General features: G+C 37.2%; 7 protein-coding genes, 2 long non-coding RNA genes, 1 other non-coding gene and 1 pseudogene across 14 annotated transcripts; 3 read left to right on the top strand and 8 right to left on the bottom strand.

Annotated features, from left to right (window-relative positions):
- Positions 1–1,652: 1,652 nt before the first annotated feature.
- On the top strand, positions 1,653–4,131 carry LOC147482702 (uncharacterized). Its single transcript, XR_015206278.1, has 3 exons — positions 1,653–1,866; positions 2,054–2,129; positions 3,784–4,131. It is a non-coding gene; the product is annotated as an uncharacterized LOC147482702 (long non-coding RNA).
- Positions 4,132–23,306: 19,175 nt separating this feature from the next.
- Positions 23,307–24,659, bottom strand: LOC147482701 (uncharacterized). The gene is made up of 2 exons (XM_086579390.1): positions 24,527–24,659; positions 23,307–23,842 (listed from the first exon to the last, which is right to left on the bottom strand). Exons 1-2 carry the CDS (start codon positions 24,657–24,659, stop codon positions 23,307–23,309), a joined length of 669 nt encoding a protein of 222 aa, XP_086435516.1.
- Positions 24,660–35,392: 10,733 nt separating this feature from the next.
- On the top strand, positions 35,393–36,672 carry LOC147482700 (bifunctional aspartate aminotransferase and glutamate/aspartate-prephenate aminotransferase pseudogene; annotated as a pseudogene).
- Positions 36,673–54,293: 17,621 nt separating this feature from the next.
- On the bottom strand, positions 54,294–57,694 carry LOC147482699 (splicing factor U2af small subunit B-like). 3 transcript variants are annotated; one of them, XM_086577209.1, is made up of 5 exons: positions 57,300–57,694; positions 57,173–57,230; positions 56,941–57,067; positions 56,481–56,863; positions 54,294–56,353 (listed from the first exon to the last, which is right to left on the bottom strand). In XM_086577209.1, the coding sequence occupies exons 1-4, from the start codon at positions 57,621–57,623 to the stop codon at positions 56,521–56,523; spliced, it is 852 nt and encodes a 283-aa protein (XP_086433335.1). In that variant the 5' UTR covers positions 57,624–57,694; the 3' UTR covers positions 54,294–56,353; positions 56,481–56,520. The 3 variants fall into 3 exon arrangements, with proteins under 3 accessions (XP_086433335.1, XP_086433334.1, XP_086433333.1); XM_086577208.1 differs by having other exon boundaries at positions 54,294–54,556; positions 57,149–57,230; positions 57,300–57,693; XM_086577207.1 differs by having other exon boundaries at positions 57,149–57,230; positions 57,300–57,692.
- Positions 57,695–57,806: 112 nt separating this feature from the next.
- Positions 57,807–57,889, top strand: TRNAL-UAA (transfer RNA leucine (anticodon UAA)). The gene has a single exon. It is a non-coding gene; the product is annotated as a tRNA-Leu (tRNA).
- A 5,249-nt stretch (positions 57,890–63,138) lies between these two features.
- Positions 63,139–69,600, bottom strand: LOC147482697 (aspartate--tRNA ligase, chloroplastic/mitochondrial-like). Of its 2 annotated transcripts, XR_015205732.1 has the most exons (16): positions 68,946–69,503; positions 68,729–68,872; positions 68,137–68,246; positions 67,865–67,976; positions 67,697–67,768; positions 67,058–67,149; positions 66,562–66,682; positions 66,310–66,432; positions 65,494–65,689; positions 65,225–65,412; positions 65,036–65,107; positions 64,738–64,849; positions 64,507–64,605; positions 64,279–64,359; positions 63,886–63,943; positions 63,139–63,454 (listed from the first exon to the last, which is right to left on the bottom strand). XR_015205732.1 is itself a non-coding variant. In XM_086580093.1 (15 exons), exons 1-15 carry the CDS (start codon positions 69,363–69,365, stop codon positions 63,285–63,287), a joined length of 2,058 nt encoding a protein of 685 aa, XP_086436219.1. In that variant the 5' UTR covers positions 69,366–69,600; the 3' UTR covers positions 63,139–63,284. The 2 variants fall into 2 exon arrangements, 1 of the variants encoding a protein (XP_086436219.1); XM_086580093.1 differs by lacking the exon at positions 64,738–64,849 and having other exon boundaries at positions 68,946–69,600.
- A 24,292-nt stretch (positions 69,601–93,892) lies between these two features.
- LOC147482696 (uncharacterized) lies at positions 93,893–95,043 on the bottom strand. Its single transcript, XM_086579389.1, has 3 exons — positions 94,794–95,043; positions 94,514–94,656; positions 93,893–94,402 (listed from the first exon to the last, which is right to left on the bottom strand). Exons 1-3 carry the CDS (start codon positions 95,041–95,043, stop codon positions 93,893–93,895), a joined length of 903 nt encoding a protein of 300 aa, XP_086435515.1.
- Positions 95,044–96,763: 1,720 nt separating this feature from the next.
- Positions 96,764–98,943, bottom strand: LOC147482695 (uncharacterized). Of its 2 annotated transcripts, XR_015205805.1 has the most exons (5): positions 98,739–98,943; positions 98,064–98,105; positions 97,729–97,938; positions 97,532–97,630; positions 96,764–97,262 (listed from the first exon to the last, which is right to left on the bottom strand). It is a non-coding gene; the product is annotated as an uncharacterized LOC147482695 (long non-coding RNA). The 2 variants fall into 2 exon arrangements; XR_015205804.1 differs by having other exon boundaries at positions 96,764–97,630.
- Positions 98,944–117,198: 18,255 nt separating this feature from the next.
- Positions 117,199–119,694, bottom strand: LOC147482694 (uncharacterized). The gene is made up of 4 exons (XM_086579388.1): positions 119,130–119,694; positions 118,382–119,053; positions 117,764–118,220; positions 117,199–117,667 (listed from the first exon to the last, which is right to left on the bottom strand). The coding sequence occupies exons 1-4, from the start codon at positions 119,692–119,694 to the stop codon at positions 117,199–117,201; spliced, it is 2,163 nt and encodes a 720-aa protein (XP_086435514.1).
- Positions 119,695–126,349: 6,655 nt separating this feature from the next.
- LOC147482693 (uncharacterized) lies at positions 126,350–127,528 on the bottom strand. The gene has a single exon (XM_086579387.1). The coding sequence runs from the start codon at positions 127,526–127,528 to the stop codon at positions 126,350–126,352; it is 1,179 nt and encodes a 392-aa protein (XP_086435513.1).
- A 207-nt stretch (positions 127,529–127,735) lies between these two features.
- LOC147482692 (uncharacterized) lies at positions 127,736–129,497 on the bottom strand. The gene is made up of 2 exons (XM_086579386.1): positions 129,035–129,497; positions 127,736–128,418 (listed from the first exon to the last, which is right to left on the bottom strand). The coding sequence occupies exons 1-2, from the start codon at positions 129,495–129,497 to the stop codon at positions 127,736–127,738; spliced, it is 1,146 nt and encodes a 381-aa protein (XP_086435512.1).
- Between the last annotated feature and the right edge of the window lie 14,682 nt (positions 129,498–144,179).

Below are 144,179 nucleotides of genomic sequence, written 5' to 3'. Positions count from 1 at the left end.
GAGGGATATACATCTGGATACTCTTATGCGGAGAGGCAGGACAATCAAGTTGGAGGCTTGTTTGATTGGAACACACCCCAAAATTACTATCCTTCTGAGGATTACAGTTCCTCGACTCCATCTTATGCCTATGGAAAGCTTCCCGCGGGGTATAACTCTTCGTCGTCACATGGCCAAATTCCTCAAGCATCTTCCGATTATGGCTATTCTAGTGGGAGTTATGCAGTACCACATAGAGGAGGTGGGGAACAATGGTTTCCAGCCCAACTGCAGGAGTGGTTAAACCCACTCACTGGTGATATCGAGATGGCTGTTGCATCCATTTCATCCCCTATTACTGAGAAGCTTGGGTATCATTCCTATTATTGGCTTCTTGGTTACTGGTTGCCCAGATCAAGTGACATATGACGGGCACGTGAGGGATTTCTTTAACTTGTACAGGCGCTCTATGACATGGATCCAGTACTGTAACAGCTTCCTTCCATCACTTGCTACACAGGTCGTGTTCGGTGGTCAAAACATTGAAGCTGGCCGTAGCTCATTCTGGGGTTAACCTCTTGTTTGCAAATTGCACTATTTCTTATGCCTCTTGGTATTGTTGAGTTAATTTACCAACTGCACTTTTAATTTGTTTCATTGCGTGTTTGTAACTTGATAAATTTTATAATAAAATGGAGCTTTACTGTCAAGCTTATATGCAATTTTCCATGCGTAGAGGCATTATCATTTATAGTAAAATGGAGCTTTACTGTCGAGTACTACGGAGGAGGTATTTCTTTCTCCTGTTTCTTTGGATCTGGTTACTCTTTCAATTTCATTTTATTGTGTCGCTTCCATCTAATATTGTAGTAGCTGCAGTTTGCAGGAACCTCTAATATTAAAAATTTAGCTTTACTTGTTGTCTTCTGAGTATTGTGGATTTAGCTTTACATGTCTCAAATCCTATTTGGGATTCACTTTGCAGGAATTAGAAAAATTATATCAAAAGTTTGGAGAGAATGTTTTGGATGCAACAAAAGAAGTTTGAAAATTTAATTACTGATAAGAAGGATATTGAAGGGTTGCCTGCTTCAGCACTTGGTTTAGCAGCGCAGACAGCAGTTTCCAAGGTACTTCACGCGGAATACTATTAATGTGGTTTTGCACAATGTTACTTAATTTACTTCTTGAATTTTCAATTTTTTTGCCAGTCCTTTTTTAACAAATAGGTTGTAGGGTACACTTACATTGGTTTTCTTCTTCATAGGTGTGAGCCACTTCCAGATGGTCGCTTCTATTTAGAGGTGAAAATACACTACATATCTTATTTAGAATTTAGAGTTTGTTTTTTTGTTTTTTTTTCACTATTGCACTAAGCACGAATGGATCTAGCTAAGACATGGTTTTGCAGTAATTTTCCTTCACACACACATAATTTACTTGCTATCTTAGAGATCAGGATGGGTTAGTTCTTTCTATTTCAGCATCAGACCATCAGTAGGTTAATATTTGCTTTTCTTTTTATGCCAGTAAAGGAATAACCGTTATGTATATCACATTGGTTATATAGGTACCGTGTTGCCGAGGTTGAATGGATTCAGGATATATATCCACTTGAAGGGACAAGAGATAGGCAAGATGTGAGTGTAGCTCTTTGACTTGTCACATTTTACAGAGTTTTCTGATTGAAACAGAACTCATAACTTATTGCATGTTTGTAAAGTGATTTTGTATATTATTAAAATTTTATCCCTTCCACACATTTATGCGAGTGTATGTCCTTTAACCTTCGAGAGGATAATGTGTTCATATCCATGTCCTAAATTTTACAGTCTTGATTCTCTTACCTATGTACATATTTGGGCACCATAGGGGCCGGCGTAACAGGTCAGTGCTCCACTGCTCCCCTTTCTATGCCCTTAAAGCTCAGATAATTTCTATCAGATGGTCAGCAATTTGCAAAATCTTCATGATGATAATATTTTTTTACGAGAACAACTCAATTTGTATCACAAGACTTGTCCCTATTTGTATTTAACGTTGTTATCTTATGTATTTTTTTTTTCCCTTATAGTTGCAAGAAATGGCTAGAGGCACATCAGAACTAGCTCTCTCATGGATTAGACGAGCAAGAGAAGCTGCACAAACAGGTAAGACAATTTTAGTATGCAACAGCCAGAAAACAAAAACCAGATATTTGTCTACCAAAAAAAGGAAACCGACAGAGAAGCATTATTTGATGATCCACCCAAATAAGGTTGTGGATACCCTGGTGTAACAATATTCAAACATAATCATCAATATGAAGCACAGTTTACTTTTTACTTTACTTTCTCCAGCGGTGATATATTGTGAGACTTGCTTATGCTTTCATCTGTTTGTTGCTATCTAGTTACTGTATTTGGGTGTAGGGTTTAGGGAGTTGAAACAAAAACTCGAAGAAGTACATATATATAGTGCATGTCTACAGGGAAGCCAACAGAGCAGCGGATTATTTGACCTCTTTAAGAGGGCCACAGGGTAGTAACACCTTTACTAAATCATAGAGGACAAAATCATAGAGGAGGATAGGCATGGGTTACAACATGAACGGCTAAGATTATAAAGCCATAGGAAGAAGCTGCTTCTGGGGAAGGATCACCTGAGTAAGATCTGATGTCTTCATTTGTACTTGTAAAGATTTTTTCAAGTTAATACAAAACCCGCTTGCATTTTGCAAAAAAAAAAAAAGTTACTGTATTTGGATTTTGGAGTATCTATGAGACGAGGCAATGGTACTATATAAAATAAAAGTAAAAAAGAAAAAAATATAAGAAGATGTACAATGGTTATCAAAGGTCAGAACTGAGAAGACCTGTCTTTGTAAACTAGGGCTATTTTCATCAGACAAATCATTGTTGTATGATTTGGATTGTCCGCTGAATGTGTATCTCCGTAATAGGTAATCGAGCAGAAATTTGGATTCTCCCGTTGGGTTGTTATTCATAGCATTACAGTTAATGGAAAATCTTTTACATATATTTGGTATACCTGATTTTCAAGTGTCTGAACTCCTTGCCAGAAAGTTCTATGAGGTACGGACCTTGTCAGAGTTTTTATCAGGTGTTAGATTCTAGTGGTTTATTGGGCAGTACTTGGAGTATATAAGACCCAAAGTTGACAGAGTATAGCGAAGTTCGCTACCAAGCATGGCCTTGCACCACTATTGTATTAGTGTAATGCTATTCCATTTTCTTGAGGGTACACTCCCTGAAGAATTATATTATTTCTTAAATTCGTTTTTAACAGTCATTCATGGATGCTTGGTCCGGCTTTTGTAATCATCAACACGAAATGTTTTGGCCTAAAAGCTGAACTATTGAGCGTACTTGTTCGGATGGGCGTTCACCCCAAACTTCTTAGTGATCCCACAACACAGTTGCTTTGAGTTTGAATGGTATTTGATGACATGTTCTTGTCAATTATCCACATTATATTGTGCGCATATTAGAAACTCCCATAATCTGTAATCGGTCTGAAAAAAATAGCAAAAATATGAAAACAAAATGCATTTTGGTAACAAAAAAGTTAGGATCTACTGATCTAGTAGTTCTGCTTGAATGCATTCTGACTAGTTGACTCCCATTTTCGAAATTTTCATCCTACAAATACTGCAGTATTTGCTAGAGTCAGCACTCAGTGCCGAGAAATAGGCCTCAATGTGGTTTTGCACAATGTTACTTAATTATCTTTTTCTTTTCAATTGCATTTTTTTCCCTTTATTACATTCTCTTATTGTTAATGTTTTTTGTACAATCTCATTAGGGGCATGAGAATGCTACTGCTGAAAATGGTCCATGGATTATAACATTGGATGCCCCCAGCTTTCTCCCTGTTATGCAACATGCTTTGAACAGACCCCTGCGCGAGGAAGTTTATCGTGCTTATGTAACTCGTGCCTCTAGTGGAGATTTTGATAATACACCAATTATCAACCAAATTCTGAAACTTAGGTTCTGTAACAGCTTTATCTGTCAGCATAAGTGGACTGTTTCTCGTGATTTCTCTCTTCCCATTCTCTGCAATCCTGTATTTGCAAAGTAAAAATGATTAGATGTATGTGCAATCAGAATTCATAAAGCTTGTCAATGTGAATGTGTAGTGTGGTTTTCAGTAATAGTCTTGAAAAATAAATAAGCATATTGGATTCTTTCTTCCACACACAGAGAAACCTATTTGAATCCTATAGGTATGCGGAACCAAACTATGTGAATTTGTCAAATAATCATAGCATACTTTGCCACTAATTAGTCGACCTCTCTTTACCAATGATATTTTATGGTATATTGCGATATTTATGTATATTTACCATGATTCCGGTTTTCCCACACCTCATTATGCCGACCTTTGACACATGATATTTACCATAAATATCGGAAATCTATCTTTCCGATAAATTGCTTTGGTACGAAATTTTGTACTATGCTCCCTACCAAAGTACTTGACAGGATTAAGCATCTACGAACGACCAAAGGTAAAGAATCTGCACTAACATATTAAACTAGTGTTTCTGAGGCAATGCCCAAAATATCGAATTCGGTGAATATTTCGGTGTACCCAAAAATCGATATATATCGGATATATATCTATTTTTTTTGTAACCAGTCCAAACTATCTAAAATATCGGAAATATTGGTAAAAAAATATCGTAAAATATTAGAAATATTGGATATTTATATTAAAAAATGGTCAAAAAGTCAAACGATATATATCGTAAATATCGCATATATCGGTTATATCGGCGATATAAAATTTTATATCGAAAATTCTGATATATATCGAAAAAAAAGATTCAATATTCGGTAGATATATATCGGATATATTGATGTCGGTGTACCAAAAAAACAATATATATCGGTGATATATCGGATATATCGGCGATATTTTGGGCCTTGTTTTGAGGTACTCTAGGATTGTAAATGTTAGATGGAAGCACTATTTTGTTCCCAAGTTCATCCTGGAAGAAGAAAATATTTGTTAGTGTTATTTCGGGAAAAAAGCAGCAACTTGGACAAGACTATTAGCGGAGACCCTGAAGTTCCATTTAGGCAATTTAAACCTTGAAAGAACGCAAACAGGTCCATTTGGGACACAAAATTCCGGTACCTGAAAGAGAATGTGGCAAATTCTTTTCACGTGTAGTGTGGAATTTTATTTTAATGACAATGTAATCCAATCAAATTGAACCAGGTGATTGGGCAAGCGTGAGGTGTCCTTTTAACCCACATCATCACTAGCTAAACCACATACTCCTCACGTGACACCACAATCCATGAGTTTAAGATCCAACGGTCATCACGCGACATACTCCTCAATTGATAAACCAATTTCAACGCCAAATTATTTTCACAAGTTTTGTTTTCCTCTCTCGACTCTCTAAACCCTAGTTTTAACTTTTTCCAATTAAAACTGAAATCGATAAAATTAAACCCTAGTTCAACAAAAACAAAGATATTGAAGTGAGTTGGTGTTGATATTGTGTGAATCCGATCATTGCAGCTAATTGATTGACTGACGAGGAGCTAAAGTAAGTAATTTTATAACAAATGCTAAATTTCTCAATGACTGTGGATAATTTGAATTAATTTTATAACAAATTTGAATTAATTTTTCCTGCAATGGATAATTTTTTCATCTTGAACATATATCATGGGGGAACATTTCTTAATAGAGCTACATTACACTATACTGGCCGGTGGGGATATGAGTGCTTCTTATGAAGATATAAACTCAAATTTGACATACCTTGAACTGAGGAGTAGGGTAGTTGAGTTGGGTTATCATGCTAGAACTATAGCTAGAATTATATTTAACACACCTGGTTTTGAGATGATGAACGGAATAAGGCCAATTGCAAATGATGATGATGTACGGCTGATAACAGTGAAATGAATAGTCTACCTACGAAATGAACTATGAATTCACAACGTAAGTAAACTAAACTTAGTCTTTTACGTGCTTGAGTTATCAAAGATTTCTTCTACTCTCAACCAATTGAGATATAGGGAGTAGATAGAGTTCGTTCCACTCCTAGTGCTCTAGCATGGATGTTTTCTAATCTAACTAGTCGTTTTTAAGTCTATGAGAGTTTTACGAAGAGAATTATACTACGATGCAACTACCCACAAGATGCAACTAGTCGGTTATCAGAATACTACGGGAATGCTACGTTGATTCTATGATAAGGAGTTAGAGGGGGATTGATTCCACCATAACTCAACTTAATCCACTAACGACGAATCGTCGTAATCCGAATTGAACTGCTTAGCAGAACAATTGGTTATTCCTAATCCCTAATTATACATGGCATTTCTACCAATTATAACTAGCATGTGAACAATTAAACCCATTCTCATGGTGAACTAATCATTTCTAGAGTGGAATAGAAAATCTGCGATTCTAATTCTAATCGGAATCAATCAAGCTTTCATCAAGGCTTCACAACCCCCTCTAATGGAGGTTTAGCCTTGAATCATTCCGCAATCATTTCCATTTATATTAAAACTAAACATAATATAAAGCATTGAAATTTATTTAATTAACCAATAATGGAAATCTAATTAATAACTATGAAATGATAACGAACAATAATGGAATTTAGATCTAGAAATCGAAATTGACAAAATAACTATTTTTATTATCTAATCAATCAAGAACAATAATTTGAGAGTTTAATCTAAAACAAGAATTGAAATGAAATTAAACTTAATTAAACTAATGAAAACTAGATCTAGAATTAAGGTTTAATGGAGGCTAACTAATCTAATTTATTTTCTAACCTAACTATCTACCATTAACAAAGAGCTAAGCTTTTGTTTTTATACATCCAGATCTAAAAATCGTGCATGGGCTTGGAGCCGGGGTTTGGGGGCCGAGAATTGGGCCCAAAACCCAATCTTTTCGATCCAAAAGGCCTCTTCACCTGCAGTTGACTTCCACAGACTTTTCGTCCATTTCTGCTCCTCTGATTGGGTCAGGCTTGGACCATTGCAAAGCTCTTTCCGAGCCGGTCGTTTTGACATAAGGTATGCCCAATTCGAGGTCCGAGTCCAAAGATACGACTTTTCGAAGTTCTGGCGACTTTTGCTCCTTTATCTCGCTAAAGTGGTACATTTACGCACATAATGGACTTTGAAACCCGAAATGCATAAAACGCGTAATCGGTGTTAACTCTTACTTATTATTAACATAATTGGTCTAACAAGATGATTATTAAGGGGTTAAAACTACAGTTTTGGGCTCTTATCAAACCACCCCCAAACAAAGATTTTGCTTGTCCTCAAGCAAATATGAGAAATTAGAATAAGTGACCAAAAATGGAGTTCTAACTACTCGTTTAAGTTGAGTGCGATTGCATTGACCATATGCAACAAGGCCTTAAACCACTAGGAATTCCCCAGTGGACGAGTTATAGCCTCGTGAGAGTTTTCCAATGAAGGTACTCACAAACTTCATCTATACTACAACGACTAAGAAAATAAAACTATTGTTTCCTTATTCATGCCCAACTATCTATACATCTCTCTAGCAATTATATAAGAATAACCGGTCAAAACCCTAAGTTAATATATGCATAATAATCAATCATCTACAATAAACATATATACAATGAGTAGTACTATCAAATGTTTAGCGTGTTTGTTTCGAGAACTTCGAAATAAGCGTCCTTAAGTAGGTTCTCACAATAATAGTCAAGAAACAACACTTTCGATTTTTGCACTCAAGTTTCATTACTCCGGTGTCCAAGTGGGCACACTTTACCTTACAATCTCAATGACAACAAGGAAGCCGAATCAATCAAACACATCCGCCACTTACTATCACACTAACCTATTCCTAATTGAGCTAGAGGTCTTTATTAGGTGTTACAGGGGATTAGGAGATGGTTTAAGAAGGAAGGAAATGGATATTCAAAAGGACAAGTCCGAGATAATAGAGTCTTCATTATATGTAACTTAGAGAAAACCTTGTTATTTTCTTTTTGCTTCTATACTTTGTTTCCATCCTTAGCCATATTTTTTTTTTTTTTTCTTTGGCTTTTGACTCCTTTTTATTCTATATTTTTTTTTTTTGGAGTTTTTATTTTATTTCTATTTTTCTTTTCTTTGGATGGAAACTTCTTTCTTTATTTTCCTCAAGCAAGTAACAATTTTTTGTTTACAAGTGTTTTCTCTTCTTCTTTCTTCACTCATTCTATTCTCAGACTTATTCTAAATTGGGTAGGTTGATTTATTCTTTTTTTTTTTTTTTTATTTTGTTTTTTTTTTTGTAACAGGGTAAAGGAATTGTGGTGTATGGAAGGCTAAAGAAAACGCTCAGAGTGGTGACTAGCGGAAAATAATTCATAGGTTTGAATTTCTGGCTATATCGATCCAAAGAGCGGCCTAAATTCTCACTTAGGATATGGTTTAGTGATCAAGCAAGTGGACGTGTGATTTCTCTATCCGGATTTTACTTCTCCCTTTGTGTCATTTCTCAAATGTTTATTTCATATAAAGGCTTTAGGCTATATTCTCACAGATTTGTAGAATAAGTACTCTAGCCTAGATTTCAGAAACTTCATCGCTAACAATCATAGATACTCACGTAATATATTTATAGATATATGCAAAGATTATTACCTACGTATTAACCTAAGTTTCTAACAATTATTCTGATGCAACAACTATGTGAGACTTCTAGATTGTTAAGAGCATGGAGAAAGAAAACAATACCAATATTCCTAAGTGTATAGCATAAACTTATTTATTTATATTTTTAAATTTTTGAAATTTTAACTAGAAAACAAATGCATATTATATATATCTATATCCTAGCAGATGTCTTAATTACACGCGGATTCTATGCCCCCAAACAAGAAGCATGATTTGTCCTCAAAGCATTGTAAATAAAGAGGTAGGAAAAATACCATTGAAGCGGCGTGAAATTCAGAAACATCCGCAAAACAATGTTAGAACGTGCTAATATAGGAAATAAAAACCGACAACTCTATAAGAGTTCTACCCATTATGGGGTTAACATAATTAAATTGCTTGGGACATAAGCGCACACTAACGAAAATAAAACTTACCTCCACTCCGCTGTTATTCGTCATCTTCGCCATCCTCTACTTCTATAAAGAAGTGAGGTTCCTTCGCCCCCGCCATGCTATGATAATTTGCCGGGCTTCACGCCATTTATCATCTATGGTTGCTAACCTATTAAGTGCCACTTGGTCCGATGGGGTGTAGGGTGCAACCTGGTGAGGTTGATCCGCCACCCATGCCAAGTCATTGCACGGAAAGATCGAATAATACTATTGGTGGGTCGCACCGTGTCTACCTTAATCCAATCCGTGAAACGTGTACAAAAAAGGAAAGAAACATAGCATAATATCGTGAAATTAGAAATGCATAAGAAGGTACTTATGCCTCATAGTATAGGCTCGTGCTAAACTAGACATCAAAGTTCCGGGAAGGTCATAAACCGGCGGCCCATTGGCTAAAGCAAGGAAAAAACGCCGCAAGTGGCGCCATTCACGTAAGAAAAACGCCATTCCCTAAAATGTTTAGCATTATCCAAAACATAACAGTTCCTATGTTCATGGACAAGCTACCAAGGGCAACGCGTTATAGTCCCCTTGGTCCTCAATCTGAAAAATGCCCGCCCCATAAGCCTCGTGCAAAGACTCATAAGTGTAGACATGCATATTATCGACCCAATAGCACCATGGGTCTTGTATCTCAAATGGGCATAGCAAGTCCAAGAACAAATGCTAGCAAGAACCCGGTAATCTCCATTGGTTCATCGTCAATGTTGATGGAGAACACTTGTTCTCCATCCGGTCTCTCAAAGAAAATGCAGTTATTATAAAAATAATATGCAAGTCTTTGAGAATAAAGTTCACCGGGTCTTACCATAAGAGGTTCCCGGTGAACATATGTGATCACCTCATGAAACCAAGCACCGTAAGTAGTGCTTTGGAACAAATCTTCGAAAGACTGTTCGATCGCGATTGGAGATGTCATCTCAAAATTACGGTTTGGAATAGCTACTTAATGATCCGGAAACTACACGCCAAAAAACCGGAAAATTTCGTCCGGTCCAGAAGTTAAAGCTGGCGCCAACTTAGAAGCTTTGTATTTTTTTTGATTTCCATAGAACTTAGCTGGTCGTCGCTCGACTAGAAGGCGCTCTGACCAAATTTTTTCCGACAGAATTTAGGGGCGCTGAAGGCCAACTAACTATATACGCTGGCCCGAAGTCTGCAAATGCGAAAATGAAGTCGAAACGCGGGAATCGCGGGTTTGAAGGGTGAGTGATGGAGTTTAGGTGTAATGTGAGTTGTGAGGATAGATTGTATCAAGTTTATATAGGCTTAAAGTTGCTAGAATGGATCGAAAGTTGCCAAAACTAATTTCGCAGCTTTAAGAATCCTAAAATCTCCAAACTTCAACGGAAACAACTCATATCCCGGATTCTAATTCAAACCCAAGATTCTTATTTGGATTTTATGACTGAATGTACCTATTTAATCTAGATTTCATCCTACAATGATTCTCAATCACAGATATGCCTAAACTACCATATTTTCACCTTACTCCGCAGTAAATTCTAACACTAGGGTTTTTTATTAAGAATACAGCTTGAAATAATCAAACCACCCCCAAACAAGTTTGGAAGGTGTGGTCAATATGAAATAAGCACACAATATGAAAATAAACCCTTATATTAAAATTTCATTCGGAGTATTACTACAAAATTCAAATTACTGAAATAAAAGTTACATTACAATAAAGACAACAAAAGTAAATAACACAACAACTACTAAACATAAATAACTACTACTATCACTCCTCATCCTCTCTAAACACCTCGCCACTGGTGGCGGAGGGCACAGACTCGAGTGGTGGCTCCTGGGCTCCAGAAGGTCCAGCAGCAGTCGTCCTTCGTCGACGACGCTCATGCCTAGTAGTCAGGTCCTCGAGGCGTAGTCCGTCCGAGGTGGGAAGCGTGCTAGCATATCCACTCTAAACTGGCGGCGGCTTCCATCTCGACCGCCGCCCCATCTCTCATCCTCCTCCTCGGTGCGGAGCTCGAAGTTGTGGTGAATGGTGGCCTGTCGAGTCCGAGGTCTCCGCGACAGAGAGTGTTGAGTGAACGCGATGCCCCTATGTAGCATAGTCATGCGCCAAAGATCGCACCAACACCTCGGAAGGCATCCGTATCAAAGCAAGTGCCATCCTCCTCTTCCTCCTCCTAATCATCCCGCTGTCCCCCTCCTCCTCCTCACTGTTCCCTATCCTCCGCAATTTCCAGACTTGTTGGACACACTCCCTATAAATACGCGGGTTCCCGCGGGGTAATGTAAATCCTCCTCGGCCGGAGTTGCCTTCATCTTCAACATGATCTTAGTGATAAGCACAGAAGAGGTGCCAACGATCCGTCCAACCTCCCCCGATCATGTTCAAAAAACTCCGTGATACGTAAATCGTTTCTTCAGCTCCTGGAGTATCCATAGACGGAGGCAGGTCGGACCGATGTCAATGACCTTGTCCTTGCCTAGGACATTCCGACCAATCCACCGGGCTCAGAGCTACCGGTTGGTCCTCGAGAAGCTCGGGCGCATTACAATGGAGTTTGGATTGTAGCTCCCATTGATGACAAGAACGCCCATCAACGGCTCAACCTCACAAACCGGGATCCCCGTAAAACGGCATCAGATTGATTCTAGGCGAATGCCTAGAATCTCACCCAACAAATCCCAGAGTCAACTCCTCCTCTTCTTCCTCACCAACACAAAAATCTTACTCCCTCCAACTCCTTGGTGTTATAGAACCGCCGTCGACCAAGTCTTCGTGATAGAAGTCCTCGGTCGAAAGTACCACAGACTACTCCAGTCTTACTAGCCATTTCACACCGTGAAAAAAAGCGCCGAAATGGTCGGCAAAACACACTTGTTCGGAATAATTCGGGCGTTGAGCCATCTAGTGTTGGAATAAGAATTTGGGGTTTAAATAAGATGTGGTGGTGGTGGTTTTACTTGACCGACTTTGAAGAACAATGGGAGGTGGTGGAGTGGTGGCGGCAGCACCAATTGGTTTGATTTTTCGTGGTTTTTCGAGTTTTAAATTGGTGGAGTTTGTTTTGATTGGTGTTTGCAAACAAAAATGGTTGGGATATGATTTTTTGGCATGGGTTTATGGTATTATTTTTTAATTTTGATTTTTTTTGGTTTGGAAGATGTTAATGGCGGTGGAAGATGAAGAACGCGATGAACTGTTCGTGAGAATGTAAGAGCGCGAGCGCGCTCTCCATGGGCGCGGGTGGGCGCTGGTTGGGCCCAAGCCCAAAATCGAAATTTTCGATTTTTCGATTTTTTTCGCGAATTTCAAATCAAAATTCCCGCTTCGTTACATGTCCGATTTTTGCGAATGAGATATGGAAATGATCAGGAGAGAATTTCCTATCCAATGATCCATAAAACACTCTATTCCGACTTCGGATGACATACGGGATAGTGGAAAACGCCTCGAAGTGCGTGCATGACGTAAGTTATGCGAACGAATGAACTCTAAATTAATAGATCATGTCAATCCGAATCGTAATACAATAAAACGGCCTAAGCAACTCTAGTGGGACATAAAACATTTAGTATGGAACATTTAACACTTCTGACACCCCAAAACAAATTTTACAAGAATTTTAGAAAATTTGTTTTTAGCAAAGGTCTTTTAAAGTCGATTTCCGAGACTTCCTAGATTACTATGTTTATTTTATTTTTTATTTTTATTTTAGTTTTAGAAGGAAAAACAATAAGCAATAAAGACATAATTCACACCATAGAGAAACATGACTCAAAAATCGAGAAAACATGCAAGAGTGGAAAACGTGAATTATGTGAACCGTGGACTTAGGATCCGTACTTACAGCCACACACACTCCATAGGGAGGGCCCGTTACCTTAATGGTGCACTCACCAATATATTGGAATGAAAGGAAATGCACCAACACGAAATTGAGTCGCTTATAGTCGATACTCAAGACTTTATCTAAAACATATGTATGAACATGCAATTGATCATATATCAACAACCTAAATAGTTGTGGATCATTCCATAAATAAATATCACAGCAAACATATCCAAATACAATGAAACACCAAGATTTCCTACGACTCGGCCTAGTGGAATCCAAACGAAGTTGGGTAACCCTATTGTGTAACCTATCATGCACCTTCTTTTTCATTTTTGAATGAGTGGGTGTTCTAGTAAATAAGTGTGGAAAAGTGAATGGTTGTGGAGAATATGGTAGATATGGATAAGTTCTAGAAAGACAGCCCTGCATAATAATGAGGATTTGGTTTTAGCAATCAACTCATTCATTGGTGTGTAGTGGACTGCTTTCAATTCAAAATGAAGGTGTCAAATAGTTTGTCCTTCCAAGATCCGCTTTGCTAGGAGGATTTAAAAATTATAGAGCACGTAAGAAACAACAGATCGAAAGTGCAAACTCGGGTTCCTTTGAAAGGGTGGAAGGAGGGGAATCGAGGTGGATGTTGTGCTAGTTAGTTCTTGATAGGGTGAATTGTCACCTACTCAAGAAACTCATCAAATTCCTCATCTAGATTGGTCATATCCACATTACTATGGTAGTCCTCTACATCTTTGAGAAAGTCATCTATCCCGGCCCTCATCAATAACATGTGTATCCACTAGTGTAGGAATGAAAATGTTGAGTCCGACTTTCCAAAGGAAAGAATATTAGACATATGACTATCGTGGAACGTGTTGTTGAAATAATCTCGAGCAAAGCTCTCGATCATGCTAACCTCTCCATCCATAGATCGAATCGGGTAATCGTGGTCCTTGTTTTAAAAACATTGACTTCAACAAAGAAGATGGCCAAAAGACATGGACATTGAACCATCACTTTAATTAATGAGCGATTGGGCAGTTGCCAAGAAGGGACGCCCTAAAATGATCGGACAGAGTCGTTAGCGAATTTCTCAGACGAGGACTACAAAATCAGCCGGATAGTAGAAATCCTTAACTTTTACCAACACATTTTCGACTACACCCTTAGGATACTTAATAGACCGATCGCCTAATTGCAACGCCATTTTAGTGGGTTGCATTTTGTCTAGACCTATTTGTCTATACAAATAAAATGGGAGTAAGTTAACACTAGCCCCCGTGTCTAATAACGCCGTCGTCAGATAGGAATCTCCTAAGGTGCATTGTATGCGATTAGGATCGACCGTGGTCCTTGTACTTAACAATTCCATTATGTTCGATAAGGTTGGGAATTGTTCTGCTAAAAAGGCGCCTCTTTTGGTATATTGGTCTTACGCCTAGTAGTACACAATTCCTTAAGAAACTTAGCATGGTGTGGTAGTTTTTTATAGCTTCGAGGAAAGGAAGGTTTATAGTTAGATTCTTGAAAACGTCCCCTAATCTCCTCGTAATTTGTATCCCTAGTTAACATGGCTAATTTTTGTGGAAACGGTGGTTTCGCTCTATATTTAGCAATGGTATCAACCGGATGTTTAACCGCGGCTTTCTTTTTTAGGTTGTGTTGAATCGGTACCTCTACAAAGGTAGGCTCTTCAGTTTCTATTTCAAGATCTAGTAATATAGCAGTGTAGGGTTATCGGTGGGGTAACTATAGGCATAGTTACTTTGTTATCAACCACTCGCTGCGAATCCAGAGTGGTGATTGCATTTATCTCACCTACATTTTCATATTCATTACTAGTATTATCCGCTACCTCAAAGACCGTGGTTTGTTGTTTTAGGATTAGGTATTATGCGTTACACGGAAACACACCTTTGGTTTGGGCTTTATCTTGAGCCAACCGTTGGGTTAAATTAGTTACTGGATTGTAGAAGCCGCTGGTTGGATTGAGCCATGGTTTGGAAAAGTTTTTTGGCTCACTTGTATAAAGGTGTCAAGACGATCCTACGCCGTGGGGTAGTGGTCACGGGTGGTGTTTCCGAACTATTTCCCCGTGAATTATTTATCAGGTGGATTTTGATAGTTATTATTTACCTAAACGATACCTCTATTAGCATTATAATTATTATAATTACCTTGACCTTGTGCTTGACCTTGTCGAGGTTGCACTTGGTTGTTATAATTATTAAAATTACCCTGATTTAGTCCTTGTCGAGTGGGGCTTGGTTAAAGCTTTGCGTAGGGCCTAACATATTGATTATTGTACCGCGAGGTGTGACGTGTTGGTTATTCCTCCAACCGAAGTTGGGATTTTGTCTCCAAGGGCGTTAGGTTCACTATTAATGGAACAAGCCCCGCTTCATAGGCTATAGGACGATGGGATTCGGGATGCTCGGGACTCCAAATGTAAACTACATGGATTTGAATTTACATTCATAACGGGATTGGCTTTTGTTGTACGAAATGGCATCTACCTTTTTAGTGAGGGATTCAATTAGAGTTTTAAGCTCGATCCTGATTTAACCTCAAACATACCGGTAGCCTTAATCGTGGAAGAAGAACTAGCCATGGCCGGGGATATCATCGCTACCCCCCATTATTATTTTTCTTTAGTTTGGTCTTCTAAAAATTTATAAGCCTCCGGGCTCCTTTACTTAAGAAACTACCCCCATTCATAATGTCAAGGACTTCTTTATGGTGATGTTGAAGTCCTTTGAAAAGGCACTAACTAACGTGTCTTTGCTAGGTTATGGTGTGGACACTCTATAAGCGGATCGGTGAAACGATTCCAAGCCTCCGAAAATGATTCATGAGGATTTTGTCGAAAGAAATGAATCTTGGAAAGCATCTCATCCGTCTTTAGGGGTGGGTAAAATGTTCCATAAACAAATAACAAGTTTAGCCCACGAGTCCACGAATTAGGCGCCAGGGCGCTTAACCAAGACGCGCCTTTATCGGCTAAGGTGAAAGGGAATACCCTTAATTTAATTTGTTCCGCACCAACCGTAGGATGGTGGAATGTTGTTAGGACTTGTTCAATCCCACGATAGCCGTAAGGTTTTTCATGGTCTAAACCATGAAAAACGGGTAACAAATTAAAAATATTTGGAGGGATTCTCAAATCCCCCACCGGGTTGGCTAGAACGATGCAAGATTTGGGGCTATCGCCAAGGCTTTGTAGAAGTCCGAGAGAGAGTCTCTTTCTTCCCCATTATATCGGTGGTGTGTGTGGAATAGTAGCTAGAGGTGTAGTGTGTGGTATACTAGATAGACTTGATTGTTGATGTTGTTGTGTATTTACGCTCGGTGTTTTTGTGCGACCACTGCACCTTAATCTCATGCAAGACTAAGTCGAGCTTAACTACACATGCAACACTCCAAACAATTCTCGATATACTAGTATAAACCTCTAACAGAGATGCGAGGTGTGGAAGAAAGGAATACCGATTGGCGTCCTTGCTTCGCTTTATGAATAGCGCCTTGTTTACGTGTTCGTGTATATAAGAGAATAGAACACCGAAAAACTTGATAACTTCGAAGTTCAAATCGACCGCGGAAATCCCGAAATTCAGAGAAGCGGCGGTATCTTGCGCTTCTATCTTAAGTAAAGTGGCGCTCAAGGCAAAGTCGAAGCTCGATAAGATAAGCGGTCGCGCTCTCTTTGAAGCCATGGCCTTCAGTGCCTTTTCTCGAATTTTTCCAAAACTGAAAACGGCAACCACAAAGATGAATCAAACAAGGGTGGGTGGGTGAAATGGGACTTAAAAATTACTAATTCTATTATGAAAACAATGATAAAGTGCAACTAAGATGGCAGCGGCGCCATTTGATAACAGTGAAATGAATAGTCTACCTACGAAATGAACTATGAATTCACAACGTAAGTAAACTAAACTTAGTCTTTTACGTGCTTGAAGTTATCAAAGATTTCTTCTACTCTCAACCAATTGAGATATAGGGGGAGTAGATAGAGTTCGTTCCACTCCTAGTGCTCTAGCATGGATGTTTTCTAATCTAACTAGTCGTTTTTAAGTCTATGAGAGTTTTACGAAGAGAATTATACTACGATGCAACTACCCACAAGATGCAACTAGTCGGTTATCGTATACTACACGGAATGCTACGTTGATTCTATGATAAGGAGTTAGAGGGGATTGATTCCACCATAACTCAACTTAATCCACTAACGACGAATCGTCAGTCCGAATTGAACCGCTAGCGTAACAATTGGTTATTCCTAATCCCTAATTATACATGGCATTTCTACCAATTATAACTAGCATGTGAACAATTAAACCCATTCTCATGGTGAACTAATCATTTCTAGAGTGGAATAGAAAATAATGACGATTCTACGATAATCGAATCAAGCTTTCATCAAGGCTTCACAACCCCTCTAATGGAGGTTTAGCCTTGAATCATTCCATAATCATTTCCATTTATATTAAAACTAAACATAATATAAAGCATTGAAATTTATTTAATTAACCAATAATGGAAATCTAATTAATAACTATGAAATGATAACGAACAATAATGGAATTTAGATCTAGAAATCGAAATTGACAAAATAACTATTTTTATTATCTAATCAATCAAGAACAATAATTTGAGAGTTTAATCTAAAACAAGAATTGAAATGAAATTAAACTTAATTAAACTAATGAAAACTAGATCTAGAATTAAGGTTTAATGGAGGCTAACTAATCTAATTTATTTTCTAACCTAACTATCTACCATTAACAAAGAGCTAAGCTTTTGTTTTATACATCCGGATCTAAAAATCGTGCATGGGCTTGGAGCCGGGTTTGGGCCGAGAATCGGGCCCAAAACCCAATTCTTTCAAATCCAAAAGCCTCTTCAGCTGCAGTTGACTTCCACAGACTTTTCGTCCATTTCTGCTCCTCTGATTGGGTCAAGGCTTGGACCATTGCAAAGCTCTTTCCGAGCCGGTCGTTTTGACATAAGGTATGCCCAATTCGGTGGTCCGAGTCCAAAGATACGGCTTTGGAAGTTCTCACGACTTTTGCTCCTTTATCTCGCTAAAGTGGTACATTTCGCACATAATGGACTTTGAAACCCTGAAATGCATAAAAACGCGTAATCGTGTTAACTCTTACTTATTATTAACATAATTGGTCTAACAGTATGATTATTAAGGGGTTAAAACTACAGTTTTGGGCTCTTATCAACGGCCAATGATAAAATAGGCTGAGGTTTTTGGGGCCTTGGATGTTTATGTTCATCACAAACAACCTAGTGATGAGGATAGTGGAAGTGACGTTGATAGTGAAGTTGAAAGTGATATTGCTAGTTTAGATAATGTTTCTGATGATGAGGAGCTTATTGAGGTTAGGAAGATGAGGCTTGAAATGAGGAATGGAAATAAGCATATTACAATGGAAGGAACTAGTGCTGAAGAGGGTTCTGATGTGGTTGAAGGTCCGCAGGTTGTTGAAAGTGAAGTTCCTGATGTGGTGGAAGGGGAGGTTCATAATATACCTGAAGTTGTACTTGATGTTGTTGTCTCTGATAACATTAAGCACACTGGGTATGATAGTGAATATGGGAATTTAGAGGAGAATGAGAGTGATGAAGATGATGGTGTATGCATTAGGAAAAAGAAAAGTAGGTGGCCTACATTTGATCCTGAGACTGATATTTTTAGTATTGATCCTACATTGAGTATGAGGTTTGCGAATAAAGAAGAGTTTAAGAAATATATTAGAGACTATGGAGTAGGACATGGTTTCCTTATTGTGTTTAAGAAGAATGAAGCAGATAAGGTAACAACTGTATGTTCTAGGGGAGAGGGATGTGACTGGAGATGTCATGCCAGTCTAATGCAAATTGAGTGTACTTGGCAGATAAAGTCATTGAACAATGTGCACTGGTGTAAAAGGGATTTCAATGCTAGGTTTTGTAATTCCAGATGGCTCTTTAAAAGATTTAAACATGAAAGCCTTGCCAACCCAAGGTGGAAGTTAGAAGATTTTAAATTTGCAGTTCTAAAGAGATTCTCTATGAATGTTTCAATTGATCAATGTTCTAGAGCTAAGAGGTTTGCATTAGGTGAGATGGATTCAATTATGATAGAACACTATATCAGAGTACATGATTATGCACATGAGTTATTGATTAGAAATCCAGGAAGTACGTACTGTGAGAGTGTACTATGGGAATCTGGTTTCTAATGATGATACTTCTTCTACAATTTTCAAAAGGTTTTATGTATGTCTTGATGCCTTAAAGAAAGGGTGGAAGAGTGGTTGCAGACTTGTCATAGGCTTCGATGGTTGTTTCTTGAAGGGTTATATAAAAGGACAATTGTTGGTAGCTATTGGGAGAGATGGTAATATCCAAATAGATGTATCCAATTGCATGGGTTGTGGTTGAAGCTGAAAACAATGACTCCTGGCTGTGGTTTGTGGAGTTGTTGGTAGATGATATTGGTCAGTCAAATGGGGATGGGTGGACTATTATATCAGACCAACATAAAGGGTTGGTTGAGGCTGTTCACTCACTCTTGCCATTGGCAGAACACAGGTGTTGTGCAAGGCACATATATGCCAATTTCAGAAAGAGATATAGTGGTTCTATGTTGAAAGGGATATGCCAATTTTGGAAGACTGCTAAGAGTGGGGACAAGTCAATATTTGAGGTGAACATGAAAACAATTGAAGCTGTGAGCAAAAATGTTGCTGAGTATTTGAGGAACAAACAACATCTAAAGCAATGGTGTAGAGCTTTTCAACTTGAAACATCTTTTTGTGATGCAATAGAGAATAACATAAGTGAGTGTTTTAACAACTGTATCTTGAGGGCAAGGTTCAAACCATTAATTCACATGTTAGAGGACATCAGACGTTACATAGTGAGTATGATGTAGAAAAGAGGTTTTAATTGAAAAGTGGACATCAGACTTGTTGGCACCAATAATTAGGAAACAATTAGAAGAGAACAAGATGGATAGTAGGAACTGGCAGTGCACTTACCATGGGGGTTCTGAGTTTCAAGTCATTAGTGAAAATGATGCATTCGTTGTTGATTTAAGGAAGAAGACATGTGGATGTAGGTCTTGGAATATGACTGGAATTTCTTGTGCTCATCCAATTTATGTAGTTTTTATTGCTATTGATACCCCAGATAAGTATGTGCACCCTTGCTATATGGTGGAGACAGTTAGGCAGTCTTATGCTGAACATATAAGGCCTATAAATGGTGAACAATAGTGGGTCAAGCAGCCTTTCGCTACATTGTTGCCTTTAAAGGCAAAAAAGACTCTTGGAAGACCCCAAAGAAACATAAGGAAGGATCCACATGAGGAACCAAGTAAATGGCCCAAAATTTCAAGGAAAGGAAAGCAGACGAGGTGTTCCAATTGCAATGAACTGGGGCATAATAAGACAAGATGTAAACAAGATAAAAAAACCAAAAACAATGCCAAAAAAATTGCCTATAAGTTGATATTATTTGTACTTATTTAATTTCATTTATTTAAACTACATTTGTATTGAGCTTAGTTGTTTTGTTTTATTGTACGTTAAAAGGAATACTCTAGTCACTAAGCCAGAAGTAGAGGGGAACACCACTGCTCCTCCAAAGGCTCTAGCAAAGCCTCCAAAAAGATCAAGGAAGGAAAAGGTAAATATGTCTCACCACTGCAATATATTGTTTTGAATGTATTTTAGCAATATTAATTTGTCATGTGTAGGCCCCAAGTGCACCCTCAAGCAGTACTGCAGCACCATCTGGAACAGATACAAGAGAGACCCCCTCAAGCAGTACTGCAGCACCATCTAGAACAGATACAAGAGATACCCACTCAAGCAGTATTGCAGCTCCAATTTTGGCTTCTTAGACTGCATAGTGGAAGAAAAGTCAGAGCATCCAAGGTGAAAGCAATTATTTCACAAGTTAATGCTGCTTCAAGTCCAGCCAAGAATGCCATATCAAAAAGTTCAAGTGCACAAGAGAGTGAAACTTCAACTGTTTCACTGAATACCAGGGCACATAAACGTGCACTGGGAATAAAGCCTAGTGGTAGGGGGCTAGGGGCTATAAGCCTAAGAAATAAGAGTTGAGAACTATTTGTACACAGTTGGGAACTATATGTGTCTGTTGTTGGTATTTTGAAGGAACTATGTTTATTTATGAACACTGTGTCTGTGTCACTGTTAAGGGATGTAATGACGAGAACAAACTACTTTTTTTTTGTTATGGGAACTTTTCATATATGGGAATTTTTGCTAGTATGCATGTTATTTTTGGTAGTATTTAAGAACAAGCTATTTTATTTTATTATTTTATTTTTATTTTTATTTATTTATTTATTCATGTTAAGGGATGTATGAGAACTTTTGGTAGCATGCATGTTATTTTAGATATGTTTCCTTTTCAGGCTTGCATAGGGGACCAAAACAGGGAGCAGACAACTTGTGAATAGATGTACCCATTAACTTTTCTTGTATATTTCATTTTTCCAAAGTGCTATAAGCACTTTCCAACAACTTTAGTCACTGCAATTCCCATATATACCTTATCAAGAAAGGCCTATAAAAAGTAGCACACATACACCTTCACTCACACCATTTCTCATGGATAGTGGAAAGGGCAAGGGTAAGGCATCGCAAGAAGTTGCATTGGCAGAGAAAAAGAAGGAAAAGGAACCAAAAGCAAAATAGAAAAATAGAAACAATGCAAGCAAGAAAGAAGAAGCAAAATCATCAAAGAAACCAGTTACTGAGTTCATCATAACCATTACTGGTGACCCAGATGTTAATCAAAGGAACTTTATTGACCACATGCAAACCATATTAGCTGAAGATGATGATGATGTATCTGAAAGTGTTGGGAGTTCTTGAGATGTAGTAATATGGTGTGAGTGAACGTCATGTGTTCCTGTCATGCTCTGTTTAATTTTCATTTTTTTCATGTCTATGTTGTAGTGTTGTTCTCAGTTGATATATTAATATTTTTATCTATTAAAGAAAAACAATGACATAATAGTGTTATAGTGAATTTGAAATGGCCCATATTGAGCATACAATGAGTTTAGGATAAACTGGACAAGAAAAGAATCGCCCACAGTCATTCCTAAATTATTTAGCTTAGCAGCCAGATTAGTCATCTCAAGAACATGCTCATGCATGGTTCGAGTACCATCAAAATACATGGTGGTAAGGTCAGCCATAAGTTTTCCAGCAAGAGATTTATCAATAGTGCGAAAACGTTCTTTGATATTTTTCAAATAATCCAATGCATTATCAGTTTCAGGTAGGGTAGATTTGATGTTGTTTGCAATAGTCATTTGCATAAACATCATGCTCAATCTATTAAATCTAGTCCATGCCTGATAAATGCTTTTCTCTGCTTCAGTGCTTGCCATTGTAAGATCAGTGGGTTTGTCATAGAGAATTGCCATATCAAGGTCTAGAACACCCAAACTAAATTGAACTTGCTCATTCCATTCTGAGAAGTTAGTTCCATTAAGAATGGGAACAGATGAAGCTTGCAAATTAAGAGCAACAGGGAGAGAAACTGCAAGATAATAAACATGCTCACTACATTAAACAACTATATTTCAAACTCATTGTCTATGTTTAATATATTGTTGGTTTCATTTCGTCATGCTTTATGCCACAAGAAGGACGAACTTTCATTCGTTAAGCTACGCTTAGTTCCAACATTATGATGCAGGGTAAGAAGGGGATTCATAAAAGGAATGCTCAAGGTTAAGTTGATATAAGCCAATAACAAGAAATCATGAACCAATAAACTTGTCATTCTTTATTAAGTTGAAGCAACCAGATCCTACTTGTAATGAAAAACCATCGCTATCAAGTTTGGACAAGAAAATTAAATTTCGGGAAAAGGAAGGAACATAAAGGGTTTGTTCTAAATCTAAATGGTAGCCAGAATCTAACACTAAACGAAAAGTCCCGATGGCTTCAACTGGTGCTTTTACCCTATTTCCCATGAAAAGATAGGCTTCATTTGGACTTGTGGTCTGGGTTGAAAAGAATCCCTGCATCGTGTTCGAAACGTGAACGTTAGAACCAGAATCCAAGCCACCAAGTGTTAGAAGGAACTTCAATTAAATTTGATTCGAAACATACGAAAGCCCAAGGCTTACCCTTCTTTTCGAACCAAGCTTTGCATTTTATGCAGTCTTTCTGAAAGTGTCCACCCTTTTTACAGAAATGGCACTTGTCATCCTTTCGTCCTTTCTTTGGTGCGGGTTGATTAGGTTCGTTTTGACTAGATGGCCCACGCTTAATGCCTTTTCCAGTCCGCTTTCCAAATTTCTTCTTCTTATCGCCTTGAACCATAAAATGAGCAACATGGCTATTCTACTGCTTAAGTCTACCCTCTTCTTGAATTAGATTGTTTGCCAATTCATTCACATTCCACTTGTCCTTAATAGTGTTATAGTGAATTTGAAATGGCCCATACTGAGTAGGCAATGAGTTTAGGATAAACTGGACGAGAAAAGAATCGCCCACAGTCATTCCTAAATTATTTAGCTTAGCAATCAAATTAGTCATCTCAAGAACATGCTCATGCATGGTTTGAATACCATCAAAATGCATGGTGGTAAGGTCAGCCATAAGTTTTCCAGCAAGAGATTTATCAGCAGTGCGAAAGCATTCTTTGATATTTTTTAAATAATCCAATGCATTATCAGTTTCAGGTAGGGTAGATTTGATGTTGTTTGCAACAGTCATTCGCATAAACATCATGCTCAATCTGTTAGATCTAGTCCATGCCTGATGAATGCTTTTCTCTACTTCAGTGCTTGCCGCTGTAAGATCAGCGGGTTTGTCATAGAGAATTGCCATATCAAGGTTTAGAACACCCAAACTGAACTGAACTTGCTCATTCCATTCTGAGAAGTTAGTTTCATAAAGAATGGAACAGATGAAGCTTGCGAATTAAGAGCAACAGGGAGAGAAACTGCAAGATAATAAACATGCTCACTACATTAAACTTTGAGACACAAACACAACAAAATGAATATGACTAAGTTTTTCTATTTATTGGTTGACATATTCAATAATCAAATAAGCATGGTATATGTGGATATCCTATGCTCATTTAACCAAAGAATATGTGTGGCTACTTAATGTTTATCCCATTTAATATGCTTGGTGTACCTGTGGGTAACTCAAAATATAATTGAATAAACAAACAATAATATTATTTAGTCTAACATTCAAAACATATAACTACCTATACGCAAAAATCGGAGTGTTGTTTAATTTCCATTTAATATTTAGGCGTGCGTAAATATAGTTGTGATCTATCTAAAGTAACAATATATTAATGTTGTTGGATGATTCAATTTGAAAGATAAACATAATATATTTCCATTCACAAATTCCAAAAAAAAAAAAAAACAAACAAACAAAACAGAGGATTTCACTTGAACCAAGTACATACAAAGTAAGCAAAGAGAAATACAATGATCCATGATTTAATATCAAATCTTCCCCTCAGTCGAGCAATCTCCAGCCTTAGTTGTTCAATATGTTGAAGTTCAGCTTCAGCTACAATGGGTGGATCGATTCACTCGAAGAATCCACATTCTCAGGATAGAATTGACAACCCAAGAATCTCTTCCCTGGATTTTGTGATGTCCTTGAAACTCTCATCACTGGGTGATACCCACAAAAGCAATACTTAGAGTTCACAGCAGCAGACATTTGTAGTTGACCTAAAAAAAACAATTTTGAATTAGACAATTACATAAACCCACACTATCAATTAAAGACATAATATAACAAACACACTTTCAATATTCGAGAAAATCTATTCAATTGAAATAAACTTGGAGAATCTCATTTTTATAGTGGAGAAGATGACCGTTGGAGAGAAATGGGAGATGGGTTAATTGTAGAGACCCGTTGGAGAGTAATGTTATGGGATTGTGGGTGTCACGTGAGGAGTATGTGGTTTAGCTAGTGATGATGTGGGTTAAAAGGACACCTCAGTGCTTGCCCAATCATCTGGTTCAATTTGATTAGATTACACATCATTAAAATGAAATTCCACACATGAAAAGAAGTTGCCACATCCTCTTTCAGGTACCAGAATTTTGTGTCCCAAACGGACCTACTTGCGTTCTTCAAATTCAGGGTTTAAATTGCCTAAATGGAACTTCAGGGTCTCGGCTAATAATCTTGTCCAAGTTGAAGGGTCAAAACTGCTTTTTTCCGTGCTATTTCACTTACTTGTAACTTCTCTAAAAATATGTCATTGTGTGGGATAAATATAGTGCCAATAACCTAGCCAAGGTAGGTGTCAACTACCAAAGTTTGTAAAACTTTTGGGTGATGATACCAGAGGTCTGGGACTCGAGCCCCGCCAGCATCAAAAAGTTACTGATCTCATTTAAAACATGTTTACCAAGTTGCCAATCAAAAAAAAAAAAAGGTTTTTGCATGCCCATTGGTCAAGCAGCTCATGCCACTACACTACATCGGGGTACATCTAGGGAATGCCTTGGGCCTATGCAGTCTAAGACTTTGCATAGGCCCCAAATGAAAACTAAAAACTAGGCCCATCCTAACAAAATGCCCACTATAGTGTTTTAAACTTTTTGAGAAAAAAAATAAATTAGATCCAGTTGAATTAGAAGCCCGACCCACCCATACAAAAACCCACTTAAAAATAGAAAACAATGACTCTTTTCTACTTTTACAAAACACAGTTACAAAAATGATAAAATAAGAAAACACTCTTCAAAGCCCAAACCCCAAAACTTGTGTTCAGAGCATCTTTAGGAGAAACACCAAATTTCCAACAATTTGGTATTTTTTCAACTTCAGGAGAGTCACATGTTGATGAAAACGCCAAACCAACACCAAATCGGCCAATATTTGGTTCCACCTTTGGTGATGTACCAAATCTCTCACGCGGTTTTTCCAACAGTGCATGGACTTGGGCTACTAAGTGGGCTTCTATGGTGCGGTTTTGCCAACACAACATGGGCTTGGGCTTCTATAAGCACGGTTTTGCCAACATTGCGTGCTTTTTTTTTCTAAAAAATTAGAAACTGTGCATAGAAGTTAAGAAATTAAGAATTGTACCATTGAAGAAATTAAGAATTGTGATCCAAAATCTAAGAAATTAAAGAAATTAAGAATTGTGCAATCCAAAATCTATGATTATGATCTAATATCCAAAATGATCCAAAACCTATCATATTACATAAAAAAAAATTTGCTCTCTTCTTACGCCCCTTACCACTCGATGTCTCTCCTCTCTCTATTTGGATGTTCCGAAGCTGCTCCTCTAAGTTCCTAACCTGAGAACCAAGATCTTTTCTGTCTGCACGAAGGTTAACTACCTTAGTGATAAGACCCCAAAACTGTAGTTTTAACCCCTTAACAATATTACTTTTAGACCAATTATGTGATTAATAAGTAAGAGTTAGTACTTTTATCGTGTTCTTATGTATTTCAGGCATTGGAGTCGAATATGTGCAGAAATGCATCCATTTTGCGAGATAACGAAGCAAAGGTGGGTTGCTAAGAAGTTCTATGATTAAAGGCCAAGATTTAAGGAGAAAAAGCCTTTTTAAATCCGGTCAAAGTTGAAAAGTCAAAGTCAACGCGGGCAGAAATATCGTACAAAAGTCAGTGAACTTTCGAAGGCCGTATCTTTGGACTTAGACCTCGGAATTGGGCCTACCTTACGTCAAAACGACTGGCTCGGAAAGAGGTTTCTAATGGTCTAAGACTTGACCCAATCAGAAGAGCAGAAGTGGACAAAAAGGCTATTGAAGTCAAATCCGGCTGAAAACCCCGTTGTGGACTGAAGTAATAAGGTTTTGGGATCGATTTTCCAGCCCAAAACATGGCTCCTCAACCCATGTACGAATTTGTGGATCTTGTCTCCTCCATATGGGAGACAAAGACTTAGCTCTTAAGCATCTAGTTTTTTTAGCTTAGCAATGATCCAAGAACTTAGTTCGGATCTAGTTTTTACATCAAATAGAATTAGTTTTAGAACAAAGAATGAATATTATTTAGAATCAGATTTAGTTTTATAATAAATTATTAGTTTTTTATTTCAATTTAGTTTATTGATTCAATTCTTATTTAGCTTTAGCTGTCTTAAATTCATAATTAGTTTGTCTTAATTGGATAATTAGTTAATCATAATCTTAGTTCTAAATTAGTTTTAAATCCTGTTTTAATTCATTTTGAATCTTAGACTATTGTTAAATTAGATTTATAAAGTTTAATAATTTATTCAATAATGAGTTGTTCTAGTTGTTCTCGTTTTAGAAATGATAGTATAATTATTCAAGGCTAAAATCTCCATTAGAGGGGTTTGAAGAAGCCTTGATGAAACTTGATTGTTGTTAGCGTAGAATAGATCGTAATATTCTATTCCATTCTAAAAAGTAATTAGTTCACCATGAGAATGAGTTTGATTGCTTCACATGCTAGTTGTTAGTTGGTAGAAATTACCATGAACAATTAGGGATTAGAAATACCCAATTGTTATGCGAAAGCATTGCAATATGGATTACGAAAATTCTTGTTAGTTTATTAAGTCGAATTAAAGTGGAATCAAATCCCCCTAATTCCTCCTCATATTGTCAATTTAGTATTTCTGTAGTTTGAATCATATCGTATCTTGATCAGTTGAATTACCATAGTAGTATAATTTCCCTCATTACTCTCATTGACTTTGATAGACTGATAATCGTAGTTAACACTGAATTCTAAAGGACAAGGAGTGGAACGAACTTTTTATTCCAACTATATTGCAATAGCATCGAGAGTAGAGAACCTTGTTAATATTTAGCTAAAATTAGCTTTAGTTTTACTTACGTTAGAGTCTCGTTGCTTATTCGTAGGTAAAACTATCGTTTTTTCTTTTATCACTCAGCCTGAAGTTCCCCATATCCCTGATGTTGCTGCGTGTATACCTGCTGAATATCCTCATACGCTTTTCGTGTCTCGTCATACACATTGGGATTGCTGATATGTTTGAGAATATGCCTCCTCTCTTTCTTGACTATAATGATACACGATAGTCCTCATCCCATCAAACATACAAATCTGGTTCTCATATCTTTCCCGAACCTCAGCCTGAAAATCCAAGAAAATACATTGTGAATACATATTATATATATATAATGAATAAGAAAAATAAAATAACTAAACTCACCGTGGTATACTGATCAATCTGCAGCTCTAACTTATGGCAACGAGAATGAGGCACCTCAGGAATGGAAATGTAAGTAGCCTCCCCATCTGATCTACACACGGCAAACATCTAAGGATTACTGGCAGACACAAGAGCTGGATGATATGCATTCAGAGGTTGTGGGTTGTAAATAGGCTGTGGCGGATGAGGAATACATAGCTCACGTCTCATCCCTTCTAGGCCCACAAACTCAAAGTTGTTAGCCCGACTAACAGGAGGCAACAACGGACTCATAGAGACACAGTTCCACCATCTATAATACTGATCAGCAGTCTACTCAACAACAAAAGAAAACGCATCTGGCCAAGCACCACAACTGGCATGAACTTCATGAACTTGAGTTCTACTCCACGACTTCGCATCATTAACATCTAGCATGGGAGCACATGAAACTCCATAACGTCCATTCATCTGTCTCCAACATCTGTTGTCACAGTACCAAACGCTACAGTCACGTGCAGCAAAACTAACTCTGTGATGTGACAACACACAAGCATGCTGCACAACTGGATTGTCAAAGGCAGTAGACAAACGCCAAGGTCTCCACTCAATAGATGACAATGATCTACTATCAATCTAAGCACGAGCCATACAGACATTATTTCTAATCTATCCCATGTTACGAGTCAAGTGAGGCCCTGACCAACTAGCAAATCTAGGGCAAGTATTAGCAATCATGTCTATGTTAGGACAAAGACATCGAAAGTACTAATAAAACCAAATCTCTAAAAGTCCTGTGAATCCTGCAATCGAGGACTTCTACTTTTGAATGTCTGTGAATATTTATCTAACGCCGATATCAATGTGGCATATACTGAGCTACCAATGTCATAATCTCTTATATTATGCAAATCAGAAACATAAGCATAATATCCAAGTCGTACCGTAAAATGACCATTGGGAAACAAAACATGCCCAATAAAAAATATAAAAAAAGCACTAACATACACATTAGCACCCTCACTACCAGGTAGAAGCAGTCAATGCTAACTCCGCTCGTGTATCAGGATGCAAGATGGGTTCCATATATGCAGTCTTAATATGAGATAGCTTAATACCAGAAGAATCATAAGCATCCGCATCCAAGCGAGGAAAACTCATAAGCATACTATCCATATTCTCATAATGTGTATTAAAAGGTATCGGTTGGCTTATATCGATACTCAACCTAGAAATCTTGGTGAAGTCTAGTGGTGTACGTGAACCCTAACTCCGTACAAGAAAAATGAAATGTATGAGTTGCATTCCACCATCTTTCTACTAAAGTTATGACTACTGCCCAATCAGCCTTCTTATAATCAACATCAACCAAAAGACCCAAAGGTGTACACAAAATAATATCTCTAATCTGTACAAACTCATCCAAATTTTTAATAACCTTCCACCACTCTTTAACACCAAGTAAAGCCGATCTAACTCAGTAGTCAATAACATGCTGATATTATGAAAAAAAAATGTGTATAAGATAAATAATTAATGCAACTCAACTAATTAATGCATAATATTCAAAATATTTAATCAAAACTAATTAATTACCTGAGTATTAGCCACTGCACTTGACACGTGTTTTGTATCACGTGTAGAAGACACAACTTGCATATCAAGTGCGTCACCAGGATTAAATTGCCAATCGAAGTCGTTCATCTGATACTCAAGTACATACGGATGTCTATCAGTCGGCGCGACATCCTCGGCTTTTTCTCCCCCACCATCTTGTACTTCCTCGAGTTCTTCTTCCCCATCACCAATGTCGTTTGTGTACTGCCAATACACATCGTCATTATCGTCATCACCCTCAAAAGGTTCAAAATGATCCATATAAAACTTAAAGAGTTTATGTAGGTTTTTGTTTTTTTTTTAACTAAGGAGAAGGTTTATAATTGAGAGAAAAGTTGAAAGTGATTGAACCGCGCGGTTTTGGTCATGTATATATAGAAATAGCACGCGGTGTTGAGAATACCGGATAGTTTTTGAAAAACCGTGTGGACTTGGGCCTGTCACATGGGCTTAAACAAAAATCATTTGGGCTATTTGGCATCCAAAACCTGGCGTCATTTGATGTCGAAAATTTGATGTTGCTCCTAAAGATGGTTGGTATTTTTTTGTTTGGTGTTTGGTTTGGTTCAAAATTTTAGTGTTTTTTTGGTTGCTCTCCTAAAAATGCTCTCACTATCTATACCGAACTTACCAAGTTTTTTTTTGTCTTAAAATTGAAGGTCGATTCCAGTTCTCAAATTCAAAGAGCAATATTTCTCTCATTTTTTCTCTGACACAAAAACTGTTTTGTTGAGTTATTTTTGTTTTTTATTTTTATATAAGCCCGTTTTCAAGAGCTCACATCGGCCCTGGGTATCCCGAAGCCTCAATATCTTTCTCTTTTTCACCCCGCCTATGTGAGCAAGTTGTATTGATATGGTAAATATTGAAAGTACAATTACATATCGGATAAGTTAAAGGGGAAGGACTGAATCATCTATCTAATAAAACACAATGGTGTGGGGCCCGCAGGGCCTCCATCCAGTGGTTACCATTGTCTTTTCTAAGTTGTGACATGGCACTTTCAAATTCATCTAGGTGGTGTGCTGCATTTCTAAGCTAATAGCGGTTCCACGATATCTCTTCTTCTCTAATTTAGGGTAAAAAAAAAGAAATAATCATTTCCTTCCAACATCTGCCATAACCGCCGCCATCACTCCCACTCATTTTCTCATCTTGTCGAGAACCCGCGGTATATGCCTCAGTTTATAGCCAGAAGGTTATTGCCATTTTCTTGATGAATACAAACTCAAGGGTAGTTAACTATTTAAATCATCTACTCGTGCAGAGATATATCCGAAAGTACATTTTTGGTACTCTTCCCCGAAACATTTTCTCTCAACAACTAGAATTAATGATCTATGATGGTCATCGATGAAAAGTGCAAATGTTTTATAATTTTTCAGCAAATGGAAATTTAAGCATTAGTCTTTGCTTTTGCTATTTACATGCAAATTTGAAGTAAAGGGTTCAAAATTATATGTTGGTCAAAAAGTTTCATTAGACACCAAACCTAGATACAACTTCTTATGAATTATTGCCGTTCTTGGCTTGCTTTTTTTTTTTCCAATGGTCTTTTTATTATGGTGGTTTTATTTTAGTTATGGTGTATTGTAAACACACTCGCTTTGCATCCTTATACTTTTTAACATTTTGTAAGATTTTTTTTTTATATGCTTGCACTCACAGTAATGATATCCACGTTGACTATCATTTGTAGCTCTCTCCCTGGGATGTTGTTGTAAATCAAATAATGATTAGTTGCCTTTCTTACCCTTCCATAGGTGTTCAAAGTGTGGACAAGAGTCAAGCCTCCTCAAAGTTGGAAGACTTTTATGAACTTGAGTTAAACATCAAAGGTTTGAAAAACTTACATGAGAGTTTAGATGATTACCTCGGTGTGGAAGAACTATGTGGAGACAATCAAGATTTCTGTTAATCCCGTGGTTCACGAAGTTGATGCTACCCGTTGCATTAAAGAGCAAACACACCTGGTTTCCTCAATTTCCAAAAAAAACGTTGTGTTTTTCTCCCAAAGGTAACCTTATATTATTCAAGGTTGATATTCATAGCTATCAATATTTAGATGCAATATATTTAAGTAGACATTCTTAAACTGTTTCGCCTTTGGATGCATGCTTTTACTAAAGTCAAAGGATACCGGAGAACCAAGCAAAGGTAACATAAAGGGTATAAGCAATGGAAACGAACAAGAAGTCCCAAAAGGGATGATCGATTTCCCAATTCGTAAGATGCTTTTCATTCTAATACGCCCATTACTTTCAGTTGCTCTCGTTTGTCTCAAGAAATTTGTGTTTTCATAGTTTCTATCTCTGTCATATTTTAATTTCCACATAAAACCTATCTAAGCAAATCAATGAATACGATATGGTTGTTTGTGGATGACATTTCCTTATTCTTGTGAAATGCAGCCGTGTATGTACTTGTACTCGGATGATCATGCCTTAAAGCTCCCGTATTTCATTGTGATGGCTGGATTTGTTTTATCTGTTTGCATTTGGGATTCCCCATTTGTCGGCTATGAGAATCTATCTTGGAGTTTCAAAGTCTTGAGTTTAATATATAATATCGTCATCGCATGTGTGCTATCGTTTCAAGATGGTATGTGTTGTCTTTCCCAAATTCTCAATGTCGCGGGCCATCAAGTTCTATGCTTTTCCGTTTTTCTTTTAGATGTAGTTATTTTCTTTATACATTATAAAATCCTATGACTTCAATTGTCAACACATCGCAAATTTTTATATGCAACTTGCAACAAGAAGTCGATCGATCTAGCTTTATCGCCTTTCAAACCCGGTGTTGCTAAAGGTTCTTCAATGTTCATTTCTTTAAATTAAGTAAGATCTCATACTATCAATCAATCTAATTAAAATGGACGATTCGAGTTTTTGAGATACTTTGAAGTTTTTGCTAATGTTGATTTTGAAGTTTAAACTTAAATTTATTGCACGAGTTAGGTGAACAATCATCATTAGAAGCACCAATAGTCCACGGCAACAGAAATCGATGTCATGTCCCGTGTCCTTTACAAAAATACATTGAGAGCTTCCGATTGATAAACCAATTGAAGCAAATAAGGTATTTTTCAAGTTTCCTTGTAATCAAAATATGATTGTTTGGCGAGCCACATGTTTAGAAATTCTTACGCCTATAGTACGCCTTGTTAAGTCTTACCAACATTCACCGATTTTCAGATTTGGGAGGACATCCGCTCGGTAGAGCTGTGGAGGATAGTTCTTTACTTTCAAGGTTCCTTCTAATTTCTCTTGCTGATTTGAAAAAGTCGAAAAACTACCGGTTTTTACTCGCTCAAGGTTGATCCTCTAGCAACCTTGATTGATTTGAGGCCACTTCAATCTACTTCAATCTAGAAGAGGTACCGAGAATTAAATTTTATATATTTGAGTCCGTAAATATAAATGTTTAGATCTGTTCTTTTGTTAATTGGTATTGGTTCTCGGATGAGAAATGGTTTATTCGAAAGTACTAGGCCGAGTCCCCGCGGTGCTTGTAACGAATGTTTAGCTTAACAAAGAGTCACCGGGGTGCAACTTTTGAGTTGTTTTTAAAATTTTGAAAAGATCCGTGGTTTTTGTGTCTTCAATGGCGTAAGAGCGGTCTCAACTCTCAAAGACATTGGCCCTACAAACTAATTTCTATTCACCTATGTGCCTACCCTGGTGGAGTAACTATGTGGAATAATTACTTTGTCTTTTTTACATTAGATCTATGTCCCAACTATGATCGAAGTTGAGCTAGTTTCCAAGGATTTAACGAAAGAAGACAAGAAATTTAAAGGGGCTAGATCCGGATCTTTCTTTATTCAACTTGAGTTTAAAACCTAAGTCTTTAGCTTTAATATTGAGTGTATACTCATTTGGTATTTTATTTCTGTTTGTGTTTTCTCATGGAGCAACTTTTTTCCTTTTTATTGCTCATGTTTTACGGCCATGTATAGCGAATGCAACTTATTCTCTCACCAACCACCGGGCTCATAGATCAATTGAATGGTGATAGCAGAATGCAACTTATTCTCTTACCACCACCACCGGACTCATAGATGCAATTGAATCTTTCCCCAGAGTTTCTACAGATTATAGGGATATGTTGCCATATATAGATGGGGAATGTTTGTCGGATGCTTCGAAAAATGAACGCGTCGAATAAAAATGAGGGTAATTGATCATTGTCGAAAACATGTCTTCGTGACTTTGTATCTTAAATGTATTTTTAGAAAATTTATTAAGAGGGAATCATGGCAGGAAACGTATGATCAAGAGCATGCTACTGAAAGAACCCAGATTGTAGATTGACCGTCGGGGAACCCAATTAGATAACCGTCGGGATAGGTAGTTAGGCACATCCACGCCAAGGGTCGTGAGGACTGAATACCCTAGTTGTAAACAATATATCTTTCGCACTATTAGGTAGGCCTGTATACTTCTCCCAATCATGTGCACAACACCCCCGAGTTAGTTTACAAAGCAAACGTAAGGCAAATACGGCATAGGCATTTCCCACTTGTAAAATTTGACCTTGAACAGATTTGAACTCATGAACTACAAGTTTTATAGCCAGTCTTACTGCCAACTAAGCTACTTTGTGTACAGTCTATTGTTTACTAAGCTAATATACAATACATTGTCCCGAAGGATGGAGCTCTAATGTTGACCCAACTTTTGGAGGCCCCATTCTCTCGCCTGTGTCGACTGTCCTCAGGACCGCCCCTGCTTCAAACAAAAAGATCGAGTTGCTATCATGGTGAATGCTTAGTTTGATGCTATGTTTGCTTCCCTCCAAATAAATGAAATCTTAAGTTCTTGTATCTTCCTTTTCCATTGTCTCCATCGTTGTTGAAGCTGCCATGGTTGTATCTCCGAATTAAATGCTTGTACTGCTGCGTAGAGTTGGATTCCACCTATAGCTTCCTCCATCTTTTTGTCACCGTTGTTTCTAAACTCTCTATTTGGTCCAAAATAACAGTAAGCCGTTCAACTGGTATCCCATTCCTATTATATATTGTGTATATTGCTATGTTCTATGGACACGCCATATTTCAAAAATAATCCGTGTCGAAGACGTATCCACGTGTTCGTTTTGGACACATATTGTATATGATATACCTCAATTTTTTATTTTTCCGAGTTAGACAGTTCGTATCGGTGCCAATGTGTGTTCGTGTCAATGTAACTTACGTGTATTGTGAGCCTCAATTGCATGCATGCAGAAAACATCCAATGCCATTTCATTGCTAAGGAAATAGGTTTTTTAGACATTGGTCATACTATTACTATGATAATTGAATTTTGGTCCAGAAATACCGTCAGTCAACTCAATTGACTATGGTCATGCGGCTTGCTCTTTTGAAATGGCCAGAATGCCCCTGAGCATGCGTCACACGTGTTTACAAGTAGGACTAATTAAACTCTAATATCTAACTTACAGTAAGGACCATATCCTAATCGATGACATTATTACCACTTATATTTAAGAGTGAGAGAGTGAAGGACAAACTAGTGTATGGGAACCGATTTACGGGCAATGCACAGGTGGAATACTTTCTGCAACCAATGTTAGATTGTCCCTCCGTCTTTGCGCTCTTACGTTCATGAAACATATGATGTATACTCCAATAAAGATAAGTGAAGCAGCTACAATGGCAATTATTGTAGAAACACTCAACTTCCTGGTTCTCCTAGATGCTGAACTACCACTGCCATTGGCAAAGCAGGACACCCCAAGAGGTGATCCACAAAGCTCAGGATTGTTTGAAAAAGCAGTAGAGCCAAAGTTCTGGATCGTAGGGATGAGAGGAATTGCACCAATGGATGTATGGATCTACGAAGTTGGTGACCGGGCTACCCCCAAACTTCCAAAAAATAAAATAAAAATAAATAAATAAATAAATAAATATATATATATATATATATATATATATATATATATATATATATATAGTATGAACACCATTTACAGTCGATACTACATTGAGTCCTAGAGTGAATTATGTGAAACCATCGAGAACCGTAACGATAACTGATCAAGCTACTGCACTAGTTCAAGCTGGTGTACCTATTATCTATTTAGCAGCTGGAGAACCCAATTTCAATACCCCATCAGTGATTGCTGAAGCAAGGATTAATGCGATACGTGAAGGGCATACAAGGTATACTCCTAATGCTGGTACTTTTGAGTTACGTAAAGTGATATGTCATAAACTTGAAGAAGAGAATGGTATTAGTTATACACCTAATCAGATTTTAGTTAGTAATGGTGCTAAACAAAGTGTACTTCAAGGATTGCTTGATGTTTGTTTGCCGGGTGATGAGGTTATAATTCCTGGTCCGTTTTATGTTAGTTATCCTGAAATGGCTAGAATGGCTGATGCAAATTCGGTGATTGTAGAAACATCTTTGAATAATAACTTTTGTTGGATCCTAAAGTTTTAGAATCAAAACTTAATGAGAAGTCGAGGGTACTTATTCTATGTTCGCCTTCAAATCCAACTGGATCTGTTTATCCTAGAAAGCTTATGGAGGAGATTGCTAAAATAGTCGCGAAACATCCTAGGCTATTAGTGTTATCGGATGAGATTTATGAACATATCATTTATGCACCAACTACTCATATTAGCTTTTTGCTTTTTTGCTTGGAATGTGGGAGAGAACATTGGTTGTTAATGGGTTTTCGAAGGCGTTTGCAATGACTGGTTGGAGACTTGGGTACCTTGCTGGTCCACCACATTTTGAACAAGCTTGTGGGAAGATTCAAAGTCAAGCTACTTCAGGTGCTAGTAGTATTTCACAAAAAGCTGGAGTTGCTGCTTTAGGACTTGGATATGCTGGAGGTGAAACTGTTGGTTTTGGCAGGGTATGCAATATATTAAACCACACATTTCTTAATAATTGTATATGGCAGGTAGGCAGGGGCGGATAGGGGGGGGGAGGGCACCCAACTTTTCCGTCGAAAAAAAAAATACTAGTTATAATAGTGTATAATTCATCCCAAAAACAAAATTTGTAGTGTATATTAGTTGTAGCAGTCCTCCTTGAGTTGCAATTCTGGATCCGCCCCTGACCACTGAGGTTATTGGAGGAAAGGTTAAAATGAGCTAATCGGATCAAATTTTCAAGAGAGGAAGGGATAATTCTCCAGAGCTCATTTTATGACAAATCAAAAAATTGAATTCGAGATAGTTCCCCAAGACTAGTTCAGAGTTGGGACGCTTCCACTGAGGCGGTTTCGGTGTAGGTCAAGTATATTTAGATATGTCATTTTCTGTCATGTTGTAAACATCGAAAGTTTCCATTCAATCACTACAACTTCTTTTTTTTTGGTAACTAATCACTACAACTTCTAATCTCATGTATTCCACCTCGAAACCGGTTAAACGATTCATCAAAGTAACTCATATTAGTAAGCCCGATCACATCAACAGGAGCCAACCCAGTAAAGAAATTACTACCAAGATCCAAAACTTCCAAACTTTGAGACACTAAAACTTGTTCCCTAACATCCCCTACCAAATAATTACTTCTTAACGAAACATATGCCATACTTGGTATCCCACAAATATGTGATGGAAAACTAATACCACTAAGATTATTTAAAAAAAAAAAAATCAAACCCCATTAAATTCAAACAATTTCCGATAGATAATGGAATCAAACCAGATAAATTGTTATGTTCAAGAGAAATGAATCTAGTCTTAAAACAATTCTTGAACAATGCATTAGATATACTTTCATAAAACTCATTTCTCGACAAATCAAGTAACAGAATATCTTAAAACTCGCCAAGAATCTCCGGTATCAAAACAGACATTGCATTACTACTCAAATTAAGTTTCCATAAATTCTCCATTCCAGCGGATTCCATCGGTTCATTGCCCATAGATTGGTTCTCATACACTAGTTTGTAATGAAAGGTACACATTGTCTAAACCATCGTCCTCTCTCACTCTTAAAGATAAGTTAGTATTTGACCCAAATAATAATGTCATAATTTAGGATATGGTCTTTACTGTAAGTTAGATATTAAAGTTTAGTCATACTTGTAAACACGTGTGATGCACACTCAGGGGCATTCTGGCCATTTCAAAAGAGCAAGCAATATGACCACAGTCAACTGAGTTGACTGACTGTCAAGTAGGACCAATTCAAAAACTAATATTTTAGCATTTCTAGACCAAAGTCTAATTACTATAGTAATAGTAGGGCCAATGTCTAAAAAACCCTAAGAAAATCTACGTTCTTGTACATTTTTAAGTGGGGGAGAAAATGTGGTCATGACAAACGGGGAGAAAATGTGTTCATGACACAATCAAATACATGTGGATTCTCTTAGAATATCATGTTTCCACCTAGATTCTATATATCCACGACTCTCAGAAGTCAGAATGCTTAAAAGGGATGAAATTGCATTATAGCATAAAAGAAGAAAACACAGTATTAGTATTATAATAACATTCACTCATTCAGTGAAGTGCAATTATGCTATACTAAGGTTTTAAAATGGGCCGCGGTATTGGCACTCCCATAAATATGACTAGCACCCCTTTGACCAATTCAATGGTACTAGTACTCCTCCATTAAATACACAAAAAACACTAACGGCAAGCACCTACTGCGGGATCACACAATCCACGACATCGGGTTGCCACGAGATCCCATATCCCACGGAAGGTGGCTGCTGTGGGTCTTTGTTTTAATTTTTTTTTTTAATAGCCAATTAGGATTTCCCCCCTACTAGATGGGAAATTAGGGTCTCCCCCCTAAATACACACACAAAAAAAGTCAAAGTGGGTTGACCGAATTTTTTTTGTGTGTATTTAAGGGGGAGACCCTAATTTCCCATCTAGGGGGATCCTAATTGGCTCATCTAGTGGGGGGGTAATACTTGTTCACCCCAAAAAGTTAGTTGCCACGAGATGATTTTGTTTACTAAAATGGAGTCTTTGCTTGTGTTAATTATCAAAACTCTTCTTCATTAATTTGATCACAAAATTTTCTTATAGCATATGAAAATATTTTCTGCGAGATAGCAAAATTATGGCTTGATTGTATATTTTTTTTGTCATGGTTTTGGTGTTATTCTTGGAGTGTATAAAGAAACTTTAAAGAAAAAAATGAGGTATCCATATGTCGTGTGTGTTAAATACGCAAAATTTGAAGTGAAAAAAAACAAAAAACACAAAAAAAATATGCCGCCGCAACTGCCTGCCGTGGGATATGCGATCTCGCAACAACCCGATGCCATGGATTGTGCAATCTCGCGGCACTTGCCTGCTGTGGGATATGAGATCTCACGGCAACTGCCTGCCATAGAACTATGGGCATGTGGGGGTGTAAAAGGATATATAAAGAATAACCATTATTGTTTTACTTTTTGTCAAAGGGGTGTTAGTCCCATTTATCAGGGTGCCAATACCGTGCCTCTTTAAAATAGGTTAACGAGGTCCCTTCCAAACCTAACTTTTGGACATCTTGAATTAACCTGCAACCTAAAAATGAAAAAAAAAAAACTAGTACAACTCCCATCGTCCTATTTGTTGATAACACTCTTGCCACAAGCCCACAACGCTTGTAAAATTCTCTAATTCACTCCTATGATGTGCACCCAACTATATGTAAAATTTCATAGTAAACTAACAGAAACTGTTGAAAAACTAATATTGTGTTAGCTGATGTCCAACAACAGTAATATATAAACCAATAAAATAGAGCAGTAGCAACGAACAGTCGAGGCTTGTTGAAATCACAATGTCTTGAAGGCGAAATCATCGCTGGTATACGCTGACGGCCTTTGGCACACACCTCCCAGGATTCAACGACCAATTATCCCACAAAACAACACTCAAGTGGGCTCTAGGAACTCTCAAACGCACTCCATCATAAATAAAACACATAGTTTATAAACAGAGAAGAAAGTAAGTTTTTTGTTGTGTAATTTGACTGTTGATCTTATAGAAGAAGATAAATGTGGTTGGACTATTTCTAATGCAAGAAAGAAAAAGCCCATTCCCGCACCCACATGATGCCCAATTGGGGGGATTTGCCCCCTTGTGGGCATATGCGCATTAAGGTTTTCTAGGGCTCCCGGTTTGGGAGATTCCAGAGCCATGTGGGTGCGTGAGCACCCTTATATCTCTCTACACCACTACACCTATTGAAAGACATAAGCCATATAAACATAAGACCTCAAGTTCTTTCTCCCACATTTAAGTGTAGTAAAAGAGAAAAAGGTCATGGGTTCAAACTCAACAAAAGACATGTTTCATACATATTAAAAACTAAGTAATATTTTTATAACAATCCCCCACATGTATGAAATCATAAAATAATATAAGCTGGAGTGCGTTTGAAATTATGAATGGGCTAAAGGTGTCATAAGACTTGAACCTTCATTTAGTGTTAGTTTGTCGAGTTTACTTGTTGACCAGTGAACTGAGTCTTGAATTGTCAAACTTTTGTGTAAACCGAGTCAACAGATAACTCTCATAACTTTCAAAAATCATCATAGAGTTCCTCAATTGTGCTCGTAACGGCCATAAACTTCTTAGGTTTCATAAGTGCTACTAGGGACTAGCCTATTCAGTTCCCATAGGAAGCAACTCCACTTCCTCACTTATATATGTGTTTCTATCAGGAGTGTACTGTATCACTACACCCCCCACTGGATCTTAGCTATAGAAAACATTAAGAGTTAAAACTCATCCTTAAGAAGATACATAAGGTACTACTACATCATAATTAATGATATGTACAAAGTTTTTATTCTAGATTGTAGTACCCCCACAATTCACTTAAATAACTTGTTTTCCCATTGAACCTTGCTTATGGGATCTCCATTCACTAAGGTTGGTGACAGTTATCAGTGATTTTAACAAATAGGCTTCAGTCTTTAATAGATTTTAACCCTATCCCCCTCAATGTACTAAAGACAAGCTCTCTAGCTAGGTCTTTAGTTAGTGGCGGATCAGCTAAGTTATTTTTTGACCTCACAAAATCAATAGCTATGATCCCATCTCGTAACATCGATCTGTCTCATAGTGTTATGTCTACGACGTATATGTCGAGACTTTCCATTATAAGAATTATTTTGGGCTCTCATAATAGTTGTTTGGCTATCATAGTTAATAAAAACAGGTGGAACAGGCTTAGGCCAAATAGGGATATCCAACAACAAGTTCCTAAGCCACTCTGCCTCCTCACAAGTTTTATTTAAAGCTATAAACTCACAACCAAAGACTCATTCCACTATGGAATATGAGTTTATAGCTTTAGATAAACCACATATTTTTTCCATGCACAATCTCCTTAATCACATTGCGTGATTAGTGGATCTGGCTAGCGTTCGTCTTTATCTTCTTCTATAAGATCAACAGTCGAACTACATAACAAAAAACTTACTTTCTTCTTTGTTTACAAACTATGGTTTTACTTATGCTAGAGTGGGTCTGAGAGTTCCTAGATCCCGCTTGAGTGTTATCTTGTGGGATCATTAGTCGTTGAATCTTGGGAGGTGTGCATCAGAGGCCGTCAGCGTATACCTGCGACAATTTCACTTTCAGGACACTGTGATTTCACAAGCTTCGACTGTTACTGTTGGAGTGCGAATGTTCGTTGTTACTGCTCTATTTTATTAGTTATTTATATATTACTGCTGCTAGACATCAGGTAACACATTATTAGTTTTTCAACACAAACATCAAGGAAAAAAAATGTTTAGATCTATGATAGACTAACTGAATCACATAATTAATAAGAGCTGAAACAAAGATAAAAAGCATCTAAAGGAGACATTTATAAACAGATGTCAGCTTTTCAAATTGAAAATCTAATTCACGACTTGTACAAAATCGTCAATGTTGGAAATGACGATGAAAATAACCTGCATGATATCTTCGAGTTAGATTTCGTAGTGCCTTTGCAGCATGTTCTTTCTCCCGAAACTGAACATAAACATTTCCCACCTGCCAATAATAAATAGTTATTCACTAAACTGTGAGGCAATATATATTGTTTCGTGGAATATCAGGAAAACGAGAAGCACTGAACTATTGAGGGCAAATATTAAGCCTCAAAATATGAGACTCGACCGTAGTCATTACCAAATGATCAGCCAAGTTGTCCAAGATGTTTCGATCGCTCCATACTTGCTCAGCTCTTCAAACAGATCTTCGTAAAATTCCTGCACTTCCAAAAGAAGTCGCTAAGAAAATTAACAGTACATAACAAAAGGTAAAAAACATCACCATAACCAAAAGGTAAGATAAGCTGATCGAGAATGGCCAAGAATATCAACAACACGGCGAGTGAGTGACACTCTATAGCACACATATCTGAAATTTTATCTCTCGAGTAAAGGTTACATGAGGATTCAGTAATGAAGGGTAGCTGTGTAATGCCAGTGACATAATACAAAATTGTAGTTGCATGACTTGCATCTATAAATTTAAATAGCAAAAATCGGGCCGGCTAGGTAGACAGCAGAATTTCAGACAGCATCCAAACAGCAGAATATCGGCCGTTGGATCATAGCTGATCAGATCTGATGAAAAAACGATATTTCGAAGGGTCTGGGTTTCGAAATTCTACTTTTAGGAAGGGTTTGGGTTTCGAAATTTCCTCCCAGCAAACAACAAACTAAGATCATCAACAAACTTAACAAACAACAAATTCGAAATCAAAACCACCGAAATCATCAACAACAAATCATCAACAAAATCAAAACCACCGAAAACCCCAAAATCAAACCCAAAACCTCTTATTTTCGATTTTCAAACACCCAAATTTAAAGAACCCATCTTAAAATTTGATTTGAAGAACCCAAAAACCCCCATTCTTGATTCTCACAAGGTATGTACTTTTGAAATATTTTGAAATATTTGTTCAATTTTTTTTTTTTTTTTTTAATTGATACATGCGGTTTTTGCTAATTACTTGTTGTTTTAGTTTGTGTTTGGTTGCTAGCTGTTTGGGTTTTTACTAAATGATTGGTGTGAATAATTGGGTTTTTAGGAGTTATGCTTGTAAAATGGTTAGGACTTTGGTTCAGTTGATGAGAACTCTTGACAGAATGCCTGAAGAGGTAAAAAACTAATAATCCATTTCTACTATCTAAAGTTACACTGTTGGTTTTGATGTATTTGTGAACATTTTATGAGTTGTTGATAAAATGTTGGAATTGATTTGTGTTTCAACGTTCTATTTTGATGAAGTTTCACTACTATGATGATATTACGGTATGATCGATGTTTCATCTGACTTGTTATGAAACTTAAATGTAGTCATGTAGTATGTTTTAGTTTGATATGTATGTTGTTACGATCCTAGATTTGTTATTGGTTCGTTTGGTAGTTATTTTTGTTATTAATTACTCCTAGGTTGCATTTTGGTATTTTTCTGATCCTCTACTTGATATATGAAAGTGATTTTGGTATTTTTTTTTGTCGTCTGTTTGTCCGGATCATCAAGAATCCGGACCCTACGGTACTGTAAATGAGTCCCAATGTTCCAAGATTTGATTCAAATTAAAAGCTAGTAGCTCAAGGTTTTTGTGTGCTATTGTCATCCGATTAGTACTACCTCAGTAGTTTTAACATAATATTGTATTTTTTCATCATTATTTCGTTATGTTTTATTGATCGGTTCCGTGGACCTTCCGAAAGTAGCTTGTTGTTTCATTGATGGAGATTATATAGTCATTACTTACATAAGCCGATATGACAAGAAACACCACGAAATTTAAACATTGTGCGACTCATGTAGAAGAAATTTTGCTTGCTAGTCTTCCCCTTATTTGGCCCTCGAGCCTTCCCCTTATTTGGCCTTGAGCACCCTCCTATTTTTTGTTGTTTTGCGTGTGACTTTTCGGGTTTGCTTGGAATCGGTCTTTGTTACAAGTAGTGGAAAATCACAAGGCTGCTGCAGCAGCTCAACGATTCTCGCACTTTGTGCGCCAGCTAGCTCAGCGATTCGATAATAAACAACCCACGAAACAAGGATGGAAAAAAAAAAATCCTAACATTCCCAAATGAGAAGGGAAAATATATATTTGAGAATTCAAACACGGGTGAAGTAAACCAAACAAACAAGCCAAAGAAAGGAAGCCCCGAATCCAAAGACGCAATTTGTTTTAGCCATTTTATCATTTTTTTTTTTTTTCCTTTTTGAGAGAGACAAGAAACCGGAAGAAGAGCTCTCTGGGGGCTTGTTTTGCTTGTGTGTTTGCTTTTCGGACATTTATAACATGAGTTGGGTATTGACATTCCGACAAATTCCAAAACTGGGATTGGAAGTGGGCCTCGAGGTCAAGCAATTTTTGTGATGCTAATGTCGGTGATAGCAAACAATTAATACTCAAGTATATCGAAAAGCTCACTTCATTTGAAATGCATTTTTGGGTTCGAACTAGTACTAGTAACCTTTGCTTAGATGGGCTATTCAGAATTTCAGATGATAGAAACAAGTTGAGTTAGTACATACCAAAAATATAAAGATTTTAAAATAGTAAACAAAAATTAATCGAACACTAGTGAGAAGAAGAAACAAGTACGTGCAATTGTTCTTTCCATTATTTTCAAAGGACAACTTGATAGGTCATCAAAATCTATTACAACTTGATAGGTCATTAAAGTTACAAGGGATCGCACCCTTACATTGTTTGTCGAAATCGCTTTGCAAGTTCACCAGCTTCAACTCCCTTAAATCAGACTCCCTTATTGTTTGTCAGAACTGCTAACATGCCAAACCATAAGCCTTTAAAGTCAAAATCGTCAAAGAAAGCCAAAACCACAGCAACTGGCATTCCAACAAGATAAAATGACCAGTGATCACACTCCAGTATTGCCCTTCAAGCAGTTAAGTTGACTAGATTATGTCTAGGCCCATACATATACGCTATACTCCACCAAGGAAGACCCATACAAAAAAACACATCTGGAAAGAAGTTTAAAGAAAAGTACTTTTATTCTTCTTAGAACCTGCATGTCTACAAATGAAGTCCTCCTCCTTATCCATAAACTTGGGAGGACACTCAGAAAACTTCACTAATTACACGGAAGGTATATCAACACATTCACTAGCACAAGTAATTTACATGGGACAATCTATACTATAGAATATTCTAGATTCTACGACTTTATATAGGAGTGCACGACACTTTCAAGGTTTTCTATAGCTTTCAACCATTTCATAGGGCTTCACACATTCTAGAAAAAAAAAGGATGTATGTTCCTCGCAAATTAATAACAAAGAAAAATTGCGGGCCCAAGATAGAGACCAAGCAAGCCGGTGCATGTTTACGTGGAAAATATCCTCACACGAGATATGCTCCAAAGACCAAACCAATGACATTTCAATCATTTCACCGTGAATGCTAACCCTAAAATAGACCCTTCCGCATCTCTTTCCTTTTTCTCCTAACCTAGTCTTCCTTTGTTCAACTCCACTCACGATTAGCCTTTTGCCACCTCCTAAAAAAAAAAAAAACATACATTTAGTGAGTATTGACCATCATAATTATGCACTACCTATTTTTTAGGTTGGAACTCCCACGAGTATCTATGTCAAAGGTGGGATAGAAACACCACGAAGAATGTAGACATCACCAAGAATGTAGACATCAAAGGCTGCAGAATTGCCTTCTTTTTTTAAGTTCAAAATGTCCTACCCGCCATTTAAACAACCATCATGCCATAGTCGAGTGACCTACCTGGCCGAGGTCCCAAATCATCGACCTCACAAGAGCCAGATGACGCTAAGACAGTTTCATGTTTAGGGCTCCACTCAACTGGAATACCTCTTCCCTATTGAAAGCAAAACAAAGAGCAATAGTAAGAGACCAAACTAAAAGTCCACACACGGCCTGCCAGAAAATAGAAGGGGTAGAAATCCTGCTCATGCTTTTAATTGATCTAGCAATTGAAAGCTTGAACTCGAACTTGATCGATAAGATGAATGAGAATCAAATCAACTGGGCTGAAGAGAAAGCCAATGACTTTGATTAAGAATTGCGCCAAAGCGAAAAGGATCGCCCGGCCAGTAAAAACCATAACCAATGATGACCAAAATATGAATACAGATGGCATTGTGTGGCGTTTTCACGACCGCAATCTATAAGCTCTAAATTTTTCCTTGTGTAAATCTTTAATTTCAAATATGGAATTTGAAATCTAGAACATACTCGCAAAAACTGGAATCTGATCGACAAACAAAATGCAAAGAACAATTTCATTAGCTAGTTCTTTCCTAAATTCAATATAAAGCATTCCCCTAGGTAGATTCTATCCAACTTCCTTCTTTTAAACAACCACAACAACATAAAATTACTTAATTAGACTACAAGAACAAGCAAAACAGCACCACAACCTCAAATATTCTCAACAAATCAACTAAAATAGGCCTAGCAAACCATTGAATCAACAAACAACCTCAAATATCAACTAATCAAACAAAAACCAACATACCGAACAAATATTTCAAAATTTTCAAAAGTACATACCTTGTGAGAATCGAGAATGGGGGTTTTTGGGTTCTTCAAATCGAATTTTAAGATGGGTTCTTCAAATTTGGGTGTTGAAAATCGAAAATAAGTGGTTTTGGGTTTGATTTTGGGTTTTTCGGTGGTTTGATTTTGTTGATGATTTCGGTGGTTTTGATTTTGAATTTGTTGTTTGTTAAGTCTGTTGATGATCTTAGTTTGGTGTTTGCTGGAGGAAATTTCAAACCCAAACCCTTTCAAATATCATTTTTCATCAAATGATCCAACCGCTATTCTCATTGTTTGGATGAATATATATATATATATATATATATATATATATATATATATATATATATCGGCTATGATTTACCATACCATAGTTTATACCATGCCCCATAACTTCACCTAGAACCAAATTATAACTTAGTTTTTTGTGGATATGTTCAACTAACCATGAAGATCACCTCTATAAAATTTCAACTCATTTGATAATATAACTATATAAAAGATGATTGCAAAATAAATATATATATATAATATTTTTAACTAGAATATTTTCAAATGAGATGAATTTTTGTGTAGATGCTATCTATGATTATATTATATCCACAAATTATTAGTATTTTGTAGGAGGGTTGGATAAACTATGGTACATTCTAAATTGACATACTAAAATTGACATATGCATTCCAAAAGCAGATTTGCATATTGAAGTAAGGGACTGATTTTTGTAGAGATGACTTACTTACTATGAATAGTATCCACAAAAAATCCAATTGGATAAAAAAGAGTCAAAAGAGTGTTAAAATTTTGGAGCGTCGGATAAATGTTTTTGAACTCAATTTTTGTCTTTGAAATGTTCAAAAGGAGCTGAATTTTTGTGGAGATGAAAAGAGTGTTTTAAAAGATATGTAGGATTGTGTATGTCAATTTTGTATGTCGATGTAGCTTGGAGCCCGACCGACATACATAATAATATATATATATATATATATATAATATATATATATATATATATATATATATAATTTGAACTCAATTTTTGGTAGGATTTTTTGTGAAATCTCCATGTTGTAAAGGAGTTGAATTTTTGTGGAGATGATCTCCATGTTTGTAGAGATCACATTCCCAGAAAGTACTCAGTTTTAGTTCATTATCAGTTTTTAGTTCATTATGTAGATATGTAGGATTGTGTATGTCAATTTTGTATGTCGATTGTATATGCAATTTTGTATGTCGACATATAGCCCGTACATATATATATATATATATATATATATATATATATATATATATATATATATATATATATATATATATATATATATATATATATATATATATATATATATATATATTTATATATATAGGAACCATCAATTCCGTCTGTTTGGAACCATGAAATGGAAGCTGTGATTCAATTCTAATTTCCTACACTTAATTTGTGGTGCTTACGGAAGGTGGAGTTCAAAGACAACATAGTTTCAAATCCTCACAGTTTTCAGAATTCTGATGTTAAGTATGGTCTTTAATGGGAGATGTAAACCCTTGTAAAATAGGCCTCTAAACTCATTGCCAATTGGTCCTGAGTTGCATGCACAAATATTTAAGATCTGAGTTTCTAAGGGGATAAAAATTCCAATGCCAGAGATCGATCTTTCTGAATGAAGGCTTTTTTATTGAGGTCTAACAGGCTATAAGCCTATAAGTCCTCCGTCTCACATTTGCAGTTTTCAACAAACTCTTCTCCCCACGATACTCACCTCTTTGATTTCTCATTCACTTTCCATCATAACCCAACTCTTTGTTTCTCTCGTTGCAGGAATTACCAAGCCTTTGTTACTCTTGGGCCTTAAACCAATTCCTTTTCTTTCTTGAGAGTCAAGAACGTCACTTTAACCCAGCCAAGCTATTCCGTCGTCCCTCTCCTCACCCTGAGAAAACTAAGGAATCAATCTGACTAATTTAAGGTGCCAAAGTTCATTTTAATACGAGTGGTACACTGAATAACTAATAACTCCAAAATTCTTGCGCTTGTTTCATTTGCAAATTGAAGAAACTTTCCAGGACAAAGTTCAACTAATTATATGTGGGTATTTCAAGTATACTTCGGAGGTAATTCCACCATCAAAATCTTTACCAATGAAAATGTTGCTGTCATTTGAAAGCTACAGAGCGCAAACTGAACTACATATCCAAACAAGAGAAATATGATTTAATCGAAAACTTTAAACGAATTCAAAGCTAATTCACATAGTTTCTTCTTAAGATAAATTTCAATAGAATACAATTAATACTCAAAAGCACAATGCAAACGACAAAAGAAACCAAACCTTAAAGTGATCCGGGACATTAGCAATGTGATCAGCAGCTGGTCTTTGATACAAGTTGGATAGCAAAAGTGTAGTGCTAATATCCGGTTTATCGTGAACTCTACAACATCGATTTCCATGTCTAGATGCACTGATCTTATGATAAAACGGACACCTCACATCACCTCCCTCTGTTCCGAAGATTCTAGCGTAATCCATCTAGCGATTCATGTGTAGAGGGGTTTGGCTTCCAAGTAAATAAAACCAGAGAAAGTGCTTAGATAAGGACACTTATTTTGCATGGAGGAGGAACGTGGAGATGTAGGACATATTGTACTAGAGACAATGAGTTCGACAATTTTGTGAGCTGACAAAACCAAAAATGCACTACAATGTCTTTTAATGATCCCTGAACTGATTAGTGATTACCGCTGTTTATTTCTTTGTTCGTTTTTCTGTATTCAGTATTCTTTGAATTCGTAGTGATCCAGTTTTCAGAATGTTTGAGCCTTCAACAAAAAATTATTGCTAAAATGCTTTGAGGACTTACTAAACCTTCACCATTCCCCAATACTCTGACGGACAATTAACGCTGTCTATCTCAAAATCTCAAACGGGCATATTGGTGACGGAGGTCTTTACTCTTTAGTGACCCTGCACTTGGCTAGAATGGTTAACTAATCACATTTCACTTCTCTATATTAAAGCCGACTACATCTTGTGTGGACAATCTAGTTCCTAGGTGAAAATACAATTTGATATCTTAGGCCATTTGTTTTTGCCTGTTATAAGACCTTGAGTTCTTATAACCTCTTATAAGATGTGGCCCAGTGATTTTGGACATTTTTTTGGTTTGTTTTTTGCCTTTTTATAAGAGGCATTCTACTGTAAATGTCTTATAAGAGGCTCCAATTCTATAAGTACCAAAAATTATATCTACTTCAATTCTATAAGTCTTATAACTCAAAAAATGACTCAAACACCCCGCCTATATACCCCCCTAGCCTCATTTCTCTCTTCTTCCATTTTCATTATCTTATTTTTTCCAATTAACTCTATTACCACTACCACCACCACCACACCACCACCACCACCACCACCACCACCACCACCACCACCACCACCACCACTACCACTACCATCACCACCACCATCATTACCTCCATCACCACTACCATCGTACTATTAAGACTATCACCACCACCACTGTGCTATTAAAATCACAACCACCACCACTACCACCGTACTATTAAGACCAATATCATCACTTCTACTACTACCACCACCGTACTATTAAGACTATCACCACCACTACCACCGTGTTATTAAGACATCCACCACTTCTACTACCAACACCATCACCGTGCTATTAAAACCAATATCATCACCACTTCTACCACCACCACCGTGCTATTAAGACCACTACCACTACCACCGCCAATTAAGATAGTTTCCTAAAATCGATATTCTAATTATCAAAATTGATTTGAAACCGAAAATCAAACTATACGTTTATTTCAAATTAATATATTCAAGTTAAATGTGATGTAAAGTAGGGTTATATTTGTCAAATAACCATCTATAAGATGTCATGTATTTGTTTTTTCTATTTTTAAAAGTGCTTATAAGAGGAACTTAAAATTAAAAACAAACCACTTTATAAGACCATCTTATAAGACCCTCTTATAACACATGGTCTTATAAGACCCTCTTATAGCTTAACCCAAAAAAACAAATAGCCCCTAGTTAGATAAATTCCAAAAGAAACAAGCTTCTTGTTGTGTAACATTATGGGCCCGAATAAGTTGAAACAATTGACCACCAAATGTACTCTTGCGTCTAACTTTTGCCTGAGCAAACTAAGCTAGCAATAGCATCTTTAGGAGTGATACTAAAAAAATACCAAAATTTTGAACTAACCCAAACACCAAACCAAAAAAACACCAACCATCATTTTTAAGAGCAACATCAAATTTTCGACAATAAATAATGCGGTTTTGGATAAACCGCGATATATAGCCCGGTGCGCGCCATGCCACTAAAGCCCATCTGACAGACCCAAGCCCACACGATTTTGGCAAAATCGTGCGGTGTTCTTAGCACCGCGTGCTATTTCTATATAAAGATGACCAAAACCGCGCGGTTCAATCACTTTCAACTTTTCTCTCAATTATAAACCATCTCCTTTAAAAAAAAAAAAAATATCTAAACTCTTTATATGGATAATGTTGAACCTTTTACGATGATAACGATAATGACGATGTGTATTGATAGTACACAAAATGACATTGGCGATGAGGAGAGGTACAAGAACCCGAAAGTACAAGACGAAATGGGGAGAAGAAGCCGAGGATGTCGCGCCGACTGATATATATCCCTATGTACTTGAGTATCAAATGAACGACTTCGATTGGCAATTTAATCCCGGTGAAGCACTTGATATGCAAGTTGTGTCTTCTACACGTGATACAAAACACGTGTCTAGTCTTTGTAATTTCTCGATAATTAATAAGTTTTGATTAAATATTTTGAATATTATGTATTAATTAGTTGAGTTGGACCAATTAATTATTTATCTTATATGCATTATTATTTTTTTCATAATATCAGCAAGTTATTGACTATCGAGTTAGATCGGCTTTACTTGGTGTTAAAGAGTGGTGGAAGGTTATTAAGAGTTTGGATGAGTTTGTACATATTAGAAATAATATTCTGTGTACACCTTTGGGTCTTTTGGTTGATGTAGATTATGAGAATGCTGATTGGGCAGTGGTCATAGCTTTAGTAGAAAGATGGTGGAGTACAACTCATACATTTCATTTTTCTTGTGCGGAGTTAGGGTTCACACCACTAGACTTCACCATGATTTCTGGGTTGAGTATCGGTATAGACCAACCGATATATTTTAATACAAATTATGAGAATATGGGTAGTATGCTTATGAGTTTTCCTCGCTTGGATGCGGATGCTTATGATTCTTCTGGTATTAAGCTATTTTATATTAAGACTGCATATATGGAACCCCTCTTGGATCCTAATACACGAGCGGAGTTAGTTTTGACTGTTCTACTTGGTAGTGAGGGTGCTGATGTGTATGTTAGGGCTTTTTTGATGTTTTTTATTGGGCATGTTCTGTTTCCCAATGGTCATTCTATTGTACGACTTGGATATTATGTTTATGTTTCTGATTTGCATAATATGAGAGATTATGACCTTGGTTGCTCAGTATATGCCACATTGATGTCGGCGTTAGATAAATCTTCATAGACATTTGGAAGTAGAAGTCCTCAGATTGTAGGATTCACATGACTTTTAGAGATTTGGTTTTATGAGTACTTTCGTTGTCTTTGTCCTAACATAGACATGATTGCTGATACTCGCCCTAGATTTGCTAGTTGGTCAGGGCCTCACTTGACTAGTAACAGGGGGCAGATTAGAAATAATGTCTGTGTGGTTCGTGCTCAGATTGATATTAGATCATTGTCATATATTGAGTGGAGACTTTGGCGTTTGTCTACTGCCTTTGACGATTCAGTTGTGCAGCATGCTTGTGTGTTGTCACATCACAAAGTTGTGTTTGTCGCACGTGACAGTAAGGTTTGGTATTGTGGTGATAGTTGTTGGAGACAGATGACTGGACGTTATGGAGTTCCATGTGCTCCCATACCAGATATTAGTGATGCTAAGTCGTGGAGTAGAACTCAAGTTCATGAAGTTCATGCCAGTTGTGGTCCTTGACCAGATGCGTCCTCTTTTGTTGTTGAGCAAACTGTTGATAAGTATTATAGATGGTGGAACCATGTCTCCATAGGTCCGTTGTTGCCCCCTGTTGGTTGGGCTAGCAACTTCGAGTTTGTAGGCCTAGAAGGGATGAGACGTAAGCTACATATTTCTCATCCACCACAGCCTGTTTACAACCCACAACCTCTGAATGCATATCATCCAGCTCATGTGTCTGCTAGTAATCCTCAGATGTTTGTCGTGTGTGGACCTGATAGGAGGCTACTTACATTTCCATTCTTGAGGTGCCTCATGCTCGTTGTCATGAGTTAGAGCCGCAGATTGATCAGTATACCACGGTGAGTTTAGTTGTTTTATTTTTCTTATTCATTATATATATAATATGTACTCACAATGTATTTTCTTGAATTTTCAGGCTGAGGTTCGGAAAAGATATGAGAACCAGATTTGTATGTTTGATGGGATGAAGACTGCCGTATATCATTATAGCCAAGAAAGAGAGGAGGCATATTCTCAAACATATCAGCAATCCCAATGTGCGTATGACGAAACTCGAAAAGCGTATGAGGATATTCAGCAGGTGTATATGCAACAACATCAGGGATATAAGGAACTTCAGGCTGAGGTAGTTAACATTCGTGCAGACAGAAAAAATCTTGGTTATCAGGTTAGGAACTTAGAGGAGCAGCTTTGGAACATCCAAATAGAGAGAGGAGAGGCATCGAGTGGTAAGGGGTGTAAGGAGAGAGCTAAATAAATTTTATGTAATATGATAGATTTTGTATCATTTTGGATATTGGATCATAATCATAGATTTTGGATCATTTTTTTCGTTTTGTATACATAATCATAATCATAGGTTTTGGATCATTTTGGATACATAATCATAATCATTTTTATCATTTTTAGATACAATTGCACAATTTCTAATTTCTTCAATTGCAAAATTCCTAATTTTTAGAAAAAACGCACGCGGTGTTGGCAAACCCGCGCCTATAGAAGCCCAAGCCTAGGCGGTGTTGGCAAAACCGCGCCATAGAAGCCCACTTAACAGCCCAAGCCCATACGGCGGTGTTGGAAAAACTGTGCAGTTTTGCCAAAACCGCGTGAGAGATTTGATATAGTACCAAAACTTGAAACAAATTTTGGCTGATTTGGTGTTTGGTTTGGTGTTTTTTTTGTGTTTTCATTAACATGTGACTCTCCTGAAAATGAAAAAACACCAAATTTTTTGAAATTTGGTGTTTGATGCTAAGAAAGTCTATCCTAAAAATGCTCTAAGGTAGATGACGTATCAAATCCATAGTTCGGAATTTCGGAATTTTAGAAATTCTGACAAATTTAAAAACCGAAATTGATTAAATTTCAACCTTTATTACATTCGAAATTTCAAATGATTTTGGAATTTCAGATATTTCAACTCTATATTCGGAATTCCCTTTTTTTGAAAAACCGAAATTCCGGACAGAATTTCAGAGTTTCGTTCGAAATCACGAACTATGATCAAATCACATCTAGTCTCTGCCTTCAAAATCTAAGCGACGTCACAACATTTTAGGTGGCGTAGAATCTACATCAATTAGGACCAAATTTGTAGGGGTCGATACTTTGATATCTAAAGCAACTGATAGAAAAAATAAATTATCTCCTAAATTTATCAGAATATGTAAATATTTGGTCAATGCTTTTGTGACTTTATCTATAAACTGTCAGAGAGATGAGCCAAGTCTTCGAGTCGACAAAATGCCAATTCTTACAAACAAAAACACCAGACAAAGTGCCAATGCTAAAGGCTTTTGCATGCCCACAGCACAAGCAGCCTGCACAAATAAATAGTCATTGTATTTGGTCCATATGAGCCTACAGTCAACTGACATTGATCAACCATTATATGTCGAGCCTCAAAACCAAAGCGCATGCGGAGGACTCTCTTAGGTTTACATTTAGATTTCCAGGATTTTCGTGATCAATAGGAAGGATAAAATTTTAATAAATGCACACTAAAAAAGCATGAGAGATTATAAGCATATCACACCATTCATTAAAGGGTATTTCAAATCTGATAAGAGTTTCAAAAATTGTTTAACAGAGTTGCTTCCAGAAAACATAGATACAAAAACACAAATGGATCCTGCAAGTCTTGGACTTCCTGATGGAAAACCTGCACCCGAAAAATGACAATGAAAAAACTAACCAAACACTCCCTACTGTCCAGTCTGTTGACAAAGCTCCTGCCACAATCCCTGTCAAATCCTCTGTAAATTCACTCCTGCTACAACCTGTACAGAAATTTCATAGTAAGCTGACATAAAAAACAAGGCCCGATCCTGAGAACCAGGGATACCTGAACCTGCAAAACTTGAAAACTATGTAAGACGATCTGAAAAAGGAGATAAAATGAAATTCAATATAAAAAATGGCCTGTTTTATCTGCGGTTTGTCACAGCCTCACAGATGATATATCATGCACATATGCAAACTCATGGAAACAAAAACAACAAACATATATATCAAAGTCGCATTCCTCAGTTCCTTCCCTCTCAACAGTTTATCCTTCGACTACAACACCATTTTTCTTTCAACATATACATATTCGTTCGCATATGACATTATTAGGAAGACAATACAACAAAATAATAGAAGATGGTCATAAAAAAATAGAATAAGCTACAGAAACATGGACAAGTTCAATCAGACATGGATCTTATGTAAAACTTCATAAAGGATTTTCCAAAAGACTCGAGTAAAACAAGAACTTTGATATTTAACAAGATTTTAAAAAGTAAAAGAATAATTACTACAAATAACACAAATTAAGAAGATATATCTAATAAAAATCTTATCGAGTTATCTACACCTCAAATAAAACCAAAGTGGTATATTATAGAGAACCTACCTATCTCTTTTTTTTTAAGGAAATAAAAAACTTCATAAAAAGTCCTATAATTTAAAACACAACAAGTGATCGAAATTTGGACTCATTCACTCAATAATACATATGAAACCACAACAGGATTTTGAAAAACAACAGTGAACTTAAGATATTTCACATATGACTACGTCAAAGAACAGCCATGAAATTTCTCAAAGATTTTCAATCTGCTTTGAACTTAACCCTGTTTAAAATAGTATGTATTTATTCTCAAACCCCACCCCCACCCTAAGGGCATCTCCAATGGGGGGTGTAAAATTACACCTCCACATAGGCGCCACCTAGGTGCCATTAGGATTTTACTACTCCAATTGTAAATTATTGTAGAGTCCATAAATATCCACTCTCTATTGTTCCCAATGGAAAAGTGTAAAAAGTTCAATTTTAAACTCGGACGTCACTTCGTCCGAATTTAAAATTTCAAATTGTGACTTTAGAAATAGATAGGGACGTCACTCGACGTCCGAATTTGTTTTACTTTACTCGACGCCCTGCCAAGTGTCGCCCGGGCTTTTTATTAGCTGATAGCGAGAGGGGAAATTCCCCACCCTCTCTATCAACTAATACTCTATTACCTACGGTATAACACCCCCATTGGAAAGAGTTTTTTGACATTTGGGGTGTAAAATTTCCACTCTATACGGTTTACACCCCCCATTGGAGATGCCCTAATAGGGCTCAGTAACTAACACTATCTCAGACATATAGGTCACTCTCGCTCCCTTGCTTCTCGATCGGGAGTGACCAGCTCCAATGGGTAAAGCCGTCCTAAGGGAAGGCACTTACCCTTATCTCCTCTTCCTTTGGTCGAGATCCTTTAAAACCTCTCCCTTTGGTTGCGTACCTTCGATCCTTGTCAGTTAGTCCAAATTGTTAGGTTGTGGGTGAGGGAGGGGAAGAAGTGACATAGGACTACTAAAGTGGGTTTACACCCCTATGAAGGTTACTGGAGGAGAAGAAAAACTTTTCGAGGAATACTAAAGTGGGTTTAGAGAGAAGAAATTTTTTGGGGAAGTAATGATAAGCACACAACACACAATCCATTCTGCACACCAATCACCATCACATGCACCTAGGGTTGAAGAATGCTAAAAAAGCGAATAAAGGAAATTCCATATCACAGAACAGTAAACCTGTACACCACCTGCACCAGGGGAGATCCGACGTGAGTTTCTCTTAAAATGTGTGTATTTTTCTTTTTTTGAAAAATAAATAAAAAATTCCATCCCTGTTATTTGAATAGAAAAGGTGAAAAGAGAAAGAAGACAAACCAGATCAATAGCAATATCCTCCTTGTTGTGCTGGTGGCTGCTAGTCATGGTATTCCCCTCGATCCCGTGAACAGCAACTAGTCTCATTGGTGTTGGCGTTCCTGGAGTCATCAGCAGCCTCAGCCTGTTCCCGTTCCCGTTCCCTGTTCCACAGCTCAATTTTAGCTCTCCTCTCAGCACTACCTTCCCTTCCAGGAATGCTGCTTTGTTCCCCACGACGCCTGGCGCGATCATCTCGGTGGTGGTGGTAGTCCTTGTCATCGTATCTTCTTCCATGACTGCGACTACCATATGATAGTTCTTCATAGCTCCGACGCCTATGTGGGCTACGACTGCGACTGTGCCTTCGCTGGTTCCTCCCAAAAAGTCTCCGCCTCAAATCCCTACAGAATTGCCAATGTTATCATCAACATTAATGTTGCATCACTAACTATACATGGAGCCAAAAAAAAATGTTTACCTGCTGATCTTTTTCAGATGCATAAAGTTACAGTAGCCTCCTCTGTTGCATGAGTTCTCCTCATATTGCCTACACGTGGCCTCACGGAAATCAGAGACTGGAGAGAAATCAGCAATAATGGGTCGTCCTGAAAAACAAAAAAGTCCCTCAATTATCATCCCAATGAAACAATGTAAAAAGGAGGACGTGATAAAAGACTAACAATTACCTGCATAAAACCTTCCAGACAAACCTTGTAGTGCTTTCCCAGCAGACTCTGCCTCTCGAAACTGGATATAAGCATTTCCCACCTGCCAATAAAATAAAATAATAATTACTGGTAAACAAAAAACATACTAGAAATTAAAAGTAATGATTACCATGTGATCAGCCAGGTTGTCACATATGTTAAGGCTTTCAATATCTCCATATTTGCTCAGTTCTTCAAACAAATCTTGGTAAAAATCCTCGAAGTGAGCTTGAATGATGTGAGGAGGAATGGGAAGACCTTGAGAATCAATTCCAGGATGAATCATATCAGGACGTTGATACATATTCATTAAAACAAGTGTCGGACTACTATTTGGTTTCGGATGAAGTCTTGAACATCGGTCTCCGTGTCTACATGCACCGATCTTCAAATAAAAAGGACAATTCACTCTGTCTTCTTCTGTTCCGAATATTCGAGCCAAGTGTTCCGCCATATCGCCTTCTAGGGTTTTTGTTTTTGGTTGTTGGAAAAGAGATTTTTATTTATAGGGGAAGAGTCGGTGTTGTGGTTGGGATTGGAAACCGGAAATTTCCTGAATTTTAATACGTGTTAAATCAGGAATATAATTTTTTTCATATATATATATGCTTTAATGTAAAGTTGTTGAAACAAATAAGCTGGTTTGCCCGAGAGGTTAAGGGGGAAGACTTAAGATCTTCTGTGCATAAGCACGCATGGGTTCGAACCCCATAGCCAGCAATTATGTCAACAAACAATTCAAATTGGATTTTTACCCACTAGAACGGACTTGTATGGTTGGGACTTAGTTTTTATTTTCGGATTTCATAAACAGTTATCAAGAAGCTAGTTTACTTTTTATATCATTCTCTTTTCTGATAGTTATAAAACTCTTTAAACTTGGTATTTGAGAGACATATGTTTGAAGAGGCATTCTTTTTCCATAGTTATAAAACTTTTATTTAAACTATTGTCTTGTTCATTCATTTTTTTTTAATATCTCGAAATCTAAGAGAAAGACTTGAAAATCATCATCTTCTTTTACTCCATTTTGATTTTCTGAAGTTTTCATTGAGAGTACAAAAATCCATTCAAAGGTTCGGTAGGACTTCGAAGTTGTGGTACTACTCTTTAGAGTTATTGATTGTTGTATCCTGGCAAGACGACACTTGAAGAACTGTGAGCACTCGGACAAGGGTGAAATTCGTCTTTAGAACATTGTTTTGCAATCCTCAATCATCAAGAATAAATGTCTTTTACTTTATTTGTTTTTATTCAGTAAAACACATCTTCCAATTTCATATTGTTATATCAATAAAGTTTTATTACTTTGTCCAATTTTCCATATAGTTGAAGTGTGGTTCCAACAGAATATTCAATACATAAGTAAGTACATCACTTGACACACCAATTTGTGACCTTTCTATCTTCTTTTTGCCTATTTTTTTTTGGGAATTTTATTTTGTCTTCTCCATCCATGTCCCTGCTAATGATCTTCTCCTTTCTCAGTAGCCATCTCTATGTTTCTCTCTCTAATAGTGTTGTGTACTCAATTTTGTTTCAATCCCAACCACATAACAAGTTCTCTCATGCCCATTTCTCATTTTCTTGTTCATTTGTTTTTTCTTTTCTTAAGAAATTCATATTCTTGTATATATTCGTATGGAAACTTCAAACTTTCCAAATTTTAGAGGGTGCGAGGCAGGGTATCCCATCTCATAGTTGAACTTGGAGAGATATTTTCAAAGAAACCAGGAAATGGAGATTGTTCTAGTTCTTCCAAGTAAAGTGTTTGAATGTCTACGATAATGAACATAGTAAGATTAAAAAATGTATGTGAAATCAACCCATTGTATAAGAGAGGAGATAATATTAACAAATGATGAAGAGAGAGGGGAAAGTTGTGCTGAAAATATTTAGGAATAATAAGAAAAGTGCAAACGACGAAATATGAACTTGGTGATGAAATATAATCTACAATTTGGTGGGATGACATTTTATACAACGTTCACATTGTTAACTCAGGGAGATGTCATTCAAAGTAATGTCTGTTTTCTTAAAATCACAATTTGTATATTTCTTGCGTTGGAGTCGCTCGAGAGTATAGATTTTCACATCATCTAATAGTGTGGAGTGAAGATTGTAAAATTCTAGAGGCTCCTATGTGGAGGTGTAAACTTACACTCTCCGTTGGAGATGCCCTTATGCACCTCAAAAAAAAAAAAAAGATTGGATGCTTTATATGGTAAGATAATTGCTAGTCTTGAGATGGAGTTTGAGTTATATGCTCGTCAGAAAGCAGTCATTGGATGCTTACAATGGGAATATACAAAAGATTTTCTACTTGCTATTCCGATAAGAGAGACTTGGACAACATATGTCACAAGTAGAGTATCGTGCAATTCTATGGTATCGTCTTATGATTTTTCTGTACTCTGATGATGATGGTCTTTACCCTGTATGCAAAAAGATTAGATTGGATGTTTTTGGGGACCATGCAACAACATTGTAGAAATTTTTATGGTTTTAAATACCGATATGAAAATGTTAGAGACATTTTGTGTGATGCATTTTGGACGTCAGGCTGGGGTACAAGTGAAGAAAAAAGTTTCTGTTAACTTTCTCACTAATCCGAATGAGGGCAGATCGACACTTCAGCTTGCGGATGTCTTGATTTACAGTTGGTATGAGAGAAAACATGTTTGTGTTGATGTAACTGGAGTCTCTCCGTTAGTAGGGGTTGATGAATGGTGACTTTGAGGTAGGAGAGGCAGCTAAGAGAGTAGCAATAGGAAAGATGGAGAAGCATGAGGAAGCTTGTAAGACTAACCAACATTGTTTTATTCCGTTCAGTTTTAACACTTTTGGATTTTTAGAACAACAATATGTTGAGCTCCTCAAGAGACTTTAGAAAGTTATGGACAATAACGTTATGACAACTGGTTCTAATGAGTTTTTGTTTATAGAATGATAGGATTTGCTATTATGAAAGGACTTGCGCCGCAGCTTGTTGCACACTTGTCCTAATTATTTGTAATACTCGTTATCAATAAAATTTCCACTAAAAAAAGAATTAAATGATCTACATTTTTCTGAAAATGCACTTATTGAATGAGTAAACAATTGAATTTGATTCAATTGGATTGTACCAAACAATATGTATCACTGTCAAGAGTTATTGTCTTTGGAAGCATTGGTTTATACATATATTCCTCTTAATTTCAACCCGTTTTCACTATATTCTTCCAAGAACCATTGATCCAAAATCTTATTCAAATCCATGGACACATAAGAAATATATCAGTTCTAATCTTTGCCTTTTATTATTCTTGGTCTGAATCAAACTTTTCCTTGCCATAATTGTTTAATTTCTATTATCATTTCTTAATTTGTTACTAACATGCAATAAAGTTCTCTAAAAGTAACAATTACTGAAACAACTACGTGAGCTACCGACGGGATTGTAAAAATTGCCTTTTGGGTTGATAGATGACACCGGGCCTTGTAGAAAAACCACCCAAACCATATAACAATTCAAAACTATCTTGAAATCCATGCTCAATTTTGAGGCGTCCATCTTCGTGTTTTCTACAGCCTTGTACATCTTGTCGATGGACTGCCTTGAATTCCCCCACTTCAGTAAGACATTTTAGCTAGTTGCTAGAGCGAGTATCTGCAAATTATGGGAAGACATATTGTTGTGTCATTTTGAATAAAAACAAGAGGTGAACTTGGGCTTGGGCTCTCTATGATTCCTTATCTTCCTTTTGGTAAATCATTCTCCTTAAACTGTTTCCGGATTAGTTTGGAAACAGAATTGGATATGGATTGGGAAACAGATGTGATAGACTTGTAGAATCCAATTCTTATCGGGAAACTGGATCAGTACCCTATCCGGATCTACTAAGTGCTCCACATTTTTCCTCTATAAATACTCCTAGAGCAAAGTGAAATAATAAGATGTCGAAAAAACTATTTTCTATACTAAGTTGAAGGCTTTCATAAGATCAGTATCGTGGTTCTTCTTTTCTTCTTTGGTTTATCTGTAGTAAACAAGGGAGAGTCTATCTGACTGTTGTATTCTAGAGGTTGACGCGCTTTGTTTGCATAAAGAGGAATAGATGCGAAACAACCTTAAAGAAAACATTTGATCCGTGCCTCAGTCAGCCTTCTTATTCACAGTTTGTTCTTGTTGCAGCAGTTGTTACTAACACATATAAATCATTATACCTTATGCCTTACAGACTTTTAATCGAGGAAAGAGGAACAGACGCGAAACAACCTTAAAGAAAACATTTGATCCGTGCCTCAGTCAGCCTTCTTATTCACAGTTTGTTCTTGTTGCAGCAATTGTTACTAACACATATAAATCATTATACCTTATGCCTTACAAACTTTTAATCGAGAAAGACATCCTACAACTCAATTAAATTGGCATCATCTTTTAATTAAACACAAACCTTAGTTGTTTTCCCTTATATTTATACATTTTGTCATCTAGATATTTTTCATAAATTTTTTTTGTAAAGAGTGACAAGAAGCAAAAGTCAGCTGGAAAAAGAAGACTTTGGAAAGCTTATTCCCATATATCCCTACGATATTTTTGATAAGTTTTAATTTACACCAAATAAACAAAATATCTAGATTCTTTATGAGACTTTAACGTGCATTCGTAAAACCATAATAAGCTGTAAATAGTACCCATTATAATTTGTGCTCTTGAGTGTTTCTACGAAATACGAATCTACACATGTAGATAGTTTCGAAAACATTTTTTTTCAGTATAACCCATAGTATTTAGAATCAAAGGGTGGTATTCACTAACCCAACGGTTTTCTTTTTGTGTAACCAATGTTTTTTTTTTTTAAGAACCAATGATTTTCATTTGGTATCAGTATATTGAGTGAAAGTGTGAAACGAAATTTCATTTGGAAAAAAGTTTAAAAATTAAAAATAAATAAAACACTATTGAGAAATAGTGTAAATGCGCCGGGAGTCGAATCCGGGTCTATTGCTTGGAAGGCAATTATCCTAACCGTTGGACTACAAACGCAAATCTGTATTCTCAGGCAAATGTAAGTTCAAATTACTAAATAGGTCTCAGTATTAAATTGTGTTCTATACTCCTAAAGATCGCCAATACATTACAGTGTGATAGTTGCGATAATTCATGAAATAGCATGATTCTGTTGAAATCTCTCGTGTTGAAACATTTATGTTCAAATTTTCCATAACCTAAAAACATATGCTTACAAGACCGCCGCTTAATAGTTAATAGTTTAATACCACAAAAAGTACATTTTTTCCTATTGATAAAGAAAAAAAAAACTAAAAAACAAGAAGTTCGCATTGAAATCCATCAGGACACTGGTTTAGTGGTTTATCAACCATATTTTGTCCTAGACCAGCTCCTCCTCATACAATAAAACTCCATAATTTACAGTTCCCACCACTTTGTCCTTACCACTGATGCCATGGCATACGCGACGTAGATGCATAATTTTGAGTTGCTGAAGTTCATCTGAATGGCAAGGGTACGAATCCATTCACAATATTCAGTTGAACCCTCATCATCGAAGGCTGAAGATATACATGTGATCCCCCATTTACTACCAGCAATAACTGGCTTTAAAAACAACATGACACGTTCATTTCAATGTCAAATTGCATCCAGAACCAGTGTTTCCAACTTTCCATGGCGTTAACAAGGAGCAGATTGTCTGTAGTATATCACTCGTATAGAGCAATTTCTGACATTGGATTGGATGTTCATACATCAACTTACAGCGGATCAATCACTAAACTGGTTTATCAAACTTGGAATATTAAGCAATCCACACACAATTTACTAACCGGAACAAGGGGAATATAGTATTATAGATTAGATTGAGCGATTATGTCAATCTGGACAAGAATTCAACTGTAACGAGTCAATACTTTTATCGTATCTTGTGCCAAAACTGTTCAGAGACACAAATAAAATAAGTATACGTATCAAAGGGTTCTGAAATAAGAATTATTTCAATTGTAATTAATGCCTCAAATTTGTAATAAACCGGGTCAAAAATGCTGTCAACAATATATTTTATCAAAAGCTAAGAATATAAGGGTACTTTTAGAAAACATAACATAAAATCTACAAATTTGAAAATGAAAGATCCTTTAGCTGTTGTTCGTCAACCTCTGATGGTGCATGAGTAAGGGCGCATTGTGCTGTTCTAGTCTTCGGAAAAGCAATAACATCTCTAATGGAATTAGCACCGGCCAACAGCATAACTAATCGATCCAACCCAAAAGCAATCCCACCTGAAGCAAAATATGAACCTTGATGCTTAATGCAGAGTATGCTTTATAAGAGAAAAAAACAATATGCTTTGTGAAAACAAATGAAATCTTTTCAATCCCTCAATCAGTTCCTTCGTGGGGTGGGGTCATTCTAGAGTAGGCCCCGCAGTTTGGAATCAAAAAACAAATAGGTAATAAGGGCATGGCATGGACAACACCACTCTTACAAATACAAAAAGAATGGTTACATTTCAGGAAATTAAAATAAGCTTTGCAAGGTAGGAAGATTCATGCATGTTAGTTAGATGGGAGGACAGTGGTACACGCCTCAACATGGAGATAACTTGACACTAGTTTATATTGGAGCATTACAATTCACGCTGAGCACAAGAGATTTGAATCATCAAGTGAAAGAATGTTATAGGCAACTCTAGGGGTAAGATGATGCATACCATGTGGCGGAGCCCCCATGTCCAAAGCTTCGAGTAGGTAGCCAAATTTTTCCTCAGCCTGCACGTAAAATGCATCCATATCATACGAGTAACTCCTAATTTACTGCCTTAAGAGAAGAACTTTGGGTGACATAAGTGGGGACAATATCAACATGTGGTGAGTGATGTTTTAACCATAGTTAGCAATTCGCCGTACAGCAAATATTCGATACGGCGAGGTATTTGTGTATAATTTGAGTTTCAGAGTTTCTAATAAGAATTCGTTTAAAAATTCGTCTTAAAAAATGAAGAGTAAAACAATTATATTGTTTAAGTCATCTTCAATCAATTCCTTGTGTAAGTGTTGAAAGTACAAACAAGTAACTGGTTGTAGAAGGATATCATGGGTCTCACCTGTTCTGGAGTAATGCCAACAATATCCAAAACCTTCTCTTGGACTTCACGCTTATAAATCCTAAGACTACCTCCACCAATCTAACATTCAAGAATAAATCAGGAAGGGCATATCTTTGGTCAAACGAGAATAGAGGATGGGCCTTAAAAGGAATATAGATAATGGACAAATCTTTGATAAACTGAAACCACCAAGCTTGAAAACAAGGATTAATGGCAGTAACACACCTCAACTCCATTATAAACCATGTCATATGCTAAAGCGCGTGCAGTGGAGAGGTTTCTCATGTCATCAGGATTTGGCGCAGTAAAAGGGTGATGCAAGGCCTGCACATATTACAGTACCAAAATACACTTACACAGATACACTATATTACAATACAAGAATACATGTCCATTTACACAGACACACTATAATTTCTAGATGAAAACTTGCTAACTTAAACATCATTTACAAACCTGCAAGGCCAGCACATATCACAGCTCAAGAATACACAGATGCAGTATAAAGTGGCAAGTGGCAAGTGGCAATTTTCAGTGGAGCGTTGCTAATTAGGTAATGATAACGAATCTAGGAAAAGATGAGAATTCAAGAAGCAGATAATAATGATAAATTATAACAAAGATGTATAAGATACTTCTTTCGGTAAGTACAAATTGATTATGGAAGATGAATTAGCATCAATAATTATGAGTACAGAAATAAATGCAACTGTTACAGCAAATGCCTAGAAAAGAGCAGAAACAAGAAGTATACCTCAAGCCTCTGCTCAGCACTATTCCACTCGAACATCGGAAAATCAGTCACCCACAAAACTGAATGTGCGGACTACATATAGAAAATACAATTAGTATGCACTAGATACATGAATAGACCTAAATGGAGTGAAAATTGGGGAAAAAAACGAGCAAGTGAGAACTTTTGAAGGGAAAAGTAAAAACGTACATGGTCCACCAATCCCAGTTCATGCGCCACAAAAACCCTAAGTCGGTCTAGAGTTTTATTAACCGATGTATGGTGACCTACTGCGAACAAGATAAGATCACCAGATCTTGCAGAAAACTGCTTCAGCAATTGTTCTCGTTTTTGGGGATCCAGACTTGATACCAGAGTGGGAATTCCTTCAACCATACCTAATTAATAACTCAAGTACATTATGGGTGCAAAGCAGATCAAATCTTTGGTAAAAAATTAGGCAAAACTGTTTCTCTTACCATCATCCAAGACCTTAAGAAAAGGCAAGCCCTTAGCTCCAGATTCGATTGCTTCACTATATATGCCTCCTTTTTTAAGAGAAGAGTTTGAATATCTTTTAGCTCCTGAAGGCACACAAAATGCCTTGACAATTCCACCAATTGTCAATGTATCTGAGAATACCTTGAAAGGTGAGCCTGAGAAAACATTCGACACCTGCATTGTGATTGACAAATAAAACAAAGTAAATATTCTTGAGGCGCCGATATAAAGGATGATAATGCAAATGATGCATGGTAAATTGATATATCAACAACGTAAACTTAATTCAATATAAAAAAAGTAGCTAGTGATTCATGAAACTAGCATATTATACTGTTCTTCTTCATAAAGTGATTTTTAACTTTTTTCGTTTCATTTTTCAAATTGTCAAGGCCATAAGGGTTTAGAATTATTATAAGTTAATAACCAGGTCATTCATACAGAAGTTCTCTCGGAGATCAAATTATTAAGAAAGTAAAATCAATAAATGAGCATTTAGGGAATTGGGGTAAAGGGCGCGAGCTTCCAGATTAATTTACATAAACAAGTTAATAGTTGAAATGATACTAGATAATATGTAGGATACACACGTCAGTGTGTCAAATGCAATGTCAATAACTTGTATCCTTTAATCTCACACTCAGGTCTATATCTGGGAATCATAGTGTGGAGAATACACACAACACACACGCACAAACAATCACAGAGATTAATTAAGCATTGGTGTAAAAACATAGAATCAGCAAGTCTGCGTGATTATAAAATCTACTATTAAGTAAGCCTTAGTGCCTTACATCTTTCAGTTCAAGATCAAAACGAAGGTCTGGCTTGTCAGATCCATATCGATCCATTGCCTCAGTATATGTCAGCCTCGGAAAAGGATTTGGAAGTCGTACATCTTTTATCTTTTGAAACACCTGAGACAAGGTAAGCTATATCAAGAACAATAAGAGGTACAAATTTTAAAAGTATATGTATGCAGATAGTCGTTAATTTAAACATTTTCCTTTATCAAACATCTGAGGACTTGTGAAAAATTTACTAACATATCTTATCAAATCCTCATTAAGCCTCAACATGTCTTCAAAGGTTGTAAAAGCCAATTCCATATCAAGCTGTGTGAACTCAGGTTGCCTATCCACTCTCAAGTCTTCATCTCGAAAACATCTGGCCAAAAAAAACAGATAAGATTAATTACATCAATTAGGATCACCACCATCATTTAAGTAGATACTGCTTTATGATAGAATTTTTCCACTGATTTCCTGTAAAAACTTTAAAATAGCAAGTACATTACACCTTGTAATTGAAACTTTTTCCCTTCTTTGGTTTTATTTTGTTCCTTTTCCTAGAAGATAAAGGATAAATCATTTTTAGTAGCCAATGGACATTAGTTGCACCTGTTAATGGTTCCCAATTTTGAAATGAGCTACCACGTAGAAACTTGTGACAATAAGTTTCTCGGAAGGATAATAAGCCCAACATCATAAGTAGCAACTATGCCCCCCACTGAGGTTCAATAAGCAGTGACAACAGAGTTACCTGGCTATTTGGTAGTACTTGTCAAAACCAGAAACCATTAGCATTTGCTTGAATAACTGTGGACTTTGAGGTAAGGCATAAAATGTTCCTGGCTTCAAAAAGACAGTAGAATGAATCAGAGGTGCAAAAAAAATGAAAAAAAAAAACATTTGGAAATCATTACACATGCATTCTCTAACTCTGTCCATGCTAAAAAAAATCCATTTTGACTAAAATGGGATCTCTCTTGACGTAGCACGATTATTACTGTTCAGTACTTTGTAGCCCAAGAAGTAAAACGCAAAAAAGAAAGAAAAAGGATTGCCTTGATAAGACTATTGTTACTAAATAAATAGATATTTCTTTTGAACCGCAAGATATGGTATACAACTGCTTAAGAATAAGGGTCTACATTAATAGTTATTACTGTTCAGTACTTAATCATTATTATATCAATATTAAAGAAGAAAAAAAGTTGGAGAGAAAAAGAGGATAAGCCTTACTTAGTTTCGACCTTATATCATTAAATTCCCTACAGAGATGTCCTCTTAGAACTCTAACATTGAGTACATTTGGACCTCAAGCAAGCAGGAAAAGGAAGAAAAAAAAGGACAAAAAAAGAAAAAGAAAAGGAAAAGCACGCAATCTAAACTCAAGTACCTGAACTCGTGAAGGCACAAGATAATCCCGCGCACCTTCAGGAGTGGATCTTGAAAGTATAGGAGTCTCAATCTACCTTGCAAGCATGAGCCAATTGTGATTACCAAAAGATAAAAACTATAAATTTTAACACAACTTACACAAGGACAATTTCCAGTAAATGAATACCTCCACAAAAGCATGTACATCCTCTAGGTATCTTCGGATAAGCTTGAGAACTCTATGTCTCAACATTAGGTTGGAGTTCATCTGCTGCCGTCGCAAATCAAGGTATCGGTATCTAGTATAACATACATTGTGTTTGTTAGTAAAAGTGGGTTTCTGTGATTTTGTGAGAAGGAAAACTTGGAATCTAAAAGCCAAATCAGGAAAGCACTTTAACTATTTAATCATTAGTTAATTATAATCAAATGCTTTTAATTTGATATCAAGCTTGGTACCTCAAACGTATCTCCTCTGTTGTAGTCTCTATTGCATCATCAGCAGTGGTAACCAAGAAGGGCAACTTAGATCTGACAGAATTCAATACCAGAACATTCTCTGCAGCAATCTGACATGCAGTAATCACAAACTGAGCCACCAGATTTGCTGGAGGAATAAAGAGAAAGAAGAGAACCAGTACCAGACTCGAGACAAATACATTAGCATAAAACAAAGGCACATTCTGAAGTTGCTCACTACTTCTTTACTAAGAATGTAGAAACACTGAACTAATTTCCAACAAGTGAATTAAACACTAAAAAAGTGATAGCATCATTAATTCATCATTCATCACATGTACTGATTACAAAAGTTCCTGATGCAAACATCATTTCCTGTAAGACTAGGGGAATCAATTGGGAATCTGATGTCCAATGTCAAAGGTTGTTAAAATACCATGTTACCAAATAATAACATTGAAGCACATCACTCTACAATACCTCTTTTCCAAAAAACTTTCTTCTCTACTCTCAAGTATCAAGACTTATCGAGAACAATATACTACAAGCTGATGAATTAACGACACTCAAAAGACATCAGTAAGGAATTCACCTCTATGCTTCCAGTTTTCATCTTCTTGTTCAAAGACTCAACTGGACGAGAACGAACAACACCCTCAATACATACCACATATTCAAGCCTCAACTCATTTACAGCAGAATGGGCGTCAGGAAATTCATCAGGAAGTGTCGTAATCTGAAACAATCACTAAATTTACTTAAATATAAAATAATCTAGCTCGAAAACAGCGAAAAAGTGAAAAACTCGCCTGAACAATGCCGGTATGATCTCTGATATTAACAAATGTAACACCACCATGAATTCTATGAAGTGCAACCCATCCACATAGCCTAACTCGTTTACCAACGTCGTTTACTGATAAATTTTCGCACAAGTTAGTTCTGCTTACCCATTGGAGAGAATCTCTTAAGGGCACTACTGATTTTGTGTCTGGAATATGTGTTTCTGTTGAAGAAGAAGAAGAAGAAGAAGAAGAGGAAAGAGTGGAGAGTGTTGTTAGTTTTGGGTAATGCCGAAAGAGAGGTGAAGATAAAAGAGAGAGGCGTTTGAAGCGATTGGTAATGGTGGGAAGAGTTCTGAGAATCGAGGACATGGTTTTTATGGAAGGAAGGAGGGGAGGTTTTAGAGGTTTATTAGTATGCTTTGGAAGTGACAAGTAGAAGAACATGGGCCTGTGTCATCTCGACTTCTTATAACTGCTGCGCCAATTTCTTTTTCGTTTTTTTTGGTAAAAGATGTGCACATTTTGATGCTGATCAAAATCAGAAGCCAGTCGCATAGAAAACAGACGGCATCAAATGATGGGGCTGATTCTTGTGTCCGTGGAGATCTTCATACCAAAAATTCAGTTTGTTTCGAAATTTCAATAGATGGCACAAATCAATGTCCAAAAATCGCAACTTAATTTTATGACGATAGTTTTAGGGTAATCTTAAATACACTCTCTATTTCTAGGCAAATTGGCATATTTCACCCTCGAATTTGTCAAGTTTTACCACTTACCCCCCTAAAGTTCAGTTTAGGCAATTTTAACCCTGTACTTGTAAAACGTATCCACCTTCATATTTCCGGTTCATTTCCGGCACTTGAAGAGTGACGTGGATTAATTTTTTTCTTACGTGGAATTTCTAATTTTGAGATGTATCAAATTCTTGCACACTCAAAGACACTCGGTCAAATCAAGTCAACAAAGACATGAGAAAAATCACGCGACCTACCAACAAAACCACTCGCAAGACAAAAAATTATTCCCTCTCAGATTTTCTATCCCCAAATCCCCAAATACCTAATTTGAAACCCTAATTCACAAATTTTCAAATTGAAACCATGAAAAATCTAAATTGAAACCCTAGTTCATCATTGTTGCTCAAACTCTTCATTGTTCTTTGCCAAACTCATCATTTCTACTCAAATTCTAGATGTCTATGTCTAATTCTACCACATCTGTGAACTCTCGAGGCAACCCCGATTCAACCGCTTTGCTATTGTGGACTTGAACCCAAGTTATGGATTTCTCGACGCCAACGAACCCCGAAGAAGATTTGTTGGGTGTAGAAAGTTTCCACACCCGAAAGGTGTTTATTCTTTGTCCGGGTTGATCCACACCGCGGGAATGATCATGAAGTGATTATTGCGTAACCGGAGAGCTGAAATTGCGTAATTGAGAGTTGAAATTGCGAAACCGAAGAAGAAGAACGAGAAGAAGAAATGGATTATAGTGTTTGTTTTTGCTTACTTGTTGTTGTCCTGGTTGAAGTGAATTGTATCGACTTTAAAGATTGAGTGTATTGACTGGTTGAGTTTGAATGTATTGACCGGTTGAAGTGATTTTTGAGATGTCTTTGGAAGTATGTTTTATGCAAACCTTACTCGTTGAAGTTTTAGATGATATGTGGATGTGAACCATTACTGAGTAGAGAGCATTAGAGTAGGTAGTGTCCGCTTGTTCCGAATGAAACAAGCTATAGATGATGAGAGCATTAGTGTCCGTTTATCAATTTGTTCTCAATGAAAAAACAAACCAAATTTGTGCCTCTGCCGCCGTTCAAAATGAGATAGACATCACATTCCACATTATAAACTTAGAATTGAAAGCAAATTGAATGGTAATCTTTTCCGTGAGCAACATAACTTAAAGGCACAAAGCAACAGAGAAAACATAACTTAAAGGCACGAGCAATAGAACAACATAATACATAACCAAAATATCGACAATTGTTCCAACAGAGCAACATAACTTAAAACAGAGAAACATAAAATAGCTTTGTTCCAAAATACAGAGCAACATTAAGCATATCTGATAAGTGCTCAAAAAGTGCTATTTAACCCCTCGATTATGCCTCTTGTTTAGCCATCTTAGTGGACTAATAGTGTTTATAAGTTGTGTTTTAAGACTCTACAGTGAAAAAGAGAGTTTTTGTAGAATATTAGAGAAAATGGGGTAAAAGCGAAGCAATTCGGAGCATTAAGGATCACATGGGAGGCCGTGGACAATCATGGAGAAGGCCAAGGAATTGGAGCTGTTAAAGGTGCGACTTGGACCTATATTAAAGTCTATTTGGAAGCCCAAGGCCAAAGGATTCGTTGCTTGGACCAAAGCCCGCAAAAAGAGGATAGAAGGATAGAAGCGAGAGAGAAAAATGCGCTTATCGTGCGGGATTGATGGATCGGCCCGACGCATTGATTGAGTCCGGGGCGCATAGATCGAGCGTCCCGACGCGATTGATTGAGTCTGAGACGCATGGATAATGCGTCTAGACGCATGAATCGACAATGTAGCCAATTCCTTCTCGGTTTTGGACATGAAGTTGGACTCGAAAGAAACCTATTTGTATTAGGAAACAAATGACGGTTTGGAATGCTTCTAGAGCTCATTGTAACCCTATAAATAGAGGACCTAAGTGCCTCATGTAATTTGCCAATTCACTTATATTCTTGTCTCCTTAACTCGAGGAGAGAGAGATTAATAATAAAAGATCGGTTTTAACTAGGAGTCTTAATAAATTAGTCTTTCTAGTCTTATGTTCTTCAACTCTCCTTCTTCTCGCTCTTCGTGTTCTTCCTTCTATATGGAAGGCTAATCTTCTCCTTCAAGGGAGAAGATGAAGCCGATCTTAAAGTTTAATGATTCTTACGGTTCATGGTGTTCTTCAATCAGGTTAGTTCTTTATGTTTGTAGTTATTAGTTCCATTGCCCACACCGAGGGGGATGGAAGTATAGAATAGGGTTTATGTTTTGCAATATTAATATCATGCTAGTGTTCTTTACTTTTCTTCCAGTAGTATAATTCTTTAGAGTTAGGGAAGTATTCTTTGTGTTGCCTTAGAAGGGGTAGCTCAGGGAGTGGCTGCCTAGGGGAAGTATTCTTTGTGTTTGCCTTAAGTGGTGATTCATTGAATGGTCAGCCCTATTAGGAAGTACTCCTTGATGTTGCTCTTGGTAATACATTGAATGGCTGCCCGAGCTTACATAAAAGGAAAGAAGATATTAATAGCATAAACATAGGAACAACCTTAAGTAGAGTTAATTCTTAACGATGTTTTAGTCAAAAGGGCATCGGCACTCTTTCGATTGCCTAATTGTAGTCTACTTGTAAGAACAACCATGAAGCGTAGATCATAGATTAAAAGTATTGGTGGATTCTAATCTCTTGAATTCCCTCTCTTATAAATTCTCAATAGTTTAGTTAGTTTAGCTTAGTTTAGCATTAGAATCTACAATCTCTACAATATTAGTTTTTAATCCCTCAAACCCCCTTTCCAGTCCTGTTCTTCACATAACATACACTTAAAAGTGGAACGATACCCTACTCATCCTTTATTTATTGAGGGATAGTTAGGTTTTGATACGCTTCTCTTTTGTTCAACGACCATATACCATCTACATACGCAAAAAAAGAGAGTGTCAATGGCGCCGCTGCCGTTTTAAAGTTGTTTATGTTTAAGGTTTTCTTTCAAGATTAGAATTTTGGATCTTGAGGTAATTTTAGCCGCATCATCCATCCTTTTAAGAAAGAAAGAAGCTTGAAGGACATCTCGAAGACAAGATCTACCATCCAGGTTAGTCAAATCTTCATTCTTTTTATTGCTTTTTAGTATAGTTGCATCATAGTTTAGTTTTATTGCTTTCTAGTATAATTGCATTTAGGATCTTTTCAACAATTGAAGTTGTAAAGCCAACCAAATGAAATATCAGACTCTAGTGTTTCTTGTCTGAATCTTGACAAACGGACTATCGTCTGTGGGCAGTGGTACTTAAGCAATCCAAGTGATTCACCATAGCCCTCGAAGAGACAGCTTTAGACAACGGGCGAGGTACTAGCTGCAAAGCCCAACTCAGTTGAAGAAAAGTAGTTTTACATTCTAGTATAAGTTAGAATAGTTGCATAGTAGGATAGTTTATTGTTATTTTCGCATAGAATTTTCTAGTGTATGCCCCGTCGTCCATATCATCGTCCAGTAAGAACACAACAGTGGACAAGGTTTAACAACCGACTCACAAGAATACTAGACGAGATTGATACAATGGCCGCACATAATGAGGGAGGTGTTTTGGACACCAATAATCCTGAAGCTATCCCACCCATGCAAGCACAACAGAGAAAGAAGTTGAGCGATTTCTATTCGCCAATCATTGGAGACCCACCCAAAGAATATTGTTTTTCCGGCACGAAGCTAATCAGTTTGAACTTAGAGCATCAGTAATCTCTATGCTTCCAAAGTTCAATGGTTCAGACAATGTTCAGCCTTATGTTCACATGAACAAATTTCTATCAGTCCTCAGAACTTTCAAGAATCAGAATATCAGGGATGAGAGTATCAAGTTAATTCTTTTTCCACTCTCCCTCGAAGGAAAAGCATCCAGAATGGTTAACCGCGACAAACCGATCAATTCAATCAACAACCGGGAGAAGTTGAGAACAAAGTTTATGAACAAGTTCTACCCACCCCCGTAAAGCGATGCCATGCGAGCAAGCCATCGCAATTTCAAAGGGAAGGTGGTGAAGAATATCATCAAAGCCGGAGAAATTCAATAATCTGCTAGTCTCATGTCCACATCATGGTTATGATAAAGAGCACACCGCTCTTTTTTTTCTTTCGAGGACTTTCTACTATGAACAAGCGGATGATGATGATCAATGCATCAAGGTAAGTTTACATCATTGGATGGAGAGGAAGCTTACAACTTTCTCGAGAATTTAGTCAAGACACTCAACAATGGAGTACTAGCAACGGGGCGTAGCTAGAGTGGAGGGTCTGTAGAAGAAATTTGGCAACCAAATTCAAGAAGACCCAAATCAAGCAATGCTATCAATTATGGCAAGCCTATCAACAGGACTTGAAAATCTGAACAAGAAGTTTGATCAGTTCTCCATGAATCCTCCAAAACCAAACAATTTCCAAGCTAAACCTCAGCCATCCAAGCCTTGTTATACCATTTGTGAGCTATGTTCTGATGAAGGCCATACCACTGAAGAGTGTTCGTACTATCTGGATACTAATGCAGAGGCATGTAGTATCAACTCTTTAGGAAGAAATAACCAGTTCAATCAAGGACAGAATTATTGGAAGCCTCAAAATACAAATCACAGGAATTTTCCTCAAGGATTCCAAAATCAGCCAAATCAGTTCCAGAATAACCAGTATCAGTTCCAAAACCGCCAACAACCATACAGAAATCAACAGTCATACCAGAACCAGCAATACCAAGCCAACACAAACAGAGAGTTAGTACCAGATCTTATGAGTGGATATATTGCGCCTATGCCTCAGTCGAGCAAAGCAGTTACCCCACATCTGGAAGATGCTATCACCACCATTGTCAATGAAATAAAAACGGACAAATCAAAGAACCCGAAGTTGGAGAATAACTTTAGTGTCATTCAAGGCCGATAGGGCAAATCGGCTGCCGCCTTGAGAGATCAAAAGGAGCATTACCAAGCCGGTAGGAGCCAAATCCAAAAGGAAAAGGTGTCTTTGCGGTGGATAACACCGGAGATTACTCGATCAAATGCCCAAGTTAATTCTGTCACCACTCGAGGTCGGGCAAGAAAGTTGATAACAAGATTGTCTATGAACCAGGGAAAAGATTCTCGTGGAGCCTAAGGTAACTTATGTCCCCACCATCCCACCCAGTTCTAACATTCCGGATATATCTAGTGTTGTGCAACCTCTTTGAAACTGTTGAAGGAACTCATGTGGAAGTAAGTAAGAAGAAGCCATCACAAGTGACTCCACTGTCACTCCACTATTTTTTTACCAAGCCAACCGCGAAAAGAAGAGAACCGATATTGAAGAATCCGACCGCTTCCGTTTCCTTGAAACTAGTGAATACCGAAAGGATGACCGGTCTGAGGAGATTTCGCGATGTATTTCAGAATTTACAGATTAATATCCCATTTCGACCGCCATCAAGCAAGTTCCCTCATATGCCAAGTTCCCGAAAGATCTAGTAAAGAAGAAGACCAACATTCGAAAAAAAGCTTTTATCGCTCAAAGATGTTCATCGTTACCCTCTGAGAATCTATCGGTTGTGAAACCGAAAGATCCCGAAGTCCAACTGCTACATGCGAAATTGGAGATTCTTTGGAGGAACAAGCTTTATTAGATTTGGGTGCCGGTGTGAATCTTCTACCATATTTCGTCTACGAGAAGTTGGGCTTGAAGGATCTAAAACCAACTGATGTTACTTTGCAGTTGGCAGATAGATCAGTGAAGATACCTAGAGGACTCATTGAAGACGTCATAGTCAAGATCGAAGATTTCTATTATCCGGTTGATTTCATAGTACTAGACCACGTAACCTACATCCGTAGGCGCGATACCAATCATTCTAGGAAGACCATTCTTGGCCAATGCAAATGCACTCATCAACCGGTCGAAAGCGGTAATATGACGTTATCCTTTGGTAATATGAGAGTCGAAACCAATATTTTCCATACGTTACAGCAACCACAGGAGGTGTGTGCTGTGAACGAGGTTTGTATGATTGAAGCGTTAACACAGGATTATCAAACTCATTCATATCCTGCTGACGAAGTGTTGAAAGCTCTGACAGACTTAGATTGTAAGGAACTTAGTGTTGAGGATATGCTTGATGGACCACCTAAAGAGCTTAAGAAGGAGCCACCTAAGCTAGAATTGAAGCCTTTGCCATCTACACTCAAGTATGTTTTCTTGGGAGATCTGGGAACCTACCCAGTAGTCATTGCATCAGATCTGACTACGGAGCAAGAATCCAGGTTAGTGGCACTTTTAAAGGAACACAAGTCAGCTATAGGTTGGACAATTGATGATATCAAGGGGATCAGCCCGATGATAGTTCAACATAGGATTCATCTGGAAGAGGATTCCAAGACTTCTAAGCAACCACAGAGGGAGGCTTAATCCGAAAATGAAGGAAGTAGTTAGAGAAGAGGTCAAACTCCTTGACGCCGCATTATCTACCCTATTTCTGATAGTCAATGGGTTAGTCCAGTTCAAGATGTGCCAAAGAAGTCCGGAACCATAATAATCGAGAATGAGAACAATGAGTTGATTCCAACCAGGATTCAGACTGGATGGAGAGTTTGCATCGATTACAGGAAGTTGAATAGTGCATCGAGGAAAGATCATTTTCCATTGCCTTTCATCGATCAGATATTTGAAAGATTAGCTGGACAAGCTTCCTACCGTTTTCTTGATGGTTACTCAGGATACTTTCAGATCCATATTCACCCTGAGGACCAAGAGAAGACATTCACATGTCCTTTTGAGGATTGTCTGCATCATCTCTCCTTAGTCCTTAAACGTTGTTGCGATACCAACTTAGTTACGAATCGGGAAAAGTGTCACTTCATGGTAAAGGAAGGGATCTTTGCTAGAAGGAATTCTAGTAGATCGGCGAAAATGTCTCTACGAGGAAGTAAGCATGTTGTCGAAAAGATCGGTTTTGAGATGGAAACCTAAGTATTCCCCACTTTGTTAGTTTATGGGATTTACTCCTGTTGACCTTCAAAGGAAGATTATTTGTATGGCTCGTGTAGGGTTCGGTAAAAGTCCATTTGCACATAAGAGGAGAGTCGTAAGTTAGGTTCTTTGTAAGAATTGCCATTCAAAACTTGTCCCGGGTTCTGACCATTAAGAGAAAATTGTTGGTACAAGGTATACTTTTGTCAATCACATCTTTGAAAAGATCGAAAAGAATTCCTACAAAGTGGAACCGATTTGGGTGGAGTACTAGTCTTGAGGATCGACTATAAAAGGACTCAAAAGTCTTGAGGATCGACTTTAAAAGACTCACATTACGCCTTGGGGATCGGCGGAAAAAGACCTAAAAATTTGTTTCTTGAACTAATTCTCGATATTCGACATCAATGGTAATATCCTACCTTTTTCTCATCCATTTCATTTACTTCTTTATACATTGAGGTCAATGCATGCATAAGTAGGGGGAGGGTGTACTTGAGAAATGAATTTCGAAAATTAGTTTTCAAAAACAAAAATATTTTTGTTTCTATATCAGTAGCATGAGAAAAATGAATTTTAATGATGAGTCTGGGATATATATTCTATACTGCTTAGTGTTGAATTTGATAGATAGTTGATATTATTGATTTCATTGCCGCTTAGACTATTTATTATGCTCGGACATAGTTCTTATTGATAGAATTCTTTATCAAGGCACCACCATAATACTTAGTCAGTTTTGTGTACTTTTGCTAGAAGAGATTTAAACCCCTAGTAAACCGAAGTAGAATTTTTTAGACTTAGCCCGTGAGACTTGAGCTTTATATTCATTCTTTGGAGAGTTCTTACTTAAAAAAATCCGAGTCTTAGTGACTCATCATCTTTCAGTTCTTTATGTCGTTGTAATATAGTCTCATTATTAGTTGATTTGGTTAATCACGGCGTGACATCAACTGGGAGATAGCCATTAGGTCTTGTAGTCTATTCAAACAATTATCATCTTGATAAGTCAAGTAGTGAACCCATTCAGCCTTTATCCCACCTAGTAGGACCATCATGTTAAACCCTTTTTGAGCCTTACAATAAGCCATTTTCTTTCATAAAACCCTTGACCCATCACCCAACTCCGACAAAGGAGTATAGCCAAAATCTTTATCACCCATACCCATATGTTTTAGAATATGAGGGGCACAAGGAGGAAGAAAGACCACAAAAGGAAGATTACAAGGAAATATCGAGAGATACAATGAAGTCCATCATTTTGTTCAAGTGAAAGAAGCTAGTGGAAAACGAGCATATCCGATTACTAATCAAGGATATACCACTGAGCTTTTAAAAAAAAAAAAAAAAAAAAAAAAAAAAAAAAAGCGAATGGATGGAAAATGGATAAAAAGACAAAGGAAGAATTTTCTCTGCAATACAGAATTTGAAGAAATCTTCCAAAGAAATAAAGCAAATAAGCAAAACCAACCTTAGAATCCTTTTTACCTTTCCTTCATAAACCAATACCCAAGCCAAGTTACAACCCATGACTTATCACTACAGTATGGTACGAAGTCTAGAATAGGTGAGAGGATGCTAAAGTGAAGGACCCGACACTTCATATGTGATTGACATTCTTTCCATGAGACTACTTTTATTCAGAAGTCTGTCTTTCAAGGTAGTATGTGGGATGTTAAATTGCATTATTCTTTTCCCCACATACATGAGGTAAAATAGTAGACCATCTTACGAGAGATTCTTTTAAGAGTACCGACCGAGAGGATTGAAAGTCAAGATTATCTACCTATGGTAAACTAGGGATTCCGTTTCTTGGATAGGAGAGTATAGAAAATTGACTAAGTACACACATAAGCCTTGATTGAGAATTTTTGTCAATTTTTACTATCTCTCATCATAATCTATGAGTCTTTTGCATGTAATTAGCAATGGAGATTGTCTATTGGAGTAAGCACAAAGTGGGTAAGAATTTCTCTCTCGAAAAATACTATCATTCTTGAACATGCTATTGATTGATTTTGTGGGTATATCACACCTGAAACCCTCTCAAGACTATAACTTCGTCCTTTTTGGGGAACTTAAAGGTTTAAAGCCTTGTTGCATATGGTAAATGCAATCGCGATGCCTCTTGAAAATGAGTTAGGATTTTATTTTTTGTTATTAGGATGTGATTTTGATCACTTATCTATTTTTTATCTTATTTGCTAAGAGACTAGCAAAAAGGCTAGTTAGGGAGTTGTGATAAGTGCTCAAAAAGTGCTATTTAACCCTCGATTATGCCTCTTGTTTAGCCATCTTAGTGGACTAATAGTGTTTATAAGTTGTGTTTTAAGACTCTACAGGTGAAAAAGAGAGTTTTTGTAGAATATTAGAGAAAATGGGGTAAAACGAAGCAATTGAGCATTAAGGATCACATGGGAGGCCCGTGGACAATCATGGAGAAGGCCAAGGAATTGGAGCTGTTAAAGGTCGCGACTTGGACCTATATTAAAGTCTATTTGGAAGCCCAAGGCCAAAGGATTCGTTGCTTGGACCAAAGCCCGCAAAAGAGGATAGAAGGATAGAAGCGAGAAAGAGAAAATCGGGCTTATCGTCAGGGGCCGATGGATCGAGCGTCGAGGCGCATTGATTGAGTCAGGGCCAGATAGATCGGCGTCCGACGCATTGATTGAGTCCGAGACGCATGGATATATCGTCTAGGCGCATGAATCGACAATGTAGCCAATTCCTTCCGGTTTTGGACATGAAGTTGGACTCTGAAAGAAACCTATTTGTATTAGGAAACAAATGACGGTTTGGAATGCTTCTAGAGCTCATTGTAACCCTATAAATAGAGGACCTAAGTGCCTCATGTAATTTGCCAATTCACTTATATTCTTGTCTCGAACTTGAGGCGAGAGAGATTAATAATAAAAGATCGGTTTTAACTAGTTTGAGTCTTAATAAATTAGTCTTTCTAGTCTTATGTTCTTCAACTCTCCTTCTTCTCGTTCTTAGGTGTTCTTCCTTCTATATGGAAGGCTAATCTTCTCCTTCAAGGAGAAGATGAAACCCGATCTTAAAGTTTAATGATTCTTCCGGTTCATGGTGTTCTTCAATCAAAGTTAGTTCTTTATGTTTGTAGTTATTAGTTCCATTGCCCACACCGGGGGGATGGAAGTATAGAATAGGGTTTATGTTTTGCAATATTAATATCATGCTAGTGTTCTTTACTTTTCTTCCAGTAGTGTAATTCTTTAGAGTTAGGGAAGTATTCTTTGTGTTGCCTTAGAAGGGGTAGCTTCGAGGGAGTGGCTGCCTAGGGGAAGTATTCTTTGTGTTTTGCCTTAAGTGGTGATTCATTGAATGGCTGCCCTATTAGGAAGTACTCCTTGATGTTGCTCTTGGTAATACATTGAATGGCTGCCCGAGCTTACATAAAAGGAAAGAAGATATTAATAGCATAAACATAGGAACAACCTTAAGTAGAGTTAATTCTTAACGATGTTTAGATCAAAAGGCATCGGCACTTTCGCTCGATTGCCTAATTGTAGTCTACTTGTAAGAACAACCATGAAGCGAAAGATCATAGATTAAAAGTATTGGTGGATTCTAATCTCTTGAATTCCCTCTCTTATAAATTCTCAATAGTTTAGTTAGTTTAGCTTAGTTTAGCATTAGAATCTACAATCTCTACAATATTAGTTTTTAATCCCTCAAACCCCTTTCCAAATCCTGTTCTTCACATAACATACACTTAAAAGTGGAACGATACCCTACTCATCCTTTATTTATTGAGGGATAGTTAGGTTTTGATACGCTTCTCTTTTGTTCAACGACCATATACCATCTACTTACACAAAAAAAAGAGAGAGTGTCAATATCAACATCAAACAACTTTGTTCCAAAATACAGAACCAAAATACTGACAATTCCTACTGACAATACTAACAATGCCTACTGACATAACCAAATTAAATAGAGGTGTTATATCCTCCAATTGGTCTTGGTCTTGGTCTTGGTCTTATAGCCTGTACCCTGAGGCTTAATACCCAAAGTCTTTGTTGATCTTGTATTCTTGGATGGACCTGAATCAAGAATCACGGATGGAGTTGATGCAACTTTTCTAGTAGGAGCTTTAGGTGCAGCTAATGCTTCTGTCCTTGCAGGTGCAGCTGATGTTTTTCTGGCAGAGGCTTTAGGGGCTTTAGGTGCAATCTTGGTCGGACTTGTATCCAAAATCACAGCTTTGCCTGCCTCGGTTGTTTACCTTTGGGTCGCGGTGATGCTTGTGTCTCAAGAAGAGCGGTGATGACCTTTTATTCTTGGCGGGGACTTGTAGCAAGAATCACAGCTTTGCCTTTTAGGTTGTTTACCTCTAGGTGTAGATGATGCATTGTGAAGCAACAACTGGATTTGATGGTTCTCATCATAGTTGGGACCTACAAATATGACATGTGTGTATATGTATGAAGTATACAAATTAAAAACAAAACCAATAAACAGAGCAATACCATATTTACCAATAAACGAGAGCAAGACCATACCACATTCTCTTTATACTTTTAAGTCTCCCTCTTATAAATGTAGTGTTATCGCTTTCATTTTTTAAAAGCTCCAAGTCGCTTTACTTTTTAAGTCTCTTTCTCTTAAAACAAGTTATAAATTTCTGATTTCTAGCAAACTTTAATTTTCTACACATAGCAAGTTAGGCTATATATGACAAGACATAGTGAAGCGTAGACAAATAAAGGAGTTGTAAAGGAAGTACTAAGAAGTTGTAAAAGAGAAAGAAGTGTACTTTCGAGAGACAAATAAAGGAAGTACATGATACTACTAGAAATAGAGCAATACCATATCATTTTTGATCCGCTTTTTAGGATTTGTTTTACTTTGAGGTGGAGCTTTTGTACTTGGAGGTGCATTACTTGAGCCACTTGTGCTTGTGGGGGTACTTGGAGGTGGAGCTGTTGTACTTGGAGCAGCTTGTTGTTGTGGGGCACTTGGGAGGTGGAGTTGTTTGTACTTGTGGGGGCACTTGAAGGTGGAGCTGCCAGCACTTGGAGATGCAAGATTTGGAGCCGCAATACTTGGGGCCTACAAAAAGCATTATTGATCCAAAAGTAAACAAATTAAACATCATATGTTTAAAGATAAGAATGGTATTATTAATACTTGTTTCTTCTTTGATCTCTTTTGTGGTGGTGCACTTGTGTTTCCCTCTTTTGTTTTTTCTTTTTTTCACTTCGAAGATATATAAATATCCAAAATAACCCAAACAACAATATAAGTCAATAATGTAAATATCCAAAATAAAAATAGAAATAATAAAATAACCACTTACATACGAATTTAGGTTGCCTTTGAGTTGGTACAATAGGTTCTTTGCATCCTTTCTTGTTATGCCCCATCTCCTTACAGTTAGAGCACATCATATGTTTCCCTCTCCTTGAAATTTTGTGGTCCCTTCTTTGGTGACTCATGTGGGTCCTTCCTCCTATTTCTTTTGGTCTACCGGGCATTCTTTTGCCTTTGGAGGCAACAATTTTATACATTTGGTCTTCACCCATTGTACTTCTCCATTCAAAGGTTTTATATATTCTTCATAAGCATGCTTAACTGTCTCAACCTTATACCATGTCTGCACAAAATTGTCCACCCTCTTGGTAGCTTTAAAGATGGCAGAAATTGCATGACGACATGGAATCTCAGTAAGAATCCACTCTATGCAGCTGCAAATCCTCTTTCTTAGGTCAACTGAATATCCATCATTCTCATTACTAACCTGAAAATCTTCAGCCCCATGGTATATGCACAACCAGTATCTACTTTCCATCTTGTTTTTTTCAATGGTTTTCCTAATTCTTGGAGTAAACACATCAGTCCACTTCTGCATTGCTTCCCTCTTTTTTTGCATCCTGTTTACTATATAAATCCTGATGTCCTCCAACATATGAATTAAGGGCTTGAGCCTTGCTCTAATAATACAACTATTAAAACACTCACTCATATTGTTCTCAACTGCATCACAAGAAGATGTATCCAACTGAAAAGTTTTACACCACTATTCTGGATTTTGTTTGGTCCTCAAGTACTCTGCTGCATCAGCTGACACTAATTCAATCATTTTCATGTTCCTCTCACAAACTGGAATGGTGGTACTTCTAGCAGTCATCCAAAAAAGTCCTTTTAACATAGAACCATTAAATCTCTTCCTAAAATTGGCATATACATGCCTTGCACAACACCTGTGTTCTGCCAATGGCAAAAGTGTGTGCACTGCATCAACCAACCCCTTATGTTTGTCTGATATAATAGTCCACCCAAACCCATCTGCCACACCAATATCATGAACCAACAAATTCACAAACCAGAACCAAGAATCTTTGTTTTCACCCTCAACTACAGCCCATGCAATTGGATACATTTGATTATTCCCATCCCTACCCACAGCTGTCAACAATTTGCCCTTTATATAACCCTTCAAAAAACAACCATCCAACCCTATCACAGGTCTACAATGCACCCATTCCTTTTTTAGAGCATCTAGGCATACATAAAACCTTCTAAAATATTTTGGTGAATTAAGCTCATTTGTAGCACTTTCACCCTGTGACTCTAACAATCTTTCACGGATTTCTTGTCGACAACTCATGAGCATAATTATAAACCTTGGCATAGTGATCTATCATAACTGAATCCCTCTCCCCCAATGCAAACTTCTTAGCTCTGGAACATTGATTCAATGAAACATTGATTGCATATGTATGCAAAACAGAAGCTACAAAGTCCTCTAGCTTCCACCTAGGGTTGGCAAGGATTTGAGTCTTGTACTTCTTAGAAAGCCATCTAGCATTGCAAAATTTGGCATTGAAATCCCTATTACATTCATGCAAATCATTTAGTGATTTAATCTGCTAGCTACACTCAACTTGCATTGGACTGGCATGACATCTCCATTTACATCCTTCACCACAAATAGCAGTTACCCTGTTTGATTCATTCTTTATAAACTTAATTGGGTAACCATTTGCCACTCCATAATCTCTTAGACAGTCCTTGAACTCATCTTTACTTGTAAACCTCATACCCAAAGCAGGTTCAATTGCAAACATATTTGTCTTTGTATTAAATGTGGGCCAACTCTTTTTTTTTTTCTTTCTACAAACCTCTAGTTCTACTCATTTGCATCTTCTTCATCACTATCGATGGGCTGTAATCTCCATCTTCTCCATACTCACTTTGCCATACCCAGGTTATTCTCGTTTCTTCGGACAATGCCACATCAGAACCACATCGGGAGGAGCACTAGTCCCTTCACCATTTATGTCATCTGCAGCAGTTTGACTAGCCCCTTCACCATTTTCATCTATGTTCTGTTTACACTTCTTCATTTCAACCCTCATATGCCTAACCTCAAGCAACTCTTCATCACTCACATTGTCTATACTACCAACTTCACTTTCAGCATCACTCTGAGAAGCACTATCATCACTATCATCAGATTGCTTGTGTATAACACAAACTTCTATGTTCCCAAATACATCAGCCTCTTTTACCATTGAGCTTACATCACTATCAGTCCTAAGTGGCCTTAACCCATTTTCTAATTCCACCCCAGGAGTGTTAAATAAAATTTCAGCTATACTACTAGGAGGATAACCAAAATCCTTTACCATATTTCTGAGATAAAGGTATGTCATTTTAGCATTCATATCTTCATAAGAACAATTCATTTCTCCCCATCATAACGCAAATTGGGGCTATGCACAAAAGTCCCACCATGATGTACTTAAGATAAAAAATCCACTGCATTTAAGTAATGAAATTAACATCGAAGATGCACAATTAACATTTATATAACGAAATTACTATGGACATATCATAGAATCAAACATTTACTTACTTCAAATTATTCAACAAAAAGACATCTAAAATTTGGAGCAAACAATGAAGAGTTTGAGAGAAATGATGAGTTTGAGCAAACAACAAATGAACTAGGGTTTCAATTTAGATTTTCCATGGTTTCAATTTGAAAATTTGTGAATTAAGGTTTCAAATTAGGTATTTGGGGATTTGGGGATAGAAAATACGAGAGGGAATAATTTTTTGTGCGCGCGCGAGTGGTTTTGTTGGTAGGTCACGTGATTTTCTCATGTCTTTGTTGACTTGACTTGACCAGAGTGTGATGAGTGTGCAAGAATTTGATACATCTCAAAATTAGAAATTCCACGTAAGAAAAAAATTTATCCACATCACTCTTCAGGTGCCGGAAATGAACCGGAAATATGAAGGTGGATACGTTTTACAAGTCTGAGGGGTTAAAATTGCCTAAACCCGAACTTTTTAGGGGGTAAGTGGTAAAACTTGACAAGTTCGAGGGTGAAATATGCCAATTTGCCCTATTTCTAAGAGGGCACTCTCCGACTCGAAATTTATTATTACATTTGTATCCCAACTTAAAACCCATGTTTTCTAAGAGGGCACTCCCCACCAAAAATAATAGTAACCTCCTATTGCCATTAACTAACTAATTTGCACTATGCAACTCTATACATTATCAAAATACACACTCATTCTCCAATTATCTACATCCAACTCAATTTTCCTTGACTTAACTCTCAATACCTCTATATTTTAACTCTCAAAATAATGGAGTATGTATCATTACCCAACTCTCAAATGAACGATTTATTGCAATACAACTATCCACATCTCAATGTCGAATAAATTGAAGATTATATGATGTTAGAAGAACCAATTGAACATGAAAAAGAATAAATTGGAGATTAATGTAATTGAAATTGCCTAATGTAATTGAAACTAAATGGATTACGATAATTTGAATCTTAGATTTCAAAATAAATTTTGTGTAATCTTGATGTATGTGCAATTTTGAGGAACGGTAACACATTGCCATAAATTACCATAAACCACAGTAATGGGTTGCTGAAACATAACCATAAATTACAGTGTCGGGTTACTATTTACCAAGTAAAGATACAACAAATAGACACAGAAAATTCTTAAACCATTCGATATCTTGTTGATGTGTTGTCAAATTCCAATATTTAAATATTTCATAATCTATTTGATAATAATTTGATTAATAATTAGCATATTTTAATTTGATAATATTCCAAATCCGACCCAATTATTAATCGTGTCGAGTTTGTCAAATCCAAACCCAACCCGCCTATATAATGGGTTACCCAACAGGTGACCCGCTAAGCCAGCCGGTCAATTTCAAATCAGTTTCGGATCGGATTCAAAGATTAGTATTTCACGATTTTATTTACCAAAAATATATATAAAAAAATATGTATTATTTTTCAAAAACCATCAATAATTTAATTACATATTAATGAAAATTGAATAATGAAACATATCTTTATCAAATGAATCAATATGACAACTAATTTTTTTCCTTTTAGTCGTTTATTTTAGGTAGTTGGGATGATAGATGAGATTTTCGATCAGTTTCGGATCGGATTCACAAACAACTTGTATGCAAAATATTTAGTATTTCACAATTTTATTTATCGAAAATATATGTATAATATCAATTACACATTAATTCTCAAAAACTATTCATAATTCAATTACATATCAATGAAAATTGAATAGTGAAACATATATTTATAGAATGAATCAATATGATGGCTAATCCTTTTCCTTTTAGTCTTTTATTTTAGGTTGTTGGGATAGTGAGATTTTAAAAAATAATTCACTTATCTTAAAACAAGTTATACATGTCACAGGTTGATGGCCCGACCCATTAGACCCGATAACTAATCAGGTCTACCAACGGGTTACTCGGGTTAACATATGTGACCCTAACCCAACCCATTTATTTGACGGGTTCGGTGGGTCGTCAACCCTTAATTAAATGACCCAAAAGCCTTTTTTCCCAACCCAAACCTGCTAATTTCGTGTTGGGTTAGCAGGTCGTGTACAAAACTGCCACCCCTAGTTCTAACTAGACTTTATTTGAATCAATTTAACATCTAAATTTTTACCAACAAATTAAAGTTTGATTAAATGATATAATTTAAATCCATTTTCCATTCCATAATAAAACATTTTGGTTATTATTTATGATTTCAGAATTGGTATGTAGCAATTGTACATATGTTTAGGGTTTAGCCAATACATGCAGTTCTAACAATAATAGAACTATATTTTGAAAAAAAAAAAAAACCCAATACAGTTATAACTATATTTTGAATCTAGTATCTAACATTTAGTACATTTGGAAGTTAATATTCATTATCTAATCTAACACCTATTTTATTATATATATATATTTTTATTATTGTTTTTTTAATTTGTAATGGTATCAAAATTTGAGATTCATCGATATTTCCAATTTAGGGTTTAAGGTTAGATTTCTCGATATTTCAATTATTTCGATATCTCGACATCCGAAATTGAGTTTTCATTTCGACCAATTATTTCAATATTTCAAAACAATTTTGATATTTCGACCAATTATGCAATAATTCAATGCTATTTCAATATTTTGCCCAATTGTTTTTATGAAATTTCGAAATCAATTTATTCTCCTTTTAGGTTGATTTGAATTTTCCTCTCAAAATCAAACTCAAAACTCATTTTCAACTTTTTGGCTTCCCCCTCAAATTCAAACCCAAATTTTAGCCCTTTTTCTACTCTCTTTCTTTCCCCACCCTCAAATCTACTTCTCTTTAAACACTTCTTCTCCATTCCTAATATAGAAACTTACAAAAACTTAAAACTATGGGAGGTGGTGAGCATGAAAACTCACCCAATCCACACACTTGCAAAGTAATTTGTTTGACCTATCTTCTCCACTTCAATTGTTTTCTTTAAGTTGGGTATATGTCTAACTATTTTCTTTTTGTTGAATTTAAGTCTAATTTAAGTACATTGAAAGCTTACATTGGAATTGGAAGTGGAAGTTGACAACATATGGAAATAGGTTTGGGACAAAAGTTATTATGGAAGGGAAGGGGAAAAAAGAGGAATTGTAGAATGTTGTTATCTTCTCAATCTTATGTTAATTTCGGTACTGGTTACTACTTTACAAATAAAATTTTCAGCAACTGAACATCAAAAGTTTCAGCAACTAGATACCATTTATCAAATTAGGATACCGAAATTGGGTTTTAGTAACTGGTTACCGCTTTCCAAATACAATTTTCAGCAACTGAACACCAAAAGTTTGAGTAATTTTCAGCAACTAGATACCATTTATCAAATTAGGATACTGAAATTGGGTTTTTAGTAACTGGTTACCGCTTTCCAAATACAATTTTCAGCAACTGAACACCAAAATTTTGAGCAATTGTCAGCAACTAAATACCATTTATCAAATTAGCAACCGCATTACACGAATTGAGTGTTAATTTCGGTAACTGGTTACCACTTTATTATTACATTTTTCGCAATTGAACACCAAAATTTTGAGCAATTTTCTCAAATTAGGGATACAAAAATTGAGTTTTAGTAACTGGTTACCGCTTTTCAAATACAATATTCAACAACTGAACACCAAACGTTTGAACAATTTTCAGTAACTAGATACAATTTATCAAATTAGCAAATGGATACCTAAATTGAGTTTTAATTTCGATAACTGGTTACCGCTTTACTATTATAATTTTCAGCAATTGAACACCAAAATTTTGAGCAAATTTCTCAAATTAGGGAGACCGAAATTGAGTTTTAGTAACTGATTACCGCTTTACAAATACAATTTTCATTAACTAAACACCAAAACTTTGAGCAATTTTCAACAACTAGATACCATTTATCAAATTAGAAACCGGATACGAAATTGAGTTTTAATTTCGTAAATCGGTTATCGCTTTTACTATTACAATTTTTAGCAATTGAACACCAAAATGTTGAGCAATTTTCTCAAATTAGAGAGACCGAAATTGAGTTTTAATAACCTGGTTACCGCTTTACAAATACAATTTTCAGTAACTAAACACAAAAAAATGAGTTTAAGTTTTAATTTCGGTGACTGGATACCATTTGTCAAAATAGCAACTACATACCGAGTTTAAGTTTTAATTTCGGTGACTGGTTACCACTTTACAAAAAACAACCTGACTAACTAACAATTTTCAACAACTGAACACCAAAGTTTTTAGCAGTTTTTAGCAATTGGATACCATTCTTAACATTCTTGAAAAAAATAGCAACTGGAGACATTCTTAAAAGTTGATAGGCCATATGAACAGTCTACACATTCATCAAAATAATGACTCGTGACAATTATATGTCAATCTACCTATGCCAATTCAGGCTCCATTAATGCTAAACAATAACATTACAGAAAAGAGTTACAACATGACACAAGGAACAATTGAAGACAAACTTGGAAAACCAAGTTGTAAATTCTCAGACATGCTCCTCGGCATGGACCTTGATGGATTTCCATGGTGCAATTCCAACACATTAATCTTCTGCTCAAAATTCTTCTATGCCTGCTGAAAATGAATAAAGAACCCAATAAGTACAAAAGTTCGAGTAGATTGGGAAGTAAAAATGTTATAGACAAAGCAAAATATATAGTCAAAGACAACTTCATCGGCTCAGCCAAAGGACCATCAAGACTAAAATGTCCTCAAACCCGGATCACCTTGCACTCAGTAGTAGGTAAATCAAAACCAAACCCACACCCAATAGGATCAACATTCTTTTAAGGAAACTTTAAAGGCATTATGTGCTTTGTAACAGAATCATAAGGTGAACACTAAACTAATAGTTAAAGTTGAGGCTGAAAAAAAAACAAGCAATAAACTGAACCCACTACAATGCCTCACCAAGCACCATATGCATGGATCATGAAATGGAAAAATTCTTTGATGTCCTACTTAATCTAGCTCTCAAGCTTATTAGGAACCTTAGCAATGCCACTGTCACATAGATGCTAAATCCGTAAAGGTTCGAGCCTAAAAGTCAAACTAATAAAAGCTATATATTATTATTTCTTAAGATAGGCAAGTAGTAGACTAAAAATTGAATGAATTGAAGAAGGGTGCAAAGATTCGCTAACACTTGCTCAAAGAAACTTAAAGAACACAATTTGGATTTATCCGAGAAAAAGAACTCAAAGCGATGTAACACAACAACCTAATAATTGAACCGACAACAACAACAACACTTAAACACTTAGGGGTGTTTGGATCCTATTTATTTATTGCCAAAAAGTGTTTATTAGTGAAAAAATATTTTTGAAAAAATAAATGTGTTTGGTTTCTATTTAAAAAAAAATAGTTTTTCATCTAAAAAAACACTTTTGGTCCCAAAAATTTGTTTTATGATAATTAGGTAAAACTTGTTTTTCAAGTTAAAAACTATTTTTCTTTAAAGGAAACACTTTGGGTGCTAAAGGTAAATGAACTCCCCGGATGTTTTAGACTTTAGTGATTTATGCCACAATATGCCAAGATATATCGAGAAACATGGTGCTAAATCTGATTTTATAAAATAGCTTTTAAGAAAAATCATAACCAAACATGTTTATTGAAAAACTGTTTTTAAATAAATACTTTTTCATAAAAATATTTTTTAAGAAAAAATGATTTTTAGAAAAGTGAGAACCAAACACCCACTTATTATTACTTAATTAGCAACTTTTAAACCTAATAAGAAAAAAATCAATGACAACAACAACAACACATGCATGAAGGCGTAAAACGAAGTCATTTATTACGTCTTTACACAAACATAATCCAAACAACCAAAATGTAATATATACTTCTACTTTAAATAATAGTGATCATCACTCATCAACACAACGCAAATGACAACAAAACTTCCAACAATATTCATAACTAAAAAAGAAGTCTTTTTCATCAACAAATCAACACCAGCAACTTAAAATTCCAACTACAATGATTCAATTGTCTTCAACATGCTAAATTAAAGTATTCTAACGTGATTCTAAACTAACCATACACTTAAAACTTCAAATTAAATTCAATAGAAAATTTCCAATACCCACTTGTCTAAATATGAATCAAAGCATAGAATCAACATCAGATCTACAAAAAACACATTTTTTTAACAATTCAATAAGTTAAATTTCATTTCGAAAATCATATACGCTATATCTATGATTTTGGTACAACATAGTAAGACAGCAACTCTACCATTGTATCCAATGACTAGCAATTGAATTTTTGTAATTAAGCTAGCTAGAAATTTATCTATAAACCAATCTCTAATGATTAAATTCAAACAACGAAAAATCTCATAAGGAAACAACATTCAAGTATAAAGTAAAACTCACTTGATTTAGTTTGCAACGAGCAGTGTAAACCAATTCTTTGTTTACTTGATCCTGAACTCAACTGAGGTTACTCAAGGAATGTAACGAAAAGTCAATCGGTGTTTTTGCAACTCAATTGAGTGACATCTAACTCAAAACCCGTTTCTTTGTTTATCTTCCACTTTCTTTCATCGATTTTTCGTTTCCTTGATCTAAATAATGAAAAAAAGAGGTCTTGAGGAAAGAAGAGAAAGTGCCGAAGGGTTTACACGGTTAGTAACCTATAAAAAAAACCTGCATACCAAGTCAACAGGTTTCAAGGAGCGTGCTCTTCTAATTTTTTAGTGAACCGGCTGGGTTACTCTTTACCAAAACTCGTTCCCCGAGTCCTGAGTGCCCTCTTAGAAACCGGCGTGTATTTAATAAGACCCTAGTTTTATACTTTTACTCGAAAACTAGCCAATTAGCCCGCCTGCGGCTGGGCCTGCTACATTGATAGTTCACGATTAATATTTAGGATTCTATTATTTTTACGGTTATCAACCCTATCGGCGGCGGCATTCGTCATTTGTGCCAAATACTTTTCCATCATCTTGTAATTCTCTCCTCCTTTCTTCATCCTTTCTTTCTCACCCCTTGTTCCCGGTGGTTGTTTTTTCTTGGTTCCACTTCCACCTCCACCTCCACTTATGTAAGAAACGGATCAATTGGAACGCCAACAAGAGTTGCCGACGGCGTTGTGGGTGTTAAAGGAACGACTTCGTCATCTACATCGAGAATGACGTTGGTTCGTTTTCTTGATGTAGTTGTGGACCAGCTCTCCAATTCTTCATTCCATTTTGGGCTATCCTTGAAGAGGGCCCAACAATGCTCAAATTGAAAGTGTGTGTTATGAGCCAACATATATGTTGTTTTTGCCTCGGCCAACCGATCTGGGATCGTTATGCCACTTCTTGCAGTCCTCTCCGAAGAGAAGATAATTCATGTCCACCGGTTGCAAGCTTTTTAGATGTGTCCAAATCGAGCAGACACCGAATCCTTGCTTCTCTTGTTGTTTTCGCCAACTCTCTCTCGAAATTTCTCTAATATTCTCTCCCAATAGTGTGTGACTCATTGCCCTGCACTAACAATTGGATCTTCATTAATATATATCCACGCTTTGCAAAAAGCCTCGTTTTCTTGAATTGAAAAATTAGTGGACCTTATAGATTTCTTTCCTTTTGATGTGGTTACATGTTCATTTAGATCCATTTTTGTACTTGGAGTAGTGATTGTTGTAGTTTGAGTAGATAGAAATTGTATGAGAATTGGGAGCAAATGGTGAGAGAGTTGTGTGAAGTAGTTGCTATAAATTTGCAATTTCAGGAAAACTAGCCGTTTCTAGTTGTAGGGATATCTAGACTAGACAGACGGCAGAGTTTCTGCCGTTCATTGCAATTTAACGTACAGACGGTAGAAAATCTGCCGTCCGTATTCCGAACTTAGCAGCTGCTAAAAGTCCCCATTGGACTGATTTTCAAATTTGGGCTGCCAAATTTGACTGGGGCTGCTAAAAGGCCTATGTAGCACCTTTTAGCAGCCCATTATAGTAAAATTTACCGTTCTTACGTTTAAATCAATTCTTCTTACTCTCAAAACATAATCATGCAATATAATGAGTAAGGATTCGTTCCGCTCTTAACTGTCTAGACTTAAATTGAATTCACCTAATCAAACCAAAAGGAACAATGGTGAGAGTAATGATTTGATGTGAAATTTCTATACTACCATTCCCAACACAAGAACAATAATAAGAACATGTCATTATGGAATAAGTAATTAACTTTATAAATCTAATAGAACAATAAGAACAAGATATGATTGAATGAATAACAACTATTTTATTTATCTAATGAATGATATTCAATGATTTAAATAACTAATCTAAAACAAAGAATGAAACTAATTAATGGAATGAAAACTAAGTAATTAACTAATCTAGATCTATCTTTTTCTAACCCTAAACTCCATTAACATTAGCTTCCTAACCTAACTGCCATTAACAAAGAGTCAAGCTTTTGTTTTTATACTTTCAGATCCAAAAATCGTGCATGGGCTTGGAGCCATGTTTTGGACCGGAAAATCGGGCCCAAAACCCAATTTCTTTAGTCCAAAATGGGCTCTTCAGCTGTAGTTGGCTTTGATAGATGTTTCGTCCACTTCTACTTCTCTGATTGGGCCAAGGCTTGGACCATTGGAAATCTCTTTCCGAGCCGGTCGTTTTGACATAAGATACTCCCAATTCCGAGGTCTGAGTCCAAAGATACGACCTTCGAAAGTTCTGCTGACTTGTGCACTATTTCTGCCCGTGTTGACTTTTCAGTTTTTGACCGGGCTTTACAAAGGCTTTGTCTCCTTGAATCTTGGCCTTTATTCACAGAACTCCTTAGCAACCGACCTTTGCTCCTTTATCTCGCTAAAGTGGCACATTTCTGCACACAAATAGACTTTGAAGCCCGAAATGCATAAAACACGAATCGTATTAACTCTTAATTATTACTCACATAATTGGTCTAAAAGTATGATTGTTAAGGGTTAAAATTACAGTTTTGGGCTCTTATCAAGGGTGAAGATGATGGAGCTCAAGAAGTGGAAAGAAGACAACAAAATATTAGCACAAGATACTTCTACTCTTGAGCCGGAAGTTGCCGAATACTTCAAGACGATGAAAATGGAGATAATTCACCGAAGGAGAGATAGTAGAACATTTGGAACTCCAAGTGGTGCTTCTAGTGGGAGTGGTGCTTCTATTACTTAAATTAATTTTAATGTTGTTTTAGTTATTTCATTTCTATTGTTGTTATTAGTTCATTTCCAATATTATAATTTCAATTTCAATTTGAATTGTCTTGAAACAATATAAAGTCAAACATAGATAATACTTCAACTATAGAACAAACATAGATAATACTAAAACTACAAACATAGAAATACTCATACTACATTCCTTGATCCGCACAAAATTACCAAAGGTGATTGATGAGGTCAACTCTTAGTTGAACATTAGTTTCTCTACTCTCAATGAGTCTTCTTGCAATTTTCTCATTTCGATTCCGACAACATGCAATGCAATGCGACCGTGGCTCCCAATCCATGTCAATTTGCCAATCTTCGATATCAATCTCTCGCTCATCCTCGATAATCATATTATGTAAAATTATACACGTATTCATTATCCGATTAATGTCATCTCTACTCCACATTCGCGGCGGCCTCTTGATTATCCCCCATTTAGCTTGTAAAACACCAAATTCACGCTCCACATCTTTGCGACACGCTTTTTGCATCTTAGCAAAGAATCCCTCTGTTTGAGTTGTTGGGTGAGGGATTGTTTGTACAAGTGTAGCCCATTTAGGATAAATCTCATCGACTAGATAGTAACCCATTTTGTATTGGCGACCATTTATGGTGTAATTGCAACGAGGAGCATCACCACACATAAGATTGTCAAAGAGGTGAGAACATTGACGTCGCTGTTTGAATCCACCATTCCAAAAAAAGCGTGCCAAATCCACAAGTCTTGATCGGCAACGACTTCCAAAATGGTTGTAGGTTTCTTCTTATGTCCTACATGTGTACCTTGCCATGCCGTAGGACACATTTCCCATTGTAAATGCATACAATCCAAACTTCCAAACATATTCGGGAAGCCACAATTTTTCACCTTGTGCAAGTATACGTTGAATGTCCTTTTCATTTGGATCCCTCAAATATTCTTCCTCGAAGACTGCCAACATGGCATCACAAAAATGCCTCAAGCTTTTGAAAAGGGTGCTCTTTGCGATTTGAACGTATTCATCCCACGATCCAAGACCACACCCATATGCAAGCAAAAGCGAATGCAAGCAACCACTTTTTGCATACCCATCAAATATGGCTTTCCATTGCCATCAACCTTGTATGTGAAGTACTTGTCATGGTCAGAGACGACTTTCAAGATTCGGAGGAAGAGATTACGGTGCATCCTAAACATCCTACGGAAGATATCAAGGGGATACTTCAGGTATTGTATGAAATAATCCATCATAATCCTATTGTGAGCATTGATTCGATCATGATAAATGTACTTTCTACTGGGGACCGAGCCTCGATGATCACGAGTAGCTTCGTGCATGTCTTGCAACAACGAAAAATAGGTAATTTAACATGTTCTCATCGTCATTCATCATGTTCTCATCTTCGAATGAGGAGCTTGATTCAACATAGCGAGAAGAAGAAGTCATTTTGAATGTGAGAATAAAAGTTGCAAAGTTGAGAATGAATGTGAGAAGAAAGGTTGCAAAGTTGAGAATAGTAATGCAAAAAGTGTGAGTGAAGGCAAAGTTGAGAAATTTGTAGTTTATAAAGTTGACACAAGAAATGAGGTTGGTGGTTGAAGAGTTGATGGTTGAGGAGTTGAGGGTTGAGGCTTTGATGACAAGGAAATGCATGTGAGTGAAAAATTGATTAAATTTGGTCGCCTAAAATCATGTTGAGTGTTCGGAAGGTATGGATGACACAAAGATTCCGGGTTCATCCATTTAATTAAAACTAGAGACAAACGGCATAGTTTCTGCTGTCTGTACATAAATAACCAACAGACGACAGAAACTATGCCGTCCGTCTCTCGAAACTTATTATGGCAACTGCTAGCGAAGGTCTTAACTTTGGCTGGGTTTTTGACTCCTTCCAAATTTATGACCCTTTTAGCTGCCCCATTGGAATGACATTTTTGTGGTCGGGGTGCTATATTTGCCTTTAGCAGCCCATATAGCCCCTCATTAGACTTGCTCTAACAACTACAATACAACATTACCTAGCATTACTTGCCATTAGTTGCAGTACCTACCATTGACAGAGTATTGACTGACCTTCTTTCACTGAAATATAATTGATGCATCAGTGGCATCAAAAATTAATAGCGGGCCTACCATTTGAAATTAATTTTCCTTTGTACTAATTCTCTTTGCTGTTTCATGAAAATTCTTTGTTGTGTTATGAAGATAATGTATATAAATGTTTATTGTCTATTGGTTCAGGTGCTTGCATGCGCAAACTCTGACCGAGATGTGGTGCTTGAGGTTTTCTCACAGCCTCACAGGAATGGAGTTAGAGATTCTACTGGATTCCCACGTTCAGGCTGGTCTATATTATTACATAAAGCCAGTTAACTGGTATGTGTCTACGCCATGTGTGCTGTTGGTTTGGGCCGGGTAGCACAAAAATCCAATTTTCGGTTAGTGGCAATCTCATAATTGTTTGCAAAATTAAGGGCATTATACTAAATTAAGGGAGAGCCGTCTGAATTTCACTATACAAATTGACAGTTTTACCCCTCCCTTACCTATGTTATTACATAATACCCTTTTGAATGTAACCGTAATAATTAAAACCATATAGGGATATAATTGGAAAAACACTATTCACCGAATCATTCTCTTTAAAGTAGTAAGATGAAGATCTCTGAACTGTATTAACTACTTTTGAAGCGCTTTCCTGGAGATTTATGTAATCCATGCGTATCTGGGCATTGCTTATAGTTCACGTCGTGCTATCTAGATTCCAAATATTTTAGTTTAGTCCATGTATTTAATCAATGATTGTTATTCTTATAGAAGAACAATGGCTTATTTTTGTTATGGACCAAACTCATGAGATTATGTTAACTTGTGCTTAGTTCTGGAATAGGGAATTTGAACAAATGTAATATGATATTGGGTTTTCAACAAACTGTTAGTCAAGTCTTTTAACTAACTGTTGTTCTTCTTCTTTGAAGGTAAGGTTTTGCTCTCTGGATTCCGTCCGTTTATGCAATTTCTGCAATTAGCATGCCGTAATTATTGAACAAATAGATAGAGCAAAGATCAAATTGGTATAAGGTACTGAGGTAGAATAGTGATCCCAGGGTTTACAGGTTGCACAGATAGATATGCTTTGCAATCAGCAAAGCTTGTAAATTGAAATCATTAGACCTATATGGAATCAAATATTTTTACAACAAATCAAACAAATTATACCTATCAGAGCAAGCTGTAGAGCCAAGTATGCAACGGTCACAAATATGTCCCAAAGCTCTTATGTCGTATGACAATATGATAAAGTTTCATGTCAGCGGCTTCAAGAAGTCTTCCACTTCCATAAAGCACTTGGGATGCTTGTTCAAGACCATTTTAAAAATTCAGTTAATATTGATTCAATATTTCGCCAAGCTCGGGAGTTGGGGGCCATGGAAGGACTAGCTGCTGATGTTCATCCATCTTCAATGTTCAAGCTCAAGAAGCTTTACAGGAACTGGTAGATTACTATCAAGGGAGCCAGCACCATCTGTTGATGTCACTCCTGAGCCTCCTCAGTCTGTTGTCCATAACAACTTTAATTTGTTGATATTGCATGTGTAGATGAATGTGAACAGAGCCAGTTTCTGATGCAAACTTTAAGAACAAAGTTTCCTCACAAACTTTAAAAATTCACAAAGAATTCTCTCTAGACTTAATCTTCATGAAGAACACAGTTCATTCACAGAATGTCAGAAGAAATTCAGACTTGTATGTTTGTTAGAAAATAACAATTAATACCATGACTGTTAATAAGACGTATACTACACATTTTCTAAAGCTAAGTACCTTAAGTTTATACCACTAAACCTTGTACTCATTGACACGAATCCACGTTGTAGATGACCACTGGTTGCCCTTGGTTTCCCTTGATCACAGGGCATCCACCTGTAGTAGTCATAACATAAATGTAGGTACATAGTACATAATTAGGAGAGAGGAAACTCATTTCACAACATGATTGAAAACTTGAAAACTGCACATACCATAAATGCAGGGAGACAGTTATTCTAAATTCTACTTGCCAATGCAAACATGATGGATCTAGAGTAGAATCAGGCCAATTGCTCTAGAACAGCAAAGCATCTCTCATCTTTGGCTTAACAGAAAGGCCACATCAGATAATTCGTTCCACCAAGGAACAAAACTGAAGTATAATGAAGTATATACAAATGTGATCACACCAATACCAGGACCTGCACAGCCAGTGTGATTTAATCATCTATCACACTTGACAATAAATGAAGCAAAAAGCTCCCATTTGTTTCTAATATAAAAATCAGTTATAGATTATAAAAACCGTTAATGTGGAAAAGCATACCTTCATCCCATTCAAGGCCAAGCCAAGAAAGATCTTGTAGCACTGCATTATCATATTCGATAATAAAGAAGTGAGTCCCTGTGTATATTTATACTAGCTAATCCATCAACAAACTATAATGACAGATTACTGGCCCTTTAAACTTTATGACTGGTATATCCTAAAACAGGCATACTGCTAAGCATTCACACATATTAAGCACTCTTATCTCATGTTTTGACAATTATTAGGGAGTCGATCAAACTCAACACAATGTCTATGGGTATCAAGATTGTGTACCTGGCAAATAACTAATGTAACATCAAAAGAAGCAAAAGAAACATCCACTAAACAACTATACATAAACCCCTCATCAAAATTCACCTTATATAAGACAATGTTTCGAAGTTTGCTTTACACTCAACTATATATACACACACCAGTACTTATAATTTTCCATTGGCCAAAAACGACATCATAGTGTAAATCTACGACATGATAAGGAATCAATAAGATAGAGAAAATACATTCCAAAAGGTCATAATTGATAACTTATCCCTTAGTAGGTAGTTGGGAATCAAACAATGTAGTACATATCAGTAAAATCAAGGAATGCCCCTTACGCATAAAGATGATTCACAGGAAAAAAAAAAAAAAAAAAAAAAAAAAAAAAAAAAAAATTGTTGGGCTTCATACCTCCAAGTTAGATGCGTTGCAGATCACACTCCAATCAATGAGATGCTACATTGATAGTCTCGGCCAATGTAGTAGTACCTCACAAAGTTTAACTATTATATTGTAAATCCCTTCATACAATATTTAATTGATAGAAATGTCACCAAGTGCTTGAGATCTTCCTAACCTATATTAAACATGTGGCATGTTATATTGAGCAGACACACAATCACTATGAAAAATCCAATAACTAAAGCCAACATAATCTCAATAAACACACTCATAATAGAATTTAAAACCCATCGAAGGTTTCTAAAAACTTCTGAGCCCAAAGAGTTGCAATTTCAATATTCTTAAATACCTTTCTAGTGGTAGTTCCACGTGCATATAGGAATTGCTTTCATTAGCAGCCAAAGCCCCCTTAGCACAATCATGTTGTCAGCCATCTAAGAAGAAGAAAATAGATAGAGAATATCAACAAATAAAAGAAACGCAAAAAAATACATAACAACAAATGTACACTAAATGATCATTTTTTTGAAAGCAATAAACTGGATTGAACATTAACAATAACAACATATAAAGATAATTATTGGCGATTAACTCGAGAATATAAAATTGGATAGTTCGTTGCAGTAAAAAGTGTGGACAGAAAGAAAGAAAAAGCTAGTAGTTATAGACATGACAGAAACCATTCTCCAAAATAATGACACAATCAGGACCAAGAAATAAAAATCATTATGTTTCAATGCCATGTGCAAGAGGAACATACTTGAAATTTGATTCACTTGGGTACAGGAACATACTCGACACTTCATATAATCACAGCGCCCTTGCAATAGAAAATTTACTGGAAAATTGAAGGCAACACTTAACAATAATTAAACATTTAAAAAAAAAGGTAATGATGGACCAAATGTGGTGCTCTCTCTATTCAATCTCTTCCTACGACTGTTTAATAGAGATTAGTCCTCTTACCTACTAAGAATTGGTCTGGTAATAAAATTCAGGAACTATGTCAGTCTAATAGAAAATGAAGACTAACAACGATGAAACAATACTAAACCCAAATAAACCAAGTAGTAAAGTACAAAATCATTCTGATGCATGAGCATGGATTATTAATTAATTAGTAGTTTCTATTTTGTTTGGTTTCCTAATTCAATTAGGAATAGGATTTAGGATAGTTTCATATTTGGTTTCCAATTAGAGTTAGTAGTTGTTTTCTTATATAAAAACATCTACGCCTTCATTGTTAGATAGTTATTATTGATTATTAATTTTTTGTGAATTGTTCTTCATGTTTGAAGGTTTATACCCTAGATTTAGGTGTTTGATTTATTAAATCTTATTGATGTTCATCCAATGTTGAAGCTTCCGCCAACAAGATACATCAAATTTGGTATCAAGAACCAATTGATTTTTGGGAATTTTTTTTAAAGGAAACACTGCTCATGAGTATTGTTCACCGGAACACTGTTCATCGCGGGTTACTGTTCACTGAATACTATTTGCTGCGGGAAAAAAAAATTCCTCAATTTTCTTGGTTAATTGTCATGGAGTATCGTAGGAGAAGTAGAAGAGACTCACCGCCGCCGCCCAATCATCGAAGTTTCCATGGGTCGAAGTACTATGTCGATCACAATTATGAGAGAACTTATGATATGGATTGCAGCCGCTGCGAGAGTTTTACTCCTTCAAGAAGGTATAAACTTCCTTCCCCTCCTCCATCACTGGTTGTTAGTTTGCAATGAAAATTCAAGTCAGAGAAAGGATGCGAATTTTCCTCCCACGAATCAATGTATGATTCCGATTCCGACCACACAAAGAGGGATGGTGCTTCCCCTCTTAAAAATTGTCACTACCACCACCATGGAAAAACGTCACTTTTGTTAGTTAGGCGAACCCACGAACCTTCTCTTCCTGACCAACAAGGAAAATTATTTCAAACAAGGAAACACCGATACAGTGATCCTGCATGGGAACATCCTCCACCGTCTAATTATGAAAGCGAGCGGCAACGCCAACACCTTTTGTTTCGAGCAGCCTCTATAAGCTCTCGTGAACGACAAGCTTGTGCTGCCATTGATCCCACGATAGACAAAAACACTGACCACCAACCGAATGATCCAAGGAATGCTTCAAAAGATTCTACTTCTACACCAACTGAAGATGATACAAAATCCCAGGCAACTCATCTGGTTCAGAATAGTATCTTGGTAAGTGAGGACAAATCCAACCAACTTTCAGCATATGATACTACTGTAAAGCATCATCTATTCCTTGCCGTCAACAACTATTATCAATTGAAGAGGAGAAATCCCTATTAGATTCTACAATGGTGCAACTTTCACTGGGGGCAGCGAAAAATATTAAGAAAGAAGAATCGGAAGTTCTTTTTGATCCTGGTATTTTTGTTTACTCTAAATATCACTTTTCTGGCTATTGTATTAGTCAACCAAGAATACTCGGCAGAGATGAGGCATTAACACTCAGCCAGGCAACAAAGTCTGTTCATTCAGTGAATTGGGGAAATAATGCATGGTACTTGGTTCTTTTTGCGAGTCATTACTTGGGTAAGATTTGTGGTTGAATTTTCTGCAACCCAAGGAGGGTGACGTATACGACTATGAAGAGCTTTTGTGCGTATACTCCAAACTCGAGGACGAGTTTCATCTTTCAAGCCGGGGAGTATGATGCATGAGCATGGATTATTAATTAATTAGTAGTTTATATTTTGTTTGGCTTCCTAATTCAATTAGGAATAGGATTTAGGATAGTTTCCTATTTGGTTTCCAATTAGAGTTAGTAGTTGTTTTCTTATATAAAGACATCTAGGCCTTCATTGTTAGATGGTTATTATTGATTATTAATTCTTTATGAATTGTTCTTAATGTTTGAAGGTTTAAACCCTAGATTTAGGTGTTTGATTTATTAAATCTTATTGATGTTCATCTATTGTTGAAGGTTCTGCCAACAAGATACATCACATTTATAGTAGATGAAGCATTGTCATTAGAATAATAGGTACGAAAAAATAAACACGCAAAGGAAGATATAAGTCATTGTCTCTTAAATCTATTACTCCAAAGGTCTCTTTCATAGATTAAAGTGATGTTTACTTCACATGCTTCTCCTAATAAATATATTTCTTGAATGAAATAAAAATCATGGCGTTAAGCAATGTAAGTACTCAATTTAAATAATGCACTTGCTACAATTATAATTAATATCTAAAAGGAGTATATTAAAAAAAAAAAAAAAAAACACAATGGTAACCTTCTATGTTGTAACAGTGAATTGCAAGGCATGGATGGGAAGCACTTAGTTTAATTCCTTTAGAGAGATGGTTTGAACGTCAGCCAATTAAATTGGAAAGGTACAAACCTACGCAATTTTTTTATTTATTTTTGAGGATCGACCTCATATTCATGTTTTTTCTACTATGATTCAAAGAAAAGTAATACTAATTGAACTGATTGAATAGTAAAATAATTGAATTAAAACTAATTAAAGACATAAGTCAAAAACATAACTGAAAGAGTAAAACACTCATTTTTCTTTGATGATGATGATGATGATGATGAAATGAAAGGCTTCACTAGATCGTTGTTAATGGTATTGACATTCTAGTTTTTTTTTTATCATTTTTATACTCTTCCCTGTACCTCCATAATATGAGATACTTCTTCATATTCTAAAAAGAAAATTAGACAAATGATTTAATGGAATATTTGGCCCATGGATTTGAATTAGATTGTATATATAAAATACACCACTAATAGTCTGGTGACTTGTGGAAGAGCTCAAAGATGTCCTTCACCCATTTATGGTACAAAATCTACACCAGTTACTTTATTTAAGATTGAAAACGTATATCCTAACCTATATAATTAACCTATATGATAATCACAAAGCATAGGAGCCAAGATAGTGAAAGGGGCAAGGGATACTACTTACGTCAATCAAAGGGATTTCAATCATTTGCCTAGTTGCTGGTTTAATAGTAACCAAAGAAGTTGCATGCATCAGCTAACACTGGATAATGACGGTATTCAACCACAATGGATATGGAAACCTATAATGTGACATTAGTTTCTCACTTTTTGCACTCTTTTAACAACCAATTATATTTAATTATAAGGTTATTAACATTACATTACATATATTGAGGCTAAGCTATGATGTAATCACTCATTCACACGTCTAAAGAACGCTAAACACATACAGATTAACTCTAATGACTATATAAAAAATTGATGTATCTATATCAAAGTTTTGAGTACTCCTTTGAACGTGCAATGTTCAAGCCAGCTTTTCAAGCTCAACCTGCCATACTTAAATAGAACAACCTATCTAATTATCAAATTATCAAATTACCAAATAGAACAATTTTCTGCTATTCCCTTAAGTTTATGGATTTACATCATGGAATACCATAGGTACACACATACACAACACTATTTTCAGAAAATCAGAAAATTACCTTTCAAATTTTTTTACATTGATCATGAGTGAAGAGGTTTCAAGTCATAGCTTCCCTCGCCATCAACGTGCATATAAATGTAATTGACCATCTGCTGAAAGATTTAATCAAGTAGTGAACAGAAGGAATGAAACAACTTCATGCATTCAAGTAATTTAAAAAATTATAAAAGAACCAAAATATATATTCTCCACTAAAACTGCATAGGTGAAAAAGGCACCCTAACCTAGATACAAAATTTCATTATTGTCGTCCAAATATGTAACAGGGAAGCTAATCTTGTCCAAAGTCTGAAAAATGTCTTTGTATTCAATTAAGAGGATTATCTATTGTTCTAGCTAGCTATACAATACATGAATTATTGTTCACTCACATCAAGCATTGAGATTCACACCTTCAATGCGCTCCATTCGAAAACTTCAGCTTGGAACTCAAACTTCTTTGCGCTTCCTCGAAATTGGCTCTGCTCACCATCAATAATATCTAGTTTAGGGGGTTTCGGGAGGTCTCATTATCACGTACTCCAATGACCGGCCCTGAAAAGCTAACTTTATTCTTCTAAAGGATTAAAATAGTAATAGTAGACAACAGTCGACAATAAACCCTTGACTTCCATGTACTAAGAGTCATAATAGTTTTCTAGTGTGTTATTCTTTAGTGCAAAAGTTTCTATTGGGGTTAATTAAGGTTTCTCATGATAACACCACATTAAGTAGCTTAAGAAAAAGAAAAAGAAATAATAATATAAGAATTACAAAAGTCTGCATACCCTACCATTTGGAGTAACCATAGGATTAGTGCTAAACTTCTTAAACTGTAAGTGTAAGCACCCTATTATATTTGGCGCTAGACATACTTACTACAACCAAACCCACACCTGGTTTATCGGAATGGATGAAAAGAGGCATGCATGAACTCGATGAGTACCCAAAACAAAGTATTTAACACTAATTCGAGTGCGCTAAATTCTCTTGGTAAGAATTACATGAACTTGATCGCCAACATAGTGATTCAGACTTCAATATGAAAATGACTTATAATTCAAACCAATGATAAAAAGAATGCTTGACCAGTAAACAAAAATAATGATAACAAATATATCAGAAAAATTCCACCACCTCTTAACATTAAGAGCTCTCTCTAGATAACATCTTGGATTCCTAAATGCCATGTTTATCACCTTCTGAACAAAAATTGTATGGTAATGATAGCAGGTCTTGCTTAGCATGGTTACCTTATTAACTACGTACCAATGCTATATCAAGGCAATATAGAAAGCTCTAATTAAAATGACTCTTGAGTTTGACGAATGGTCACACTTAGGATTCTTTCAATGTATGTATCTATATAATTTAGTTATATATGAGCTAGTTAATCAATTGAAGCCAAATGTCAAAATAGAAATTATGCTTCATGAATCATATATTGGTTTAATGTAGCACATGACTTTTCTTATGCGTATATCGATTAAACCAATCAATCTGGCCTTATATATGTTTCATTTTGTGCAATGTAATGACTTGTTAACACCAACAAATATTGCAATATACAAGTATTTAGACCAAAACAGAGCCAAAAGGATATTTAAGAATTATTATAAAAACAATTTTTGTGATGTTTAGACCAAAAGAGAAAACGGATATTATACCTTTATGTTTAAAATAAGGAGATTAGAGAGGGAGAGGATTTTACCTGTGAACCAATGTTTTTTGTTTCTTAGATGGGCAAAGAACCTTCCTTTAAACCTTATTTCAAAATATAACGATAACACCGCTAGCTATATTACAACACGTGCTATTCGAGATCGCAAGATATAGGTAATGCATCCGATTCGATTTGGATAGAAAAGATTCGTAAAGGAGACATGAGAGGGAAAGAAGAATTGTGGTGAAAGGGTTTTTTCCTTCTCGTTTTTCTCTTAGCTAATAGTGGTAGTAACCATTTATGTTTTGTTGGTGAATTAACAAAGGGTTGTTTTGTTAAAATTTATCAAGCTAGTTTTTTTTTTTTTTTGGTAAATGTCGGAGTGGGGTTTTGAGTTTTGACGAAAGATTTATTTCTCTTTTTCTTTTATTTTGGATTGTTATGCGAACAGTTCCCAAAATTGGGTGTGAGTTTGTTTGTTTTTTTTTTTTTTTGTTTTGTTTTTTTTTTTTTTTTTTTTTCCTGCTGCTGAATCATTGTAAAAGCTTAGGCATCCATCTAAGAGAAAAAATGGGGCTGACGTGTTTCACTGGGAGCATTCTCGACTGTTTAGTATTAATGGTCTTTGATAGACCGGTGCATACGCACCGACTTTTTTAAAAACTTGTTCAACAATCATAACTATACATATAAACATTTTCTAACAAATCGTGATTCCTGTTTTCGTCGCTAACCCGTTTAATTTTCTAACAAATTGTTTTAATCAAGTCTTACAAACCTATTTTAATTAAGTTTTTAAAACCCATTTTTTAATTGAGGGAGGGACCCCGTTTTAATTTAGAAGTGTGATTCCCGTTTAATAGAATAAGGGTTCCCATTTTAATTAGAAATGTTAGATTTTTCTTTTTCAATAGAAGAGGAATTTCCATTATAATAGGAGAATGATTCCCGTTTTAATTAGAAGTGTTAAAATTTCTCTTTTCATTAAAAAAGGAATTTCCGTTTTAATAGGAGTTGGTGACGTGGAATTTTAAGAGAGCTAGAAAAATGCCCCTTGTGGGAGCTTTAATATTAACTAGCTTGTAGGCCCGTGCATACGCACCGGTTCTTTTGAAAACATTTATATTTTTTTTTAGAAAATTGGGACTACCGTTTTAGTTGCTAACCTGTTTTAATTTTCTAACAAATTGTTTTTAATTAAGTTTTAATTAAGTTTTAAAAACCCATTTTTTCAATTGGGAGAGAGATTTTGTTTTAATAGGATAAGGATTCCCGAGAGAAATTCCCGTTGTACAAAAAGATTTCCGCTTTCAAATAGGAGAGAAATTTCTGTTTTAATAGGAGATGACGTGAAATTTTAATAAAGCTCGAAAAATACCCCTTGTGGGAGCTTTAATATTAAGATACTAGTTTTTGAGCCCGTGCATACGCACTGGGTTTTTTTTTAAAACGAATGTAAAATTTAATGGTCACTTAATAGTTTATTGAAATAGCCTAACACAATGGAACTATAAATATATTTGACTTAATTGTTTGTCAAAACAATGTAACTAATAAATGAATTATTAAACAAACAAACAAACAAACAAACAAATAAAACTATGCTAATCTTCAAGAATCATCGCTAATGTCGATAAATAATTTGTTTTCGTCGTTTATGCATATTGGATTGGCCGCACCACCCCTTGTCATTGCTAATTTAGCTTCTAAATCATTGTTTTCTTCAATAATACTGCATATTATTTTCTGGAGATCTTTATTTATCCCAATGTAGTATTGGAGAAGATCATAATTTATGTCATATATCTGTAAGTTCTTGTAGACTTCTTGTTCTAGAATTTCCTTTAGCAATTTATTTTTACATAATTTGTAATTTTCGTACTCCAAGACCCTGCAATATAATTTTGTATATAGGAAAACATAATTAAATATGTAAAACTCATAAGAATAGATATTTGGATTAAATTGAATTGTTTGCTATATATGTAAACAATATTGACGAAGATAAAAAGAATTGTTTACCTTAACCGTTTGTTTACTATGCGTATGATCTTGATCCAATACACTTTAGTTTATGCAATGAGAAAGGCAGAATGATTGTAAATTTCTACATATACATATATAGGTTTATTTATGTCAATTTATTAGACTTCCCTACGTGATTAGAAATTCAGTTCGTGTATGATTTTAACTTCGTATATATCTAAAATTGGAAATCAAAGTAGATCCCGTATTGTGTTTTGAATTTTCTAGTTGTACTATTGGGCTAAGGTCCCAAATAGTTTGGGTCTTAAGTTGGGCTTCAAGCCCAAAGTCCTAAAAATTCACATGGAGATAACTTAGGACTAACAGACGTAGTTTCTGCTGCATCTCGAACCGGTAAAACACCAATCAAACTCTTTTTTTCTATTTGCCACAACTCTTGCTCAACCAATTTCACACTACACCACACATACATACATAAATATACAAAATTTCAATTTCAACAACATAATAGACCCGTCAATTAATTGAACAAAATTACCTGGCTGGGGGAAGTGCAACAAATACGAATAATAACATCAAGTAACAAAACTTTGTTCCTGAATGGTAAAATCGCTAAACGACTCGGTAACTCAACTGATTCCGCCATCTCTTATTTTATGTTTATTTTTTAAGATTTGATTTAATTATGTATCGTTGATTTGGAGATAATTTAATATTTTCATTCTAACTACACCAAAACATATGGAAGTAACAATGATATAAAAGATGATTGTGGATGAATTATACAGTCTAATTGTGTTGTAGGAAAGATGAGTTTATTAGTAAGTTTAATAACATAAAAACTTGTATCTCGTTGAGTTTTTTTATGATTTTTTTAATCAGTATCTTAATAGGTTAGAGAATAGTAGAGAGAAAACGTACCTTTTATCAGACAATCAATAATAGATAAGAATATGGCTGCTAGATATTAGAGATGAAATAAGTCGGAGGTCACAAAAGTTCTAAGTACTACTTCTCCTTAATCCCAAATAAGTCGGAGGTCACAAAAGTTATAAGATACTACTTCTCCTTAATCCCTTTTATATAGGCGATTGTGTTTGTTCTCTAGATAAGGTTTTCTAATTTGATTTGTAATCTATTTCTAAATTGGCTTGGATTTATGTCCAAGAGTAATTTTATTATTAGCATGTATCTAATCTAAGTATGACTCTTATAATTCCTAAAAAATAGGAAAGTTCTCATAGTCGGATCGGACACAATAGACATGTCTTTCTAATATGTGTACTGGTGCTACTTGATAGTGTACTAATTCTTGTTTGTTTCACTATTGTTGATTATATGTAATAAAATTTGAGATGGTAAATCTGACAAAGAGATCTACAAAAGGCTTGAGAAGGATTATGGAGAGACAGTGCTCTACTGCTATTTGGCTATCCCCGGTAAGTTCATAAGTATTCCTCTCAATGGTCGAAAAGAAGAATTCATATTTCATTTTGTACTAATCTCACTCTGGATATTGGATTAGGTTCTTTTTCTGCTACTCAGGCAGTTTTGTTTTGTGGAGGAAAATTTGCCAAATATGGCTGGTACTGCGTTAATATGACTTGATTATTTCTTTAAATTAGGGCCCGATCTTCTCAATTATTCTTTCGAAGGGCGCAAGAAGAATATTTGTTATCTCACCTGAACACACAGAGATAATGTCTGCAAACTGTGACAACAATTTGGCAAGATAAGATCCTCTAAGTGACGGATCAACCATCCTTGACAAAGCATCAATATCATGAAGCTAAGGGACTGCCCATCTCACCAAAAATTGCTCTCCTCGAGGCCGTGATCTTGCATAATTTATTCCACATAAAATAGTTTATTTAGTAAATTCTAAAAATTGCATGAACCATCACAACCCCGTACTGATCAAGTCAAAATTATTACATATCATAGGACTTTCTCCCGAGAAGGAGTTCTAACATGACTACTCCAAAGTCAGTATACATCACTCGTAAGTATATGTACCCATCTCAAATTCGAGCACCATAACCATAGGCGAGAGAAGGTTTCCCTCGACAACCCAACAAAAGAACAACATAGTATGAATGTCCAGTATCCAATCCAAGAGTAACTAAAACTTCGGTTGAATCCTGACCACTGTGTTATCATGTTCTCTGGTAACTCACAGGCATGAAAATGTCACAGAAGTTCCCGAAAAAAAAGGGGTGGATAGAAAACAATAAATTTGATATCCAATTTGAGCATCCATGGCTAAGATGCCAGACCTCCTATCGAGGACCCATGAGGTGAAGGGACTATTGCATAACTGCAACAAGGAAAACCTTTTTATGTTATTTAGACCTGATGTAAATATTTCTCAACTTGCCATCTTATCTTCACCTTTTAGGTGCTTGTCAATTAATTCTTTCCACCTAACCATGTCTTAACCTAGAGCTGTCAGGATAAAGCCTATTAGACTACTGAAACAAATGTCCTGTTGACATAGACGACTCCACCATATTAAACTCTCATAAAAAGTTCAACTTCAATCCAATGAACTTGTAACAAAAATTTGAACAATGCTGTAACCACATTACACAAAAAAATTAGTACAAAAGCATTGGATCATCAAACCACATTATCACAAATTTTACAAAGAAGGAAAGTTAGAAAATCGGATGGATGTGGGTGGCGGGTCATTTGCAAAGTTGTCCATCCATAATACACATGATGGGGAGCACTGGCAAGTAGGCCATTTATGCCTATTGAGTCCAACACCACACGGTATTTTGGACTTTTATGATTCATCTAATGGTTTCTCGGGCTATGGGGTTATGTGTAGTTGAGTGATGATCTTCTCGAGAAGGAAGGAAAAAGAGTGTGTACCTACCCTCCCAAGTATAACTGCTGCTTAAAAGCGATGGAAGCCACGATGGCGACAACTAAGGTCCGAACAAAGTTGATACATGGCCACAAACACTGGGGCCACCCCGCCGATGCACCATATCCAGACAAAGAAAGGCAATCCTCGAAGCCACAAATCCCTGCAACAAAATGAACCGCCCTTTGTTACCACTATTTAAGGTATTTTTTTGGGTTTTCTCGATGGGTGGAGTTTTGTTTGCAGGAGGAGCTTCTTGGTATAGTCTAAAATTCATTATTGAAGATTCATTGTGCTGAAAAGTTCAAGTGTATTTCATACCACCTGCGTTGGCTCCTTATCGAATGGGAAAAATAAACAGAAAGGGAAAAATCATCAATGTTGAAGAATGGGAAGGGACCTTACTACCGTCATTTGGGGTAACTGAATCTTGATGAAGTTTGGTTGAATGACTGTCAAGGCAAACCATTTTTTACCCTTGGAAATGTAGTATGCAAGTTTCTTCAAAATGAGTTTGGTACTAACGGTGGGAGCTCGTTGTGCACTGTATCTATAGTAAGGACATTGATTAAACGATGAACACAATTTGCCACCAACAAATGATGATGACAATCATCTCATATTATTATAACTTGTTTTCCTCTTCCTATGTGTCCTTGTAAAAATGCCCACTCTATTTGCGTTCACTCTCTGATGTCCAACCACTACAAAAATCTAAACTTAAAAAAAAACACATAATCGCTATTAGAGACTCCTTATAGTCCCACCATACCCACCTCGAATCCACTACAATAACCTTTATGGCTTGGTAGAGGAGGAAACATAATGACCCTTATGGAGTTATGGCCCCAAAGTGGAGGAAACATTAGTATCTCTAGACATCAACGTAGAATAATGGATACTTGAAATAATTTGCATTCATCACATAGTTCTTTAAATAATTTGCCATATGGCATAACATCAATTAATTAGTGGTGTGAGGGAATGAAAAGTAGCTATCAATATATTATAAGATTCATTGAAATATTTATATTGAAACTACCATAAAAGTTGTAATGCGAGTGAGTATCAATATCGCAACTAAATCTACCAATTAATTAAATATCCACTAACAATAAAAGTAAATTCTTGTATTTCTAAATTTTACTATTTTTAAAATTCCTTTTGATTATTCCTTGTGCAAAGTCTTTTTGTTATGTGTTCATCTTCATGTTGCTCATTTGTCTCGCTTCATTTGGACTGTGGTAATAGACCCACCCTCATGCAATGATGAAGCAAAGTGAAATTTGATGGTTTATATTCATGTTCCTATTCATAGAACATCGGGCTTCAAAATCTTCCTCAGAATTGCGAGAAGGAAAATTTAATATGGATTCAAGTTTGAATGTAATGCGAGTGTAGTAATAGACCCACCCTCATGCAGTATGAGAGCAAAGGTGAAATTTGATGGTTTATATTCATGTTCCTATTAAGAGAACACTGGGCTCAAAATCTTCCTGTAATTAAGAGAAGGAAAATTTAATATGGATTCAAGTTTGAATGTAATGCGAGAAAGTGTAGTTTAATATTTTTTGAGTAAGAGTAGTACCTTTTCGTGTGTTCGATCGTGTTTCTCGCTCCATTATCTTCATTTTCAGTGGTCTTGGAAATATCGGAGATTGAAAAAGACTGGTACCTCTCTCTCATCTTGAATGGACTTAATTTAACTTTAAAGATGAATGTCTTGTTGAGATTCTTTTCTAGTTTCTTTTGAACAGCTTCCGAGTATTAATTAATTATATTAGTGTAAATATATTAGTTTATAAGATGTAAGTTTATCAAAACAATTCATTTGCTTGCCTCTTGAAGATATATCTAGCAACTTTTCAATCGGTTGTTCTATACGGAAATCGGCATGTTTTCCGAAAGCAACGAAAGTGGTTTCCCTAGTTTCATCTTCAACGTCTATTTCCAGCTTGTATCTGTTTATTCAAGTTTAAAATCAGCATGTACTTGATAAAAAATTTGGTTGTCAAGTCTAAATTTAAAATCAATTTTACCTTTCTTTTGGATTTTTGTACGCGAGCTCACAAAATTTGCAATACGAACCTGAGTCTGTCTCAACTTGTTTTCTCGGACATTGTGGGCATGTTGAGTAGTGCCATACTTTTCCATTCACAGATTTTATTGTTGCTTTCCAAGTATGAAATGTGCCCTGTTTTGCAAAAAAAAAGTTGTAATTAATATATAGAATAGAATTATAATTTTTTTTTCAGAGTAGGAATGTAGTTACCCTGTTGGTGTATATCTTGGCCAAAAATTTTAGTTGTTCTGTTGTTTTGTTTTCATTTTGTAATATGTCCATTGCATTGATTTCCTTGCAGTGAGGTTCTTCAATTTGGACCTGTATGCTTTGTATTCCTGACCTGAAAGATAAGTAGAAGATAAGTATGTGTATAATACTAATGATGTAGACATTATAGTTGTGATAACGTTACCTATTTCTTAATTCTTCGACGCATTTCATATCCAAGTTCAAATATATCCTTGTTGCCGACGTCGGGGATAGTTTGAACACGTCCCTTTTATTAACTGTAATCATATTGATTGAAAATGTGAGTCAAATATAAAATTAGATATAGCTACTTATGTCCATTTAATAAATAATACCTTCAAACTTTTTGACAAACATTGAGGATAAAATGATGACGACATTTTCTTTTCCAGACATGCTTCTTAATATATGTTTTGAGAGATCATCCCATAAAGCTGCTTTTAGTTCTGTTCCCCTGTTGAATAAGTATAATTATGTTAAGTAATGAGATATTTTCTAGTACATAAAGGAAATAATGTATGTATAAATATTTACCTCTCGTTTACGATTCTAATTTCAATGTACTTCCTGGAACCTTGTGGGATGATTCCTTTCAGAAATCCAATAACATCTGTTTTGTTGGAATTGTCAGTTTAAAATAATGTATGTAAAGATATTTAAGAAACCTTCTAAAATCTAACTTAGCCTTCATACCTATAGTATAAGTCACCTTCCCATGTTTGCTTGGAATATGTTCTAGATCAGTGAATGTGAATTTGTTTTTTGAGAACAGACCTTCATCATCATCAGTTGTTGCAGTTACAACTGTGTCGTCTTTGAATTTGATTGTGAGATCGTTGTCTATTTGACGGCATGTCCCTTATGTGTTTGCAACAGTAAACTTTTCAAATACGAATATATCCCCTTCTTTTAGTTTATTTTTAAATTGGTCTATGTTGTATGCAGGTATGGAAGCTTTCATTTGATTTTCCCAACAATTGAAAATATTTTTTTAATAAAAGTAATAGTAATATAATTGAAAGCTTATTGATATTATTTTACCTTTTCGTCGATCATTAACATTTCCAAGCCATATATGGTTTCTGGATTCCTCTGGTTTCTAGCTATCCACATCCTCGTAATTCTTGCTTTTATCTTGCCGCGAAATTTTGTGTCTTTTATTTCATCGAATGTTTTGTATCCTTTTACCGCCATCCTGATACGATTCTGAAAAAACCACAAACCTGCACCCGCTACAATAGAATACGGTGATATTATTAGATCTAACTTCATCATATTTATTAGATCTGTAAGCATGCAAGTTTTATCGAGTAACTTAATTTTGTGATATGTAGGTTTGTTTTAGCTTTTGCAATGGGAGGTGGTCTAGTTTCAGATATTTTCCTACCAGAAACTATCCTCGAAAGAATCAAGTGAAGTCTATGTTTGTTTGAATGTCAGTTCATTGGGTAATTATTTTTGTGCTAATTTATTTTAATTGGGTGAAAACTACAAATAAGCTCTTAATATGAGTGAGTGTACTTTGGTATAGTAAGTGGTCATCATATGTGTATAATTTAAGTAGGTTATGGCTGTCAATCAATTGGTTTGGTCCTCAATTACAGACCAACAATACCCACAACAAAAACAAATCCCACATAAGAACAAAACAAAAAAAACAACGGTGTCATGAGTTTTTAGCAAACAAAACAGAACTGACCTTTCGCGTACAACTCAACCACCAAAGTAAACTCATTACTTTGTTCGAACAAAAAACAAATAGGCATCCTCAAATCCTTCTTCATTCACACCATTAACTCTTTTCTAATAGGTGTCCTAATGCTATTTTTTCCTTAACTCTTTTCTTCTCAAAAAGTTCTTATCACAATTAGATATCTAGTGAAGGTACGGTAGCCTTGAAATTCTGACTCCATATAGTTGTATCTAGGTATCCAAAGTCCATAGTTAAATCTAGATATGTAGTGTGTTTTCTATTAATATGAAAAAAGTTATCAACATTGTGTGTGTTATGAATAATGCAAATAGTAATCAAATATATGTACCTTTGTTTCTTGCAGATGAGATAAAGAGATGAAAATTGAGTACCTGTGTTTGAAGAGGATGAAAGCAATTGTTTTCTTGTCTAAACTCTACTATATGTTATTCTCTCCTTAGTTAGGTTGTATTTATAGTTATTCATATACTAATTCCAATCTGACTTGGATTCCTTTCTAAATATTGTTTTATTAGTAAGTTTCCTAATTGGATTCCACTTTTATTAAAATCACGTGATGTAGCTTTTCAAAAAGTTTGCATTTTTTTTTCAGGTATTTGTTCTATGTATAGTGATAGTGGGAGGACACCTTGTCTTACACTCCTAGTTTACGTTTGTATAGTTGCTTATATCAGTAATATATATTAGTTTAAAGGTAAGGGGAGAAAACTCGGATTTAGATATAGGAGCTTTGGGTTTCAGTTGTTGCCTTATCAGCACAAAGGTCTGATTTGATGATTTAGAACATGTTACAGGAGATTAAACTTTATTGTGAAAATCATTGTAACGTTGTCACCGACTTGCTGAAAATCATCTGAGAGTCTTGAAATAGATTTCTAGCTTTTCTTTACGATTGCCAAAGACTTTGCCCGGTCTCAAAAGATCAATATTGTAAAACAATATATTGAACTTTAGCATTTTTGTCACATGATAGTGCCGAGCTGAGATAGATAGACTACCCACAATTGTATTTCAAACACCTCACAAACAATAATCCAACTTCTACTAACCATTTTTGTGTTGAAAGGCTAATTGATTAAAAGCATAAGAATGAAAAAATGTTATAAGGAGAGGTGTTAAGAAGATAGAAAATGACTTGCAGTATCTTGGTACCGACTTGTCATTTACATCAGCTTACAAAGCGATAATAAGTACATACTGTGCTGGTTTTCGAGGTTAAGGATGAAGCTCAGTCTTGAATCCCACCATATTTGATTCCCTTAGGCCGTATTTACGTTTGTGTCTACATCTTATTTTGGAAGTGTACTCTGCAAAGGATGTAGCCATTGTCAGAGCTTCATATAAGTGTTAATTCAGATCCTTGGAGCTTAAAGTAGAGTCTACTTAAACATTTTGGAAGCTGGACATAGACCATCAGGCGAATTTAACTACATTTGAATTTTTGCATGAGCTTTTCAAAGACCATCAAGCAAATTTAACTGCATTTGAATTTTTGCATGAGCTTTTCAAATGTCAAAACATATTAAAATAGACCCTCATTACGCTATAATCTTACAATCCTTCTCATTTCCATTTGTAATGCTGCTGGCAGTTCTCTATCTCCTGTTATGTAGTTTGGGTTTCTCATTTTGTTAGTTCTTCTATGCAGCCTGCTTATTATAACCTTGGAGTGGTGTATTCTGAGATGTTGCAATATGATATGACTCTTAGTTGCTATGAGAAAGCTGCAATACAAAGGCTCATGTATGCTGAAGCATATTGCAATATGGGTGTTATGTTCAAAAACCGTGGGGATTTGGAATCAGCCATTTCTTGCTATGAGAGGTATATGCTTGTCCTTTCCGTTTTTTTCTTATGCTTGCTGGGTTTTAACCTAACATTTGATTGGGGCTTTGCTTGTTTTTAGCATTTTTTATGAGAGGTGTTTGGCTGTTTCCCCAAATTTTCAGATTGCGAAGAGTAACATGGCAATTGCTTTAACAGACTTGGGAACAAAGGTTATTTTTTTTTATTCTTTCTAAAGTCTGAACCCATTTCCTTACCTTTAATTTCTTGAGGTATTTTAGAAAAGCTTACGTAGCTGTGCCAGATTGTCTTCAATTATTGAAGTTATGCCTACTTTTGGAGAAACTGGGGTCGGGTTTGGTTAATGAGAATGCGGTTGTTGTGACCTATTTAAATGGAAATCTTTTTCCCGGATTGGCAAGATTGAATATATACAAAAGAATAATATATAAAATTAAAAAAAAATCATTGAATTTATATATGGAATAAAAAAAAGTGCACCAAATAAGCATTATCTAGCTAACCTCGCGGTAAATCATTTAGTACTTCTCTATACACAATGTTTTGTGTATATCCTTCAGGCTCGTTTTCTGCTCTAATTATTAGGAACTTTAGCCCTTGTCGCGATGTTGTGCGTGATGCAGCAACGTACAGCTGGCCATGAGTGAACACTGGCCTTGGCAAGTAAACCCCAACATCATTGAAAGTCTGTCCCTGATTTTTGTTTATCGTCATCACATAGCAAACTTTAACAGGGAATTGTTTTCTCCTAAATTCGAATGGCAACTTGGTATCACTTGGTTCCAATATTATTCATGGGATTATTACCTTGTAGCCTATGTTGGTCCCTGTTATAATATCAGCTTCTATGACCTTTTTTCCCAACTGTGTCACAATCAGCCTTGTTCCATTGCACAAACCTGCACTTTGGTTTATGTTCCGCATAAGTAGAATCGGAACACCTTTCTTTAGCTCGAGGTCGTGGCTTGGTAATCCCGAGAATTGCAAGGTGTTCAAGAACTCAACAGGGTATAGAACATCCTGGCTTTCTGATTTACCTGATATTGGGCTTAGTGAGTCTACACTCAAGTAGTGATGAACTTCTCCAGGGAGGATTGAAGACATTATGTAAGAATTTATCTTATCAACGTCTTCATTTTTTGGAGCCAGAATACTCCTCTCTTTCAGATAGTGTATTTGATTTTCAAGAACATCGTCGTACTTGTTGGAAAGATCTAGATAGATTATTGAAACTATCTGGTGGATTGAATCATCAGAAGGTGGTATGAGGAGATCATTTGGAATTCTTACCCACGATGGTTCGGCTTCGTCGTTTATCGATATTGCTGGTAGTTTGCCATCTCCAAGGTCTAACACCCACTTACTAAAATCTCTTGCACTTTTTGAATCGATTGTGTTATTCATCACCCTCATATTCTTTGCTAGATGAAAAACTTTACAGTTCCTCCATAGGTGCGACCTGCTTATTGAAGCATCAACAATATTTTACCTTCTTCCTTTTCGAACGACCGACAGTATTTGTCTGAAATCTCCTCATAGCAGGAAAGTTTTTCCTCCAAATTCAATGCTTTCTGAGTTAGGCACGATTTCTTTCATGATGTCTTTCAAAGTGCGGTCAACTGCTTTAAAGTTGTGCCTATAATTCATAGGTGCCTCATCCTATACAATGAGATCAGCTTTCTGGATTAGTCTTGCCAAGTCTGTATTAGGTGGGATGTCGCAAGTTAAGTTTTCAGCAATTGGAATTAGAATTTTGAATCTTGAGTGTGATGTTCTCCTACCTGGAAGGAGGAGCGAGGCTATTCCTAAAGAAGCAACTGCTAAAACAATCTTTCCTTCTAAGCGCAACTTAGATATGATTGTCTTGTAGAGATATGTCTTCCCAGTTCCTCTGCTTCCATAAACGAAGAATACACCGCCAGCTTTTGAGTCAATAGCACTTGTGACTGCTTGGAACACTTTATATTGTTCTTTGTTGAGGCGCTCATGCATATTTAAGTAGTTCTCATGCAAGTCTTCCCGGTTGTAGTCCATTTCCTCGTCAACCATTCTATTCCCAGACGTGAGTTGTGTATCCATGTCTAGATAGATTTCTTTTAAACCGGCGATAGTTCTCAATGTTTTCTGTCTACACATCAAGATTTTTTCAATCTCACACAAGGTGAAATTCTTGACCTGGCTTTTTGTGAGCGTGGCAGTTTTGTCATTTTTCAAATGCCTATACCTGAAGAGAATGTCTTCTCCTAGGTTGTCCCAGTGGTCTTCCCATAGTTTCAAAGGATCTATCACTTCACATAGCAACAATAGTGTCACAAATAGTTCTCTTAGTGATCTAGCATTCGCCCAGTCGCTTGCCTCTTTAAGTGCATCATGCCATTCGTTGTCACCTTCGAGTAGACCAAGTGCCATACATGCACTTTTATAGTCTGGGTGCAGCACACCGTTGATCCTTCGAATGTCTTCATAGCTTTGAGGTCCTTTGACAATGTTAAGAATCATCCGCAGATAGTATCTTTCGCCTGATGTAGGGTGTGCGTAGTACACACGACCAATCTTTCTCTTCCCTCTCTTTCCTCTTCGAGTCCATGTCCTTTTGGTTTTCTGCCATGTCCATTTTGTTGGGAAATCAGCATATGTGAGCTCTCTTGCATCAGCATGCAGTGCATTTGTCTTCAACCATTCTGTGAACTGTGTTTTTTTTAACTTTCGCGTTCAATGATTTCTTCCGGATCATCGTTGTCATTGTAATAGACCATCTGTTCATCTACGAATAATAATGTAAGATATATGAATAACAATGTGTTGAATTAACTATTAAATGACTACAATGATTTTATGTTACCTTCAAATTGGAATGGCAGCCGTTCGACACTCGGATCCTTGTACTGTGTATCAAATTTCAAAATCCTCCAAGTTGCCTCCGAAGCAGATACATATCGACCATCCAAGTAATTTTTTATTTCATCAACTTCTTCAATGACCTTCTTTCCAGTTAATTTGTTTGTGGCGACATTTTCAACGATGAGAAATGTTGCTCGATCTTTTCCTTTATTGATGTATTTGAAGAGATACTTAATTGACCGTGTTATGTTGCAATGTTCCACATTGATATGGGCTTGGTACTTGACAACCAAGTCTCTGTTGTGTGGAACTACCCATCTGTTGTCTAATTCTGCTTCCCCCACAATTAATTTCCTGGCATTGTTTCTCTTTCTATAGACTGTGTACTCGTTTTGGTCAATGACTATTTCACTGCAATATTTTTTCGGATAGTGCCGTAAGCATTTATTTTTAACCATACACGGGCAAGACAGGTTATCTATTCCACACGGTCCGTGTATCATGAAGTCTACAACCGCCTTGTATCCCACTTCATCACTCATTGGGTTAGGCAACTCTGCTGAGATGAGCTTGTCGATATCAAAAGGAGTTTTTGGCTTATTAGTTCTGTCTAGGAATAACAAAATATGAGCATGGGGTAGCCCTCTCTTTTGGAACTCTATCGTGTAGGTAGCTGCAAATATGATATTTACATGTCAGTTCTGTAATTGAATAATTGTAAATAAAATAACAACATAGAGATTCATTACCTGCCCAAGCTTTTCCGAAATGTTTTTTTTGCTGCAAGTCTGTCATTAGCTCATTCAGTTTAATCTTAAACAACCTTGCTTCAATATCAGGTCTGTCTTCTGGGCATAGTCCTTTATCTATCTTTTCTAGAGCTGACTGAATTTCTGGCCATTTCGGATTGCAAGTGAAGGTGACAAAAAGGTCTGGAGGGCCTGTCCATCTATAGATAGCTATCACATCCTGGTAGTTTTGGACCATGTATCGGGGTCCTCCTGTGAAAGACAACGGTAGGACTAACCGTTTACCAGTCGAAGCCACATTTGTATCACCCGCAACTACAGTGTCAACCAATCCTTTGTACAGGTCAGATCTTATTTTGTCTTGATTTTGTCTCACCCAATTCAATCTGTTCTCTTCAGTAGCTGCATAACCATCAACCAAGTATTGTAGCATCAGTCTTCTTCCACAAACAATAGTATGTCCTTCATTTGCCCTCTGTTGTATCCTATAAGCATAGTACTCTCTCATGCTCACGTGTTTCCTTTTCTTCACATTTGAACCCTTTCTATAAGGGATGCCCAACATGTATCCATCTTCGCATCATAATGAAAAAGTAAAGGATACTTTGATCGCCATGAAACTTGGAAACAGTTCGTTTATTCTCTTAAGACCGTGGCCTATTACGTCTACAACAACATCCCGGGGTCCCGCAGATACTTCTCCATTCCCAGGAATAAGTCCAGTAATCTCTGATGTAGAAGGCAAGTTATACTATCTTCCATCAGTCTGTCTTGTTCCAATAAGTTTAATACTAACATTGGCCAACTCGGACTCTTTAAACCTATCCCTTGCCATTCAGAAACCTTTGTGAGGTTATTTTCATCATTAAGCATTTTCATTAGTCCTTCAACCACATCCGGATCTAATCTTTCATCATCCTCCTCATTTTCTTTATATGGAATTTTTTATCAAGTGCCTTTATTCTATTTGAAACTTCATTTGCCGAGTCATACATGTACAACCGCGGTAAATTTTGGTTCTTGCCTTCCGGATGGTAGAAGAGTTCCAATCCTGTGGTAATTTTGACCACTTATCTTGAACACATACGGACCCTTGCCATCGTTCACGGAGTGATCAACTACACCACCCATTGATGTGAATGCAAAAATGGAATTGTATGCCCTGATGTTTTTTGCAAAGTTCAAGGATCTCGGACCACCCTTAGAATCCAAAAGACGACGCAGGAAATTAGGCGGCTCTTTCAAAAGTGGTAGTTGAACTTTACCTTTTTGACAACATATTGAAAACTTTGGATTTGATGTTCTTCTCGTTTTGTCTACCCTTTCCTCGTACCAAACCATGGCTCCACAAAAAGAACACACACATGTTGGACCTCCAAAATTCCATGGTTTTTCTACTCGTCCTACATATAATACAATATCATTGTTAATATATGTTGAATAAAATATAACACAAAAATATAAGTAGTAGATCTTACTTGGATGGGAATCATCGACTTGATCAGTAATTGATGATTCGTTGAACTGTCCATTAATCGATTCACTATCAGAATCTTCCCCACTCATCTGGGACTGGTAATCATTGTCCTCAGTTACCTTTCTCATGTGTTTAGATACATCTAATATAGGTTCTTTCTTGCGTTTGGAATCTCTAATAACTGTTCACAGGTTACGTAAAAGTTAATAAATTAATAGCATAATAAACAAATAGAATACACTTATAATAGCGTTATAGACGATACCTGATTCTTTGTAGATGGTGTTTGCAGCTACTAAGTTTGTGTAGTACTGATTATCGAGGGTGCAAGTTCTGAACTGATCCAAAAGCTTCTTTTGTTGATTCAGATGGTTCTTTTGTTGATTGTAGTCTCTAATCTCATTCAAAATTGTCCTTCTTCCAAATCTATTTACTGTAGCTTGTTCTTTACTGACAGTAGGTATTGTTTTCGACAATGTTATTCGTTTTCTTTTTGTACTTGGTGAAACCATGATACCTGTCAATGCCATGAGAAATTTTTTCTGTCAATGTCATTGTGTATAAATGGTAATGCAAATAGTGTTAAGAACATTTCTGCATCTGAAACTAGTCCAGTTGTATCTTTGATATCTGATGGCGATGATAAGAATAACAACTCAACAGTTGTAATAAGGCGGGATAACTACAATCTTCCTGATTTTCCTACCAAGTATGATCATGCATTGTTATTTGTTATCAAAATTTCTTCTGGGCTCCTACCAAAGACTTGGTAGAATGGCGATTAATATATAAGATAGTGTTGAAGGATCATGATGGCATTCTAATTAGGAATTATCATCTTTTAGCAATTCATCCACTCAAATGATTGTTGAATTCTTGTCTATGACATGTTTTTGGTTGTTAAAATTGGTATAGCATAACTCGTGGTCAAGAAACATTATATAGAATCGATGGTTCACAATCAGTTGATAAAAGATGATATTTGTTGACTTAGAAATCTCCTAAGCATGGCTCCCTGGTCCCTGCTTGTGCTTGCCATGTCCAGTTTACCAAACTGAACCGTGCTTCCTCAAAAATAGTTTGCTTTATTTGTAATGTAGTCTATATGCTATTTTGGACGTGTGTATCTCTACAGTATGTACTATTTGCATCAACCATCATGGCCAGTTTATACAGATTTACAAAGCATCATGGAGGTTATTAGCCATGTGCAGTTGCAGCATGCTAGCTATTCCAGGCTAACTTCAGTAGTACTTGTGGGATCAGAGGACAAAATCTACCAAACTAAATACGATTTTTGATAAGCAAGTATTCGTGAAGTGTTGTATTTTCTAGGAAGAGTTCCCATGTGAGGATCCTTCTATTTGTAATGTTACCAGGTCTCTGGATCCTTCTATTTGTAATTTACCATGTCTCTGTGTTTTCTTATTTACCACTTCTAATTGTTTCAAAAGACTGTTGCACCTCTTTGGAATCTAAAGAAGATTTTTCCATGGGATATTTTGGGATGTTAGTGGACGGTGTGATTGTTCTTATTTCCTTATACACATTACTTTATAAATTCGGAGCAGTACTATAATGAGGATTGCATATGTTCTACGTTCACTCACAGGAATTTGCTCAGAGTTTACTCAAAGGGAACACGCTTTAACTCATCTAATTACAACCCAATGATCGGATGGATGCACGGCGCTCAGATGGTCGCGTTTAATATGCAGGTTTGCTTCTTTTTGTCTCCCTTCGGAATAAAAAAAAGTACATATGTTTTCATCCCACAGCTACCTAATTTTACCTTTTCATCTGATATTAGTGGGCTAAAATAAATAAATAAATAAATAACGGAATATGCAAGAGTGTCTTCAATCATCTAAAAAGCTCTTTATCTCTATTTCTATAGAGCAAGAAGTAATGTGCTTTGTTTATTCTGTATTTCTTCCCTATCCCTATACCTATACATGAGAACTTGTGCTTTGGGTTCTCTATCTTTTGGTGCCCTCTTTCATATATCTATATTCTTAAGGTCTAAAGTATGATGATTTTCTATTGTTAAGATTGTGTTGTGTTAGACCTTGGTCATACATGGGGCCCTGATGCACACTGGTACCTATATCTCCATCACCTTGGGCTTTTGGAAGGAAGTGGCAGCTATATCGGTGATGTAAACTTGTAGGGAAGCAAGAACAAAGTTTATACATTGAATAATAGGGTTAGTGTATAATGTATGGGCACGGTATTGGCACCTCGATAAATGGGACTAGCACCCCTTTGACAAAAAGTAAAATAATAATTGTTATTCCTTATATGTCCTTTTACACCCCACATGCCCATAGTTCTACGGCAGGTAGTTGTCGCGAGATCTCATATCCCACGGCAGGCAACTGCCACGAGATCGCACAATCCACGACATCGGGTTGCCGTGAGATCGCATATCCCACGGCAAGTAGTTGCCGTGGCATATTTTTTTTGTGTTTTTTGTTTTTTTTTCACTTCAATTTTTGCGTATTGAACACACACGACAAATTGATACCTCATTTTCTTCTTTAAAGTTTCTTTATACACTCTAAGAACAACACCAAAACCATAACAAAAAATATATACAATCGAGCCATAATTTTGCTATCTCGCGGCAAATATTTTCATATAATATAAGAAAATTTTGTGATCAAATTAATGAATAAGAGTTTTAATAATTAACACAAGCAAAGACTCCATTTTAGTAAACAAAATCATCTCGCGGCAACTAACTTTTTTTTATGGTGGCTATTAAAAAAAAAAAAAAAAAAAAAAAACCCCCACGGCAGCCACCTTCCATGGGATATGGGATCTCGCGGCAACCCGATGCTGTAGATTATGTGATCCCGCAGCAGGTGCTTGTCGTTAGTGTTTTTTATGTATTTAATGGAAGGGTGCTAGTACCGTTGAATTGGTCAAAGGGGTGCTAGTCCCATTTATGGGGGTGCCAATACCGCGACCCATAATGTATGGGTGAGTACTCCAAATGGAAATAGAAGGCTTGACAGTGCGTATCAAGATGCACAGGAGAAAATGAGACAGAAAGGCAGCAAGTGTCCAGTGTTCCTTGTTTTCTCTGTATGCTTTTGTGATTGATTTTATTTGGTGGAAGTGTTTTCTTTAACATGCGGTGTTTTCTCCTTTATAACCGAGTGACTGATATTATATTCCTTTGGTTTTCTCTTCTTAAGGTAAATGCAAGTGGCCAATTCTGTGGTGTAGCTGAGATGATTGGGCGAGTAGATTTCAATAAGAACATGGACTTTTGGCAACAGGACAAATGGAATGGGGTTTTCCCTGTTAAGTGGCACTTTGTAAAGGATGCACCAAATCCACATGTTAAGCCATATAATACTTGAAAACAATGACAACAAACCTATGACCAACAAATGAGATACACGGGGAGGTTTGTGCAACTAATGTTACTGTCAATAGTGATAACTAATTCCTATTATGTATTTTTTCCTAAAAGTTTCACTTGTCCTTTTTACAGATAAGATTTCCTCAAGGCATGAACATGTTGAATGTATTCAAGAATGATCTATTGAAAACATCAATATTGGATGACTTTACTTTCTATGAGAGCCGTCAGAAGGCAATGCAGGACAAACGGATTAGGGCACCTACACCACATTTGGCTCCTCTTCAAGTTTGCACTTTAATTTGTTTTACTATATATTTCGTTGTGATTAATCACTTATTTATTATGTTCTCCAACTTGGACAATGTGGGATTAATTTTGTTCCACACAAATCACATGGGGTCTTTAAATCACTTATATGTTATGTGATGTTCTCAAACGTCCTCACGTCCCCAATAAAGCTAACCGCGGTTAAGATTAAATATCAAGAATATCTAAAGCACAATGAACAGATGACCTTGTTATGAGGTTTATGTTATCAAATATGTTGGTAGATACAAACATATTCCATCGATAGAAAAAAAGATACAAACATATTCTAAAAACTCCATTTATTACAGACCTGGGCATAATCTAGATCAGACGTCCTTGCATTTTGTTATGAAGTTTTTTCCCAATTTACTTTTGAATACTACCTAGTTGCTTGCTCTACCAGGTCTAAATATTGACTGATTGCTGTCTTCAGAAAGGAAAGGGCATTCAAAAATTTACTGATGTGGAAGTTATATTGTGCTAAGAGGTAGTAGCTTATCCAACAACTGCTATTGTTCACATGAAATTCCCCTTATACATGATTAAGGATTGTGTGGCTGCAATGAGGCTTTACAAAAGAATGCGTGCTCAAAATCATCCAAGAGAGGAATTCACTACATCAACTCGTGGGCTCATTCTATTTGCTGTTCCACAATCTATGATTCCTTGAAACCTAAGGAGCTAAAGGGGATGTGCTCAGAAGACCTTTTAAAGATTTATAAACCAAAGTACAGGTGCTGGTGTCTAGATTCAAAGCCAAACTTGGAGTCTTGATCTAACAATTATCCACGTCAATGATACTGTGGATGCATTTCCTTTGGCCAAAAGTTTAGGTTGAAATAGATAGAATGGTCATACAAACTCTAGATTTTATTACAAAAGTTATGTTTTTTAGATTCTCTAGTGGTTCTTTAGATCCCGATGTACTAACTCAATGAATCCGATCTATATTTTTTCTTGGTTTTGCTAGTACTCTCTCTTTCAAGCAAGGGATTTGCATTGTATTCACACCTTGTATGTGTGATTAGTGACTACTTTTATCTGCATTTGTGATTTTACGTAGTTTCTAAGTTTAGTATTTCATTGGTACAGGATTGTTTTGTGTTTTCGTCATATATGTTTTCTCTTAAAATAATGAATAGAAACGAAGACATGGTGGTATGGTGCAATGATGAGTGCAACAAAGACAGTGGATAACAAATAAAAACGAAGAGTATAGCCCCGAGATCAAAACGAATTCAAACAAAAGTTCATAACAATACAAAGAAGAGTATAGGCCCGAGATAGTTAAATAGGAATTAGGGGCACTACTAACGAAAAGACTAAGGGCCCCCGAATACGATCACGGAACCGCTGGAACTCTAAGGTAATAAGAGAACGCAGATACTCAAATACGATCACGACAAACTTACAACAGAGAAGAGAAGAAGATTATTTACCTGTGAAGAGGATACACCACACCACACAACTCGATTAAAGATCACGTAGTAAAGAATATGATCACGGCACCGCTGGAACTCAATTAAAGATCACGTAGTAAAGGGGTATTTATGCTACTATTTGAGTTTTGGTTTTAAAAGGAAAGGAGATTTCCGTTTGAAGTTGGATTCTAAAAGGGAAAGAATTTCCTATTTTAAGTTAACTATTAAGTTGATGAGGTGGAATTTTGTGGGAGCTTGAAAAATACCCCTTGTGGGAGCTTTAATATTAAGATATAGATAGATATATAGACAAGGTTTCGGACCCGACTATATACCATGTATGTTGAAAAAGGTTTCTCTTATACAAATTTTCTAGAACATTATCTGCCCATGGAAAGATCATCTTCTTCAAGCAAATCTTTTAAAATTATTTCTCCATAAAAAACCAACCATCCTGCGCAACCAAGTCATACTAAGTTAGATAGATGGAAGACATGAAGTGGAGTTAAGATGTATACCAAAAGAAAAGAGTAAAAGGTTTACCCAAATTTAAAAAGCACCCAGCATCCCTCTTCCCGACCTGCTCACTTCTATGTTTGTTTGTTTTTTTTTAAAAGATTAGAGGTTATGGCCGACCTCAACCTGTATTAAGATAATCTTTGAAGTACATAGTTACTTTCTTGTCCTCTTCTACAAAAGAGTATAACTTAAAGTCCAGAGGAGGGGAAAAAGAAACCACCTGATCAGTGGATGATCTATACAACTTCGAAAGGTAATCAGCTGCTTGATTACCCTCTCTATACACATGCTTAAAAATACAATCCCCAAAAGTACTTTTAAGGAATTTTATCTGGGCCACTAAGTTGGCGCAGTACCATGGCCCACAAACCTCACCATTTATGATGTTGATAGCACCTAAGGAGTCAAAGTTTATCTCTAATTTTGCTATACTTAGTGAATGGGTTTGCTTAAGGCCCACAGCTATAGCCATAAGTTCCTGGTAGATGACCGAAGGTTTTGAGGAGCTTCCCGCAAACCCTAAAAGGACGTTCCCCTGTGAGTCTCTAATAATCCCTCCAAAGCCATTCCCAGCTTGCTGAACTAATCCATCGGTATTGAGCATGTGGTAATCTTCTTCTGGGCCTCTCCAAGTGCAAAAGATTTTCTCATGCACCATGTAACTAAGATCAAGTCCCAGTCTAGCAGCCAGTACTCGATTCGCTGGTGAGTCATCCACTTCAGACAGATTTCGGTGAAGATAAAACTTCATGTAAGACATAATCTTGAAACTAAGTTGTTGTTCCATGAGCTTCAGGTTCTTTTTCTTCCTTCTATTTCTTTCACACCAGAGCTCGTGCACCGTGGCTCCAACAAAAGCTTTGTATATCTCCACCGTTGTAGAAGAATGCCTACAAATACGAAAGATGCTGAACCATTCTTCTGAATAGCTCTTTACATTACTGGGTAGACCAATGTTGCTTTTGACTAATTCTCCGGACTTTTTCAAGTACTGACAGTCAAAGAAGAGATGTTTGGAGTGTTCTGCAGAAGAGTTGCAAAAGCTACACAGAGAATGTTGCAAGACTTTCTTCTTGATCAATCTATCTTGAGTGGGTAGACAGTTAGCAAGAAGTTGCCATAGCGTGAAAGAGTGTTTAGGAATAGACAACTTACCCCATACAACTCTGTACCATTTGACCTTAGCACGAACTCTCTTGAGGGATGCATAAGCCGACTTCACCGAAAAACAACCTGAACTACTAGGAGTCCAGACCACCTCATCTTTATCTAGATAGCTATTCACTTTTGTAGCCATAATAGATTTCTTGATGTTACCCTCCGGAAGGGTGGTAATTAAAGATGACCAAACTCCATGCTCTTGAATATCACTGACCTTAGCATCATCTTGGAGGGTAAAGAGGGATCTAACTTCAGGCAATTCCCAAAGGGGAGAGATAGAACACCAGGGATCGTGCCAGAAAAGAGTCTCAGAACCTTTAGCAATGACATACTTGATATGCCTTCATGTTGTGCTTCTCTGTTTGAGTATCCCCCTCCATACCCAAGAGCAACTCGAGGGGATCTTCATAGTCAAGAAGTGGTGCTTTTTAATCTGCTGGCTCCATGTCCAATCCACCCATAGTGAATCCTCTCTACTAGCAATTATATATACTAGTCCACAATAGGCAGCCTTGTTCCAAGTTCTAACATCTGTCATGCCTAGTCCTCCTTGTTCTTTTGCAAACCTCAAGGTTTCATGACTTGCATGGTGCATTTTGGATGTCATGTTAGGCCCAGACCATAGAAAACGATTACATATCTTAGAAACCTTGTCTAGGACCTTTTTTGGGAGCACAAAGGTTTTAGACCAGTATACCTGGAAGGAGGATAGCACTGACTGAATGAGTTCTAGTCTTCCTGCTCTTGACAAACTTATATTCTTCCAATTAGAGATTCTAGATGTTAATTTTTCCACCAAGGGAAGATAGTCCTTTATACCAAGCCTTGATGAGGTGAGAGGAAGACCAAGATAGACAATAGGTGGAGTAATGAGAGAAATCCCCATAGCATTGGCTAGATCCAAACCTGCTTCCTTGGACATACACCCGGCTAGAAGAGTCGATTTGGCGGGGTTGATATTAAGACCTGTTGCTTGGGAGAATTTCAGAAGAATATCTTTAATAGCCAGAATAGAAGACATGTCTCCTTTGCAAAAAAAGGAGTGCATCATCCGTAAAAAACAAATGAGAGATACCCAATTTCTTGCATTTGGAATGAGGTTTAATCTGCCCTGCGGAAAGAGCATGCTGTAGAAGTCTAGAGAGAATTTCCATCACTAGAACAAAGAGGTACGGGGAGATCGGATCACCCTACCTCAGCCTTTTTTCTCCTTCAAAGTAGCCTTCAGCTGTTCCATTAATCATGATGGAATAAAAAGGAGAGCAAAAGCACATTTTGAGCCAGTCAATAAAGAGCGGTGGAAACCCAAATCTTTGCAGGATCAATTCCATAGAGTGCCAGTTGATTGAATCAAAAGCTTTTTTAATATCAATCTTGATCGCACAATTCCTAGTGCCATGTTCTCTTGAATAACCCCTTAGTAGCTCATGAGCAAGAATAAGATTATCTTAAATATTCCTGCCTGGTACAAAGGCAGATTGGGCCCCAGAGATAAAAAAAGAGATGCAGTCCTTCATCCTGCTTGTTAGTATCTTGACAACACATTTATAAATGGTATTACAACAATCAATAGGTCTAAATTCTTCTACCTTGGAAGGAGCAGTATATTTGGGAATTAAGCATAAAAGGGTAGAGTTAGTACCTCTCTGAATAAAAGAATGAGCAAACATATACTTAACTGCCCGGGTGAAGTCGTCACCCATAATATCCCATGATTTCTTAAAGAAGAAAGAATTAAAACCATCTGGGCCCAGGGTTTTATTGTCTGGCATAGAGAAAACAACCTCCTTGATTTCAAGATCATTGATGTCCATAACCAGACTATCTGCCATCTGAGGAGAGATATGTTGTAGGTTGAGATGGTCTAGGAACTGTAAAGAGTAAGAGGAGGGAGATACTTTGCCCAAATGTTCCTTATAGAAGGAGATGAATGACTTGGCCACATTCTCTTGTCCTTCCTGCAGAACACCTTGAGAGTCCAAGATAGACCAAATATTACTTCTGGTATTCTTTTCTTTGACAGCCTTATGGAAGAAAGCATTACACTTATCACCAAATGAGAGCCAATCAGTGTTGGATTTTTGGAGGAGATCATATTCTTCCATGAGCATGAAGTTACAAAGTTCAGCTTTCCTTATTCATTCAAGATTACACAGATGTATATCCAGAGGGCTGGATTGCAAAAGTCTCTGGATGTCTTCTAGACTAGCTTTCGTAACTTCCACCATTTTTTGAAGATCTGTAGTGCTGAGCTTGGGCCATCCCTTAAGAGCCTGTTTTAAGCTTTTAAGTTTCTTGGAGAGCATGTAAGGTGGATTGCCTTGGATAGGGATATTCCAGCAACTGATGAGAGTATCCTTAAAGGAAGGAAGACCAAGCCAGTAGTTGCAAAACCGGAAGGGAGGTCTGCACTTACTAATATTAGAGAGGGTTATCACCGTAGGGGTGTGATCTAAGACTCCCTGCAGTAGAAACTCAACCCCTGAGGAAGGAAAGAGATTTGACCATAAAGGATTTATAAGACACCTGTCAATCTTAGACCATTTTCGGAAACTACCATCACCATTGTTAGTCTAGGTATAGAAACAACCACTTGAACTGTTATAAAAAAGACTTACAGTATTTAGACAATTGGCAAATGGTGTGGTTTCTCTAGGGTGCACCAGTTCAGAGATGATCCTTTCATGAGAGAACAGGACGTTATTGAAATCACCAACAACACACCAAGGACCAGAAAATGATCCATGAAGGGTAATAAGATCTTGCCATAGTACCATCCTTTCCGATCTTCTATTGCTGGCATACACACTTGTGAGATAAAAAACTTGAGAGGTAGCCAAAATTGTAACTTGAGAATGAATAAAATGATCACTCTCCAAAATCTTATGCACTGACAGTAGAGAAGAGTCCCAAGAGACCTAAATACGACCCGAGCATGCACTAGCATAATTATGTACAAAAGTCCAAGAGGGACAGCATATAGAGCTAATACTAGAAAACTTGTCCCTTCTAACTTTGGTCTCCAGTAAACAAAAGCAAGAGAGTTTATTCTTTATCCTAAATTTATTTAGATCCTTAGTTTTAGTCCGATCATTTAGTCCTCTAACATTATATGTACATATCCTTATAATGTTCATCTTTTTTATTTATTTTTGTTTCCCGAGCCCTTAGGCCTTCCTCTACCTCTCTTAGCTGAACTTTGATGTTGCCGCTGGATTTGTGCTCTAGTAGTGATCTGAGAAGGCATGGTAAGCCGAGAGATAAGAGGGGTATTCTCACACTGATCATCAAAGGGATCCTTTTAATTCTCGGAGATGTCATCTTCAATCCCATCCTCTTCAAGCGCTAAAGCAGGATATGTGTTGGACTTTAACTGAAAATTGTAGAGTTCCCCCTCAATAAGAATACTGTCATCTTGATTAATTGGGGCCTGTTGCACTTGCGGCGCAGAAAAAACCACGACTTCATTTCCTCGGCCTATAAAAGAGGTACTTGGTTTGAGGGCATTTGATCTGTCTCTGATAAAGGCCGAAAGGCTTCCAGAAGCTCTCAAAGAGAAGGGAGAACTGCCTAGAATGGAGTGAAGAGGAGGCCTGTCAGAAAGGGGAGACGTCCTTTCTTGAAGAGAGACAGCGGAGGTATCTAGTAGAGGCCCCATAAAAGGGACTGCTGAAACATTACTTGGAGCTTCATCGAGGGCATCAGTGTTCTGTACCAATGAAGTTGCACTAGAAGATGCAACCGCTGTAATAACTTGTGAGTCAGTTACTCTAGATGTCCCAAGCTGAACACCTACATTTCGAGCTCTTGGAATCCACACAACAGCCGGAGTATTCTGCACATTCAAAGCTCTTGGGACCCGAGTTGCAGCTGCCGCAGTCTGAACATCAGCATTATGAGATCGTGGAATCCTAACAGGAGCTGGAGCGCTTGGGCATCTGGCAGTAGAATGACCAAAGCAACAACAAACAGTGCAAGGAGGCCTCCAAGGATATTCCACGTCAACGTAAACATGTTTCTCTCGAATTTTGAGTTTGATAATGCTAGGAAAATCAAAATCCAGCGGAATGGTGACACAGACTTTAGCAAAGTCCAGTATTTGCTTCATAGAAGTAGCACCATCCATATAGAGAGGCCCTCCCAGAAGACTTGCCAGGAAGGATAAACCATTTTTGGTCCAAAGCTCTTTGGGAACTTTAGACAGCTTTGTCCAAACAGGAACTGTTGAGGCGTTGTTCCTGTGATTTTCAGCTTCTGGAGACCAAGGTCTTATAACAAAGATCTTACCTGCAATAAAGATGGGGCCTCCTTCAAGGGCCATCTGTTTGTCTTCAAGAGTCGACATCCTTATATAAAAGACATCTCTATCAGTTGTGATATCCATAGTACCTTTAATTTTTCAAGTTTTTTCTAAGATGCTCTTTACATAAGGAAAGTTCAGCCTTTTATCGAGGAAGTAGCCGATCAGCACATCCTGCTATTCAGAGATACCTTCATCAAGCAGATCTAATGGAACTATCGCAGCCCCATCATCCAACACAAGGGGAGCAGCTATTTAAGACCGTATTAGTCAAGGGAGATGTGGCTGTTGAGAACTGAAACAATGAACTCCATAGGAAAGGTTGGGGAGAAAAGGACTGTGGGGAGGAGGTGACAAAATTGTAGCCATAGTTAGTGGATAGGGGGAGGTTTAGATCGATAGAGCTGTTTAGTTTCCTGAAAAGGATGGAAAGGGAGGGAAAAAATGGGATAAGATTGTTTCTCCTGGATTTAAATGCTAAATGGGGAAAAAAAGATGAGCACTCGATCAAGGAGATAGAATAAGGTTAAGTTACTCCTATTCTCCTACTCAAGGTCCCCATTAGAGTACTTCAGAGGTCTATGCCCTCCACTTCTATGTTTGTTAGACTTACTAAACATGCAAATATAATAATCGAATTTCATACATACGAATGCTGAAGATCGTTTAGAACAAATTAAGTAACTGTTTGATCACTAAATTTGTCATTGTTTAGTATACTAAGGAGCGCATTGAAATTTCCTGCTTGGTCTTAGTCTTGGTCTTCATCTTAACACGCTATCTCACAATAACTAATTCGATAATTGGCTAATTGCATATTCACCACTGTGAAGGTGTTATTTAGTTTCACCTAACAAATATAATGAAGGGGAGAATGGGTTTGGAAATGGGAAAGACCGAGTTCGTTGTTGAGCGAACTGCCTACGTGTATCTATCACTCACTTTTGGGGGGGAGAGTAGAATCAGGTCTGGCGTAGTTTATGTAGGGGATATTTATAGCTGGTGAACATGGAGATCTATCCAACACGTGTACTGACAAACACAAATGTATGGTTGAGATTGAGAAGGAGTGTTAGAATGGCGTTGGTAGGAATTCTGTAATGATGGGGAGTAGTTACAGTGGTTCATAATTTGCGGTAATGGAATGTGTAAGTACGGCTTTGGCAATGATTGCTTCTAGAAGATAGGCTATGTCACGAGATAGAACGCTCTGCGTGAGGGTGTGCGAATTGATCAGTTCTAGAGCGATCTCGTAGCTCGGGTGTGTGAGCTAGTGATGCAGGTCGCTCTGAAGGCAGTTCGGGGAACGAAGTCAGAGGTCGGTATGGTATTTCCGCTATGTTGGACATGTTCTTGATATTTCTGAATGAGAATATCACTCCCTCATACAGCCCCCTCTCAATAGGTCGTGTTGTACATTAAAGCGATCTACTGAGAGAAAACAGTCGCGCGTGTTGAACATGAGTGAAGAAGCAAATTGGCGTGAATGGAAACACCCACTGTGCTATGGAGGTCAGTTCATGCTGTATGACGAACTGATGTGGGTTGATAGTTAGCACGTGGCTGGCACGTGAGAGAATCTGAGCAGTTGAGGTGGAAACTGCGTTGCCACTTTTTCCGAGATTTTGAAAAACAAGTCTTTGGTAGCCGTGTGGGCTAGGGTTTAGGGTGTAATCATGAGTTGCCTCGGGAACTGAAAGGTCGATCACATAAAACCAAATCTGAAAATTTGAAGGGTCATTTTCTGCTTCATCCTCAGAAACAATACGTTTAGAGCTTTTCAGGTTAGTCTTCTGCCATTATTGCTCTTCCGTTTCTCTATTTTGTTCTTGCTTTTCTGTTGAATTGTTAGGTCGTCCGTTATACTTAACATTGTGGTAGTTGTAAGTTGTGAGAGGAAGATGTTTGATTCTGACGATACGCGATCTGATGAGATTCGCGAGGTTTCTCTAGGTTATGATGATGTTGAGGAAGAAAGAGAAGGATCAGTTGGGTTTGAGAGTGAAAGGGAGGAAGTTAGACCTGATATTGTTGTGGCTGTAGAAAGTAGTTCTAACAGTGAGGTAGCATCGACCTCTAGTGGTTTACCACCTAGGATAGTAGGTAGACGAGCTGAGAAAGCTTTTGCCGATCTGCGGAAAGTGTACGGTATAAAAGTGAGCGGGCTAGAGATCGAAGAACTAGGAGAGGACGTTGAAGTTTTTAGTAACACGTTCGTGCCTGCGAACTATGGGGTAGTTATCTGTGAGGGGCAGCTGAGGGCGGGGATGAGGATACCGCTCTCTAAGGTGGTGTGTGAGTTTCTGAATTTTTGTAAGAAAGCGCCCTACCAGTTCGTTGGCAATACCTGGAGGCTGTTTAGGGTATTCGACCCACTGAATGGGAGTGGTGAATATCGCATTGGAGTTGCAGATATTATTGAGCACTTCTCTGTGAAGCGATCTCGGGCGAACAACTTTAGTTTGCAAACCCGGACGAGCAAGTCTAGTGTGCTGGACGGTGTGAGTAACGAGCCTTGGGAGAGGTTATGATTGGGAATTATTGTGCAAGGGGGTTCGGTGTGAACACTAGGGTTTGCAATTTTGCTGTTGGGTGTTGGTTCTTTGTGTTGATGCTTTGAATATTGATTTGGTATATGATATGTGTCTATTTTGTTTTTGTAGAGGTCTCGGTTAAAAGGCGAACTGAGCGTGGGGTGATAGAGAGGTTTGCTAGATTAACTCGAGCTGAGAAACAGGAGATACTACCAGAAGTAGCGAGCTACTTTGTTGAAAAGGGAGGTCATCAGATCAAGGCGAAAAGAATGAGGCAGAAGAAAAGGTCTCGGGGCCAAGTTGACCGTGATCGATCTACTGATTCCAGCATGGAGAGGGAGAGCAGCGGCATTAAGACCAGGGAAGATAAGGGAAGGAACCGTCCTAGGCATGGGCGACCTGTGGGTGGTGTTGGGGGCTCTGGAACTGGAGGTGGAAGGGGGCATGAAAGCGCACCCTATGATCTGGAAGACATCTCGATCGTTCCACATGAGTGGCGTCGCTTATTGAAGAGGAAGGTTGACGAGCCTGAGTCCAGGGCTGCCAAGGTCTCGAGAGCGGCTGATATCTTATTGGGAGGTAGCTCGGGATCTGGTGGTGGTGGGCGAACTGGTGGGAAGACAGCTCGTAGCTCGAGATCAAGGACTGATGTCGATTTTGGTAGCGTTCTGGGCCATGGGACCACTGAAGTCGCACCAACCAGGGTTGCGGGGACTACTGCTGGTAAGGTGATGGGAAAGGTTGTTGTTAAGGAGACTAGTAAGGGTCATTCTGGTACTGGGAGGCACGAGCTGGAGCGTAACTTATTGGTGTATGTAGATGATGTTTCTGGCAAGAAACGGCTTGTTAAGAGGTCGGACTGTAGCTACAAGTCGGCGTCTGTAGCGGCCTGTTTACTGGAGGGGATGGCATTGGATGGTGACAAGAAAGATTTAGATTCAAAGGAGTTGGAAGAGAATTTGAGGGAGATGGATAAGGCATTCTGCTTGGTACGTGCTTATTTTGATTTGGTTGATTTTTCTTTACTTTGTTTCATATTGTTGCTTGGTAATGATACTACGGCGTGATCTCACTGGTGCAGGTCATTTCTGGGTACCAAAAGTTGAAAACAACAGCTCAGATTGCTGGAATAGAGAAGACGGAGGTCGAGTGCTTGAAGGATCTATTTAACCGTTAACTCTTGAGAGAGTCAGTCAAAATGGTGATCGTTTACGAGAAGAAGGAATTGGATGCTTTGAAGGGGCAGCTTACGTCAGTGACTCTAGAGAAGATGGTGGCTGTTAATGAGGTGGATGATCTGAAGAGAAAGTTGACCACGGTGAACGACTTCACTGAGAAGTGCAAAAGTGTCACGCTGCAAGCTAAAGAGGCATATGATGACATGCGCCTTGACCTGCAGGAGCTGGAGAAAAAATATGAAGAGCTGCAAGAGGAGCATGAACGTGGGGCTTTGGGTGGTCGAAGGAACGACGAGCTTGAAGATGCTAGTAATGCTCTTGAAGTCTTGCCTTCCTCTATTGCTGGTGTATCGGCAGACCTGGTTGTGGGCGACCTGGAAATGACCATTACTGATTCGGTTGCGGCGACCTCCATAAAACCTGTCTCCTCTCAAGTGTTGGATTCGCTCATAAGTGAAAGCTTTGAGCATGTTGTTTAGAAATGCTTGTGTAAGTATGTGTTTTTGTGTGACCTTTTGGCTTGGAACAATAGAGCTGGTTTCCTGGGGTAACCTGGGCAGTTCACCTTAAGTAGTAGCTTTTATTTGTATGGTACTTTGGACGACCTGTCTTCCCGTATTGTTCTGGGGAGTTCAGGTTGTGATGAACTCTGGCTAACCGAGCTGGATCTCCTGAGTAGACTCAGCAGCTTCGGTTAGTGGATGAGTTGGGGCCTGTGGTTGGCTGGGCAGTTTGTTATTTTGTCTTTATGAAATACCTATTTCTTCCATCTGCTTAGTTCGTTGGTGTTTTGAATGTGACATTCTTGATGTTATTGTAATTTGATGCATACGTGTATGTGACCCCTGAATGCGGTTTCTTCCATCGGTGCCTACTCTTTACTCGATCTTAGCATTATAGGTCTCAAATAGCGAGAGGTACTAAAATTGCCGATTATTAGTCGAGAGGTCGGGTGAACGCCTTGCTTTCGTGAGCGTTCTCCATTCAGAAATATCTTTGTTGAAGGGCCACGACCACGCTACGTGGTGCGTGCGGAATATGAACAGTTGGAGATACCAAAATGATAGTTGTCAGGTGGCCTGACGTTTGACGTCTCGATGCATTTATGATGTGTCTTAGGAAGTTACGTAAGTTGAACATAAAAAGAACTGTTGCAGTAAGTTTAGAGCGTTTGTTCTGCATTTTCTTCATGTTGCTGCTCTAAGGTTCTTGTGGAAGCTCTTTGATCGTTTCAGGTAGGTGTCTTCCAATGTTTTGTTCTTTCTGTCTTGTTAGCGTGCTGATTATTGTGTTGTATGTAGTATATCCAATGGCCAGGCGATGTGGATATGTTTCTGACGATAGAGGGGTGAGGGAAGCCTCTCCCCTCATGATGGATGAGATTGCATTTGTGCCTCATCGTCGATATGATCGTGGCAAACGGAAGGTGGTTGCTGCTGACTCGAAAAGTAGCAAACGGTCCAAAGCTGAAGGTCGCTTCATGGCCAGTTCGCGCGAGCGAGCTGGAGGTATAGTATTCAGGTCCCCTAGTCATAGGGATAGATGGGGCCGACTTGACTGCTGAGGAACTTGGCGACCTGGGTCAGGACCAAAGTGCTGCTGGTGAAAGCTCTGCGCAGCGTGTCGGCCACCTGGGGAGTGAGTTCTTCTACGTTGGGAAGACGGGGAAGAAGCATACGGTCAAACATTCTGACTGTAGCTTCCACTCAGCACCCATAGCGACCTGTATTCTGGAAGGGATAGTGATAAAGCAGAGCTTGAAGATGAAGATCTGGGGACCATTTTGGGGACCATGGATATGGTTTGTTGTTTGGTAAGCTCTTCATCTGGTTTGGTTTTTTGTCGCTTGATTGGAGAATCTAACATTGGTGTTTTATTTATAGTTCCTTGCTGGGTATGATAAGTTGAAAGATACTGTTTAACATCTTTTATGGTGAAAGTCACGAAGGCGGTATTATTTTTCGAAAGGTATGGTTTTGAAAGCATCTGAATGGTGCATGGGGAGGCCGAAAGAAGAAATTGCAGGCTATGATGAAAAAGCACCAGGACGTTTTTGATGAGAGGTCGGTGCTGGTTAGTTCAATGATTGACTTACGGGAGAAGTTAGCGGTAGTGACGGAGTACACTAAGCATTGCCACGGCATTACACGCAAAGGCTAGCGGTATGAAAATATCTGACCGGTATCGCGGAAGAATATGTCGTCTTTGGAAGAAAAAGTATTTGCAACTAAAAGAGGAGTGTGATCGTGGGGCTCTGGGTATGAGTATGCGTGTCGTACCAAGAGATGCGAGGAACGCTCCCTCGACCAATGCTACTCGCGCTGTGTCTGCTGATAATAAACACATTGTTCCTAGTTCTTGATAATGGTTGTTGGATTTGTCTTTTGGATGTAAGTTGTGAAATATTTTGAATGTTTTTCTTGTTCCCATCTTTGTATGAGATTAAAAACTATAGAACTAATTTCTTAGGCTTGCCTGGGCAGTTCGCCTTGCCTTACAGTTACAGAATGAACTGGTTTCCACGTAAGTGGTAGTTCGATATTTTCAAAAGTTGTAAGCAGACCGATCTGGATTTCTGGGTAGACCCAGTAGATCGGTGGATTTATGAACGGGTTTCCTGAGTTTGTTCAGGCAGTTCAAATTATGGATGCTATGGAATGTATGTAGTTTACTTATGTCCATTTGTTTGTACATATGATTTGTCATTTCCTCATTGCAGCCTAGAGTTGTAGGTCTACAATAAATAAGGCATGTAAAGGCTAAGAAGCCTAGAGTTAGCTTAAGAAAGTGTTCTGCTCGTAGGGAGCGTTCTCGCTGAGTTGATTCTAGAGTTATAGGTTCTCAACTAGTGAGGATTGGAGAGACTATGGAGCCTATGAGTTCAAGAGAGTGTGGTAGCTTAATAAAGTGTGTTGCTTGTCGAGAGCCCTCTCGCTGAGTTGAGGCTAAAGTTATAGGTTGTCAACTAGTAAGAACTGTAGAGGCTATGGAGCCTGGAAGGTCGAGTGAGTGTGGTAGCTTAAGAAAGCGTGTTGCTCGTCGTCAACTAGTAAGAACTGTAGAGGCTATGGAGCCTGGTAGCTCAAGTGAGCATGGTAGCTTAAGAAAGTGTGTTGCTTGTGGAGAGCGAGTTAGCTTAAGAAAGCGTGTTGCTCGCGGAGAAGGTGTTAGCTTAAGAAAGCGTGTTGCTCGCGGAGAGCGTGTTAGCTTAAGAAAGCGTGTTGCTAGTGGAGAGCGTGTTAGCTTAAGAAAGTGTGTTGCTCGCGGAACGTTTGAACTCATGAGAGTGTTTGTGGCTCGCATGTGTGGGTGGCTCTTTCAGCGTGAGTGCCATGTCTGTTGGTGAACTTGAACGAAGTAGGTTGTGATAAGAAACATAAGTAAAGTATACCTAATTTTGCAGTAAATAGAAATATAGATTGCAACACATTACACTTTTATTGATAAAATTTCTTTAATAAATAAGTGTTCCAAGGATGTGGTAATGGTTTCCTCTCTTGGGTCTTGATCCAGTACACTCCATTACCGTCGACACGTTCCACTACGTATGGACCCTCCCATGTTGGTGCTAGCTTAGAGTCATCTTGAGTCTTTTTTAGAACTAGGTCACCAGGTTGAAAGGATCGAGGATTGACTCGCTTATTGTATTAATTTTTTTAGAGTCTGATGATAAGCTACTACTCTAATGGCTGCTAGGTCACGGCGTTCTTCTAGTAAGTCAACCTCTCGAGCTAGGACGGAGTCATTCTACCCAGATTCGACGAGTTCTGACCGAGTCGTTGTGACTGTCAGTTCAGTAGGAATAATGACCTCCGTGCCATAGCATAGTAAAAATGGCGACTCAACTGTGCTAGAGCGAGCTGTTGTTCGGTGAGCCCATAAGATGTTTTCTAACTGATTCGCCATTGGCTTTTGTTCTTTTCAATCTTCTTCTTCAAATTTTCCATAATTGCTTTGTTGCTAGCCTCTGCTTGGCCATTGTTCTGGGCGTACTGGAAAGTGGAAAATGCATGAACGATCTTCCACTTGGCCAGAAACTCCTTGAATGTTTTTCCCTTGAACTTGGAACCGTTGTCCATCACCAATGTGTGTGGCAAGCCAAATCTGGTGATGATGTGTGTCCAGATGAAGTTTTTGACGTGTGACTCTTTGACATGAGCTAAGGGGATTGCTTCGACCCACTTAGTAAAGTAATAAGTTGTGGCCAAGACGAACCGAAAGCCAGTGCTTTTTTGTGGGATGAATGGTCCCATGATATCCAAGCCCTACATGTGAAATGGCCAAGGACTGGCGATGTTGATTAACTCGTGAGCTAGCTGGATGATATTGTGGCAAAAAGTCTGGCATTTGATGCATTTAAGTAAGTACTTTTTGGAATCGACCTGCATTCGTGGCTAGATTACCCTTGGGAGATCGCTATATGAGCCAAGGAGCGACCACCAGCATGATTTCCGCATTCGCCTTCATGGATTTCTGCAAAAATCAATTGACCTTGTTCTGGGCTTATGCACCTCAAGTGAGGCCCGCCAGCAGACTTTCTGAATAGTTTGTTGTTGATTAGGCAGTAACGACGTGCCTGATATTGAACTTGTCTAGCTTTGGTACGTTCTTATGAGATTGTACCACGTTAGATGTACTCTATGATGGGCTGCATCCATGTTTGACTCATCTGACTGTCAGAGAGTTGGCACAGGTCGCTGATTTCCAGGATGTGTTCAGTTCGGTAAGTAGGTCGGTCAATTACTTCGATGAGTAATTGTCTAGGGGCGCAACTTGGTGTTTGAGTAGCTAGATAAGCTAAATTGTCCGCGTGACGGTTCTCGTCACGCAAAGAAGTGGTGAATGGTGGCTTTCTTAAAAGAAGGAAGTAACTGATAAACAACTTGAAGGTATTTAGAAAGGTTACCTTCATGGGCAGTGTACTCTTTAGTAATATGGCGAACAACCAATTGCGAGTCACTAAAGACTTAAAGTTCCTGTACAACAAGCTGTAGCGCCATTATGAGTCCCATGGTTAATGCCTCGTACTCCGCCTCGTTGTTAGAGGTCGCAAAGTCAATGCGAACTGATTTCTCAACCATAGTTCCATCTGGGGATACTAAGACGACTATGATTCCACTTCCTCCGGGGTTGTTAGAACCATCCACAAAGAGTGACCAGATTGACTTGTCCTGTTTTTTCATGGATGGGATGTCTGTTTCTGGTTCCCAATTCAGGTCGTCAACAGGGAAATCTGCTAGAAAATCTGCAACGACCTGTCCTTTCTGAGAAGTGCGAGGGACGAACTCGATGTGATGCTCCCCGAGCTCTTGTGCCCATATTGTCATGCGAGTTGTCTTGTTTTCTTTAAGAATGATCTTCTTCAGTGGGAGGTCAGTGAGTACTTTGATTGGATGTGCTTGAAAATAAGGCCTGAACTTCCTTGCAGAGTATAGTAATACGAGTACTGCTCTTTCAATGTAAGAGTAGTTCTTTTCAGCTAGGCGTTAATGTCTTACTTGTGAAGTAGATTGGCTTCTCTGAGTTGTTGTCTTCCTTGAAGAGAACCGAACTGATAGCAAAGTCTGACACTGCAAGGTAGAGCCCCAACGTTTCACCATATGTTGTTGGTTTTGCTAGGACGAGCGGTGTTGTCAAGTATTCTTTGAGAGTAGAGAATGTTTGGTGGCACTGGTCGCTCCATGAGAACTATTCCCCTTTTTTGAGAAACTGCAGGAAAGGTTGCCATTTGTTTGACGCTTTTGATATGAATCGGTTGAGCACTGCAACCATTCCTGATAGTTTCTATATTTGCTTCTTTGTCTTTGGATCGGGCATTTTCAAGAACGCTCGGATCTGGTCTGGATTGGCCTCGATCCCTCGTTGTGATACCTGATACCCAAGAAACTTCCCGGAAGACGCTCCGAAAAGGCATTTTTGGGGATTTAGCTTCATCTAAGTTTGGCATAATCTGGAGAACGCCTGCTCAAGGTAAGTGAGGTGGTCAACCGCTTTCTTGCTCTTGACCACCATGTCATCGATATAGACTTCCATGGTGTCCCCCAACATGTCCTGGAACATGTCAGTGACGAGCCGTTGGTAGGTCGCTCCTGCATTCTTGAGGCTGAATGGGAGGACATTGTAGCAGTAGATTCCCTGTTCTGTGAGTTCTTTAGCGAGTGGGATCTAGTTGTACCCATTGTATGCATCCATAAATGACAAGAGCTCATGGCCACAGGTCTGGTCCACAAGTCGGTTGATTCTAGGTAAAGGAAAGCTATCTTTAGGCGTTTCTTGGTTGACATTAGTGAAGTCGACGCAGAGGCAAACTAGGTCGTTCTTTTTTGGGACTGCTACTATGTTAGCGATCCACTCTGGGTAATTAACTTTCCGAATGAAGCCGACTTGTTTGAGTTTGTCGATCTCATTATTGATTGCTTTTTGAAATCTCAGGGATAGCTTCCTAGGTTGCTGCCAAACTGGCCTAGCATTAGGGTTGACATTTAACCTATGACATGCAACACTAGGATCTATACCGGGTACATCGATGTACGACCAAGTGAAAACGTCTTTATTCAATGACAAAAAATTTACAAGCTGTGCTTTGAGTGTGGGGTCAAGGTTAGCCCCTACATAGACAAACTTGGGATCGTCTTCTATTCCTAGGTTCACTCGTTCCTTTTCTTCAGCTTGAACTGCTGCATTTGAAGCTGAGGCGACCTCCGTGGAGTTGGTCTCTGTGGTAACGACAACAAGAGCTGATACGACCTCTGTGGTCATGACAACAGGGGTTGGTGCGACCTCTGGGATCTTGACTGGTGGACTAACAGGAGATGAGACGACCTCTGGGATCTTGACTGGGGGACTAACAGGAGCTGGGACGACCTCTGGGATCATGACTGGTGGATTGACAAGAGCTGGGACGACCTATGGGATCTTGACTGGTGGATTGACTTTTTTGATAAAGCCCCCAGCGTTCTGCTTTGGTACTTTAGATTTGACCTCAGTGATTAAATCTTTGGCCATCGTGTAGTTGGTAGGCTCACTCTTAGTGCTGATAGAAGGGCCAGCGGACTTGCTCGCTGAGAGGATCTGATTGCAATGATAAGCCTCGAGCTGATTGCTACGAAGCTCCATCATACCCCTAGGGCCAGGAAAGCGGAGTACCTGATGTAATGTTGATGGTATAGCTTGCATTTGGTGGATCCAGTGCCGTCCTAGGATGGCATTGTAGGATGAGTGGATGTCTAGAACGCTGAAACACGTGTTAAAGCTGACTTTGTCCTCCCTGGATCCAACGGAGACTGGGAGTATGATGTCCCCGGCTCGGGAGGCATTGAACCCATAGAGAGGGGCTATTGGATCTATGAAGACAAATTTGGGCAGGTTCATCTCTTTGATGGTATGATAGAACAAGATGTCACATGAATTACCAGGATCTATCAGGACACGTTTGACTGTCCAGTCACTGATTTTGACATGGACGACTAGGGCATCATTATGAGGGAGGCAAACCTTGTTGAGGTCGGCCTCTGTGAAAGTTATATCACCTGAACTGCGTGGGGCAGGTGCGGCCTGTGAAGAGAACTGGTAGACTTCTTGGAGAGCACCTACGAGCCTCCTTTTTTCTCTAGAGGATGTAACAGAATCATCCTGGAACGTGATCATGTGTACCGTTAAATGCGTTATCTCTGCTCTGACGAAGCGAGTCGATACCGGGCATCCTACGCTTCGGGGCGAGCTTGTACATTATGGCGATTATGGCGAGCTGGAGATCTACTACGTTCTCTGCGAGCCATGAGCTTATGGCGCAAGTCGCCATCAGCGATATTGGTATAATGTTTGATATATCCTGACTCGATGAGGTCTTGGAGGTAGTGCTTGAGCCCCCTGCACTCATCGGTCTCATGACATTTTGCTCGGTGGAAAGCACAGTAAGGCTTGCCAGGTCAATTTTCTGGCTGCCGCACATCAGGTCGGTTATAGGCAGCTCTCTTGATCTTTTCCAGTATGTAACTAGGAGATTGGGTGAGTACAGCGAACTCGCGGCTATTGTTCGTTCTATTTCCAGACTTCTGTCCTTGTTGTCTGGGTCGCTTTTTTGAAGGTGGGGCATCATCGGAGATCGCTGCCACTTCTTGGTCTTCTGTGAGGCCATGACGTTTCAGGCCTTCTTGTAACTTGATATATTTGTCTACTCTAGCATACAACTCAAACAAAGTTTCTAGACGTTCTTTCATGAGCAATCTAGAGAGCGCTGTGTTGCGCACACGGCAGGCGTTGGAGAATGACAATGTAGCAAATGACTTTTGAGGCCGTTTTCCATGCTAAGTAGTTCGGTTTTGAACCGACCTAAAAAGGCGTGGATGGTTTCATCTTCGCCGAGTGAGAGCTGAAAAAGTGAATCTAGATCTGCTTTCTTACGCCTATTGTGGACGTACTGGCTAGCGAATAAGTCGGTGAGATTCTTGAAGTTCTTTATCGAGTCTGGCTCGAGTGAAAAGAACCAATCGAGAGCACCATCTTGCAGGCTGGCAGGAAATGGACGACAATGGAGATGATTGAACTCCTGGGCACTGTAGTGTGCGAGGCTCTGAATGTGGCAAGCTACGTGTTGACCTGGACATGTGCTGCCATCGTACATTGCGAAGTTTGGTTGGACGAAATCTGGAGGGGAAGCTATACTTAGTAGCTTAGCAGTGAAAGGGGATGCGCGGTACGTCTTTAGCATCTTCTGAAGGATCTGGGTGGCGTCCTTCTTGATTGCGCTCTGATCTATTCTTTGTGACAGCTCGT

The sequence above is a fragment of the Coptis chinensis genome, chromosome 8, assembly GCF_015680905.1.
Source record: "Coptis chinensis isolate HL-2020 chromosome 8, ASM1568090v1, whole genome shotgun sequence".
In the NCBI taxonomy this organism is placed as follows: Eukaryota; Viridiplantae; Streptophyta; class Magnoliopsida; order Ranunculales; family Ranunculaceae; genus Coptis; species Coptis chinensis.
This window is presented reverse-complemented; position numbering and strand designations above follow the sequence as displayed.

Excerpts from the sequence above, each read along its gene's own strand:
- LOC147482694 (XM_086579388.1), bottom strand. The coding sequence starts at position 119,694 with ATGTTGGGCATCCCTTATAGAAAGGGTTCAAATGTGAAGAAAAGGAAA. Across the intron at positions 119,054-119,129 it reads TTTCGGAAAAGCTTGGGCAG|CTACCTACACGATAGAGTTC; the intron begins GTAATGAATCTC and ends TCATATTTGCAG. Across the intron at positions 117,668-117,763 it reads GGAGAAGACATTCTCTTCAG|ACAGAAAACATTGAGAACTA; the intron begins GTATAGGCATTT and ends CTTGATGTGTAG.
- LOC147482693 (XM_086579387.1), bottom strand. The coding sequence starts at position 127,528 with ATGGCTACAAAAGTGAATAGCTATCTAGATAAAGATGAGGTGGTCTGG.
- LOC147482701 (XM_086579390.1), bottom strand. The coding sequence starts at position 24,659 with ATGTCTGCTGCTGTGAACTCTAAGTATTGCTTTTGTGGGTATCACCCA. Across the intron at positions 23,843-24,526 it reads TGAGAATGTGGATTCTTCGA|AATGGAATGAGCAAGTTCAG; the intron begins GTGAATCGATCC and ends CTAACTTCTCAG.
- LOC147482692 (XM_086579386.1), bottom strand. The coding sequence starts at position 129,497 with ATGGAAGAATATGATCTCCTCCAAAAATCCAACACTGATTGGCTCTCA. Across the intron at positions 128,419-129,034 it reads TCATTCTTTTATTCAGAGAG|GAGACATGTCTTCTATTCTG; the intron begins GTACTAACTCTA and ends TTTTTTGCAAAG.
- LOC147482699 (XM_086577208.1), bottom strand. The coding sequence starts at position 57,623 with ATGGCGGAACACTTGGCTCGAATATTCGGAACAGAAGAAGACAGAGTG. Across the intron at positions 57,231-57,299 it reads ACAACCTGGCTGATCACATG|GTGGGAAATGCTTATATCCA; the intron begins GTAATCATTACT and ends TTTTATTGGCAG. Across the intron at positions 57,068-57,148 it reads GTCTGGAAGGTTTTATGCAG|GACGACCCATTATTGCTGAT; the intron begins GTAATTGTTAGT and ends TTTGTTTTTCAG.
- LOC147482696 (XM_086579389.1), bottom strand. The coding sequence starts at position 95,043 with ATGCACGAAGCTACTCGTGATCATCGAGGCTCGGTCCCCAGTAGAAAG. Across the intron at positions 94,657-94,793 it reads TGGAAAGCCATATTTGATGG|TCTTCGAGGAAGAATATTTG; the intron begins GTATGCAAAAAG and ends CCATGTTGGCAG. Across the intron at positions 94,403-94,513 it reads GAAATGTGTCCTACGGCATG|CGACGTCAATGTTCTCACCT; the intron begins GCAAGGTACACA and ends GGATTCAAACAG.
- LOC147482697 (XM_086580093.1), bottom strand. The coding sequence starts at position 69,365 with ATGTTCTTCTACTTGTCACTTCCAAAGCATACTAATAAACCTCTAAAA. Across the intron at positions 65,690-66,309 it reads TTGATCTTGAACTGAAAGAT|GTGTCGAATGTTTTCTCAGG; the intron begins GTAAGGCACTAA and ends ATCACAATGCAG. Across the intron at positions 63,944-64,278 it reads TTGGCATTACTCCAGAACAG|GCTGAGGAAAAATTTGGCTA; the intron begins GTGAGACCCATG and ends TTTTACGTGCAG.